We start from the raw sequence: 110,753 nt of genomic DNA, 5'->3' as shown, positions 1-110,753 counted from the left end.
CGAATTAAGAAAGGTGTTGTTTGTAAACCTGCAATATTAGAGTGTTTCAAGGATGAGCCCGAAGAAACATGAATACTGATATCACTTTTATAGACTGTTGTTTTCTCTTCGATTGTCTGACCTTGCTTTATAAATCTAGTCTCATAAGTAACACCTTGAGGCTGTGTTTGTTTTCATTACAAGGGTGACTGGCCAGAGACATGAAGCAGCTCTCAACCTACTGACAAAACCTTCACAGGCCAGAGTATTTTACAATAGCCCAGTGCCATCTTACACCTGCTTTATTGGACATCAATAATGTAATAATAATGATAAATAATAACTTATTGCCCATAGGTGTTAAACTGAGTGTTGGATTGGGCACCGGCATGTGAACAATCTCTTGCTTGCACCCAGTGCATGCTGGGATAGACCTCCAGCTCCATGTGACCCTGAACTGGAGTAAATAGGTTTGGAAAATGAATGAATAATACAACTAAGGGATGTTGAGGTTCTTCCAGGAGACACTGAATATTCTTCCAGCCAAATGACCTGCCAAAAGCTCAGAGAATCCAGCAGCAGATGTTGTGAATACAAAGTTAGTAGGAAGAGTGCATTGATCACTTGGCTGGCTCCATTTGGTTTGCAAAATAAATAAGAGCATGTGGGGAAAATGAGGACAGGAGATTGTAGAGTGGCTCACGAACAGCTGCAAAGCAAAATGATTCATTCAATTTAGAGGCAAATTAAAGCATCATATCAGGAGTAGTGGCTGGATGGGCAACACTGCCTGGTAAACCTCAAATTACTCCCTTATCACCTGACCCTGCCAAATGATTTGCTGGAGTAGAATATGAGCGCACTGGAAAACTTTTAAAATGTTGATTATTCGATGTTATCTTCATGTTAAGATAACTTTTTTTACAGGGAAGATTTGCTGAACACACATGCTCGGGGGCAAAGAGTGTGATTTTGTTGGACTCTCTCCCAGGTGTAAGTCCAATTATGAGGATAGGCATGTTAACCATCATAAGCTCTGACATGAAATGTAATAATTTCATATCAACCGAACTCAACCAGGGAAAGGACACTGGGGTGAAATAATCAATTTTGTATCAATATTCAGACAGTGAATCAACTGGCACGTAACTGCTGAAAATCCTGGAGTTAAATTTCCTGTGTTCAAATGTTCATCCATGAATATTCCATTCTCTCTAATTCTATATCAAAATATGTTCCCAAATTCACTGAGGCTAAAACCTGTGTGAAATGCAAATGAACCAACTAAAACTATACACACGCTCAAACTGGAGATAAGAGCAATAATTGAAGTCGATGCAAACTGGATGCGTCAGCAGAACGTCCCTCGTGTATCTGGATTCTCAGACCAAAACCTGCAAACCATCACTGACTCCAAACCCACCCACCCCTACTCATCATTTTCCTCTCTTTAACCTTCATTAGCTACAGCAGTTGCAAACCTTTTTTTGTCTGATGTACCTCCACTGCCCTGTCAGATGAACTCTTCATGCACCCCGTCATGGATTTCAATTAGTGGCATTCAATATTGACTGTAGATATTGTAACAATATATTTTTCATGCAACTGAACTGTCACTGTGGGTTTGGCCAGGTATTCTTGTGCAATTGTTTGACCATGATTGGTCAAATTTGTGGCAAAGTTGCAGTGATTGGACAAAGGTTGGAAAGAGTTCACAGGTTGAATCTGCATTAATTGTCTCCATTATAACTTTCTGGAGGAAACTAGAAGCTGAATGTTGCAAACATTTCTAACTTTTAGCAGGCTATTTTTAAACTTTGTCTTTGTTTCCTTTGGCTATTGTTTCCAATGTACCATTCATCTATTACTATTCACTAATTACTAATTACTAATTTACTTTCAGGGAGATATTTCTACCATTTATTACTTTTCGTCAACTATCTCAAACCTTTATCTATTACCTATGGCTAGCTGTTGCAGCCATTTACTTTAAGCCCTTGCCTTGTACCCTCTATTTCTATTTAGTTAAATATTCAACTGCACATCAATTAGTTTTAGCCGACAGTTTCTATGGTTTATCCACTACACATGCATTAATTTAATCTAAACCTTTAGTGTGTTTAGACTTCTTTGCTTGCTAGCTAGTTTTCCTGCTGTCTTAATTGCAACATCAGGGTTTTAGCTGACTCAATACAGCATGTGGATATATTGTTTTAATTAAATTGTAATTTCATTTTTTTTTCTCTCAAATTAGTTTGAAGTTAATCTTTCCATGTACCCCCCGGAAATTGTAGAAGTAGGCTACACCCTGAGATAAGTAGCCGTGGTTGGGATCAACTGAAATGCACTCCAGAGCCATTAAAAACTCTTGTTGTATGATTCACAAAAAGGGCATCTCTCTAGTCATCTCATCTATTGAATGGATGTTCCCAGGCGAGTTGAAGAAACAGAAAAAGTGATGCTAAAAGGAAAAATCAACAATAGTAATGTGAACAAATGAGTCAGATGCCCAGTGGGGAGGTGGCATTACTGGACTCACTGATGTGAAATCTAATGCTAGCTTTGACTGGATTAATGCTCGACAAGCAAAAGAGAGAACGAAGTATTATGTTGATGGAGGAATTCTGTGTCTGTGTGTGCATGTGTGTGAGGGTATGAGGGAAGTATGTGAGCATGCATCTGTTTAGATATTAATGCGCAAAAAAGATCTCAATATCAAAGTGAAGCGGATGTCTGGATAAATGAGGCAATTATTTTCACCGACTCCACTGAGACTCATTTGCACTATATGCTAACTAGGGCTAACAGCAGGTAGGAAAGGAATGAATAGCAGCAGTAGATGGTATCTGACACAGCAACTTAATTCTGTCCCCTAGATAGATCCGCAGAGGAAGACTATATTTTAACTTCACAAAACTTTGTAGAAACCCATCATAAAGTGTATTAAGTTGGGGATAAAGAAGTTTCTACAAGAGGTTAAACACAATAAATGGATTGGAATAAATAGTTACAGATGAAAGCTCCACTGGTTTTATATGAACAATGGATCAAGTGGATATGTATAATGTAAAAGCAGCATTTTAGCATTTTTCAGCTTAACTGTTTTGATTCACTTTTACAACTCTCATTAGTTTTGTTTTTGGATGTCAACAAAAAAACGTACCCACTGTGTGCTAATTTTTCTGCACCAAACGGCAGACAGACAAAGCTGAACGTAGTGGAGAACTTTGTCAGTCGGACAAAAACTCTAAATTAATGTTGGTCCGTGTCTCTAAGTAGACAACGGTTAACAATGACAATTTGATATGTCAGTGTTGTGGTTCTTCTTGTTGTGCTGCTATCAAGTGGCCAAAAAGTGACTCAGTTAATGCCAGTCTATAGTGAAGGGTTAAGAATAAAGTGGTCTTCAAAAAAAGATACCCAATATCTTTAAGTTATTTTAAATTTGTGTTTATTCTGGATTCACATTCCACTCTTCTTTGTTTTCTTTTACTTTTAACATTATTTTCATCGTCCTTGTGTTTAATGATTTGATAATTTTTGTCTGTTTGCTTGCTCTTATTATTTTGCGTCCCTGTAAAGTACTTTGTAACTTTGGGAAGAAAAGTGCTATATAAATATTCATTATTTACTGTAGAGCTCTGAAAAAAGCTGTATTGACTCCTTTCCAGTTACTGCTGGCCTGACCTGACCTCTGACCTCTTAACAGGAGCGGAAAGAGTTTCTATGATGAAAGTCAATAAATTATTAGCATCTTGTTTCAGCCTTCTTCATTACATGAGACAACTCATTATACACAATAAATGGGCAACAGACAACATCTCCCTGTTAAACACAGGAATCCATTTAAAATATAACGACTGTAATAGTGAGAGAAAGTAAATTTTTTTCAGTCTGCAGTGGCAATCGGTTTCATAATATTAGCTACTACCTCGCTTTCCTCTTGCATTTTTCAGCGGGGCTTATTACTAAGCCAGGAAGTCTTCACTTCTTTGCATTTGCTCATTGAGGTTTGACTCTCCCTGCAGAGCAGCTCTGCCTCCGAGTGTTACTAAAACTCCAATCTGCAGTATAGAAACCTGTACAAATTAGTTAGTTTAGACAGACAGATCTGTTATGAACCCAGCGCTACTTACTGTCTCTGCACCTTCAGATCAAGCTGCAACCTGCTTCCTCCTGTCAACAGGACTGAGCTTTGCATTTGGCCAACAGAGGAGGGAACTAATCGAGCATACAGACAGTATGGACTAATTTCTTTTGAAAATTACTAATTAACTTTTCTTGTAACTCTACTGTTTTCTATTCCTTCTGACACAGGTCTTGCAGAGTTGCTGTTAAATAAAAAAGCACATCCGAAATGGCATTTATGCAGAGCTTATTCATTATGAAGCTTAGAAGTAACAATACGTGTAACAACAATAAAACATGTTTGCATTCAAAGCAGAATGGGGGATATTTTCACGGTAACATTTAAGAGATGCCTGTGAGAGCGAACGAATCAGCCGGCTGAGATGAGACGATGCATTTTCACAATGTGCGAGAAATTACTTTTCTTACACCTCCACCGCGGAATGGTTTCACATTCTGTGTGATTGTAAGGCAATTTCATCAGATCTTTCAGATATGGCAACATAATAATCAAGAGGACAAATAGCATCAATCCAATTTTCAATTTTGCTTTTCACAGGAGGAGAAGACGCTGATGGTGGAATTATGTTTCCACATCTGTCCTATTGAGAGAGGGAGTTGCTCTGAATTTTCAGAAGCACTTTCTCTACCTCACAAGTGTTGTGTAGGTAGAGGAAGAGCAAAGTCCTTGAGGGATCAAAGCTGGCAAGAGAGGAGGGATAAAGACAGACACAGAAAGAGAGAGGGAAAGAACATTAACGACTTCTTCGCTTTGAATCTCTGTCGGTTTTCCTCCGTCAACGTTTATTGTTAATTTATTGGCTTCATCAGAGACTGTAAGAGATTAATATATCCAGTGTTGCGGTCACAATCATTTTCTACAATAATAAAGCCTGTTGAGATGATCTACATTTGTGCAATAAAACTTTTGAATAGGAAGCTGGTATGATGTCACATTAGAGGCTAAATATGTGAAAGAGCAATTTAACACCCGCTGAAAAAGTATTACTCACTTTTTTTCTGTTATTTCCGTTAGATTCAGAGGTTTGAGAGAGAAAATAGATTACTTAAATTTTCTGTCCTATTGAAATTTTCTTTCCACTACTACACTCTATTATCCGTTTACATAAGGTAAACTCTAATAATACCAAGACAGTTTAAACATTATTGTCAAGATATTACCAGGTTGTTATATAACTACGAGGATATTACCTCAGCATCCTAAAATATCACTCCCTTATTACCTTGTTACTATACTCAGCTGTGGCATTGTGGCATTGGTCGATACTCTGTATTTGTCCCAATAACAATAAACATTAAAATCAAGATAAATAGAGGTGTGATGGTGGCCTTTGCCAGGAACATATACTGGGATTGTAACGTCCCCAGTATGCATATCACACCCTTTCTCCCAGTCAAATAAAAGCAAAATACCAATAATAATAATCTATTAAAAAATAATATTTCTTAGAGTTTCGTGAATATTCAATCTTTTTGGTATATGTCTACTGTGGATGTGCACTTCTTCCACCATTTTCTGTTATTAGACAGCAGATATTGCCATGACATAGTCCACTGATTCCTCTATGTACTGTCAGTTGGTGGAGCACTGAGAGGTAACAGTTGCTGTGTGTGTGTGTGTGTGTGTGTGTGTGTGTGTGTGTGTGTGTGTGTGTGTGTGTGTGTCTGTGTCTGTGTTTATGTGTGTAAACCCCTGTCACTCCCACTGCACTTAGTCCTCCCTCTGGGTTGATATTACCTGCTGTCTCTCACTGCAGTGCTTCTTCTCATGTATCACTTCAGAGTCAATAGCCAGGCTTATATATACATTTTGGGCACATTTGAACAGAATTTACAGAAATGTGGGAAAATAAATTGCCTTTTATAAATCTGAGCCCAAGATAAACAGTTGATGGTGGTAATTTGGCCAGTTAAACCATTGCAGGAGAAGAGCAGCAATAAAAGCTCAAATGGTGGAAAACAATGTGTCATGTATGTTATTTCATGTATTAATTGGATGAACATTACAGTCTCCTTCAGTGGATGTTTAAGCCACACGTTTAAGTTATTTTTTGGGGCCTTTTCATGCCTTTATTTGATAGAGACAGCTGAAGATCGACAGGAAAGGGGGGTAGAGAGAGAGGGGATGACACGCAGCATCACGCATTTTATCGAGACACCAACTTTTCTATCTCAGCCTAGCCTCAAGTTTTCCTTTTCTTTTTGATATTTCTATCCAGCTGATTTTATGCACACTCTGAAAGAAACAGGTGGATGGAAAAACATCTAATCTTCTTCCCTGTCCCTCCTTCACTGCATATGAACATGTGCCTCCTCTCGTTTCTGCTGCCAGCTATCATTCCTTTCCTTGCATGCTTTGTTGAATATGATCATGCAGCAGCTTCATCAGTGTTGGCAGTGTATTGTATCAGTGGGGAAATGAACCGGGCGCTGTGCTGCTCATTCTGGCTCACCGCTAAGGTCTTGTTAGTGTTCATTTGTGGGGTACAGTAGAGCAGAAAAATGGAGCCATGTAGAGTGGATTTATGCCAAAATAATCCTCTTTGCACCTGTATGATTATGCATATGCAAATCGCTTTACTTTCTCCACATTATGCTTATTTTTTAGGTGAAGTGAGACTGTGTTGGATTCCCTAATGCTTTAAAAAGTAAACGCACTGACATTTCTGCAACACATAACACCATTTTAAAGGGGGTCTTGTATTGAACACACAGCGCCGTACCAACGTTGTCCCCACCAGAAAATGGCATAAGTTGATTGTTCAAATGCTTAAAGTAAAACACTCAACATTTAGGTTTCCCTGACGAGCGACCACTTGTAGTTGTGTGAATAATGACTAAAAAGGTTACAGTGCCTTAGCTTTGCTGTCTGGAATTACCAGGTTTGGACTTTTTAAAGTTTGCCTTAAAGGGACACTTCACCCATTTGCATTAAGCTTTGTATCATTAGAACCCCAGTCTATTTTTGAATGGTCCGCATCATTCCTCACCCCTGAGAGGGGAGAAATAAGGATTTTGTGTGACTCCTGTTCCATGATGTAAAATCGTCTTTTGGTCTTGGAGCGGAGTCTCTATCTCTGTAGGGGGGTGAGAATACAACACTACCCTATTTTTTTACTCACACTCAGACCTATTACGATCACTGGGTGGGACTTCACCTGCAGAAACTAAAAATATACCGCCTCTTGTTTGGGCTAAGCGGGCGCTGGCGTCGATGTTCGACTATGTTAATCATGTAATATGGGAATTTCAAAGTTGATGGTCGAATCGATGTTCGTGGCTCCTTTTGAGCCGCATATGGGCGCGGCTGGGCTTCGCCGCCGAGGCAGGGACCTGCCTGTCGCGGACGGCCCGGACTGGCTCGCGGGGCGGACTGCTGGTGCCTGTGCCGCTGTGCGCCTGGCCGCCTACGCCTTTCTGGAATGGGTCCTGGGGGATTCGTCGGGCATCGTGTGTTTTATGTGGTGGGCTATCCGACGAAATATCCGCTCCGATGGCCGTACTGCGGGCAGGAGTTGGGACGCTCGGGGACTTTGTATGTTACTTTTATTTTTGTTGTTATTGACATATTTTGTATAATGGTTTCCGTTGTTGTGTCCTTGATAGTGTTGTGGGGCGGCTTGGCTGTGCATTGTGGGGTTGTTGTCTTTATAATGGCCTAAGTTTTTTCGGTCAATGGCCAATTAATGTTGTTCTTTCTACTATATACCCACTTTCTAATATTATGTTTCCCGGGTGAATGCTCCTTTAAACAATACTTTTATGTTACTGGATTTGGGTGCTGCGTATTCCTGGGATCCCGCTGGCAATGCGTTTGTGAATGGTGATAAATGCACGCATTGTTGTTTGCCTGCTTTTGTGCCTCTGGTTTCCCGCGAAGTTTGCGCACGGATTCAAATCAATGAAAAATGAATTATTAATAATAAGAGGGCGCTATCTACATTTTTGACTTTGCTTGTTTAATGTCCTTCCTATGTCACTTGGGTAAGTAGCTGGATCAAGGCACAAAGACATGGAAGGTGAAGGTGAAGACTTTGAAATTGAGGATGCTCCATCTTGTTGAAGATCGAAAGTGTGGCAGCTGTTTGGCTTCCCTAAGAAGATAACAGACAGATAACAGTAGATGAGGCAGTTTATACTCTACCTCAGAAATACATCATTTTGATATAGAAAATGTGAGAAAAAAATAGATTTTTGTGTGTGAGAAAAGAATCTTTTCAGTCATAATTTCTCTTCAATCTCATTTTATTGAAAAACCCCGGAGACAATCATATTGTGAATTGTATCGAATCATGAGTTGAGTGTAGAGTTACATTCCTACACTCTAGCTTAATCTAATCAACTAACAGGACATGGAAACACTAGTAATTAAAAAATGCAATTTTTAAAGACTCGATCTGGCTAACTCAGATTGCTGTTGCCTCAAATTAGCTTCATTAACTTCTGAATGTATTTTTGCACAAAACGAGTGTGACGGTGCTAACCAGTGCCTTATGAGAGTGGGTATACACTGGCCAAATACACTCAGTTCTTTTTTCTGTTCTGTGAAATAGATTGATATTTGCACTGTGTAGCCCAGGCCTCTGTGGCTAGCTTATCTTTGCGTACTGAATATATATATTTACTATCATTTTGTTGGTCCCCCAGAATGTCTGACTGAAGAGTTTGGCCCTTGAGGTGGAAAATGAATTTCTTTTGTACTGTGCCCACCTCTAAAGAGACCCTCATCAAAGAGTGACTGTGCTGCAACACCTGACCTTGATAAGAAACAGCATGCAGTTAAGAGCAAGGATCAAAGGTTGTGTGGGTGAACACTAGCAAGGCTAAACTGCCACTCCCACTGATGACCTTCACAGGGAACAACAGAAACCCCACTGCTGTTTCTTCCCGGTTTGAAGGTCAGTGGTATATTTGGCTTTGTGTTTCCGGTTGTTTGTAGATGACTGACATTTGTGGGTGTCTTTGTGCTGGCCTATGTGTGACACTGGAAAAAGTCTCATCTTATCTTAAAATTCAAGGGCATACTCGCTGAATAGATGTCAAAATGGTACGTACATAATTATAAAAGTGTAGGTACTTTCTGTCAAACATCCTAATTAAGATCAAAATGACTGATGAGGTGTGTCAGACTAGAATATTCATTAATCTGAGGTCTTAATAAATATTCAGTCTTTGTGGTGTGGACGAGAGTGTGTGACGAGCCCAGAGGTGACAGTTTCTACAGTTGTCAAAGGGTTTAATCTTTATTTGGCTGAGGTGCATCGCAGCTGTGAGGTCTTTGGGTTGAATCCAGCCTTCACTCTCTGTGTCCTTCAATCAGCTTTCTTTGTCTTTCTTCAAGAGGAATTTTCTATAAATGTTGAATAATTGGAGGAACACTATTTTAAGAAGCACATCCCTAGAAAAGCCGAAGATGACATAGTCCCTGAAGGTTTCAGTTCGGGGAAAATCTGCTTTTCAAAGTGAACATGACCTTCCAAGGAAGCAAATACAGTGTACTTGCACCACCCACCGCTTATAGTATCAGTCTCAATACAGATGTTGTGCTTATGGAGATTCTAAAATTAATATTTGTATGTTTTAACACTTATTATTTCAATATTATTCCATGTATTTATAAATCAAGGCATGCCCTTTAGGAAGTTATTGAATAAATATATAGAATGAAAGTCTGTATATATGGAATGAAACTGGAATATATTGATGAAAGTTTGACTTTATGAAATGAAACTTAGATATATTTATTTATAAAAGCAGGGAAAGTGCTCACAGTTTTCCAAAAAACTTAGGAACTCATAACAATGTGTTGTCCTCACAATGGATGTTTGACTTTCACTGTGCAGAATGATGTAAGAATTTGACACAAGGCTGTTTTTACATTCATCTGCTGAAGGGCAGAAAGTTTCTCTGAGCTCACCTTAAATCTGAGTTCAACACATGTAAGTGCAAGTGTGGTTTTGAGAATCACAACTAATTTAGAAGCAAATATGCAACTTACACAAGGGTGATGTGGAAACATACGCTGAAAATGTACCTCTCAGTAAAGCAGGAGAAGTGAAAAGGAAACACATTTACAGATTCTGGATGTTTTGAAGAAGGAATAGACATAAATTCTAAGCCTTAAAACGTGTCTGGAGGAGATCTTTAAAGGTGGATTTGATCAAATCATCTGATCCTCTGGTCATCACGTCCAATTTCATTCGATGTCTTGGAATCATGTTTGAAAGGCTCATTTAAAAAGTAGTTGTGTTGAGTTTATCCTTGGATGGATTACCGGAGACCAAGGAGCCCAAGAGAAGGGGGCCCTGGACTTCACCGGCAAAATGTCTGTGAAAAAGACACAAAACATCCACAAACTGAATACAAACAGACATAAAATTACCACAGAGAAGCAAAATTAATAGAGAGATGCAAAACGACAACAAAAAGACACTAAACAACTATAAAGAGAGGAACAACCAGCACAAAGACACATGAAATGACCACAAACAGAGGCAAAAAGAGAGAGGCACCAAACAACTACAAAGACAAAGTACTACACGCAAAACCACTACAAACAAGATACAAAACAATAATAGTACTTTTTCCAGTCCATTTGTCTAGCTCTTATATTTAGGGGGGGGATTATAGATTATAGATTATAGAAACAATATGACCCATGCATTTCCAGGGTCATATTGTTTCTATAATCTGGCCATAAATGGTGCTTCATCCCTTGTCCTTGCAAATAAATGTGAGAATTGTATTACGTTCAGATGATCGAGAGCACAGCTGCATTAAGAGTTAAACATCAGAACATGCGATCAGCCACATGCGTTCTCTCTCTGTGCTGTATGAACCGGTCCTGGGACTCCCTCCAGAAACTCTCTCAGCTTCTTCAGGACCTCAGTGAGGGAGGCGGTGCGCTCTGCTCGGACCCGCAACAGCCTGGTAAAAAGCCCTCCCTCCTCTTTCCCCTCCATCACTTAACGGAGGGCAGGCGGTGAGAGAGCATCCTCCCCACCGGACGGCCCCTCCATAACAGTGGCAGCAGGGCTACTGCGGCGCAGCGCACCGGAGCGGAGCTGGAGGAGAGCAGAGGAGAGCAGCGAACAGGAGAGGAGAGGAGAGGAGCAGAGGAGGAGGAGGAAGGACGGACTGTGTCCCCTTCCGACAGCTGGGATTATACTTTGCAGCATCCTATCGCTTCAACATGCCTTTGGGGAGTAAAAGACTCGCTGGGATTACTGCGCTGGTCGCCTCGCTCCTGCTCGGCTCCTGTGGGACAGGTGGAGAAGGTGAGCGGCTCTGTGCACTTTCTGGGAAGGAGAGCGGACTGATGAGTGCGTTCTTTTGTTGAAAGGGACCCCAGTGGTTTATTATTGCACTAAGACATCACTGGCTGAAGGGTTATGTGCTAACAATTGTGGGGCACACTGTATTTGGCTGGTTGATGACACATATGATGCTGATGAGACTTTTTTTTTCATACATGATGATAAATCAGCTCGTTAAGAAAGAAAGTGTTTTTCTTCTTTGTCTTGATATAATAGCCAGTGGCAGAATGTAAATTGCTCAAACATGATCAACAGGATACTTTTTATAAAGCTAGAATAAATCCAGATACTTGAAGTATGTTTAAATATATCTTTTGATTGTTCAGAATCCAAACACAAATACCTAATTTAGGTCTACAATTAGGGAGTATTTTCATTATTGGTTAATCGAACATTTTATTGTTCAACTAATTAATCGTGCAGTCTACAAAATGTCAGAAAACTTTGAAATAATGCTAATTACAATTTCCAAAAGTCCAAGATGATGCTTTAAAATGTTCTGTTCTGTCTGACCAGCAGTCCAGAACAGAAAGATATTCAGTTAACAATGATGTAAAGCAGAGAAAAGAAGCAAAATAACCTTTAATTTAGGTCATTTTGCTTGAAAATTACTTAAACTATTATTAAAGCTGTTCAAAAAAATATTAATAGTTTCCAGATTTAGCCTATTCCTCAAAAAAAGTAATGAAATCTGCCTTCATTTTTGCCATCGTTCATTTTGAAAGAGCTCTCTCTCTCTTTATCTCTCTAAATAAAAGCATAGCCTACAGCATGACAGAGAGAAGTTCAGGCAGCAGCAGCAAGTCGGTTTTGATCTGTGCTGCGACCTGTTTCTCCAGTATGGGAAGAAGTCCTGTAGCTCATGCAGTTCATCTGGTGAATTTAGTGAATTAAACAGTTGGCTGGGTCTGATCAGACCACCGCAGGGGTTTGTTGTTGAAAGGGAGCGCACATCCTCTGGGGATTTACGCCTGTCAAGTTTTAAGAGACAGTGAATCCCACAAGTTGTGTTCTTATTTTAGCTTTTCCTGCATTTGATGTTTTCTCATGAGGTAAAGAAAGAGGGAGGGAGACTGTGGTCTCTCCGTGGAGATGTGTGAGAGCTGCACAGGAGGATGCTGCTGCTGCTGCTGCTGCTGTTTCAGCTCCAATTTTATACTCAGAAAAGATCCTAAAAAGTGGATTCTTGGGTAGAGGGGTAATATCGGAAGTGAAGTCACTGAAAAAGTTGCTTCTTTAATAGCTGTGTAAGAAAACAGGAAAGGGATGAGAGAGTTTACAAGTGTGACAGACAGACCTTCTATTCTCTGATGTTGTTCAGTCCCTGAGTACATACCAGCTGCTGTTTCCTCTCAGGAGGTTTTAATGAATAGTTTCAGTAGCTGCACTGTTGAAGTAGTGGCTCAGTAAAATCTGATGTACTGTACTTACACTGTACTCCCTTGGACTGATGCTGTTAACAAGCGCAGCCTCATACATCACATCCCTGTAAGCGAATCGACAGCACTAACAAGCCTGATGGATCAGACAGTTCTCACACACACGTTCGGTTAATCAGCTGGTTGAATGGAAGAATAAATGGATGGATGGATGGATGGATGGATGGATGGATGGATGCGTTAATAGACATTGTGGTTTATCTACTGTATTGATTGTTTTGGAAGTCAGCAGCTATAGTATGGGATGAAATTGACCCACATCCAATATAGGCAGATTGTTCGTTTTGGCTAAGACACAGTTTCCTCAGTGCATGGAGCCCGAGACCCAGAGACAAATCACAAAACCTGAATCATTACTGTATCACTCCACTGTGCTTCATATATTAAGCTCCGCAGCATATTGCATATCAGTCAGAACCTTTATCATCCACCTAATAACCTGTCTTCTGTCTAGATTATGCTTCCTAAGCAATGAAAAGGTTTCAGCTCGGTAAAGAACTATCGTATCATTCATCCTGTTTTGTACATGGAGGACAGGAGGTTTCTGTCATTGTCACATCCGTCATCCTCAGCACTTCCCTCTCTGTCTTTCTCTGTTACAATAATATTCTGTATCTCTCTCTCTTTGTCTCTCTCTCTCAATTCAGTTCACTTTATTGACATGAGTGTAGCAAAGACAATATTGCCAAAGCATTAGGACATTATATGGTGAAAAGAAACAAAAAAACAAAAGACATTGTCACAAAATGTGCGTGTTGATAGTTGAGGTGTGTGTTTGTATGTGTGTGTGTGTCAGAGATTGAGGAAGTGTGTGCAAAGTTGTTATAGTTGTCTGTGTGTTAAAGTTGATATGTGTGTATGTGTGTGTATCATAGCATAGCATCATATACATATATAACCATTTACACACAGATAGTAATAACAATAACAAAAATTGAATGAAAAAAATATAAATATTAAAATACTCATTTAATTCTAGAATTAACAATTAAAAATAAGTCAATAGAGAGTTTTGTTTCTCAGGCTTCTCTGGTTGTCCCTTAGGTCATTACAGGAGGTGATACATTTTGCAGCAGTAATTTCACATATGGGCATTTCCCCAAGTAAATATGGCAGTCTCTCTGTCTGTTGGTGTATTTTTACAATATAAGGAAAATGTTTTTCTCAGAGCCTGGTATTTGGGGCATGAGGTGAAGAAGTGTAGCTCTGTCTCTGCCTCTCTCTCCTACACACACACACACACACACACACACACACACACACACACACACACACGCAGTTATACTTAAGCTGCCAGTATGGTTAATCTCAAATGGAAAGTTTAACAACTCCCAATCCAGCATCCACACACTGGCCAGGTGTGTTGAGGTGAGAGAGTAAGCAGGGTTTGAGTTTTTTCAATCATTACAACTATTTCTTATCACTTTATCATTTGTATGTGTACAAATAAGTGCAACAATGTCAAAGTCTTCCAGGAGAGACTGTCTGAAAATGTGTTATCCTCACATTTAAAGGTCCAGTGTGTAGGATTTCGCGGCATCTAGTAGTGTAATTGCAGATTTCAACTCCGTCAAGCATGAAGGAAAAACAACGGTGGCTGCTAAATATCTAGAGCCAGTTTTTTCCCTCCTGGGCTACTGTAGAAACATGGCGGTTCAACATGGCGGACTCCATGGAAGTCGACCTGCGGTGTTGGTAGATATAAAAGGCTCATTCTAAAGTAATAAAAACCTAATGATTCCTATATTCAGCTGATTACACACGAATGAAAACACAATATTATTATTTTGAATGTTACACACTGGACCTTTAAACATTAATACCATCTCTCTCCTCTCTGTGGTGGTTGGCTTTTCACCTGAGGCTGTTCCGAACATATGAATACTTGAGTACTTACACACACATACACACAACTACCCAACTTATGTGGTAAGCTCGAAATGATATTTTTTACCCAATGAGTCGTCAGACGACATATTGTGCTATGGAAACAGACTTGGTGAGTAAATCATGCATTGAAGCATGTGATGTGCCTCCACTGAAGAGACGAAAAATAGCGGCAGATTAAAACATTAGATCTATGTGGAGTAATTAGTCGACTGTAACGTTAATCGGGTTAATACATAAAACAAACAGAAATGCCATATTTACATCATGTTAACTACATTGTTGTTCCACCGTTTAAGTGACGCTCATTTAATTACATTTAATTACATCTAATTATCTTGTTGCACCTTCTTCTTCTGCAATGACATGTTCGCACAAGACTGGAGAATTTTGCCGCCACTCACTTCTTATCTAAAAAAAACCAACTTATAATATTTGCATATCGGTGGAAACAAGCATTCATTTGCATTTTCTTTTGCAGATTTTCGAGAAGATGGGGACAATGTTACATCACACAGATCTTACAGAAAAGGTTTTAGATGCTGTTTAATCTGCTGCCTCTATGGTTGAGGTTTGGTTTAAGTTTTGTCAACTAAATCTTGCTTACGGTTTGGTAAAAATTACATCCATGGGTCAAAGAACCAAAGAAAGAAACTTTTGGTCTGAATCATAGTCCAATGTGTAACATTTAAAAGCATCTATTGGCAGAAATGGAATGTAATATTCATTGGTTCCATTTATAATTACCTGGAAATAAGAATCGTTGTGTTTTCATTACTTTGGAATGAGATTTTTATCTACAAAGGGAGCGGGTTCTCTTCTATGGAGTCTGCCAAGTTGAACCGCCATGTTTCTACAGTTATCTTCACTGCTAGATGCCATTATTGTCAAATCTAACAATGGCCAAGTGCCAGGGACAAGAAAACACTGAATTTGTCAAAAAAAGAAGTCTAGTAATTATGTGTGATTGTTAAAAAATATACAAAAAAATCACAATACAGAGTAGTATTGTATAAAAAAGTTCCCTAAACAGTAAATAATCTGCACATGGTTCATTGTACAGTTTTGAATTTAATTTGACATATGTCACTTAGTCAGGAGTCATCAGTTTACTAAATGATAGAAAAGGGACCCCTTAAGGAAAAAGATAGACTGCTTTCATTCTCTTTGTATGCCCAGCCATTCACTCTTCACTCTTTCTAAATGGTTTTGTGGTTGTATAACTATGTCTTACTGCTGCTCCCCTTTGCTATTGAGAAGGAAAATAATTATTATTATGATTGCAAGAGGTCACTTGTCAGGAAAACACACGTTTTAAAGCATTTGGATAAAATGACCAATGCTGTAATTTTTGCTGTAAAGCTTTACATCATCATCATCATCATTATCATCATCATCATTTACATCATTATTATCACACCATCATCTTAATTATCACCATCACCATTACTAACACTGTCTTTGGAAAACAAACAGGACCTTCTCTCTCCCCTACACTTCAACTTAATTAACCCCAAGGGGTCCACATAGGCTTATCTCCATTGTTTTGCTTCATTTTGCATTTACCATCCGCACCATCTTTCCACAAGCAGTATACAGGTAGACACATTTATTTTACATTTTCCTAAAATATACAAAAAACACAATTTTGTCATTTTGATTATAGCACTGGTGGAAGCAGCGGGGCAACTTTAGGAGCGTCTCATCTCTCAGATGGCTGAGACTGCGGGTTGGGTAGATTTGTTTGATTATTTAACTAGCTGAGGCTGAGGGGGGGACATTAAGGTGCTGTTATTTTCTCAGACTGCTGGAAATTCATCTCCTCCAGTCCACAGCCAGACAGAGAATAAGTTGGTAAGAAATATGCTGGGAGAGGAGTTGATTTAAATTTGGACCTAGCTCCCTGCTTCATATGCGACCAGCCCTGTCTCATCAGAATTTATTACTTTTCAATGAGCTGGTGGTTTGCACTGAGAGAACATAAACCTCTGAATAAAATCAATTTGGTGTAAATGTGTGAGACATTTTCTCTGCAAACCCTGCTGTCCTTTATGCTTCATGAGAGGCTGGAGTCTTAGTGAACCACTATGAGGAAAGAGCAAAGTAGTGGAGGATAAATCACCCTTACTTCTCTTCTTTAGTGTCATTTATGAAAATGTGTTTAGTAGAAGTGGAGTCATGAAGAGGTTCTGATTAAGTCAAGGTTACAGCCTCAGCAGCTGGTGGTGTGAGCCTGGAGCTGCCAGTCATGAATCTAGATTTATTAATCCAGGGACAAGTAGTTAAGCGATAAAAGTGACAGAGAACTGCAGTCCATCCATCTGCCTTTGTGACCTGTGGGATTTTGTGTTTGCCCAAGGCCAGCTCCCCAGTGGATGTCTGCCTCCCTAAAAACAGACCCATTCATCAAATGGCCCTGTCATTATATCAGATGACTTGTTATCGGCCGAAGAATCAGCCACATTCTGCTGAGGTCACTATTCACTGTCACTCTCTGATGCAGGAGGAAAGTAGAAACTGTGGGCATCAGCTATTAGCAAATATGAATTCATCACCGCTTTGTGTCAATCTGTCGGTGCTTTATGTAACAAAAAAAAAATCAATGACAGTTGACATCCAATTCATTAAAACTTTACCACCTTTTTTTTTGCTTTTCCAAAAAGAAAAATTTGCCTCAAGGATAATATGCTTATATGTAAATACTTGAGTAAAAGTGGCAATACCACAATTTTAAATGACTCTATTACAGTGGACTTTGCCAGTGTTGTTTCATATTATATCATTTCATTATTATCTCTGATGCATTAACACTAAGGGGTGATTAAATGTTGTAGTTGGTGTAGCTGGGCCACATTTTATCGACTTAATATATATTATGTAAGATGTTCTCATGTTTTGTGTGCAAAATCATAATCCATAAAGTAACAGTACAGCTGTCAGATTAATAGTGTAGTAAAAAAAAAAACATATCCCTGAAATACAGTATAAGTTGCTCAGAATTTAAAAACTTTCAATCTGTAGATACTACACATTACATAACTTCAAAACTTTTATCAAACATAACAGAAAAACTAAAAATGCCACACCACAAGGTCCACTTAGTGTTCTTTCAATCATATTACATAATTTTCATCAGAAAATTTGCAGGTGGAGTTCGTCCAGCTGGCATGTAATTGATTTCCTTCTTTGTCTGAGCACTTTAAGGACTTCTTGTCCATGTGGCTCAATCAAGTTCGAGTTTAAAAAGTTAAAATTATATGTCAAATGGGAAACCGTGGGACCTGCTGATTAGGATCATATGATTTGATGAAAAGTTTCTTTTAGTTTAGCTAAAATGGACCTTGCCGTGAGATTGTTCTCTCAGCTGCTCAAAATTCAAGGTCAAGGATGAACTTTGAACCTCATAATCAGAGATTTATACATTTTCTTGCTCTTTTGAAGTCTTAACATTTAGAAGAACTCATCTTGACTAAGAACTTGTTAATTACAAATTATTATTTTCCCCTTACATCATCATTATCAGTATGTATCAGTATGTTTTTACCATGTATCCTTTGGGAAGCTCCAAAAAGCCATGCTGGCTGCCACTGGTGACAAAGTAAACAGTGAAACCTTGTTTTAATATATAGTTTAATAATAGTTTTAATAAACGGAAACCTTCTGGTTTCATTGCAGACACACTGTTTGATTGATAGTCAGTGTAATTAGCAACAAAATAGTTTTTTGCTTTTCTTGCTAGAGTTGATATCTAAATTAACTTTTTGGCCACTTGGGGGCAGTACAACAAGCTGTAGTGTTTGTGTTTAGTTTGTTTGTGTTAATTAGGCTACTTAACAGAGATGTTTTTTTCTATTTCCTACCCAGGGACTACACATGTAAATTAGCTCATAACTACAAACCAGGAACAATTCTGGTGCAGCTAGGTTATTGTGCGCTGTCACTGTCAAACAAACAAACAAATAAATAAATGATTCTGTCAAATTGAATACATAATTACATTCATGATTAAGGGAACAGGAGGACAAAACTCAGCCCAAGCCAAACATTTGAAGTGAAACTGTGAGCTTGCATAGTGAATTTAAAGGACACATTGTTTCTATTAGTGTGATGGGGGAGAAGAAGAAAGAAAAGAGAAAAAGAGCAACTTGAGCAAGAGTTGGTAGAAGAAACAAGGAGTGAACAAAAATATTAGAAGAAGTGGAGGAGTTTGGTTCAGTGCACTGTGTGGACATTCATCGTAGTCGCCCTTCGTCTTTAAGCCATGCAATGACACTCCCAACTCCTTCTCTCATTTCACCCATCGGTGGGTTTTCTTTTTTCTTTTTTTTTGTGTGTGTGTGATGTCAGATTCATTCGGTGGACTCCCCTCATCTCACCTTCACACAGCTGCAGCTCTGTGGTGCCCAGCAACACAAGTTTCAGCAATAAAGTCCTGTTCTTTTGTATTACAATCTTAGTTTGCTGCCAGCCGGGTGACATTACTGTAACATGGTTTTTCACTGCAATTATCTTTTCTTTAAAGAGAAACCCTGCGGTTGTGAAATAAGTAGGTGTTTCATTTGAATACATTGTCACTTTCTCCATGACAATTATCACAATCTGTCGGACAATCTAAATTCATATGAAATATATCAGGACAGTGGCAATTTCTTTTAGGTGTTTTCAATGTTAAATGGCCTTTTAAAATAGAGACACCGTGTCCAATATTACAAAAATGAGGTTGGCATCCACATATTTGTCTCAGGTTTAATTATTAGAGTAAACTTATAACAAAACAACATTGCAGAACATTTTCTAATATTCCCATTTTAAAGGACCAGTCGTGTTGGAGAAACTACAGTAGCCGAGAAACTCACAGAAAATGGAAAAGGCCCTATCTAGTTAGTCCAGTGACTGGTTTGTCCGTTCTGGGCTACTGTAGAAACATAGCGGTTTAACATGAGGAACCGCTCCCTCTAGATAAAAACATCTCATTCTGAGGTAACATAAACACAACAACTCTTATTTTCAGGTGATAATACATTAATGAAAACATACCATAACATTATATTTAATGTCTGCCAATAGATCCTCCTAAATGTTACACACTAGACCTTTAATGGGATCATCTTTTCCTATATATGGTATGGCATGTTTCAGCATCCTTCCTCATTGCTACACCCGTCTCAATCAATTAAACCGCAAATTAACATCAAATTAGTTAGAAATACAGTTGATAATTACCTAACCTGCTGCTTTGACCTTCCCCCTTTCTGATTTAATGAGAGCCTTTATATTTGTTGGCTTGAGGAGTGGAGTGGTGCAGTGGGAGTGGGCCATGTAAGTGCCTCTTGAAATATTATTCTGACCTCCCTCTCGCTATGAAAATAGCCTTAATGACACTGGACTTCTGTTCACCCCAAACCAGACACCATGAAGTTAAAACTCCTGGACCTTATTTGCAAGCAATCAGAAGAGTTTAAACAAGTCTACTTTTAGTACAGTCATGTTATTATTGCCAATATAAATCATTGCCAAAACTACAAATAGAAGACCCAGGTTAAGAAATCCTCAATTATCCTTTTTTTTTGTTATCAGTATTCAGTAAGGGCTATTCAAGATTTGATGAAGTGGCCTTGGGGAACTGAGTAGTTTTTCAGCATTAGGGTCTCACCCAAGGAAACTCTGTCCTTGCAGAAGAAATCAGCAAATACAACAAAAAACGATTATATATTAGCAGATACAATATTTCAATGTGAAACTTTGAACATGGAGTGAATGGTGTCCTTTCACCCAGAAAATAGTGCCTAAAAAGTTAGAAATGTTCATGTTTTATCCTATTACAACCCTGAATCAAAGGGGTATTTGCATAATTATTTATTCAACAATAGCACACGGCCACATCATCACAGGTGAAGCCAGTCGGTTGTATGGGTCACATAATAAGTAAAATGGAGATTATGTGTGTCTAAAGTGGTTTCAGTTGATTGTAGATGCACATATTTGGAGGGTTCAGCTTGTGGTGAGTCAGTATTGTGACGTGATTCTAAAGCAAAAGTGTCTTGTTGGCCGAATGGTTACGTTGCGTGGTTCGGTTTCAACCAGCACCTTTGTTGCATGTCATACTCCTCTCTATTCCCCATTTCCTATCTGATGTCCAATAAAGAGAAATATTTAAACAAAGAAATGTAATAGTAATAGTAAAATAGTAAAATAGTAAAAGTAATAGTTTACAATTTCTTGCTGCTAAAATACATCCTTTGTTGAAACCACATGGACTTTTACGTGTTTAAAGAGCCCCTCCAGACATGTATAAAAATTCTTAAAAGGCATCTGCTCCTTCTACCTTAATAAAAATTCCAGAATCTATGTATATGCAAATGTTGTTCATTTATAGATTTTTCCTGCTGGACAAAAGATTCACAGACTTCTCAGTAAGATCCATTCTCAGTGTATGTGCACTGGTGGCTTCAGGTTTCTACATCACACTTGTATAAGTTGCAGACCAGACCAGGTTTGACTTCCAGATGATTGTGATGCCACAAATCATTCTCATAGGCCCAAGGCCCTTAGAAAATCAGATTTTCAATGAGCACAGAGAAACTTTCCACTTTCTGCAGATGAATGTGAAAACATCCTTCTAGTGTCAAGCTCTGCACAGACATTACTCTGTACAGTGAAGCTCAAACATCCAACTGTAGGAACAAGAAGAAAAACATATTTTTAAGTGGAGGCGGTCTTTAAAGATGATACAGGACATCGGGAAAAAGTTATTTTGATTTGAAGGTGTTCATGCAAAATGTTCATGCAGCAGCTTAATTACAGTTTATAATAATTAGTCGTAGGGATTTTGACTTGTGTCTGTTGATAGCAAAGGTGGAAGTAGCGTGACTTTGTTATAGAGCTGCAAAGTATGAAGAGGGAGGAGGCTGGGATGAATGGACTGGTCAACAAAACATCAAAACAACAAAAACACAGCTGTTCGTCTCCCGTTTCCCACCAATAGTCATCATTGGTTTATTTAATCACGACAAGCAGAGTTTAAGCAGTCGTTCGCTAACCTTAACCAAGAACTTACTTCCATGATGACAAAGGTCTTCTAAACATAATAGAGTAGTTATTTGAACACAAACCATGCTCTTACCCCAAGCTTAACCAATTTGTTTTATACCTTAAACCCAACTAAACTTAACCTCAGCAGTGTCAGATCTTAGGGTGATTTGTAACAGTTTTGTGAGGCACAGATTAATGATATCCCCGACAAAAATGTCTTATATGTATATATGTATAAAAAATGTACATGCGTCAATTACAACCTATTTTGTTGTTTAATTTGGAGGGTTTTTTGTCTTCTAGAAAATAAGGCAATGCTTTGGTTGAAAATATTTTAGAAATTTCAGTTCTTTTCCACCCACCCACTGGGTAAGCCGACACTAAGTGCTAGAGGCAAAAGATAAAGAAAGAAGCGCATATCAATTTGTAGAGTGTCCTCTCAATGAGAATGTCTGCAAAGAAAAGTATGCCATTCAATTTATTGTCCCTATTTTGAAATTCAAATGATCTGTTAATGAAATGCTCATCACATACTCCACATCTCCCCCTGCGTCTATTAGTAGAAGTGATGTAACCTGCAGCAATCCTCCCAAATCTGCATAAGACCGACATATTTCATTTTGAATTATTTTGAATCTTCACTCTCATTACTATAATTTTTGCATTCATGGTTTTGTTGCTTGTCTCAGCACTCAGCATGTGTGCTAATGTGATGAGGGTTAAACTTTGCAGACTCCAGATAAATGTTTTAATTGCAGCTTTGCTGCCGTACAGTTTTCTTTTGATCATTTAATTCTGCTGATTAGGTCTGCCTCCCATGGAGCCACATATTAATGTGGTTAGCGCGGAAGAAATTACAGCATTGTTTTCGTACCATTTCACAAGGAAAAAATAGGTAATTATGTTGCAGAGAACAGTTTATTTACAAGTGTACTATAAATGTAAGGTAATTTTCTAACTAGGGAGATCTAGGTGGTGAGAGTCAGCAGAATTACTGGCTTGCCTGGTGTCACCAACAGACAGATGAAGGGCTGGAAATGAGGGACACATACTTCTCTCATTGTTAGCAGCCCAGCAGCACAGTCTCAGTTAAGCTGTCAGACTGTCAGGGCCCCAGTCTGCAGCCAAAGCAGGCACAGGATTCACATCAGTCTCAGCTATACTGCTTTACCAGGAAAACTATTAATGTGACTTACACAGCCACAAAATAGTAATTATTATGGATGACTCAACAAAATACTTTTAGGTGACAACTCCATGATAGAAAGCCACAAACTGAGTCAGTTTACTTATGAAGCCTTTTAAAAATCATCAGCCATCGATTGCAGCTGACTTGTAATACAAAGTGAACGTCATTTGGTCTCTTTGTACAGAATAAACTATAAACTTTCAGTGGCAGTCACTTGAAACATGTCTAAAGTCTGCAGCCATGCTTCATTTTAAAGAAAAAAAAACAAGAATCTGATCAGATAGATATAGGCTGAGGTCCAAAATTTGATTTTAGGATGAAAACGTTGGCCATCTGTCCACAACGTTGGTCTGGACTGGATTATGATGAAATTTTGTACAGACAGTAATGGTCCACAGAGGATGAATTCTAATAAATTTGATTTGACATTTTCTCTTTTTTTGTTTTTAATTAAATATTTTAAATTGTTAAATGATTGCTGTTAGTCCCCTAACATTTCATCTAGAGCCATCATCAGGTCAAACTTTCAATTTGTCCAATGGTTTCCTTTATGGCCAAGTACAGAACTAATGACATTCCCATGTGGTAATTACCAAACTAAGATGGTGATAAACATTGTACCTGCCAAACATCACCATGTTAACACTGACATTATTAGCATTTAGCTTCAAGCACCTCTGTGCCTGAGTACACTGTGCTTCCAACATGGCTATAGTATATTTACTAAAAGTCATGGTGAAGGAAATTAGCCAGAGGGTGGTCTCATAATGAAGGTCTTTGACAACCAAAATCAGAAGGGTTTATCATGTTAGAGCATAAGAGACAAGTGCAGCAGTATTAGAGAGTTTATTTGTGTGGGAATGGTGTAAGCAGACATATTTAACATATCAAGCTACGAACCTGGCTAAAATGCATTTCAATTTTTACTTTGAAAAGTTTTTATAGCCCATACAATGAACAAGATTTCACAGATGTGACATAGATATCTCAGTCTTCTGTCCCAACATTGTGATCGGCAAGAGACTGCTTGTTTCTCGTTGAGTTTTTGATACCATAGAACAAGACGTTTTTATCTACAGAAGGAGCGGGTCCTCTTTTTTCAAGACCTGCATGTTGAATAGTCATATTTCTACAGCAGCCCAGAACAGACAAACCAAACATTGGCTCTAGATGTGGCCACTGTAGTTTCTCCAGCTTGGAAGGCGAGCAGTATTTAGTTAATTGCAATCTGCAATTTCGCCACTAGATGCCACTAAATCCTACCCACTGTTCCTTTAAGTAGAGAGTTGTGTAATTTTTGACATTTTAGTCAACCCTCTGCTTCTTCACCCTTGTTTCTTTGTGGGTCTTGACAAAAACCTTTTCAGTGTATGTGGATAGTCATGTTTTGATCCCTTTTAGTTTTAGTGTCACTTTTTGTCAAAAACAACAAGAGTACTAGACAAACAGTAAGTGTATAAAAATGTACTCTTATATCCAGTATTATGAAGACAACAGAAACAGAACTTTCTTTGTTACTAACTTCAACGACTTTATTTTGAATGAACACATTTATTTAATTGACATATGCACAATAAGGATGAGAAATGGGAAGGGAAGTCTTCAGTGATTAGACCGGATTGTGGCGTCATCGCATTTGAAGAGGTTGGTGAAGCTGTGTTTAGTATAGAGTCTGATGGAGTCAAGACACTGGTGGTGGTGATGAAGGGATGAAGAGAATGCTGAAGATCTGGATGTAACGAGGAGCTGGGTACTGCATATGATGAACTGGAGGTGAATGGGGTGGAGGATGGTGGCAACAGTTTCGCAGTGAATTTGCAGCTGAAAGCAGCAGAGAGACAATAACATGATTGGCTGATGTAATTAATTAGTTTAACTAAAAGATTAAACACCCATAGTCAGCTGATTAAGAAGAAGAGTGAGAGTGAGAGAGAGATTTGTGAATGAATGAGGCATAGTCTTTACTGATTGAACTTGCGCTGAGCTTCATTTATTTTAGTGTTATCTCCAAGTTGGAAAAGTTTCTTAGTGTTGGCAGAAATTGTGTGCTCTTCTGCACCTTTTAGTGTCCAGCACTGTTTTACAGTCCAGCGGTCACACAGTGTAGGCTACAGTCTACTGGCACCTCTTTGGTAAAGGGTGAAAAATTTGTTAAGACACAAACAAAGCACAGCTGTCCTGCTTACTGTGTCTGTCTGTCTGTCTGTGTGTGTGTGTGTGTGTGTGTGTGTGTGTGTGTGTGTGGAGAGAGAGAGAGAGAGAGAGAGAGATGGCTCTGACTGTCTGGGGCACTTATACTGCTCTTAACTCTTTTACCTTTAGTTTGTTGAAGTGATGGATGGTACTCATCAGCATTCAGCATCTCTGGATTTGTTTTCTTTAGAGGGTGACACAGGAGTGGATTTTCACTCCGATCCCATGCCACTCCCACAAAAATACTTCTGTCTTGTCCCAATCCCATGACAGAGCAAAAATGAATTCCTGTCCCGTCCTGATCCTTAAAAAATGACTGCGGTCCTGTCCCCACTCCGTTCTTGTGTTGTTGTGTGTTTTTTCTTTTGCATTTTTAGCATGTTCAAAATAAAGAAAATAGTATTTATTTATTTTAGAACTGCATATTTATTTTGTAAAAGTATTTTTTGGGGCTTTAATTGCCTTTAATTGAGAGTGACAGGAAAGAGGGGTGAGAGAGAGGGGATGACATGCAGGAAAGGGATATAGGTCAGAGTTGAACCCAAGATACAGGTGGCCTTGGTACAGGTAAGCTACCAGGGTGCCCCAGAACTGCATGTATATATAAAAAATGACATATTGCCACTGTGACTCCCATCCCTCCCACTCCTGTTGACTGTATTTCCTGTCCAATGCCAGTCACGTGATGCATAGTGAAATTGATTCCCATCCCACAGGAATCCCACAGGAATCCTGTGACCCATACTTTGCTGAAAAAATGTCAGCCTCTAGTTGTCATCTCTCTGGGGGGCTCAGTTATTTCACTAAAATGGTAAACTGGATGCAGATGGATGCACTCTGTTTCTTTTTGCTGTCTTTCTCCTGTAATCCTATGCCTGAAGTGCACACCCACCAAAGTGTTGCCATTTGACTTGCATCAATTGATGCTTCATAAAAGAGAAGGAGCAGTCAAGAGTACGATGGCTGTGATCCGAGTGTGATAAAAATGCTGCTTTTCTGAAGAGCCGATGTCCATTAATGTTGGAAAAAAGCAACAACAATAGCCTGATGAGTTGACACTCTCCCAGTGTTGGAGCTTTCACAGAATACAAAGAGCGCTGGTGCTTGTGTTTGGTGCCCTTTAGCCTTTGTAAGAAAAGTGAAGTGAAGCGTTTTTCAGAAAACCTACTTGAAAGGTATATTGACATTTAATAAGGCAAACAGTAGCCTGTGTTATGCGAATCTATCTAGGTTGGATATTGTTGATATAGTATAGTGGTACATTTTCCTTAAGCCAAGTTAAACTGGATACAACGGTAAACTCAAGGCCAGTTGAGATGTTATGAAATCTAAGTTTTTGGTCTAAAAAGCACACCTTTGTAGCTTTTTCAAAAAATGATTTCAAAAGCATAGAAGACAAGAATTCTGGAATATCTTCACATTTGGTAAATGAATAATAATAATAATATCGATAAACCCAAGGTTCACTTACTCAGCCATTTTTTAAGCTTTTGGTAATTGATTAATTATGGCCCAATTTACCTGATTGTGTCACTGCATTACATATGGGACTGTTGAGAGAATGTGCACATAGTAATGTATGTCCCAAAACACCTATAAAGTTGTGTTTCTGTTGCTAGTTTTGGTTGGTATTGCATTGAATTACCCTCTGCTGTCAGTTAACCTACTGTCAAAAATTTAGTACCTGTGCATTCTAGCTCTGTTTTAAAAATGCCTTGTAGTTTCATATATGTATCTGACAAAGCTCCGGTCAGTGGCTGGCAGTTCAGTGGCCTTTACCTTCACTTTCCTCTAAGCTTTCTGTATTTGTGCTTTACCTTTTTCTCACTGTCACCTTTTAAATGTCACTACTCCTCCAAGGAAAACCAGCATTGCCTGTTCAAACACCTCAGTTTCTTTTATCCCGCTTTTCTTGGCCAAGGCCATGCTCTCACGACACATTATCCACTGAGGTTTTACAGTGCTCATTTCACCTCTCTACACTAATTCAACTGTGCAGTCAGTGCTCCGCTATTATCCACAGCTTGCTCTGCGCCTCCGTCAGCCTCAGGCCTGACTGGAATGAGATGAAGAAACAGCAGCATTATGAATGGTGTTGGGATCCACCAACATCTAGGTTGTCTTTTCTAAAACTGGGGTGAAAAATGGGACTGATACATTTTCGTATGTGGTGCACCGATAGATCCAAATACACCAAGTCACACTGACTTAAAAGTAACTTATTGGATAAAACGTTGAGCCAGTCATCAAGTCAGAAGTTGTCTGAGCTCCTAATTGACTGTCGCTCCTACAAAGCAATTATCTACATATACCTTAGCAACGGTAGGCACAGCAGATCCGTCGAGCCTTGGATTTATCAACATGCAATAAGCATTTGCAGAGTTTTGAGTATGATGTCTTTTTTGTTTGGCCTTCCGAAACTAAAACCACTTGAGTAAAAATGTAGGATTAAATCGTGTTATTTGTACTAACGTAAGATGCAATGTGTTCAACTAACTAGGTTACTATTCACAGTAATAACTAAGCATTATTTCAGCAGTTCTTGCTTCTTTATTTCCATTTCTTCTACATGGATTATCAGCTGGTAAGGATGTAAGTATGTACAGCCATGTGCATATTTTAGACCTTTTTATGGGGTTCTTGTTTTACAAACATTAAAAAGTGAGCTTTTTAACTGACTCATGGAGCTATAGCTGAAAGAATCTGCTCACAACTGACAGTTCAGCCAAAAAAGATAGTCGCCAGCTATAAATAAGAAACCTACTTTAGTCTTCCTCTGTGTGAAATAAGAATCCATTGTTTAAAATTACTAAGAATTTCAAGTGGTAAATCTGCCATCTTGTTCATTGTTAATTGCACAGGTGTCGTGCGGAAAGCCTGACAAGCATAGCAGCAGTAAGTACAGGGGTTAGGGCTTAATTCATTTGACTCTCTCTGATTTTAGGTTGCATACATAAGTATTCTGTATTTTACAGAACTAGCTAATGTGCTCATTGACCCACTTAATTAGGAGGAAATCACAGAATTTTGAAAGTTTTTATTTTTCTTAATTTTGTTACGAGGGACTTTCGGAGCATTGCCATCTGCCAACATGTTGTCAGTGTCAGTACATGGTCCTAAAATGATCAGTGTGTAGGATTTAGTGGCTTTCAGCGGTGTGCCGCCCATCTTCCAAGTGTTAATGAGGAACTAGTGACTGTAAAACTTGTCCATTTTGGGCCACTGCAAAAACATGATGGTTAAACATGGCAGCCTCCGTAGAAAATAACCCTCTCCCTCTGTATATAAAAACAGCTTATTCAAAGATAACCTATATAAACCAGAGATTTGAATGGGATATTTTCAGTAGTTCCCCAATACTTTCATACTTGGAGCAAACAGTAGTTAGCTAGGAAAGTGTTGCATTTTAAAGCATCTTTTTTGCATCATAAAACATATACAATATTAATCAGAGTTTTGAAAATCAAGAACTGGGAGAACACAAAATTTCACATACCAATTAACAAACACATCAGTAGGCGCGCAGAGGAGAATTTAGAGTGGTGATAGTGCTGTGCTCTACTACACAAAGCCTCAAGTCTCCTACAGATTAATTTCTGTCTGAAGAACCTGCTGCAAAGGACCTGAGCTTGAAAAGAAATGCACAGAGAGAGTCTGAAGTACTTGCAGAGAGAAGAGGAGTTAGAGCATGCAGACTTAGGTGGATATGACAGGCTATTCAAAACTGTCAACAGCCTGTGGTTTATAGTCTCAGGTAATGAAAATCCCTCTGTGCTTGAAATGAAGTCCAATAATGTTGACAAAGTAATCTCAGCCGAAGCCTTGTTGTTAGAGTAGGGACACAGGATCGGAGATTTCTAAATGGATTGTGAATAATTTGAACTTCTTCTCTTCTCAGTAGTGGGAAACACCAACGATTGAAACAGAGATTTTAGGTTAAATTTATGCAGTAATCTAGTGAACATTTGATAATTACCTAATAATCATGTAGTCTGGGGAAACTGCTTCCCCAGAGATTCATGACTAATTTGGTTACAGCTCCTGTTTCACAACTGCTTTTTACAGCTGCAGAACAACAGTAATCATGTTCAGTATAGCTTCCTACTACGTATTCTTGCAATTGTTTATGTAAGAAAATGTTACAACGAGAGAAATAAAGATAGATAAGATAGTGAAAGAAACAAAATGCTCTACAATATCTCCAGTTGTCTCGTAACACAAACACTCAAAAGTCAGATAATGCATGTCATAATCAAGCATTGGACAAAATGTGTTTATACTGCCAGTTGTCATATGTACCATCTTATAATGATCAGTAACCACAAATGTACACAATCAACAATACAATGAGAGTGTACATTATAACTGCATAATAGTAAATTCTGTCAGTAATGACTGTTCATACAATGACATTCTTTTGCAGATACTTAGTGTTCATGAGTCAATTTGTACTCAACTTATAACTCCTATTCCTATCCTTGACATTTAATGTATAAACATCAAAGTGAGGCATGAAATGGTCTCCGCTGACTTTCCTCTCCCTCTGAAACCAAGTTGTTTTATTCTTGTTCCTGCTCTGTGTGACCCATTATCTGCCCCAACCTATAATTATCTGTTATGGGTACTCAGGAAAGCTTCAATTTAACCTTTCAATTAGAAGAAAACTTCCCCACTTCCTCCAATCTACTTTTCACTAACATTATAATAACAGATTGGTCCATAGGTTCAATGAAACAATTAATGATTCTAAATATTGATCCCTGTCTTTTTTGCTTTGTGATTGGTTAACAGAAGTATGTGACAGCCCACTGGTGACCAATCTGCCGCCGTCTTCATTCAGAAGCTCCTCCCAGCTAACCAGCAGCCATGGGCCGGTCTTTGCCAAGGTCAACAGGAGAGAAGGTGAGGAACCATTCATTGCTATGTCCATTGTCCAACTTAAATATTTTACCACTTGCAGCGACTGCAAATTTCACAGAAGGATTTATACCCTGGACAGCGTCATAAATAATCACCGAGCGGATCCGGGCATTGACTATACTGCAGGCTTACTTTGCTTGGTGCAGGATTTTGTTTCAGCATCTCATTTAAAGCTACACTGGAGAGCTTTACGCCTCAGTAAACCCAGGTTTTAAAAGTTTGAGTGACTTTATTACACAGAATTCATTACTCATACTTAATCTAACATAGCTGTAAAATCCTTATTAGTGTGTAAAAGAGGTGTCGACAGTGATTCAGTCATTGTTGATTAAACCCTGTTTCTCTGAAGAGAGAGGGCTCAATCACTGCTGTTTAAGACACTATTTTCTATAAACTTGATGCATTTAAGCATTTTGATTTGCAGGGATGGGACCGTTTCAGAGACATAATTTTAGATTCACATTGTGCAATTTAACTTGAATGATATTTCTGAAGTTGTTTCCAGATGTCGATTCTGTGGCGGTGCGAAAATATTGTTTGTGGCTGCATCTGTGTGTCCCCTGCATATATATGTACCTTGCTTTGTAAATCTACTGTGTTTGGTAATGTTTCTGATTGGGTCTTGCCGGATCATCAGTTCAGGTGTTTCCACTGTACTTTTAGGGAATCAAGAACCTTTTGGAGGAACTTTTTTGTGTTTTGACCGGAAGAACGAGGCAATAAATTCTGTTCGTGTACACTAGTTAAAAGTTTAAAAAATACCCCTGTTCTGGAGATAGTACAGATAGTAACTTTCTGATGGTTCAGGTCACTGATTGGTCACACATAGATGCTGCAACTTCAACTTGAATACAATTTCATTCACAGCCAAAGCTTAATTTTATGATAGTTTCATGGCAAATCAGAGATAAAGATCTTCTTTAGAAACAGACAATCGAGTCTCCTTTTTTATTTGTCTCTGTATGTCTCTTTTTCTTGTATTCATTCATTACATCCATTAGAATCACAAAACAATTAACACTAAAAGAACATCAGGGTGTTGTTTCCCTGTGCGTGAAAATTGCAATTCAAATGCTGGCATGTTTTCTAAAAATCCATCACTGGGCTAATTTGCCTAATCTTCACGGCTCTTCAGATGCGGTGGAAAAAACGCAAATGTGAATGTACAAAAAAAAGGACTTTTCAGTTTCATTCCTCTGATTCCACAGTACCTGGAAGTCTCTGGTCAGAAAAAATAGCTAAATGTACAGACTGAGGTTCCGTATAGCTTAAGCTCCATGGCTAAAACTCTTCTCTAACCTTTTCTGTTACAGCTGTGACCTTTTCCATTTTTTCACAGTTGTGTTTCAAAGCATAAACAGTGAGGGATTTGAGAGGCTGGCTATCCATAAAAAGTTTTGCCTTGTGCAGCTTTAAACTTTATGCACTTGGTCAGTTGTTGACACCAGCTGTCAAGAAGCAGCTCCAGACCAGTGAAATGTTGGGAACAGACTGAGAAAAAGCAATGTCCCTCGACTGAATCTCCCTCTTTTTTTTTTACTGAGATGTGTTGTGTTCTGTGGGCTCCAGTGGTGCATTTTCCCCTTAGTGCAGGAGAGAATCTTTGCCTCTCTACAGGACGCAGAGTGAAAAACATCAAAGGCAAACCTCAGTTGGATTCACTCAGTCTGAGAGTACCTCTGTGGTGGCTAGGGGTAGAGACAGAGATAAAGAGGATACATAGACAGATAGACAGATAGGTAGGACAGCAGTTACTGCCAGCTATCTGTATTCTATATAAAAATGCATTGGAATTATATTAGACTAGTACATCAAAAACTCTCCACAGGGCCACCTCCTCTCAATAGGGGTGTAAATCTAAGTCGTGATTCTCCCACAACAATAAAAATTCAAGAGGGAGCTCTCTACTGGATGCTGATGTGAGGTTTTGTGAAGGGCTATCATGGCTTGTTTTTGAGTTTTTTGGAGGGAACAGTTTGCAGATTTCTTCATTTACGGAGCTCAGCGGCTGACTTTGGTTCCACAGCAGAGAATCATCAGGGAGTCTGAGATTTCTTTCCCTTTTACTACTACTGTAAGAATAATTTGACCAACTTGGAGACAAATTGAAGATACACCAGCAGAATGTTGTTTTCTGACTGTCTTTGTTAAGGGTGAACATTTCTTTTCCTGTATAACACATTCCAACACATGACAAAAAAGTAATATGTATCTGTATACATATATACATGATCTAAAAACTTTTAGAAACCACTTATCTTCAGCAAATTATATGGTGTCTCTGTGCAATGTGTGAGTTCAGTGAGGGCAGGTTCAGGAAAGATCGAACATTTTCTTGGGAAACAGAAATATCTGCAATATGTGAAATATGTGTGTTGTCTGGAGGAACTACAGAAATATCATTCTTTTATTTTGTCTGATTTTCTCAGCTTGTGAATTTCTCAGGATTCTGGACTAAGGATCAGTGACTCTTGCTCACTGGTGAACTGGGGCAGGGAAAAGCAAAACTGAAGAACACAGCAAGTTGAAGTGTCCTGTCCATCACAAAGTAGTTAAAACCGACTCAGAAAATCTCTATCAGATGCCAAGTGGCCAGCTGGGATGTAGAGGTTACAAAACTCCCACATGCCTCCTTGGCCCTCGCTGCAGCTTGTTAGTCGCATCTCTGCTGGTCAGCCCATATGGGGGCTGGCATTGACAGGACTGTTCACACATGGTGTTTTAATCCCATCACAGTGCTGCCTCCTTTTCCAGTGTTGTGTCCTACTATGGCTGGATACTGAAAGTGGCCAACAGCCACAGGAGGAAGCAACGGCCCTGAACTGGCATTTAGTCGTTATTCCCAGGTGGATAACAATGTGCAAAGTGGACAATTAGCATGTCACCAAGTTGGGTAGAGGCCAGAAATAGGGGCCTTGACACGGAGCCCAGCAGGGATGCTCTAACAGACGGCTCTGGTATAGAGGCCAAGGAGGCATAAGCTCAAAGCTGATGGTCTCAGCAACGGACGGGCATGTTTTTTTTTTTTTTTTTGCACCAACAAGGGAAAAACATTGTTGATGTAAACTACACTGCTGGAGAGGGGTAATTGTATACAGTAAAACTAAAGAGCAGCTTCTAAGTGTAATAAGTCTGCTGATATTGACAAATGTGAGTTCAGTCTGCATTCTGAAATACCAAGCCAATATAAGCAGATTAAAGTTAAAGATAAGATTTGTTCTGTTATTTAATCAAGAAAAGGCAAATACATTTACATTACATCAATGTATGGCACCTGACTTTATGTTTACTGTTACTATAATTTAATAAAGGGACAATGTTCATTCATCAACATTCAAACAAATGTTAATGCACATTCAGAAATCCCTTCTAATCCCTCCCGTCTGATGTTATAGGCATCCTAGCATTACTGTACTATATGTATATGTAATAATGTAATATGAAAAACATACTACATTGTGGTAAAAAGCATATAATGGTGTTAAACAACATGACCGGACAGAATCCGATAGCAGATGGTAACAAAAGTGATACAGAGGCAGAAAAGAGCTTTCATTGTACACAGTGTGGGACTGTGCACTAGTTTGTTTGAGCAGTCACCTCCCCTATTCTTAACTGTGCCACTCCTTAAAATAAAAAATAATGAGGCCAGACATGCTAAAAATCTCAGCACAGTGGCAACCTGGTTTTTACACACAAAAAGACACAATATGTGCATAACAGATTAGCAACATGTGCTCTTTATACAAGATGATTAGTGCTACTGAAAGCCTTCAGTATCCATTATGTGCATAGTCTGCAGTGGTGGGTCTGAGACAAGGACAGAGGGGACTGGTCTGGGACAGATGCTGTTTTCACTGATTGAGAGCAAACTGAGCTCCAAATGGGGCTTGCACTGGAAATATTTGTTTTTGTAAAGCACACCAGTCCTCACACTTTTGCTTGTCATGCGTTCAAGTGGCAGCTCGCTTCTGTGCCAAGTAGTGGTGGTGCGCCTGATGATCAATGATCCAGCTGAGTCAGTCAACAAACTCGTCTCTGACTGTCTTGCTGCTTTTATAGAGCTTCGAGAAATGTTAGCGTTGAGTGGGAGTTCCCCACAGGGTAGATTAGACACATCCTAATTGGTTGCCAATGTACAGTATGTGCAAATTTCAGCATGCAGAGATACAGAGAGGAGACGCTGAAATCTGTAGTGGCTATGTGAAATAGATAGATGTGTTTCATGGAACTCACAGCCGGATCACATCCAAAGCTTTATAGCACTGAATCTGGCATCAGTCTGTTAACTGTATGTCTTTTAAGAGGCACAGGTTATTGGACATTCAACTCCAAGAATATTCAGCTGCAGCCACAACACAAAGGTAAAAGGTGAATGAAGCTGAACTTAAAAAAAATTTGTACATTTATCTACTCTGCCTCCGATTGGCTGGTTGGTTAGGTTTAAGCATGAGGAGTGATGAGATAGTTAGGGTTAAAAGAATCCGAGGCAGAGCAGGGGCGGGTCTTTCCATTATGTGAAGTTTGCAAAAGTATAAATATCAATCCCATCTTTCCAAAACCTCTTTTCCCCCTTTGTGCGCTCCCCTTTCACTATCACCTTTAGGGGAGAGTGGGGTAAGATGAGCCATTTGTGTATGGGGGTTGAGCCGTGTCCCTACTCCTCCCCCACCCTCCTCCCTACCTCCACCCCACCCCTCCCTCACCTTCTGCCTCCCTAAATAACACTCACTTCTTCACATTCATGTGTATTTTATTTATTTGTAACAGGTACAATAACTTTTTTTTATTATTATTGCATATTACTGCTAAACAGCTGTTTTGTGAAAAAAACATTTTAACATGAGAATGCCTTAAAGTGCGCTTAGGAAGAGAACATTAACAGCTGTGTTTTTGGAATGGACTCAGAATATGTTTTTGGATACACTTATTGAGTGTATTTTGGCTGTAGCCACCGGCTCAACTTACCCCAGAGCTACCATTTTGACTTTATTAGTCCCCACAGCTAAAATGGTGCACTTTTATGCTAAGTTTATGACCTCATGTTGTCATGTTGTATGACCACAATTGATGTATAAAACAAATTTAAAATTATCTGTTTTGGTCTAAACACAATTCTCATGAAACTTAAATTATTAAATCCACTTTCAAGAGTGAAAAATGATTTTTTGGAAATAAATATCTAACCACTTTACCCATGTGGTTCTTACATTCACAGACTCCATGAAATGATGCCTTCCTCCTAAATATTTGGTCACATGATCAATGTTTTTTTTACCATTTCCTAGCAACAAGGGGTGGCTCAACTTACCCCACTCTCCCCTACTCTTTTTTTCATTGCCTATTTTCTTGTTGTGCTCCTTGTAGAGTGTGGTCTGCTGTAATTGTAATTTTAACCCAGCCTCATGTGGGCTGCCAAGAAAACATTGAGATAACTTCATTCCATCTCATAGCCAAATGTTAATGACAGCATTTAACATTTATAGGCAAATGTTAATGGCAGTATTTAACATCTAAACGGTCTCTGTTTTTCAGTGGGCCATACTGATAATTGCACATTAGAACCACTGTAATTATTCTGAAATAGGTTTGGAACACTTCATCAATCCCCAGTAATCATTTTCTGGAAGTACTAATTTAGATTTGAAAAGGGGATTTAAACATTAGCAGGGGGCTGTAGGTTGTGGAGGGAACCACAGAATGAGGTATTGATCTTTGTGTGATGTTTATGTGCCACCTCTGCCTCTCCAGGTGCTGCTCTTAAATACCTTATCTGGTTAAATTCCACAGCTCCTCCGCTCAAATCCTCTTAATCTTGAGGTAGTCACTCTCTCCATAAATCTAATTATAAGGGTAAATATTGCCTGATTCCTTGACAAAATGCAGCTAAAAGCCCCCCAGCTTAGCTTTCTTTCTATATTGCTTCTACAACCGTCACTCAATCTACTTACAAAAGTTGGAAATCCATGATAGCTCCTTAAAAGAAACACACAGTAACTGAGACTTTTATGCTTTGACTACCTAACAACAATAAATCGGCCCCAACAAATAAGAGTCACACCACAACAGTTTTGGCAAAATATATTTGATTAAACCAAATCGAACCCTATTAAGCAATCCAAAGTGCCAATTGAATTAATAAGATGTCAGTGGTGTAAGTGTGCATGATCGAAGGCTGTGTGTGTGTGTGTGGATGCTGTAAGGCATAAACATAAACTTAGGACATGCTAAACCAAACAAATGGGTGCCTGTAGGGAGAAGGGAGGAAGAGCTGCTGCAACCTGGGTACACGCCAGGGCCCTCAGGTGTTCCAGGTAATGACCACCTGCAGAGTGAGACAGGTGAATCACACAGCACACAAGATGGCGCAATAGGGGTCGTCACAGCTGTTATTTATTACTTATTCAGCCACATTAATGAAATATATGCTAATAAACTTATATATAACAAAGCCTTCAGCTCTTTTTAAAGGTCCAGTGTGGAGGATCTATTGGCAGAAATGGAATATAATATGTGTAACTATGTTTTCATTAGTGTATAAACCCCTTGCTATAGGAATTGTTATGTTTATGTTATCAGAATGAGTCATGTATATCTACAGACACTGCGGCCCACCTTCCATGGAGTCCGCCACAGACAAACCAAACACTGGCTCTAGAAATAAGAGTTTACGTTGTTTGCGAGATTCATAGTTTCTCCTTCACACTTGGAAGAGAAGGGTAAAGCGATGGAGTTACGATCTGCAACTACACCGATAGATGCCACTAAATCCTACACAGTGATCCTGTTACTTCTGTATGACATCTCCCTCAGTTTTGTCACATATATTTCTTAACAAAACACAACACTCTTAAAGCCATGCTGCAAACTTCTTTCTCCTTCATAAACTCCCTCTTAGTGCCATCACTTAGCAATCCTGCCTCCCACATTTTGTAGAAACTCCCCAAAGACAGCATCTCTAGGGGCCGGTCCTAATTTTACTCTGCTGCAGTTGGCTAAAAACCCCTAAATCTGGTTTCATTATTGCTGTACCTGTTTTCAAGGTCTTTATAATGGACGTTACTTCACACACATGTTCCAGTGACCTGCTATGTTAAAAAAAAATGCTCCTTTTAGAACTTTTTATTTGTTGGTTACCGTCTCTGAGAATGTTGATATTGCTGTTTGTTTGCTCTGGTGCCAAGTCATCTTTTTATATATAGCTACATATTATCTCCCAGGTTGTCAGAAAAACACCCTAAGCTCCACCTAAAATCCACTGCAACTATATGACTCTCCAACTCAAATCAGCTTAAAACCTTTTCAAATTCCCCCAAGCCCTCACAGACACATTTACAAATCTTGACCTGGTAATACTGTCTGTCTCTGCTTGGCTGTCCGTGTCTTACTGCCTCTCTTTGAGACCCACTGACTTTGGGTGATTTTTCCTCTTGTAATGGCTCGATCCTTTTCACCATCTGTCCTGTTTTTGTCTCCTTTAGTGTCTTCGCCTTTCCTTCACTCGGTTCTGTATGGAACAACAGTGCATCAGTGCTAACCAAACATTACTTTTATTTGGTGCGCATATCTGCTTCTTCTAAGCCATTGCCCTGACATGCGTCGTGTCAGCCTCTATTTCCCAGTCGACACTAACACGGTGGAGATTGGAATTAGAATAGAACGGATAGAAATAATGTGCTGCGTGTTGTGTTCTTTTACTGTCTTATTAAGAGAGACGAAGGCTGAAGTTAATTCTCCTTGTGGAAAAGGCTCTGTCTAACAGCAGGAGGGACTGGCCTGGCTGTGGCTGTGCTGTCATGGTAGCTGGCTGATAGCTTGAAGGGTCTCTCTGTGGTCGAGCCTCCATTACTTGGGGAGCCGACTGTGGTTATAGAGAACAGGATTGGATTGCTTGAGTTATTCATAAATCCACTAAGTTTGTGTTTGAAGTTCTGTCTAAGTCCTTAGTAACTACTAGGTAGTGATTTACTAAACATGGTTGCAGCATTAAAAAGGTAATAAATGACTTGGCTAGTCAAGACTTTATTATAATGTGTGATTTGGTTGCTGGGAAAGTTTTATGGGGTTAATGCTGCATTCACATGTATTCAGGCAAACAGTAGACAGCAAACCGAATGTCATGTCAATGGATTAGAGCAGGACGGTAAGCTTAGGTGAGGCCTGCAGAGAATACTAGCAAGGGTAACGGTATTGTTGTTCAACGTTATAACATTTGAACTTTTTGCAATTTTAAACCGGATGTTGCGCAGTACACAAGGAGAAAACGAAAAGTAAAAATTAAAAAGTAATTTGCACAATGAGATGCTAATAATCAATAAATTACATAAATAATACACACAAAATAATTTTATTTAATACTTTTTGTAAACGATACAACATCACCATAGCACCATATTGTCATTCGTGTTTCGTTTTGGTGTCCTGTCATTCTGTTTGTGTTTCCCGTGCTGTGAGGAAGGTGCTGTCCGTCTGCCTGAATGCAGCATAAATCAGATATTAAACACAAACCTTTCTAAATGTAGGTATGAATTTGCTTTTATCAAATACATGAAGAAATCTGTTGTCTGTGTCAGAGCTTTCATGGTAAGAGTGAGAGGGAAACTTGTGATTAAGCTAACTTTAGTGGCATACAGAGGTTTCTCAGTAGGTTCCAAAATGACGCTAGGCACTGAGATGGCGCTCTTATCCAGAGAAAATCAAGGACACTTGTGGTTTCTGATGGGCTCGAACTAGCTGCTGTGGGAACTGAACTTGTTATCTCAGAGTTTCTGTTCCATCTCCCACCCCTGACGGCATAAAAAAGTCATAATCCAGCCTTGACACCGCATGTCCTTGGCCTGCATCCTAACACTGTGCCAGGAGGAAGCATCTAAAATAACATTCCCTTTGATGCTTTCGTGCTAGCCCAAATAAATCCATGTATGATTTGCAGCAATGACACATATTTACTTATTTGGAGGAATACACTAATTTTGGGGGGACTTGCTGGAAAACTTAAGTAAATGAGAACATGAACACCAAAATCCCCCGTGTACACTCAATAGATTAGCACAGAATTGAACTTTTAGTAGAAAATACTGTTGCTTTCATTGGCCTCTGGATGAATACATTTTAATAATTAAATATTCTGCATTCAATACAACAATTTAGCTAGGTTTATTTTAAAATCTGTTTCTATTGAGCAACCATGTACTAATCAAACTTGTATTGATTTTAGCTCCCATCGACCAGCACACACACATCCTCAGGAAACAAGAAGGTCACACTCCAAAGAGGGCGACCTTTTGCTCTGAAATTAGGCCCATAATTCAAAACAGGAAACAGATTGAAAAGTGTCAGAGCACAGAGACAAAAACTGTCAAGTGCCGTAAAACGGTGGTCAAATTCATAATCGTTTATTTATTCTTTGATTAAATAGTTTCTGGTTTCAGTTTAACTTCAGAACATTAAAGGTATATGTTAGGACAACAGTTAACATTTGAGTACACTTGTACTGTTTCTTTTGTTAACTGTCACCATATTGTTACCAAAAACCCAATTTTTATGTAACCATTTTGTACCAATTTTGACAATAAAGGTAAAACCTCCTAGTAAATTTTCCTAGTTTCCTAGTCCTACTTTTACAACCCAGGCTGTCTCCTCAAGATTACATTTATATAATAGTAAATTGCAACAGCAATTAACATTTTTTATGGTTCTGTTTAGGCACTCACACCACTTGGTTAAGGTTGGTGGAAGATTGTGACTTGGTTAAATATTGTAAAGTGAATAGTGACTTGAAGCATGAGACACCATGTGTTTACATCTTTCCCCAACCTTAACCAGAGTGCTTTTGTTGTATGAACTTAACCCGCAATCCACCCACCTACGTACACAAATGTAACATTTGCTTCATTGGGAAAAAAGTTTTCTGTGGACATTTTTGACCCCTGTTGATCAATGCATTGGGCACATAAGGTGCAGCTGGTCCTGAAGAGATTCCACATGGATACACATCACCCTCGTGGGGGCTGTGGGGAGAAGTACCTCCATCTCCAGGTGGCTGCAATATCTTTTCTTTTAATTATTGCGAGCAGTGTCAGCTTTCCAGATGGCTTCCTATAACATTTACTATAGTGTCCTACAGTAATTATTCTATGATGATCTGTTGTAGGAGGAATTTTTGGACCAGATTCAGTGTCTGTCGCGTTAACAAAATAAAATGCGGTTTTCAACTAACAGCGGCATTTGTTAACTGTGCTGTTTTGATACCATTACATTGTGTTGCTGATGTGTCATGATGTCAAGCTGTGATTTACAGTGTTGGAAGGTTGTGTGTCTTGTTTAAAAACACTTGAATGGTTTATTCTAAGTGTGCGAATGAGCACTATTCACACAATGCTTTTCCTCTGGATTGGTGACCTTCCCACTTTTCCAACCTCCAACCACAGCTGTCCCTGAAGGAGTTTGGTTGGTTGTTCTTGACCCAAAAAGTCACAGATGCAATGTTCCTGCCCTGTTTTGAACCTAATTTACCTTTTTGAGTGGATAAAAAGCTTTGGTGTCATTACAGACACTTATGTAAGGAAAGCAAGTAGATTTACGGGATCAGAACTGACAGACCTGCATGACAGAAACTATTGTTTTGGTGATTGAACAAGTGATATGTGACTAACATGGTGGATTTAGTGAATGATTTTTTCCACACAGATTTCAATACGTACACTATGATCTCCTGCACAGGCTCTTTCTGCTCTCCTCTCCTGTTCCTGATAAGCAGAGGTATCTACCTCTCTCTCTTTGTCTCAGTCCTTCTTCCTCTCTTCCTAATTCCTCCTCTGCCTCCGTCTCCTGTAGATGTCAGTTTATCAGCCTCTCTCACACAATTCTTTCACTCTCTTTATTTCCATTGTCTGTGTTCTTCACTTCTTTCCTCTCCAATCCAGCAGTAATGAGTAAAGGTCAGTGTGTCAGGTCTAGACTGTTGTGCTGTCAGTGTTCGTGTCTGTTACTGAGGTACTTATTAGTTCTGGCCTTTAGCTGCTGCCCTAACGAGCTGGCGGCACTGCACTGAAACAGCTGGTGGAGGAAAAAACCCATGAACCAAGAGGAAAGAAGATGACCACAGACGCAGGTTAATTCAACCCAAATGATACCGCATCCATTTCCAACCCATAAATCAGAGTTTAATAGAAACCAAATATCAAATCTTGTTGAACTCTAGATAAATGTGCTTTGCTGTAATACACAGAAATAAATTATGTTAATGTCAAATTCACAATGACAAAATGAAAAGAGCACAATGCTGTTGTTCCGTTTATTCATTATGTTTTAAACACTCTTTCCTTTAAATTCAGCTATATCTCAAACATCACCTTTGACCTGGAAGTGGAATATGTTAAACTAACATTTCCAAGCTATTTGAGCTAAAATGCATGCGTTATTGTGTAAGTGTATGATGCAAAATGCTAAATAATATATGAGTTTGAGAAATGACCCACAGACAAAGCAGGTAGGTTTAAGGCAGAGTAAAAAGAAGCTCAAACACTTGCTAAGATGGTTCAAGCGTCAATCAGGCAAAGACCAGGTGTAAATAGACTGATACAGTATTTATATTAGGAGACTAATAGGTGAATGGGTGTGCAGAATCTTCAAGTGTGCCACTAAGCCATGACAGTGAGCCAGCATAAACAATACCAGGACCCTGAAACTGAGGCAGCCATCATTAATTTTAATATTTACACTTGTGCTTTTCCTTCTGTGGCATGTCAAAATAGCTACCATTAAAAAGGAATATAAGCAGGGTAAAAAGGTGCCTAAAACTGGCTGAATCGACTGAGGCTGTGACAAGTCAGGCTAAACAATGTTAAATTTTTCTTGAGGGTGGTGTCAGAGGAGAAACTGTTCTGTCGTCTTTATGGTGGCCATTTTGGTTCATCTCAGACTCAGTGTATCAGGCTTAACTACTTTGTACTACTCAGGTGCATGCTTCAGTTAGATTATAAACATACTGATGTGAGCATTCATATTAGTATTTTAGCTTGCTCATTAAAGCTGCAGTAACTTTTATAAAAATACACTTTTGTCATATTTGCTGAAGATTTAACTTTATCCTGCCAGTAATATGAGAAATAAAAAAAAGGTTCCTCTGGTTCCTCCTATAGTTCTTCTAATGACTTTGGCATGAATCAGCAGTGCCTGAATAAAAACAACCAATCAAAGCTGAGAATGATTCCCAGGTTGTCAATTCAAAGCGTTGCTATATTTTGTCAATACAATATTGAAAAAAGTGTTTAAAAAAATGCCATTTATAATTTCTCAAAGCCCACTTTGATGTTTTCTATTTGCTTTGCTCTATTTGTTCTGTCCAACCAACAGACCAAAACCATTTACTGTCATATACTGTCAGAAGAAAAGCAGCAAATCCTCACATTTGAGAGGTTGAAACTAGAGAATATTTGGCATTTTTGATGGTCACACATTTTTTAGTTTTTAACTGGGACACATAAGAGGAGTGAGCCATTATAGACCTTCTTCACAGGAGTCATTTTGACATGAAATTGTAGGTTAACAACAGGGTGTTACTAGTGATAACAATTAAGGTTTCATTCCATTCAGATCAGACAGAGTCACTGTGCTGCTATTGTGCCTATTGACTCACATGAAAGGGTCTACTCCACTAAATGGAACCGACCCTTAATTAGTATCATTGGTAACACCTGTGTTTACCCTACTAGTTCATGTCAAAATATCTGCTGTGAAGAAGGTCTGTTGGTAGTGTCATTAGATGCTGTAGTCCTCTGCTTTCCTGCTACAACAAGTCAAAGTGTCTGCTGTGAAAAAGGTCTGTCTGAAAAAATCTGTCCAACAGCACTTTATGTGGAATGGGGTTTACTGTCGGCTGTGTTACTACGATAATTATTTGCTATTTTATAATAAAGTAGCCTGATAAAAAGATGTAATGAGATGAGGTAATGTGTTCACTTCAGGCTGTATGTATACTTCGGGCTGAAGTGTTGTGGTATTGATTTGAATTGGACTTGTGTCAGCATGACATCACCTTGGCAACGCAGTCTGAAGTGCTCTTTAGACTGGCTGCTTTATCATGCATGTGTGTGTGTGTGTGTGTGTGTGTGTATGTGTGTGTGCTCTGTAGGGGAGAAATCCCTCCATCTGCTTTTCGGGCGCCATGGATTTGCTTTGCCCTGACTCAGCACTTTTTTCTAAGCATGCACACACACGCACACACACACGCACCCTTCTCAGTATTCAAAGTGTCGTTATCTTGTAGCAGCCTTTTCCATCACCTCCAATGTTTCTTAATAATCAAGTTCTGCCATAGCTCTCGCTTCTCTCTCCCCCTTTCTCTATCATTTACACACACACATGCACACATACACACATGCACACATACACACACGAACACACGCACACACGCACAGGGGATGCCAGATGTATCCAGCATAGAAATGAAATTCCAGTTGGGTGAATTCTGTCTCTGTAAAGGTTGGCTACTGTTTTAAGGTACGACTCTCACTCTCTGTCTCCCTTTTCTTCCTCTGCTGTCTCTCTTTTTCCTTGCATGACACAAACCACACTGTCGCCTTTTCTCTCACCTCCTCTGACCCTCTGACTGTCTGCAACAGGTTCAACATTTCTGAATGAAAACACATCCCATGAATACAGTGTATGATATGTCAATAAAGTCACGAGGGTTCCTGGTTTGTTTCCTGTTTGGATCTGGACTTCTCAGTGAGGTTAATTCATAACTGAGACCTTTCCTTTCTTCAAATGAAGTCATTTTGTTACTTGCTTGGCTTTTTGCTGAACCATCAGTTTTAAATACCATGCACATTTATTTCACTTCTTAAAGGGAAGACTGTGCCAAAAGATTAAAACAGACATTTTATACAACATTAACTGGACACAAGCATGTGTAACTGAAACTTAATGGCATTTTTTAAAAAGTTTGTTTTGAATGTTTACAAGTGAAGAAAAGATTAAAAAAATAAGTAAAATCAGTTCTCCTAATTCACTCCCTAACAAAATGTGAAATTCTTCAGCTACCTCAGTTTTGCCATCATTGAAACAAAGTCTCCATATCAAAAATGTACTGTATAATACCTATATGACCTTTTGATCTTTTTAAGAAAGAATTGGGAAAAATCGCTAGATGTGCAAAGCTGATCCACACAGACTCAAGGCTGATGTTGCTGTCAGAGGTGCATCTACTAAATACAGACTTGAAGGTTGTGAATACGCATACAAATATTTTGTATTATATAGTTTTAATTAATTTACATCAACTTGTAGGGATCTGTTTTTACTTTAAAATTAAAAGGTATTTTTTCTGTTGATTAGTGTCAAAAGAGTCAATAAAACATGAACACTAAGTTAATAAAAGTTAATAAGTTAACACTTTTCATAGGCATGTGTTTGATGTAAAGAGCTGTTTATCAGATGATGCAGCTCAAAAGTTAAGTTTTCAAACTTTCACCTTTTAACAACAAAGATAACTGCAAAGATGTTGAAATACGTCAAAGTACTGATGTAGCCACATACTGTATATTGTCCTTAGAGTCTTTTGGTATAACTATTCCTGTTTGCTGCTTGGCCCTTAAATTAGTGGAAATCACACTGAAGTTTAAAAGGTCCAGTGTGTAGGATTTAGTGGCATCTATGTAGTTGTGGATCACAACACTGTTGCTTCATCCTCCCCTTCCATGGCAAGGGAGAAACTATGGTGACTGCAAAATGCGCAAAAAAAAAAAAAAAAACTAGAACCAGTTTTTGGTTTGTCCCTTCTGGGCTAATGTAGAAACATGGCAGTTCAACATTGTTCTTGTCGATCCTGGTGGAGCCTCCTGCCATGGTCCTGCTAGATTGCCATTGCCAATACTGTTGTTGCTGTGCACCTGTCTGTCTGTCTCTCGCTCTCTCTCTCTCTGCCTCTCTCTCTCTCTCTCTCTCTCTCACCCCAACTGGTCGAGACAGACGACCACCCACCTAGAGCCGGAGGATCTCTCCTAGGTTTCTGTCTTTTAACAGGCAGTTTTTCCTTGCCCTTGTCGCCAAGTGCTTGCTCATGGTGGTACTGTTGGGTCTCTGTAATTAATGTTTAAAGAGTTCGGTCTAGACCTGCTCTATTTGAAAAGTGTCCTGAGATAACTTCTGTTATGAATTGGCGCTATACAAATAAAATTGAATTGAATTGAATTGAACATTGCAGACTCCATAGAAAGCGACCCACAGCTTCTGTATATATAAACAGCTTTATTATTGTTTATACACTCATGAACACCGATGATTTTCCATTGATATTCCACTTCTGCTAACAGAACCTCCTAAATGTTACACACTGGCTCTTAATAAATACAATGGTTTCAAAATCTAATTCTTATTACCTTGGCATATTTTCATATAAGAGTTTGCCATTGCAGTGACAGACATCCTACAGGGTTGCACAGTAAACACAGTGTGAGTTAATCGCATACATCCCTGGATGTCCTCTCCAGCTGCTGCAACAGCTGTCGCCAGGACAGGAAGGGAGCATGTTACCCTGAAAAACATAGGAGGGACTTCAGCTCTGCAAATCACTGTAGAAAAAAACAAAAGCTTCCACTTGATGATTTAGGTCGTGTCAGGAAATGTGATCGAACAAGCTATTAAATGATTTCTTAGCATATTCCACTCACCCTCAGAACGTTGTCACCTTGGTAGCCCCATAAAAATCAGAGCAGGACACATCTTGATACTTAATTGTGGAGAGACATTAAATTGCTTTAAATACCATCCTGCTGCTTCACAGTCAAATCAATTTATTTCAGGTGTTTGTGACTTAAATATATCCCACTTAATGTCTTTGATTATGAGGATTTATTATTAATCATCATAAAACCAGGGGAAGTGTTTGACATATTGCAGGGTTTTAAATCTGTGAGCATGTAAGTGGACTTAAATCAAAGCCAGAAATGGGATAAACTATGTTTATGCTATATTTAGCAACTTTTTAACTTAAAAGCAGGATTTTCTTCTGAATGTGCTGACAACTAATAGCTGTAGAAACAGAGCATTAGCTAAGATACCTTCCCAATACTATCCATACCCCTTCTCTTTGGTATTCCTGTCATCCACAAACTCCTCACCACTAATCTATGGACATTACTCAAACATATAAACAAGTAGTTTGCATTCATATCCAAACTGGGAGATTTATTATTGGCCAGCTTTAAAATCTTAGCACGGAGTGTCGACTCTAGACTATAAATTCACAGTTTTAAAGTTTCATTTCAAGTAGATTAAAATGTAATGAATCACATTTCACTTCTACAATTTGTCTCCAGATCCTCGCACTTCACTCTGTCACCTCTGCCGGCTTCTGTATCTCCCCTCCTCTCCATCACACACACACACACACACACACACACACACACACACACACACACACACACACACACACACACACACTCATACACATTATTACATGAAGTTAAAGGTGATTCTTGTCATTAAAACACAGTCTTTGTCTCTGTCCCCTGTTCAGGAGCTGGAGGTTGGTCTCCTCTCATCTCAGACAGATACCAGTGGCTGGAGGTGGATCTGGGGAGGCGGACCCAAATCACTGCGGTTGCCACGCAGGGACGCTACGGCAGCTCCGATTGGCTGACGGGGTACCTGTTGATGTTCAGCGACACCGGACACAACTGGAGACAGCACCGGCAGGAAGACAGCTTAGGGGTAACTCTAAAAAAATTAATGAAAAGCAGGATTAATTTGCAACAGCAAATGCGTTTAGAAAGAAACGTAATACTGCCTCAATTACTTTTCATATCAACGTAATGACGAAGTATTTCTATAATCCGAACAAAATGTTAGTATTTTTTAGTTTTTTCTGCTTTTACTAAACCATATTTGCTTTTAACAACTTTATGGTCATATTTAGGCATTTATCACAGCACATGATAAGTAACTGGGACATGGTCTTAAAAATATTGAAAAAGTCAATAGCGGCTTGAAATGTATTAACCTTTTATCGAAACAAAGTGCTTTTGTTGCCCAAAGCTCAAAATCCTGCACTTGTATGCCCAACATCCACCCCACCACCATCCTCACAGTCTGTGAACATAATCCAGGCAGCAATTACATTTCCTATTAAATGTAATTTGAAAATACATATTAGTATACATATATAACATAATTTCTAGGAGACAGGGTTGCCTTTTCTGCATGTGCAAGGAAAACACGCATCAATACAAAAGCAATGCCTGCATACTGACAAAGCACGGATTTATTTAAATACACAACTTTTCCATGCCACTCATGATCATTTAATTTCTAACTAATGAAAATCTGATTGGCACTGAAAGTTTAGAGTGTGTAGGTGTTACAAAATGTAAGGTTATTTGCAGGAAACCTCATAGCAATACAAATAAAATCATAATACCTTGTCAGCTGAAAGAATGTGGTTAGTTAAAACTTATACAATAGGTCAATAAAGCTAAACACATTGGCAAGTAAAAATGCTTGTAAAAATAATGCCATTGCTTCTGGCAGCAGTTAATTAAGGTGTCATATGCTCCAACCAAACTGCTTGTTAGATAGTCAAACTGCATCTGAAACCCTGCTGCTGTCTAAACTCAGAAATGTGGGGAGGGTTCTTTAACTTTCTAAAGGCAGGGTTTGAAATTCTCTCTCAACAATTGTTATGTCTACAAACATATTACACTATTGAATGACATTTGTCTGAACATTTCAGCCCCATATACAGTATTATTCCCACATTCAAACGCTCATTATGTCTCCCTGTCTCTATGACTCTGCCTTTGAGTACGGCTGTTCAGTACAGGTATACAGTACAAACTACTTTTTTTCACGCATATCCTTTGGAGGCATCAGATACCTAATTTTATCGTGGTTTGGAGTTTACTTTGCAGAGATTTGAAACTTGTTTTAACGTTTTTTTCCGGTTTTTTAAAATATGATTCATCTTGGCTGTTGGAGCATCCTTCAATGTAGCACGAGGGAAAGTTTCAAAAAATGTTTCTGTGATGACGAAGTAACTGTAACAAAAAAAATGTACCAAACAAAAACAACTATATTAGCACTTTGGTTGTGTGTTGAAATTCGTTAAAACCTGCTGCACCATTTGTAGTTATTTGGGTAACAAAATCATATACATACCGATATAACTATGAAGACAGTTTGGGAGGGAGTGCAGCTCACAACTCAGGTTCATTGAAGTTAAAATACATTTGGCCTCACTGTCATAGACATAATTTACATTTCTGTGGGGACTGGTACTGCCTGCAGCGTCAAGCTTGCTCACCAGGAGCCTTTCGCTCTTTATTAATAATGGATGGAACAATGAAAGGAACCTGGGCAGGGCTCTGTCGGCAGCATGGAGCTGCTGTCAAACAGTTAAACCTCTGCTGACAGGAGGCTGGTACTGTTGTTATGAAGACTGCCTGGTACACAAAAAGTCACAGCCTTGATTCCTGCAGCGGCGAGTGTGTCCATCAACCGTCTCCAAGCAAGTCGCCGATGGAGCACATGCCAGTTCCGTCACTGTGAGCCAGTCTTGATAAGAGTGTCAGCTCAGTGCCTAAAATGTAAATGTGAAAGAGAAATCTGACTGAGACATCCATGTGGTGACTTAAAGTCTCCCTTCACTCAAAGATATGTTTTGTTCTTCTTATTCAGTTGGATGTGAGCTTCCCTGTGCAGAGTTTGACACTAGAAGGGTGTTTTCACATTCATCTGCTCAAAGTAGAACGTTTCTGTGTTCATCGGAAATACGTTTTTTAAGGGACGGGGCCTACGAGCATGATGAGGTAGTGTGGAAGTCAGTGCTGGTCCAGTATACAAATGTGATGTAGAAAATTGGAGTAGGACACATCTTGTGTCCAGCAGGAAAACTTAAGAAATTATCAACATTTGCATAAAGAATTTTTGTGAGGTAGAAAGAGTAGGTGCAATTTGGGTGTTTCAATTAGGAAATTACCCTTTCAGACACACATTATTTTTCCAAACACTATTGCGTGCATGTTTCTGGAGGGGATCTTTAGATATTCTGGAGTGCACCTGATACTCGAGTACCCCCTGCAGACTGGGGAGGAATTTTACAGATGAGGCATTTTCCTCTGATTTCCTTCAGTATAGTTCAGGTTACTTCATGTCTGCATATGTTCCCCAGTGTTTCATTTCTGCTTTCAAAATCATTATATTCCAGCATTTTATTGCAACTTTTATGCTAGTGCTCATTCCATGTTTCAATAAAGAGAGAGAATACCAGACTGCAGAATGACTGATCACTAGCAAGCAAACTACTGTCTGTCAGAATGACAGGAAGCCATGCGGTCCTCCGTTGATTGAACAATGATTCAGAGGCAGTCAAGCATCTCCTCTCTCCTTCATGGAAGACAGTACACCCTTCTTGTTACAGTAGCAGCCTGGAGAACAGCGTTTGATTTCGATTTGACAGGATATGATTTTCCCACAGTGGAGGATACAAACTCTCCGAAGCCTGGGAGTCATCACTAAAGAGAGAGAACAGGGCATGACTTCTTGCAGCTTAAGAACTTGTTGATTTGACACTCAGCATGAAAGGTGATAAACCCAGATCAGCTCTCAGAGTGTTTTTAAAGCTCTATATATTAGTCAGGCCAGCTTAGTGTGTCGGTTAAGGAGGATATTTGACTGCAAAAACAGCTGTATCAGTCACAGCTCACTATCAGTCCTTCTTCCTTTGCTCTCTAGTGCTGGAAAATAAACGAGTACATCTAACTACTGTACTTAAATAAAATGTAGAGGTACTTTTATTGAGTAATTCTGAGTAATTTCACCTGATGCTGTTTTATACTTCGAATCAACTAAATATAAAAGACAAATACGATATATTTTATTTATTAATTTGACCGCTTTCGTCACTAGTTACTTTTGATATTAACATTTTACATATAAAACATTAGTTTATGTACAGTGCATTGTTAAAAAGTGGTCCTGCTCCTTTTTGGCATGGGACCCCCTACATAAAGGGTGTAACTAGGTTCCTTGTTATCGGTTTCCAGTGGTGGAACTAAGTACTTTAACTCAAGTTCTGTACTTGAGTATCATTTTAAGGTAGACAGCACCATTTTGCTGCATTGTGTACTTTTACTTTAAACAAATTAGGCCAATATTACTTATGTAATTTGGCTTAAGTAACACTTTTTCACACTGGTCTTTTTGTTGTATTGGAGTATTTTTTACAGTGTGATGTTTGTACTGTAAAGCATCTGAATACTTTCAGCACTGCTTGTTTCAGATGTCGATGAGTTGTTAGCGTTTCCACCAAAGACTGATTTCACCTTTAGACTTCAGAGTTGGCGGTTTAATTTAATAATTTATTTATTGTTTTAATTTGTTTTTAAAATGCTATCTCCTAATTCCTAATTTATGTTGACACTAATTATGTCGTTGATTAGGAAGTCAAGACAAAACCCCCTATTATTACAAATAATGAGATATGGCTTAATACGAACTTTTGTCACAACACAAATTGTCTGGAATACATCAATCCCAAACTTTTGAACAGTAACACATTCCCATATCATCTGCAGCTATGACCCTTTATTAGACTTTATTTATTAGCATTTCCAGCAAGTGCTGTGTGGCCTTTAACTAATCCTCTGCAACCTACTGGGAGTCCACTGATACTGGACTGAGCTCTTCTCCAAGCAGTGCAATCATGCAGCTTAGATCCATGCCACCTTTTCAAAGCTGGAAAATCAGATGATATTTTATTGATAACTTCTTTATAGATTGTGTGTTTAGTTGAGATATCTGTTGTTAGAAATCATTTGTCCCACTAGGCTTCGTTAGATTTCTTTAGCCTGATTCCTAAAAGCAGTAACTGTCCTCCTCAATTGAAGGTATCTCTGCCAGTGTGTTTGTTTTGAGGAGATTTTTTAGTTAATATCTGAATTATATATTATTATACATAATTATATCTATAATTATAACAGATGGCTTAATTTAAATAGCTGCGAGAGGCCTAATGAGGTGAAATGTATCCAATATTTCACAAAATAAACAATTAGAGAAAAGTAAATCAAAGAACTTTGATTTTTCTTCTTTTGTGAACTATTAATCATCTCATGACCCACCATGTTTGAACTTGCATGTGCGACAGGCTTTTACTTGTGACTTTTGTTTGTAATGGAGTATTTTTACATGGTTGAATTGGTATTTTTTACTTAAGAAAGCACCCAAGTATTTCTTCCACCACTGTTCTCCGATTCTTTCTCATGCCTTCTCTCCTTCTCCTCCTCGCCTCATTCTCCCCCCTCCTCTCTCTCCTTGACTGAGGTCTTGTCAGAGGCTACTCATATTTCAAAACATGCTCAGGGAAGTAAATGAGATGCCACTCTCCTCAGCCTGCTCAGCAGGAAACAGAGCCGTTTGTTGAGCTTAACGCTTCGCTGCCCAGCTAGCTCAGCCCTTCAAAGCACTGAAGACGCCACTGAGATCACAATTATGCAGCGGCAGGAAAGCCAATTTCACTCACATAGCCACATCGGTACATGACACACACTCTCAAGTAGGGAGGACAGACACAAGCAAAGCACATGCACTCAAACACATGCGTGCACAAACCACAAGTCCCGCTTTTTTTTAACCCTCACAGATGTTAATGCGTGTGTTGCTCTGTGTGTGTGCTCTTTGCTTGTCAGCCAGAGAATCCCACTAGATTGCCACAGGCAGCTGATTGGGAAAAAAGAGGCCATTAGTCTTTTTAAGAGAGGCTTAGTACGGAGACAGAATAGGTTCCAGAGTTATTGATCCCAGGACAGAGAGAGGGAGGGACGTTATCAGCAGTTAGGATCAATGGCCTCGGTGAGCTCAAAGTTTTAAAATGCAGGAAGACTGTCTCTGGATCAGACAGGTTAGGGAGAGTTTTTCTCCACAGCCCAATTGTAAATATCAGTGAGACTACTCTCAGAGACTTCTCTTTTTTTTTCTTTTAAAGAAACTTTCATTACAAACATGGTCACATATCTTTAAAAGAGTCTACCTTCCCCAAGGAAAAATCTTTATTATGTCAATATCAAAGTACAAAAAAAAATCTTCAGTTCCTGTCTAAGGTGCTCGAGGAGCGATTTAGTACTTTGCTGCTAGAGCATCCAGTATAGCAGGGATGCTCGGATGTAAAAATGAAGCAAACTAACACATTGTCCTGTTGTGTCAGGCTTTTCCAGGAAACAGTAATGCAGACACAGTGGTCCAGTACAAACTCAAACAGCCGGTGATAGCCCGCTACCTCCGTCTGATTCCTCTGGACTGGAACCCCACTGGGAGGATCGGACTCAGACTGGAGATATATGGATGTCGATATAGTAAGTGTTCCGTCTACATTTGACTTCTTTGTCAGTTCTGTCTGTTGCTAATGCCTTAAATAAACAAAAGATGTCTACTCAAAGATATAAACTGGATTTTTTTATGTTCCTGCTCAGGCAGATTTACATTACAGCATTCGTTATTGTAATAAGTCTACATATGCTAGTAATATTTTATTACTTATAACATATTTAACTGCATACAAGTGGTCGATAATGTGCAAGATTCTTAAGTCACATTTGATGACACACACGATGTGGTAGGGGTCAGTTTTTATATGGTAAACATAACATCAGTTTTTAATTGGTCCTGTGAGCTTTGAGGAAAACACTGATTATGTTGGTAACACATATTTATTTTTATCTTACAGATTTACATGAATTCTGCCTTCACAACAATAACATTTAATTACTCTCACTGGTCTTTTTTGCTGCATTAGCAAAAACTAGACCATATGGTTTTATTGTGCTGTTTGAAAGGTTGGTACATTAAGGGGCCAATGGGTTTCCAGCTCATTAGAGACTGTTTTTTTCAAATAGGAATAAACAGAGAAAATCCATACATCCAAATGATAAAAACATCATCATGCACTAGTGCAGTTTACATTGGTCACATTGCCTCATATGGCGACAGAGGACTGAATAACACAGCTAGGTTTCACTCCTAACTCATCGTGGATGTGCAGGTATGTGTCATTTATGAATGCACCCACCAGACATAAAGATCCAGAAAATCCGCTAATGGAGAAGGTGTGGTGGATGGATGGGTCAAACAAACAAAGGACTTTAACCCAGGAGAGCACTATTCATTGTGTTGCAGTAGTTTTGTTTTTTGAGGGTTTTAATTGCCTGATATGGATAGCGACAGCTGTAGAGTGACAGGTTAAACCTAAGAAAATAGTTTCCTGGTTAACGTTTCACAACATTAACCATGCAAGCATTATTCTGAACTAACCGCACATTGCATAGTTATTATTGCTAACTTGACCACAGAGCCCCATGTGCCCAGAAATGATGCTAAGAAGGCGCCTACAGTGTCTGACAGAGCATTTCATGAGTTGGGAGGGAGAACGTGTTGAAAGACTGAAACTTTCAGAACATGACAAATTCATCAGCTGTGAAAATACAAGCAATTCCAGCATTTTAAGTCACAGCAAAAAAATCAGCTCAAAGATTAAACTTTGCTGCATCAAAAACATCAATTGAATGTTAAGAAGTTCCTGTTCCCGGTATGTTTTGAAATATTATTTCCTTATTCACAAGCTCACACTTCTTATGTATGTATGTCTTATGTATAGTGTGCTTGTTACAGGGCTACAGTTTTCACATTACACTCTCAAACACATTATTCAATACAAACTTTTCAGCCATAGTTTGAAATCACAGACGTTTATTTGAAATTCTAGCAGAGATTCCAAAGATACCAGAAATGCCAGGCTGAACCTTGCTGAAATATGTATAAAATTATGCACAATATACCTACGATATTTCCTTTTGGTGGGTTTGAACATTTTAAATGAACAGTTGGGAGAAGCTAACACAGAATAATTGTGATACTGTGGAATAAGATTTTTCATATCTTAATGGGAAGACTGGATGTCAAGAGGTTAAAATGTCTATACTAATAGCTCCATATTCAGTTGCATTAGTACATTCAACATTCATACATTGATAAAATGGTACTGGAAGAAAACATCTGATGATCCTCTTACACAGCTGACAGTTTGTGTTGGACTGTTCACTGTTTCAGCCTTACTTATGAGAAATTCAGCCTAATAAGGTATAATTTCACATTAAAGTGTTGCGTAGTATGTATTTTAAAAGGATAAAATTGGTGAAATTGGTGAAATCGCAATGATTTCTGTCATTGACGTTGTTTGCATATCAAAGCTCTTCCTTCTCTTTGCTGTTCTGTAGCTTCTGACGTGGCTCACTTCGATGGCAGCAGCAGCGTGATCTACAGGCTGAGTGTGAGACCGAGCTGGATGGCGATGGAGGCCATCTCTCTGAAGTTTAAAACCCTGAAGAATTCTGGGACGCTGCTCCATGCAGAGGGACAGAGAGATCACAGCCTCACTGTGGTGTTGGAGAAAGGACGGCTGCTGCTCTACCACCAACAAGGTAGCCTACAACATTATTCTACGAGAGAAACTGTTTAAACTAACTATTTAAAGGTTCCATATGTCAGATTATGAAGCATTTACATTTGAATGCATTAATCACTTTTTTTGTTTGTTGTTTTGGGTTGTAACGTAACTTAAAAAATTAGACCTTCCAGTCTACAAGTCAAAGCTAACATAACTTTTTTTGGGGGGGTGCACTTTTTTGCCTCTTTTTTATTGGATGGGACAGCTGAAGAAAGACAGGAAAGGGGGAGAGAGAGAGGATGACACACAGCGGATTCAAACCCATGGCCACTGCAGCAAGGGCTTGGTACATGGGGCACCAGCTCTACAAGGGGAACTATCAGGGCGTCCTACCAGCTAGCTTCATCCAGATTCCTGGGGCTGATCTGGCTGGCTTGCCGTTTGCAGGTTACTTTGTTGGCTGGTGGCAGCCGGTGCCGATAACACTCTGCAGTCCTGCGGGTTTTCATTCTTGACATAATATGTAATTATGGACTGTTTTACACCTGGAACGTGGTGAATGCAGTTAAGTTTTTCAGGACAAAAAACAGCAGTAGTCGACTTCATGAGGACAAGGGTTGAAAGCCTGTAATGTCGGGTGGCTGAAACTTTGCATATTTGAATTTAATCAACTATTTTCAAACTTCTCTTGGACGACTTTTCTGGCAGACTGCAGCTGTGTCTATCTGTTCGTTCATTGTTCATTGCTCTGAGTAAATGTCAGCTGAACGCCTAAACTGCACCGTGTAATTATGCACTCACTCAGGCTCCAGAGCGTCCATCATCCCGTCTCTATATAAGGAATTTAATATCTCTCACATTTTTGTCCCCACAATGAAATGGAGGGAGCTTCAAGTCAGTCTCCGTCCATCTGCTGGTTTGTTTGTGTGTTTGTCAGATGCGATTTTTGAGATACCACTGATCCAATTTTGAGGAAAGTCTGGGGAATTATGCTTCTTTCTGCTTATGCTGATTAGCTCTATACAGTGTTTATTTGTTTATCCATATGTCTCAAGCAATATCTCCGACAAAACTAATCAGGTTTTGAAAAACTTGGGTAATTGGTGTAGTTCATTGCATGAGTGCATTTATTACAGGTCTGTACATGGAAAGATAAGATGGAAAGATACATGTTGTTGATTTACTTTTAAGCCTAATTTGTTTGGGAGAACATGTTTACTCTTGGCTTTTTTTTCTTTTTCTTTCTTTCTCTCTGTTTTTCCCATACTTTTTCATCACTTTCCCTCAATCAACTGTGTCTTTCCTCGCTCGGTTTCTCGCTCAGCTTGACATCCTCTCTCATATTCTCTCTCTTTTAATCTATGATGGATGCTAGCAACATGTTGTGAGTGAACTCTGTGGAGCACAGTGGGTTAGCGCAGCATAACATGATCCAATGGCCTGTACCGGCAAAGAATGGGGCACTGTGGGAGGAAATGTGTGTGTGTGTGTTTGTGTTGGTGTAAGCGAGGTTAAACCTGAGGTGTTGTCGGACTGCCAGGCCGTCGTATTATCACCATATGGCAGACCTCTCATCAACCATGCCATCTGGCTGCTGGAGTACTGTGGTGCTCTGCTCACCAAGCGTTCCTTTGCTTCTTTCATTTAGGGTTTTTCTATAATTTTAATATTATTACATCCCGGGAATATGTAACTAAGAAAAACAGGATTTCTTAAATTAAGTTTGATTTTAAATACAGAGCTTGGGAGGATTACAGGATAGTCTGCCCATCAAAACAGTTTTAAGTCGCTGTAATTTGTCATCTTCTTGACACTGGCCTGTTTCCTGATGGGGGACAAAACAAGAGTCGGACATATATATGTATGATACCTGATACCCACTGCAGGGCTTGATAGGTCAAAACATCATTAACAACATTAATACTGGGATATAGGAATCTCATCCGGACTTTGGCACATTTCCCCATGAGGAAATGGAGCCTCTATCTTGCATATCTGATTAAGTCACATTTCACTTGCAAGGACCACACCATCAACAATATATGTTTAAGTGATTTATAAAGAATTCATTCAATATTGTGTTTCTTGGATTGCGTATCATTGTGGAAAAGCTTTGATGGGGAATCTGCCATGGCACTTGGGCAAGACAGACCTCCTAGGATGGAGAGTAAGAAATGAGTGATGGAAAATGGGTGGGGAGAGGGGTGTAGAATATGAGAGCAAAAGGGGAGGTCAGGATTTGGAGGGTATTTATAGGAATATATTTAAAGATTATACACTTCACTTTGTTGATACTTATTATAGAAAAGATTTTGCCACTTTCACGCTTCATTTTATTAGTTTTTTAGTATTTTGGGCAGCATGTTATGACTTTTTTAGATCATTGACATTAGAGATGACGGGAAATAAGAGATAAATGGGGAATGACATGAAACAAAGCAGGCATGTTGTGGTGGTCAGTCGAGTTAGTTAGATTGTTAGAAGAAATTCCTGCGGTGAAAGAATTGATCCAATTAATTCAATTACATTTTTTCACTTCAGTTTTATTTGTATAACGCCAATTCATAACAGAAGTTATCTCAGGACACTTTTCAAATAAAGCAGGTCTAGACCGAACTCTTTATAACATTATTTAGAGACCCAACAGTACCACCATGAGCAAGCACTTGGCGACGGGGGCAAGGAAAAACTGCCTGTTAAGAGGCAGAAACCTAGGACAGATCCTTCAGCTCTAGGTGGGTGGTCGTCTGTCTCGACCAGTTGGGGTGAGAGAGAGAGAGAGAGAGAGAGAGAGAGAGAGAGAGAGAGAGAGAGAGAGAGACAGAGACAGACAGACAGACAACAACGATAGGGGACAATGAGCAGTGACAATAGTAATAACAGTAACTGTAGTAATAATAATATTAATAATAATAATAACAATAATATCAGTGATATTAGCCATGGCAGTCAAGCAGCACCATGGCAGGAGGCTCCACCAGGATCCATGAGAACCTGCGAGACGAGAAAGAACTCCGGGGAAGAAGTGAAGTTAGTAACATGCATTAATGGGACATGAATGAGTGCAGAAAGAGTGAGGAAGAGAGGAGCTCAGTGCATCATGGGAAATCCCCCGATAGTCTAGGCCTATAGCAGCATAACTAAGGGATGGTTCAGGACTCACCCGATCCAGCTCTAACTATAAGCTTTATCAAAGAGGAACGTCTTAAGCCTACTCTTAAATGTGGAGGGTGCTGGTTCCACAGGAGAGGAGCTTGGTAACTGAAGGCTCTGGCTCCTGTTCTACCTTTAGAGACTATAGGAACCACAAGTAGCCCTACTTTCAGAGGTGTTCTAGTGGGGGTAATAGGGTACTATGAGCTCTTTAAGATATGAAGGGGCCTGACCATGAAGAGCTTTGTAGGTGAGGAGGAGGATTTTAATTTATATTCTAAATTTTTCAGTGAGCCAGTGCAGAGAAACTAGTACAGGAGAGATAATTACAGCTACTTTAAAGGAGTGTGGTACATATCCTGACAATAAAGAAAGACTGATCATATCCAGTAAAGAAGTGCCAATTAAGGGTACGATTTCTTTAAGCAGCCTAGTTGGGATGGGGTCTAACAGACAGGTTGATGGCTTCTATGTAGAAATTATTGAAGTTAATTACATTACATAACAGTAACAGCAACATTTCAAGGTTGGAGGTGAGTATTTCCAGGTAGCAGTTGCATTAAGAACACATCCTTCATTCAGTACACAGGCACTCACATGTTAAAAATCCTGGGTGTCTGCGGGTATTCTTACTAGGAAATGGAGTAGACATTGTTTATACCTTTCTCTCTGCTTCCTTCCATCCTCCACATCCTTAATCCCTCTTTCTCTCACTCTCTACCCTCCTACAATAAAAACAGAATATTGTCCAATTGTCTCTTGTTGGGAAAGGGGTGGACAAGTATTAATTCCCTGGTGGTATTGTCTATCTGTCAGCAGTAGAGAGGTGTTATCTGCAGAAGCCATGAGTCTGACATCAACTCCCTGAGTGACGTCTGTCACATCTCTCTGCCAGACCTGAGCAGATAGTCAACAAACAGCTCAAAGAACTCTGGGTAGCCAGGAAAGAAAATAAACACTGTTGGTTTGTAACGGAGCAGAGATTAGATTGAGCTATGATAATCCAGTGATACAGTCAATACTGGAAAAAAAGCCATCCTCCGGCTCAATCACAGCGCTGTCACTGCATGTTTCTGTCTCTTGCTCTCTTTTTTTCCCCCTGGCTGCCTGCCTGGCTGCACCCTTATTTCTGCCTTTTCTATTTTCCTCTCTCTCCATTGTTATTTATCACAGCTTTTCTCATATGTCGCCCCAATTCTGCCCCTGCTTGATTTTTTTTCAGAGGCGATTATTTGCCTTTTTCAATTGCATGCTCTTTGTCTTTCTCTCCTCCATCTCTCTCTCTCTTTCACACTACCCCGTCCCTCCCTCACACTCTCCAAGGAGTTTGCAGTCGGCAGACAGTGTAATTTAGATCAATAGCTTGGAGCATCCACCCTGAGCCACAGCATGCTCCTCCACAGTCAGCTGTTGGCTCAAGAAAAAGAGAAGAGAAGAGAAGAGAAAAGAAGAGAAAAGAAGCCCAAACGAAGGGAGCAGAGATAAAACCTAAAGATTTAGATGCATTATCTCCATAGCTCCAGACTTTATTCTCTGAGGCTCTTCATACTTATGTCCCCCATTTGGCAACCTGATCCCATCTGTCCCGAGCCTCTCTTTAACAGTGATACATGTCGCATCATGAGGGAAACAAGCTGGCTGAGACACAGAAGAGCTAAAGATGTTTAATGATGGCTAACACTGGGCATCAGGGATATGTTATAGCTTATAAACACACAAACATAAAGAGCACAGTGAGAGCAGATGTGTTTTTGTTAGACACAGTGTAACAACCATTAGCATAAATTAATGATGAATGGAAAACAGAAAGACAGACATACATGCAGACCGAGCAATAGGCAGACAGACTGGCAAACAAACAGATAAATACAACAGTGAGACGCCCTCTCTGTCTCCCTGTGGCTGTCCAAGCAGTTGGAATAAATTGGCTGGCTCATTAAGATTTATGCCCGCTATCCAAAACCATCTCATTTCCTCTCTACTTTGCATTTATCAAAATGTCACTTTGCTATAATGTAGCTCACTGCTTCATAATTCAGTTCAATTCTGAACTGTCACCAGGAAGCTGTAATACACAGCAGTAAATACACTGAGGGCCAGTGTTTCCTGCTCCAGTGCACTCCGGACGAATGGCGTTAAGTATTGCTGACTAAATTAGGATGGCGTCAGAGAGGCGTGCAGGGCAGGCTGCATGTTAAGTGATAACCTGTCTTTTCTCTGCATCCTCAGTAATAAGGACACACTGGTTGGTTTGTGGTTGCTGTCTGTGTTTTGGGGTGGATAAAACAGAATATTTCAGATTTTACAGTGGCAAAACATCGGCATGATCACAATCACTAATCGTACAGAGCAACAACAGCTTCTACCGGATCTTCCCAGAGGCGTCTGCAGAGCACTGTTGAAAAGTGTGCCAGTTGGCAGGGGAAACAGAGTACAATGAATTGTGGTGATTACTGTTGCATTTGCTTACTCTATTCCACTTTTTCTACTGTGATTTACAGTGATCCTCCAGGAGTTTCTGTTGTAAACAGCCTCATAAGAGTTCCAGTCAGCAGCCCCTGTATTTTCAGAGGAGCCTGAAACGGCTAAGATAGCCATGGGACTCTTATTGCAACACACTCTCCTGCTGTATAGTAAGTTGCTTATTGCTCATTCACTCTGTGTGCAGCAACAATACACCTTGTATCTCCAAATCAAAAGATGATAAGCTACACACCTGGCTACATTGTCAACAGGGAAATGTAAATGATTTCTTCTTCTAAAGATGGTGGGAGAGAAAGAAAAATACTTTCTGGGTATTTTCACCTTTATTTTCTGGTAGTAGAAAGTAGAGAGGTGAAAATAAGGGGAGAGGAGGGATGGCATGTAACAAAGGTCGATGGTCTGACTCAAACTAGGGGTACATTGTGATTACACGATCAGTCAATCATGTTTTCAACAACATTAGCAACATTTAATTTGTCGGAAAGTGAGGAACATCTGATGACAATAAAACATGTTTTCAAAGTCACTGTTAGAACTGTAATGGTATTATTAAGCACTCATATCAGTACTCGAACTTAGCACAAATGTAAATACTTGTAATTGTGGTTTAAAATAAAGTGGTCTGTGCATCCCTAGTACTAGGATACACATTGACAAACTTTACCCAAAATAATTCCCAAAATATAACTATTTCTTTAATTCCAAGAGAGGAGCTATTTCCAACTATTTTTGGTGAAACTGTTTGGCAGAACTGGCAGGGGAATACATAACTATAGGTCTGCAATTAACTATTCATGCAATATAAATTAATCTTCTGATTATTTTTCCAATTAATCAATTAGTTGTTTGATCTTATATGAGAAAACACAATGAACAAACTACAATTTACTTTAGTTGAAACTCAAGGTCACGTCTTCAAATCAATTGTTTTGTCCAACCAACCAAAGATAGAAGGGGAAATGGGACTGGAGCATGCTGATTGATTTGCATTAAGGGCTACAAATCAATGGAAGCACACTGATTGATCACAAACATCATCACATTTGAGAAGCTGGAACCAGACAATCTTTTGTATTTTGAAAAATGACTTCAAAGTTAAATCGATTATCAAAATAGTTAGTTTTCCACGAATGAATCAACAAATGTTTTCAGCCATATACATAGCTGCTTATTCCTGAAGTTTGTTAATGTTATCAAGTATTTATTCACATGAATAACTATTTAGTTCAGTCAACTTACTGTTGTTTTTTTACTGTAAGTTTTTTTTATGTATTTGCACTCTTCACTTAATTTTATTTATGAACATGCTTTGGCAGGTTTTTTGATCCAAACTTCATGCCAGTAAAGCTCAAATGAATTCAACTGAAGAGACAGAGAGAGGCCTGACACAGCGGTGACATTCTTTCCATGGATATCACTGTTCTGTTTCCTTTTTTTTTTTAGTTTGTTTTATGGTAATAAAATCAATTCCCAACTGTGACTAAAGCTGAGAATTGGTTTAGAGAAAGTACATTATTTTTACAGCCAAGCTATATTTCAAATAGTTGCACCACGTGACACTGAAATGCTGAAACAATTATAACAGTCTGTCTCCTGATAAGACCCGTCATTGTCGTCCTTCATAAACAGATTTAGAGCTTGAGGAAAGAGCCATAATGGAATAGCAGACAGAATATGATAAGGTGATATTGCCCCAGGGAGCTGTCTGGAACGGTAGACTCCTGGAAAGTGGAAACTAGTGTTCAGCGCAGACTCCTCAGATTGAAAACAAGAACATTCAATATTAGTCTACTCACTATGGATAAATCAAGCAGTTATTGCTTCACAGTGTCCTCATAGGGATGCAGACAAGGAGAGGAGCAGTGAGGGAAATTAAGACTGGCACAGTATAAGAAAGGGAGAGGGAGTTTCATGAATGAAAGTTAAGTGTTTCTATAATTGTTTGCCCTCAGATTTCTTGTATTGATCACTCGCACTCTACTTCCACTTATTCAGGCTCTAACCAAATAGGTCACCTCATTAAATGGCCTAATCATATAATGGTTAGACATTTTGGGAAATGCTGTCATCAGCTCTCATGTCGGTGCAGTAAGTATGGAGATGGGGCCAGGAGGTGATTAGCTTCGCATAAAGACTGGAAGCAAAGGGAAAACAGGTAGCACGGCCCCATGTAAAGTTCACAAATATGTGCACTGCAAATCATTTAATGCGAGTTAAAACATTTTTTTTAAGGTTTCCATGCTGCCTTCAAAATCCAGGTTAATGGAAGTAAACTTGAAACATTAATCCAAAGTGGGCTAATGGGTTGTGAAAATGTAAAACTAGCTCAATTAAGTTCCAGAACTTGTATATTTCATTAAGTTAATGAGTGAGTTGATTCCACTGTATGTTTTCCAGCATACCAACACCTCTAAAGCTCACAAATGGACGTCTCTTTTTTTATTCATACACCGATATTGTTTTTACATTTCAGTTTGTGTTGGGAATTAACAAATTACATCTATCTATCTATCTATCTATCTATCTATCTATCTATCTATCTATCTATCTATCTATCTCCTTTGAAGAAATTGTCTTTCATAATTAATGACTTGGTGTATCTCGCTCCTTCTGTTGTTGCTCCTTCTGTCAGCAGAAACTCTTTTCTATCCCAACATGTTAGGAGATGCAGAGATGGTTCCAGCGATTTGGACCTGCTGCTGTTGGGTCTGTCATTAATTATGTCCTGCTGTCATTTTGCAGCATCATCATCTATCCCAGTTGGTCCTCCTCCCTGCTAGTATACAGATATGCAATGGGCTCTAATGAGAGAGGGTGACCTCAGTGACCCACTCCCTGTTTGAAACAAAGATGAAAATACTCCACTGAAGCTTCAGTGTTTCTTCAACTTTTTTGATACTGTTTTGATAAATAAAATGCAAGCCTTCCTTTAGGTTTCCCCCCTACCCCGCCAGAAATAAGAGGCATTTTACAATTATTTCTTCAAGCATGTTTGTCCTTGTTGAAAATGCATTATGGGAGAGGACTCAGAGACTGTGGACCTTGAAGTGTTTTTGAGTTACCTCAGAAAATAATCAAAGTCTCTCAGCAGGAAGTGCACATAAGAGGATTTCTGCATTAGCTGGAGCCATTACGCAGCGATCAAATGCACCATCAAGACAACATAACTGATTGTTTTTCACATCCTCACCTCCGTTGCAGGTGTGAGTTCATCCTCTGGCGGGCAGCTTCTTGTTTCTCTGGGAAGTCTGCTAGATGACCAGCACTGGCACCATGTAAAGCTGGAGCGGCTCAACACTCACCTCAACCTCACGGTGGATAAAAACACTCATCAGGTTCATGTACCAGCTGAGCTCAGCCACTGGGACATTCACCAGGTGAGAGAGGAACTTTTCAGCACACAAATTTTAAAGTGGTACTCCATTCAAAATAGCTTTATAGTGTCAAAAACACATTTCCTGTAGACTTTAAAAGTGGCTTGTATTCTCATTGTTCATTCATTCATTATTGTATGGCAGCTATAATCATTTCAATTCATGTTAGTTACTTTGGATCCCAAAACCGTTTGTTTGTTATTGATGTAATATTTCAAACAAACCACTCCTTCACAATTATTCGCTTCTCCAGCCACCTACAAGGCACATCACTCATTATTTAATTTACTAAGTAACCTGCAAACTAACCCAGCTGACATGGTTGTGTATGAGGAGACGCGAAGTTGTGCATTTAGCCATATTCTAGTGAAATAAGAAGAATACTGTTTTTATAAATGAAGAGACTGTTTCTACTGATGTTTTGATTTTTTGACACCAAAGCTGCCACTCAAATCCAAAAGCTCTACAAGGGTGATGCCTACTTGTACATTTGTGTTGTTTTATTGTGCAGTTAAGTCTGGGAGCTGTCCAGAGCCATGGACTGCAGAAACCCATCCTGTCCAACAGGAACTTCCACGGCTGCCTGGAAAATCTGCTCTACAACGACCTCAACCTGATAGACCTGGCTAAAAGGAACAACCACCAGGTCTCTGTCGTGGTAAGATATTGTGTTTCAGCATCTTTAGTACATGCCTACGGAAATCTTCCATTCAGTGGTCATCAGAAGGACAAATCTGTGTCTGTGTAGATGTGGTTAAAAAAAGAGCTAAAAGTCCTGTTTACTTTTAATACTTGCAGTCCTTTGTAGCAAAAGAGTAAATACTATGAAAATAAGATATAAATAGCTCAACTAGTGGTGGTCCCTTTTTAGATTTTTTGTTAACTTTTTAACTCATGAACAGAAACAATTCTCCAGAAAGTGAGAAGTACTGTAAGTTAACTTGATTTTGAGTGCTTGTGAGCCCTTGAAGGGTTGCTGTGTTCATAAAAAAGATAGAAATCAAATATAGATCCCAAGAAGACTTTTGTAAAAAAACAACTGTCCTACAATTTATGGATGGAGGGGTTTAGGTACAGTTGCAGCTCTGCAAAACTCTGTTTATATATTCTTCAGCTTGAATTAATTAACATTTGGATTCTGGAACAATTTTGATTCAATTAACTAACTGTGGTAATGGCCGTTTTTATTTTTTACTGGTTATAAACGGCTTAAGCATTCGTAGGCTTTTGGGTAATGCAGTATGATTACTAAATAGAAAACAAGCGGTTCCTCAGTATATATACTGTGTGTGTACTGTTGAGTAGTTTAATTTATAAGAAAACATCATATTTTATAAGCTCTTCATATGTTTCGTGCAAACATCTTGATTTGTAAAGTAAATTAAAGCTGTCATATAAATGTAGTGAAGGAAAAAGTGCAATATTTCTCTCTGAAATGTAGTGTGGAAGTAGACTACGATGTTTTTGTACCTTCTCATGATCCTAATAAAGTCCTGTAAGTGACGCCTTGGATATCTCTTGATCATGCTGGTAATTCATTAACTTTCTCTTGTAGATTAATTCTAATCAAATGCTGCAATGAGGAGAAACCTTTGGAGAGACTGACTCTTTTGTTCACTTCAAATTTTTTGTGCACTTCCTCACACTATTTTCTCCTCTTCCCTCATCAATGTCATTATTATGCTAATGGTCACTGTCATGATTATTATTGTCATTCTCATTATTTTCATCATCGGCATCATCATCCTCTTTATTTTTACACCCGTCATCATCATCATTGCCATTAGCATCATCATCTCCTTCATTATCATCACCAATGTCATCACTTGCACATTTTGAAGTTAGAAAGCCCAAAGCAAGGAAGAAAAAAAAGAAGAGAGAACAAAAATTAATCAGGGAGAAAAAGGGGTAGAGACTGAAAATGATGGAAAGAGAGAAACTTTCTGGCGCTGTCTGATGCATATAAGTCATCACAGGAAAGTTTATTTAACATGAATTTTATGTTTGCATGATAACGGAAATCAATGTACAATTTGTGCCTCACATTGTGCTCCATTGGAGATTCCCCTGAATACATTATAAAGGAACACTAACCGTATCATATATCTATTGTGCTGAGCATCTTTCATTATGCTAATGCCTCTGAACTTTGGATCAAACTGCATCGATGCTGAAAACAATTATTCTAGTCTGAACAGTTTATCTATTGTATCATTTCTATTTCCCGCTGCCATGCTGGGATTAGAAGATGTGAGACAAACAGTAAAAGACGGTGCAAAGGCTTCAGGTTTTCTACCTTATTTTAGCTGCTCAGCTAATATCAATATGGTAATACAGGTGTCCTTTTTCAGAGAGCTGCTGATGAGACCTCTGTGACATCGAGTCAAACCGAGTCAGCCTCTGCAACCACTTAATATTCATGTTTTATTATCTCTTTCATAATAATTCCTCCCTTCCCTCCTTTCTTTCTCAGGGCAATGTGACCTTTTCTTGTGCTGAGCCAGTTTCAGTCGCTGTGACGTTCACTGACTCCCAGAGCTTCCTCCAGTTGCCAGCCCTGACATCATGGTGGTCAGGGTTTGTCTCTGTGGCACTACAGTTCAGGACGTGGAACAAGGCGGGACTTCTCTTGACATTTGACCTCCCGCAGGAGGAGGGCACAGTCTGGCTGTACCTGAGTGAGGCCAGACTCCGCCTACAGATCAATAAGGCTGGCAGGGCCCAGCTGGAGCTCAGCGCAGGTCGGTACAATTTTGAAGAGTTACTTGTTGTCAGTTGTATACAGAGATGTCATAACATATTCTCATAGCTCAGATTCATGCCACAGACATGAAATGCCAGCAAATTTGTTCTATCTAAGCTTAAATATATATATATATAAATGGTGTTATATGTGACAGGACTTTCACACCAAAAGCACAATGAGGAACTTCAAATGGAGAAAGTGGTTGTTCTACGCTAGTTGTCTTGTTTCTACAGCAGCCTAGAAGGGACAAACCAAACACTGGCTGTAGATAGGGGCGTTTGTGTTTTTCACGCGTTTCACGACCACCATAGCTTCTCCTTCGCACTTGGGAGGGGAGGGTGAAGCGAGGGAGTTGCAATCTGCAATTAAAACTACTAGATGCCACTAAATCCTACACATTGGAACTTTAACTAAAAGTATCTAATTCATTTTGGATTTATTTTTGTGTCTGTGTGTGCATAAAGGCTCAGGTCTGAATGACGGTCAGTGGCATTCTGTGGAGCTGAACTCCAGACAAGATCATCTGAGCATCACAGTGGACAAAGACGAAGGAGCTACGGCTCACACAAGCATCCCACTCCCTCTAACCGCAGATAGTCAACTCTTCTTCGGTGGTAAGAACACACGAAAGAATACATGCGTCATGTGTTTCATTTATCTCTGTGACTTTCTGTGTGTGTGTGTATCTTTAACTAAAAGCCTTCTCTTGTCAAATATTTCAAATTGTACCTCAAGTATCTTGCTGTGAAAACTGCTGACATGGACATTTAGAACTGGTTAAAATTCATGGAGGTACTCAGGTAATAATTATCATCTCCAGATCTCCTTTGGAGGTTTAGTGCTACCCAGAGAGGGATGAAGTCATAAAGCTGCTTAGTCTCTCCCTCTTCGCTCCCTCCTCCTCTTTTTGCTTGATGCATTCCTCTCTCTCCAATCACCCTCCATTTTATTTTCTCTTTCATTTCCCCCTCTCCTGTCTCTGCAGTGCTTGTTTATATGTTCTCCTTCCAAAAAGTCTACACATACTTTCACACTCACACACAAATAAATGCTGTAAATACATACATACAATGCAACTCCAGTGCTGTGACTTAGTATATTGACACCACATTTCAAAAACTTCCTCCATACATCAGTGTCACTGCCATACAATCTTCTTTTGAGCTCCTAAAATTCAAAGTGACAATAAACAGTGACTCATCTTTCCTCCCTCGTCTTGTGGGAGGTGTCGAACTCTGCGCCTGATCATCTGACTGTAATTAGAGCAACAGAGAGCCTGGAGAAGGAGTGCTGTATTTGTCCACAGAATGCCACTATTCAGGACCTTAAGCATGAATCGCTGATGGATAAGACATGGATCTCACTCACATGCTTTGGCGGAGAGTGGTTTTATGTGACAGCCACCTCAGCATCTGCCCATGTCGATGGCTTAGATGAGGGTAAACTTCATATACACCAATGATGAAGTGGAGAACAAGGATGCTTATGAACTTAAAAATAGCTATAAAGATTGTGGAATAATAAGCCTTGTGCCCACATTGAATCTGAAAATGCAACTCTGCTGAGAAACAGGAGCGAAGAAGTGCAGTCTTTAGAGAGAGAATCAATGTACAGCGCTGAATGTCGAGCCCTTTTAAAATGACAGGATAAGAATAGATTTTTAGGCTAATGCTGTAAATATTGCTGTGTCTGTTGGGCTAATTCATCCTGTATCACAAGTGACTTAAAGTGGCATACATTCTCAACTTTTGTCTGAGTGGGAAAAATATTCAGCGTTCTTCACAGCTTGTCAGTCAGGAAGGATTTTATACTGGTATTCAACAATACATCATTATCACTTCTAACACAGATTAATGTAAGTTTGAACCCCCCTACAGAATATCACAGTGAACTTTAAACCTCATATTAAAGGTGACATCCATAAGTGATGATGTTAGACATATACTGAGAATGTCAACCTTCTGGTACCACCTGATAAATCTGTTATTATGAACAGCATCTCCATCAACAGCCATTCATATAGCACACTTAATAATATACAAATTAGTTAAAAGGCACAGGTGATTTTAGCTTAATTCTAGATTTGACCACAGTACCTCAGTCTTATTTTTTAATGCACTTTTTAATAATATCAATAGACTTCAGTTATTTCATTAAAAGACAAATTCTGTCACTCACAAATACATGAATGGTGTTTAATTATGACAACAGTAGTATTCTGACACTGGGACTGACAGTGGGAAGTGGCGTTTGTTTTCAACTGGCTCTACAGTCTCTGTTTTATTAGGTCTCAAATGTTTGATACCCGGAAAAGATAAACTGTGTATTTTATGGTTTCACATACTTTATTTATATTTTATATTCAGATGACATAAAAGTAGATAGCTACATAGAGTGTACACAGTATCCATGTATTTTGTCCATCATGAAAACATAATGAACATAAGTTATGGAGGGAGGAGGGGGGGGGTTAGTCAATTTATATTAATTCAACTCCATGTTTATTGATGATCCTGCAAAGAAAACAGCATGAAAACAAACACAAAGCTGTAGCACAACCATTGATTGATTCTTTCCATCCTCAGGTTGTCCTGTTCAGAAGAGCAGTCAGGAGTGTCGGAATCCCTTCAAAGTATTTCAGGGCTGTATGCGTCTCTTGACTCTGGATAACCAACCTGTTGATCTGATCAAGGTACAGCAAAGGCTGCTGGGAAACTACAGCCACTTGCTGATTGATATGTGTGGCATCATCGACAGGTCAGTACCTTCTGAATTATTTTCTTCTTTTATAACACACACACACACACACACACACACACACACACACACACACACACACACAGACACACACAACAAAATCATATTATAAATACCAAAGCACTGATAGAAACAGGGGACGGTAAGTCCAGGACTTCCTTACTTTTGTTGACATTACAACAACAACAACATCAACAAGGCTAATTAACTAGACTTGGCAAATGTCACTCTATGACTCAGAAAGGGAATAATGATTTAAAGGATAAGTCTGGTGACATTCTGTATTTCTTTTAATCTTCAAGTCCCATTAGAAAATCAAACAAAACAAACAAGTAGTTGATCTACTAACAAATATAATTGTCTGTATGTAAACTTATTTAAAATATATCAATGAGCCAAACCTTTGCATTGTCTTACATTTTCCTACGTTTATTTTCAGACAAACACACACACAGTCAACAACTGAAAATAGTCTCCAACAAATACACTTAAAAAAAATGGAAGTATATATTCATAATGCATTTGTAAAGATTTACATTTAGCAATAGTAACAAATGGACTTGGGGCTGAGTAATGGCGTTAGATTTATATGTCATGTCACAAGCATGACAAAACATGCTTGCGAGCAAATTATATTACTACATAGAAGGGAATATTAACGACTACTTGAAGAACATAAGTCCTCGCACGGAAATTCAACAACCGAGAGTTGTACAGGCAGCTGCGAGCGAAAAACAAGACATATGGAGAGGCAGAGAATAGCATCTGTGTGTGTGCAACTAAGCAGAAAGCGCACAAAGCAGCCACTATGCGCGAGAGACTTCTGCTTAGCGAGCACTGGAGGGCATACACACTTTCACAGATAACTCTGCTCTCAAAGTGAAGTACTGCTTCCACGAATCATCCTAACTTTTGACAAGTTGGGTACAGGAGGGAGGCACTGGCCCTCTTATGATTGGTCACTTTCCACACAGACCTCCTTGTACCTTGATTGACAGCTTCTGTTAACTTTAAATCAGGCAGGGTTCCTGGTTAGCTCAGTTGGTAGAGCTGGCGTCCCATGTACCGAGGCTGAGTCCTTGCTGCAGTGGCCCAGGGTTCAAATCCGACCTGCAGCCCCCTGCTGCATGCCATCCCCTCTCTCTGCCCCCCTTTCCTGTCTGTCTTCAGCTGTCACTGTCAAATAGAGGCAATAAAAGCCCAAAAAATACTTTTAAATCGTTATGTCAAACAACTGCGGTGCTGGTGTTTTGAGCAGCCAAAAATAATCAAAGGCTCACATTACAGCAATAATTTCTCACACGTTTTAATGGGAAGTGTTGATAATAACAAAAACATAGAATATCAGCAACCTTATATTTTAACTGATCTCTCTGAGAGATACAAAATAAACAAAGGAGTAATTGAGGGAGGCGTACTCGAGACTCAGCAACCAGAACAAAGCAGCACAGGGATAATTAACCTACCAAACAGATGAAATCAATATTAGACATGGCACTCATTGGCTGGAATGTCCCAGTGGCCGTCGGTGTGGACAGAGGCTGGTTCCTTGGACAGCTGCCTTGCTGCTGACTAACTGCATGATCAGGACCTTGGAGAGTGCAGCAGCGTGCAGTCTGGACTCTTATTTCACAGTTTACTGCATTTACAGGCATATTTGTGTGTTTTAAAACCCATTTATGTAATATAGATGTATTTACATGTTCTTTGTAATGTGTATGTTGTATAGATTTTATGTACAGCACACATGCACACTTCTCAAAAAAGTGCACAGGTAGAAATATAATACACATTCATTACTAAAGTGGTGAGGTGAAGGAAAGGTTAGTACAAAATATTTCCTTTAATGGCCGTCATTGTGTATTAAAGGGGTATCAAAATATACCATCTGATCGCCTTCTGACTGGGGCTTTTTATTCAAGGAAAGGTTTTGGAGGAGGATATTTCTTATAATCCACACACCTTCTTCCACACAAAATTATGTAAGAATCCAGATCTGAACCATCTCTCTGGGGTGGCTGAAGTTACTTGTTTAGAACACAGAATGAAAGAAATCACGTTGAAAAGAGAAATCAGGGATTGAAAAGGAAACAACATGTAGCCATTTATTAATTTCATTCTTGGCCACTTACTGTACCACACTGGCTATACCTAAATGTATTCCTGAGGAGAGACTTAAAGACTTTATGTATGTGCTGCTAAATGCATTAATTAGCACTGAGAGGCAAATGTATTGCATCTCCTTCTGCTTGATCTCATACTTTAAAAATACCACGATAGGGCACAGCTTTACAATTAGGGGTTGGTGGTAGGCGTCAGGCCCTGCTGATTAATAAGCGGCAATTTAAGTATTCCATTGTTGTTGCACTGAATGTCCGCGTTTCCATGAATTTCAATGCTTTCTCTGATGGCTCTTCCAAAAACTTTTTCCACCTTTGTGTTTTTTATCTTGGATTCATTCTTTGGTCATTAAATATTGTGCAAAACACATTATGAAGGACACCAGAAATGACAAGAATGAAAACTAAGGAAGACCTTTAAAAGGAATAGAATCGACATAGTGGGAAATACGCTTATTTTCTTTTTAGCCGAGAGTTAAATGAAAAGATTGCTACCACTCTTGTGTCTGTCCATTGAATATGAAGCTGGAACCAGGATTAGCCTAGTTTAGGAAAAAGACTGGAAGTGTTGGGGGCAAACAATTAGCCTGGCTCGCTCCAAAATTTGTTTAATCAGTACAAAAAAGTGTATTCGCAGGATTATGTGGCAGACTATTTCTTACCTGGGTGCAGTGATATCCTAGAGTCTTTGCCAGACCGATATGCAATAAATAAACTAGTTCCTTTTGACCACATAGATTGGCAAACATGTTAATAGCTATTGCAAAAGGCCATGCTCAAAGGCATTGTGAAAAGTCTGCCTTTGTAGAGAGGGGTAGGTATGCCACAATTAATCATACGAATGGGGATAATGGTGCACAGTTTCAGACAGTCTCTCATTTAAATTCAGGAAAATTACAAAACTTGCTGGACACCTCAAAATAGGACATGGGAGTGGAATCCAACAAGCACCTGCTCGAAGCATACTGACACCTTTAGGACACACTTGCTGTCGAAGGCTGTGAATTCTCTGAACTTACTACTCCCTCTCATCGACCTCTCTCCACACTGTATGACTGTATGTTTTGAAGCGAGATAGATTAAGCTGTCAGGACGCAGTAATTCTGACCTCTTTGCTTCTGTCCCATTCTTGACAACTTAATAATACAGCTTGTCAAAACACACACATCCAGAAATAAAAAGAAACACAGGTCACCAAGAGGACCTCTCTTCTTGTTGTGTCTGACTGTCTGTATATCTGTCTGCCAGTGACATGTCTGTGACTCACTAAGACCAGGGACTCAAATAGACACATTGTACCCTTCACACTCCTGTGTCACTCCTTGTGTGTGTGTGTGTGTGTGTGTGTGTGTGTGTGTGTGTGAGATGTGTGCAGCATACCCAGGACCAGGTGCAGAGCAGACTGAAAGGATAAAATTACATACCTTTCCGCTCTCTCTCTCTCTCATGCTGTTCAGCAGACTGCAGTTATTTGAAGTCTTTGTAGGACATCCCAGTCTACCTGTCCAGTAATTGTGTGCAGATCGGGGGAGGCACTGTGCTGTGTTGGTTTAGCCAGAGGCAGTAATAGAAACCAGTGAGATTGGATGCAAGCCCTGTGATCCAAGCTACGTTATAGGACACTGTCACACCGCACTAGAAACTTTAAGATAAGGTACAGAGTCTCTTCGTTCAGTTAATCCAGGAGTCCTGTGATCTGAGCTGTGGTTCAGTACGCTGTCACGTTGCATTGCAAATTGTTAGTCAAGCTAGAAGCCCTCCGGAGATTTATAGAGGACGAAGTGCTTGCAAAACATGAAACTTTTAGCTCTGAAAAGATTTATAGTAGATTTAGTGATACAGGCTGCAGTCCATTTGACCCAGGCTTCTGTTTCTGAGCCTCTCTGTAATTTTCTCTCTGTGTTCCTGTTTGAGGCTGCATACACTGCCGACAGCGAGCTGGATGTTGAGACAATGACAGAAAACTCCACGAACGCTGCTGGAAAGAGTCGCCCACTGTGGCTACAGATGGTTCTTGCCAAGAAAAGTAGAATTTTCCCAAACTTTTGCCAAGTGCAGTGGGAGTAGGGATAAAGTGGATGGTAAAAAGAATACAGCAAAATAGGTACATGCACTGCACAGACATTTGTCTACCTGCTCTTCTTGTCTGCTCTTACAATGAAGATAAAGTATTTTCTCCAGGCAGGCATTCATTCTGGAGCCTGCATGGGAGAAGCGTCTTGGTAAATTGTGGTATTTTATGTGTTTCGCCTCTAATTCATTTATAGAGGAAATTGGGCTTAGTAGTTTAATAATGTTAACTTCATATCACAGTGTTGATGATAAGTCATCTTCAAATGAGTGAATGTTAAAGAGTTTTAAAATAACAGGATGGATCTGTAGGATTGCAGTGTTTCCTCTAGGATTTTTTTTAGCAGTGGGGGCAGGCCCCTTCTGAACAACCCCCCCCGGCAAACGTTTTATGTATGATATGAAACAGAAGTGACACTTCGCTGCGACACAAACAAATATATTTACCGTTCTAATGTTTCCAGCTGTTTGATATCAGGATGTTGAGCTGAGAACTGACAAGTTGAACGTTGTCCAACTAAAACGGATCCACCACGGTGACGTTTTTAGTTTAATACTCGACTTGGAAGAAAGCAAACGTTTTGACAATAAGCTACATCAACACAACAGTATGTGGAGTTAAACTGGACAGCCCCAATAACCTCTGAATAGTTCTACTTTGTTGTTACTGTTGTTCAATTGCAATGTGAGCGGCAGCCAACGGGGTGCATTATGTCGGCAGGATCATTTAAAAGGCAACCGTGACTACATTGTGCGTCTGCCCCATTTCTGATACCGTGGCGGCAGAAATTTAACAGCGGCGGGCCGCCGCTCCAAAATCAACATAGAGGAAACACGGGGATTGTACACGTGAGAAAGCTCCCAATATGGGAAAATATTAAAAATGATCCCCTTAAACTAACAATTTGATGTTTTTGGTATTTGCTTTCTTTCTAAGAGCTAGAAGAGAAGATACCACTTTCATGTCTGTACGATAAATATGAAGCTGCAACCAGCAGCCAGTTACCTTAGCTTAGCACGAAGACTGGAATCAGGAGGAAGCAGTATAAAACATCTAACACCGTGTCCCAACTGAATGCGACGCAATTACTGTGCTGCTCACTGATTTGAGCTGTATTTTTGTCAGACGCCCTGTTTCTATTTATTTCTTATTATTTATTCCTATTTATTCCTATCCTACTATAGAGTCATGAAATTGGTAATAATCTTATCATCTAACTCATAAGAGGAATCACATACGTGTATTTCCTAAAAAGTCAAACTATTTCTTTAACATAAAAAGATCCCATTGGTTATTGTGTTCAGACTTAGTTTTAAAAATAACCACTGTAATAATCAACTTAGGAAATAAATACTCTGAACTGAAACAGCACCGTAAGAAAAGGTCTTATGATATCTATAAAACGTGGGCTGGACTTGGAAGAAATAATTTAATTTGCTACGAGTTTCACTGTCTTCTAATGATCAAACGCCTTTTTTATCAAAATCACTTTGGCAGTGAGAAAGCAGTTCATCCATTGTTATTGATTGTCATGATTCAAACCATCATCATTATTTAACTCCATAGTGTGCACACATCCTCTCTTTCTGTGTCTCTCTAGCTACAGTCCCCTGACCTCATTCCCTCAGGTTCACTGTCCAGATACAGTTGATACCCATTTGCTGCTTCTAGCTCGCTGCTGCTCTCTTCTCCAATCCTTCCCTCCATCACCAGCAGCCCTCTGGCTCACCTCCTCCTTTCCATCTCCTCTTCTTCTCTCTCCTTCCATCCTGCACCATCCTAATTCCTAAATCCTCTGAAGGCACCTGTCTTTCATCCTTTTGGATACCTTGCTTTACTTGAGAAATATTTTGAGTGGGTTTCTTCTCTCTTGTACTTGAATTTTAGACCATTGTGACATTTGGTTAATGTTAGATTAATGGTTGAGGGTATGACGTTATGATTGTAAATGTTATGCTAAGTGTAGAAGGACACATGTATGAGTGTGATTGTGTGTTGACAACACCTCTCTAAAGTAGTTTTTGGGTGAATTTTGCTGTTAAACTAGTTTTCCCACCTGAGAGTCAACAAATACATAATTCAGTTCAACTGTTTTACACTTAACATTCCAAAAGGGTCCGAGTTTATTTCCTATTTATACCGTACTCTATATTAGTGTTCAGTAGTATAAAAGGTTAAAGGAAATAAACTTGAACCCAAGCTGTTTCTGAGCAACACAGTTATGACCTATGGAAATGGAAATAGAATAGAAATGGAAATTGTTTGCACAATTGCACATATTCTTCATACATTGACCAAATAATGTGAACATTTGCACATTCTTTGGTTAAACCTGGGGCGACAGAGCGTTCTCTGTAGCTGCCCCCTCCCTCTGGAACTCTCTCCCCAAACACATCCGTGACTGTACCGACCTTCCAACATTCAAATCACTCACAAAAACACACCTTTTTAAAATTGCTTTTAATGTTTAGCTTAGTCTGATGTGTTTTTAATGTTTTACTATTTGATGTTGTTTTGCTGCTTTTATGTTTTTATGTAAAGTGTCTTTGAGTATTTAGAAAAGCGCTTATAAATAAAATGTATTATTATTATTATTATAATGTTTTGCACATTTTATCCTCTTTGTTTCAAACACTGTATAGCTCTTTTCACTTTAAGTAAGGGACTAAGCCTGATGAGGCCACTGTTATCAGGAATTAATGATGGACAGGGAGGTCCGTCCTGATTATGGACACTTTTAAGGGCATTCTCCTGTTTATACCATATTCACTTGCCAAAGAAAAAAGATTATTCCATGTTTTGAAATCAAAATCAAAAGTTTTTCACAAGGCATAACTCTTGTTTCAATGTTTTAATTCTAATACAATGGAAACATTGTCCACTACTTAATTAAATAAGATGAACCTTGGATAGGACTTGGCAATGGAAGTTATTTACACTCATAACGTTAGAGCCCTTTGGCTCAGCTACAAGCCAGAGAGCAAACATTATGTTAGCTAGATTCAAAGTCAGTAACACTGCATACGGTTGGCAAACAGTAAATGTAATTTGACAGTATGTTTAACAGCAAGGCTAGTTAGCTATCCAGATATGTCACCGTCCCCAAATCAACATCAAGATTTTAATGAACAAACGACAGGGCATGTGTCCTGACGGCCCAGTGGAATAGATGTTGGATCACTAATTAAAAGTATCAGTAAGTTCAGAGAGGCAGTGTAGGGGCTCGAGTGTTACAGTTGCCAACCTGTGTTCAGAGGATGAGGCACAGAAGGACTTCCCAGTGTTGTAAAATGTTTCATTTAACTTATTTTGGTGCATTAATTTAAAACGGTGAACAGATATCACTGGAATTACTAAGTAGGGTTCCTACATCAGGAATTAACGGACAACCTGCAGCCAATCAGAACTGAGTATTCACTCAGACCATGGAGTAAACTGATATTTGACATATTTTATAATTTTGTTTTCCAATTTAATTATAAATGTTTCAATTGTATATACTATATATGTAGAACTTCTGCTCTCTTAATATGTTTTTGTTATACGCCAAAATATCGAGGTCCTCTCTTCTACCAATTCCTGATTTTGAAAATATTTGGCAATAAATCTGATTCTTCTATGTTGCATGGACTAGTGTTTCCCAATGGTACAGAATTTACAATATTTGGGTGGCTCACCCAATTATATTTATTTTAAAGTCAAACTTATTGGGTGTTACTGGATGTCAGAATCACTGTTAATGCAATGCTCTTGTGTGTTGTACATTCTGCCCACACGACTGCAAATACAAATTAACTTGTTAGTACTCAACTACAGTTGATTTAATTGCACTTGGTCCCAGCTAAGTATACAATAAATTAAACTTTTTTGCAGCTGACTTCCAATGTTATAGGCTCTCAACAGCAAATGACCTTCCCTCACCTCTATTAGCACCACTTCAACCAGCACAAATACACTCTCATCGAGTGGGAATCTGTGGACATCATCCACTGCACTGGCATGTTGTGTTTGGATTTTGAAATATTGATAATACAACAGAGGGTCTACCCACTATTCAAAGGATGAACAGGCTAGTGGACGTGATCAGTGATGGCCACAGATGAGAGAATTTAAAACTTTATACAGAAAATCAAACAAAAACACATAATTTTGTAGGACACACTGCTACACAATACAGCAGCTACAAAGTTGATGCCTAAGCAAAAGAAAAATGTGTCCTGTGTGCATCTTAGGAGCAGCTCAGCAGATGGGAGAGTAAGGAAAGAAATCTGGTCCCGTATCTTGAAAAACTGTGTCTCTTTTACCGCCCAGAAACATGAAAATAAATTATATAATGTGACTTTGTTCTTTGAGAGTCGGGTTGGGTGGGAGTTCAAAAGTTTTGTCTCTGGCTGATGCAATGTTAGTTAACAGGACTAACAAAGAGGTGTTTCAACATACACCTGTGCTCCACTTGACATGAAAAGAAAGACTTGTGAAAATTTCTTTTAAAAGATTGAAACTTTTATTCCGGTCCCTCCTACACACCTGCTCACCAGAACAGTAAGGTGTGCTGAAGGCCTGTTGTTCCTTTTCATTTCAACATCCTTGAGAAACTTTTTACTGAACTTTTGACAGGTACTCTTTCTGTCTGTAACTGTGTCTCTGTCTGTCTCTCAGGTGCTCCCCCAGTCACTGTGAACATGGAGGTAGATGTACTCAGTCATGGAGCACCTTCCACTGTAACTGCTCCAACAGTGGCTACAGAGGAGCCACCTGCCACAGCTGTAAGTAACCAGCAACAGTGCTTCTGCAGATCTTTAAAATGCTTGAAGCCAGAAATATAAAGATTAAAGAAAAAATTACTAAAGTGTTAGAATATGGTCAGCCATCTTTAAGTTGTTTTTCTGGCTACCAAGGGAATGTAAATCCATTATTCTCTCTGTTTTAGCTCTGTTTTTGGTCTCCACTAACTTTTTAGTTGCTAAATGCTCAGCTATGATCACCAGTTAGTATCTAACTGTGCCTGTCTGTTGTTTGATACTGGACAGCTTGTGTACAGCGGCTTGTTTAGGCTTTTCCTGCCTGAAACAGTGAGAGTGAACCCAAACCATAAAGTCGTGAGGATTAAAAGCAAAATATTGAGCTGAAAGATGCTAAAATGCTCTTTATTTATTATGATCATCTATCATCTGTGATTTAAACATACACATAGGAATAGATGAGGAACTGGACAAAAGTCTGGAATTTCAAATTATACACATAGTAGCTTTAAATTCACTGCACTTGTTTGTTTTTAAAATGTATTCAATGGGCGCCCGGTTAGCTCGGTCGGCAGAGCTGGCAACCTACATACGCAGCAGCCTGGGTTCGAATCCAACCTGCGGCCCCTTGCTGCATGTCATCCCCTCTCTCTCTGTCCCCCTTTCCTGTTTATCTCCAGCTGTCTCTCTATCAAATAAAGGCATAAAGGCCAAAAAATAAAAAATAAAGCAAATGTATTCAATTATTTATATAAAAAGTGTGTTTTTTTTTTTTCATTTTGTGTTCATAGAGCTTGTAACTCAAGTGAGAGAGTAGAAATATGGTTATGCTGGAAAAAATCTAACTTGACTGATTCTGTTAACATACAGTAGAAGCACAAATGTTAATTTAATTAGCTATTGGTATGTTTTTCTTGTCATAGTTGAAAACATATTTCATTAAGCTTTTTGAAATGATTTTGTTGAAATTTCTGTTTTGCTGATGATAACGCTGATTATGTGTGAATGATACGTTTAAAATGTTTTGTGTCTTAAATAGCTGAAACAGCAAAGTACAGTAATGCACAGATAACTAGAGTCATCACTTTTCTCCCTATTGTCTCTCAATGTAACTTTCTATATTCAGCTGGATATTGAATGTTGGAAAAAACATCTAACAAATTGTGAATGAAGCCTTCAATTAAAAGAGAATAGGATTAAAACAGTATTCCAGACATGTTCTCATTGCATCAGTGAGACCCTGTGTCCCCTAACACTTAATTTCCTTTCATTTTTTCCCCTCTCCATTGTTTCAGAACTTTAATTAGCTGTGTTCAATCGGGAATTGACTAAACAGATTGCCGGTACTTTATTATGCTGAGTAAATTAGACTTCCATTTAATTTTAAAGTCTTAAAGAGTCTTTTTTGGGATTTCTGACACCTGCAGGTGGCCCACTATCTTTTGTCTTCTTATTTTATTTGTTAATTTTTTGAACATGCATGCATATTTGTGTGTTGATGTATGTGTGTGTGTTTAACTCTAGCCCAGTCTGTAAAATGATGTGACAAGCTGCCTTTCACTTAAGTCCCGTTGGACATGATGACAACACCCGTCAATCAAACTGTATCATTTAGTCACTCAACAAAGAATCAATTCAAACATGAGAACAATATCTCCTCTTTTAAGGAAAGCTAATGTAACTAGGATGAAGTCATATTAAAAAACTAAACTGTAAGTGCTGCAGTTTTATAAAGCACAGAAAACAATGAAGAAACACAAGCTACACATTTTCCCTCCCCTCTGCGTCAGGTGCAAATTAAATTAAACATACTTTTAGCACAAAAGGAGCTTCCAGTAAAAAAAACCTATGATGGCTTTTTTCTAAAAATTACATTACCTGTTAGGCATGTGGTTACTCATGGATAGGTTTGCACCAAATTTGATATACTGCTTCTTAACAAAATAACAAATAAGTTGGTAATACATAATGCAGAAATAAAGTGTCACTTTATCCACTGAGAGAAAGCTGAAGGAAGAACAAAGGGCTGGCATGCTGCTGTAGATGAAAGCAACAATTTTCACCCACTTCTTGCTTCAAACAGCGCACATCAGCCACTATGTCAGAACAAATTATGTGATGTTTCATATTTAGATTTTTAGAGGTATGAAGTTGGTGGTTCATTAGAAAAGTTTAACATTAAATGAAGCAATTTAGAACACGCTTAAAATAAGTGGCTCTAGAGGGAGAAGTCAAATCGGTTGATCAATGTTTAGATTACTGTACTTACCATATGTTGCTTGGTGATCCATCTCATTTATTGGAATCAGGCTAGTGTTGCAAAGAGCTTTAAATTGTCAGTTTGCGGTTAATGTTCGTTAAAAAGTTAACGAACTGACTAGCTATAGTAACAGCTAGCCTTAACCAGAGATGGATCTATAGAGAAATATTCATGGGGTGGCAAGAGCATGGAGACATTAAAGGGTGGTAGAAAAATATGCATTATTTAAATCTAAATTAATGTGTTAAATTTAATGAGCAATTGATACAAAAACTGGGTTGACAGCTGAGGTGTCAACCCTCTAGACCTGCCTCTGTCCTAAACTGACATTAATTTAACAATTTGTGCATATATCTTCTGTAGAAATGCTCATTCTAAAGAAACAGAGATGGTCAAAGTGCAAGACAAATATCTAAATTAAACAGCTACAGCTCGGTTGGCCACAATTAATGTGTAAATAATGGTATAAGGAGTTCGGTCTAGACCTGCTCTATTTGAAAAGTGTCCTGAGATAACTTCTGTTATGAATTGGCGCTATACAAACAAAATTGAATTGAATTGAATTGAATTGAATTACTGCAGTAACCTAGGTACAGGACTAAAAAGTCAAAGAACCGCTTAAAAATAAAATACTTTCTGCACAATTATTATCATTGCAATATTATAATTGAATATTCAAACATTATTATTGAACCTTTTTGTTGCAAAAGGTTATTTAAATTGGGCAAAAAAGCCCTGGAGTTCCTTATCGGCAGTTTTTATGAGAGAGTTTTTTTGAGTGTGGGCTGAAACAATTCAACTCCCTCCTGTGCATTATCAGAAAAAAATCAATTGGAAGGAGAGAAGGGTTGAGAGATGACAAAGATGAAACCATTAAAAGAAACAAGAACTGGAAGAAGTCATACAGAGAGAAAGTTAAAGAGAGAGTGAGGATAAGGCAGACAAAGAGAGAGGGTCCTAAGGCATACTGTTCTTTCTACATAAATGGATTTCAACTTACTGAGACTGCCTACAGTATTTTGGGTGAGTCAAATTAGAAATTAAAGAGATTCTGGCTTTGATTACGCTGCCAAGCATTGATTGAATCTTTCTACACTGCGGTGGTGTGATCAGCTCTGGGCTGGTTCCAACTCAGGTTCCTACACACACACACACACACACACACACACACACACTGATCACCCCTGTGCCAGATTGTTATGTTTGAGTCAAAACCTTTCTGGAGCTGTATCAACGCACTGTCTTGGGAAAAGTGTTTGACTGACATGAAATGCGTGTGTATACAATGTGGGAAACGTTCTTCCACTGTTCATAGATTGAATTCTGTGCCTTTTTTTCCTGCATTATTGTGTGTAGAGAGTGTGTGTGTTCTACAGAGCACAACATTATGTAACTGGAGGGCTTTATATAATTTGTTTTCACCTATTTTTGTTCCATATTTGCCTGTTTTATTGTTACATAACAGTTTTTAATTGATTGGTGCCTTTTTTAAAATTGTTAATCTTGTTCACTGCTCTATTTTTCTACATTTATTTAGAATACAGAACTAATCCAAATAGGGTTAGGGACGTGCTTCCCTCCGGGGCAATTCACACCTAAAAGGCATTCGCTAATATAATTTGGATACAGAACAAGCTGCTGTCGTCAGGGTATGCCTTAAATTTGAACAGTTCCGATTTAGATTGTGCTCATCAGTCTAAACATACAATTTAAGTTAGAAAATAAATTATTTTAAAAGTAAAATCATATTTACTTTTTGCAGATTTTGGTGAGAAGACATTAGAATAAATGTTATTTTATTATGATGATGTATGATTTTATGGCTATGGTGATATAGTAAAATTGCATCATGTGATGCCCAGGTTTAATCAGTAAATCACTAAATGTAGACTGAACCACCAGAATTATAATTACAGCAGGAACATTTTCATATTAGATGGATTGCTCAATAAAATGTGGCTGCATTTTGTCAAACTCACATTCACTGATTGGGTGCAGCTGTCACAGTATCAATGGCTCATTGATGCATCATCTGTTTAGCTGACTAGTAATGTCCAATCATACGAGTGTTATAAAATCTCAGCTTTCACTGTTACACTGCGGCTTATCTGATGCCAACACTGATTACTGTTGCAGCTCCCTCCACCACCCCGACCTCTTCCATATGACCCTGAAGCTCTATTTTCATCTGTATTCTTTTTATTCTTTGTTTGGATCCCCAAAACCAAAAAGAAAGATCAGGAAATCAGTGAAATGACTCCAGATTATAGTAGCTTACAATGAAAACAAAAACTTGATTTTAACAAATAATGACCAACAAAAAGAAAAGAACAGCAATAACCAAAGTAACATCTATGTGAGATTCATCAGTTTTCGTTTCAGTGACTTTTTGAAAGAACATTACGTTTGGATCTGTCCTTTGTTGCAGTGAGGATGTTCCTCCACATCTTGCCATCTATCAGATGATGTACTCTATTATGTGTTTGGGAACTACTTCTCCAAACAGAGCAGTTTCTTCCAAGTGTATAACCATTTGCAATAATTAACATCATCTCTTTGACATAAATGTTGAAATGGAGCCAGAAAGAAATAGAGTTAAGTGTAGTAATCCCAACTTTGCATTTAGGAATTACTAAGGGCAATGTTTCCTTCACAAATACTTGCTTTAAACTCTGTTGCTATCAGGTCATGTTCCGATTTTTTTTCTCTATTACCAAACGTGTAATAGAGAAAAACAGTTTATTATTAACCTTCCTTCCATTCTGTATGTGGATCTGGAAGCTTCTGATACAGTGCACTGTAGGATTTAATTATTTAAGATGTTTATTGATTATATTATGCTTTTATTGCATTTTCTTTCACAGCGACATATGAACAGTCATGTGAGGCGTACAAACACAAAGGCAACACATCAGGACATTATTACATTGACGTGGATGGCAGTGGACCAATCAGACCCCAGCTCATCTACTGTAACATGACAGGTAACACACATCTACACACGTGCACATATGTTCATGGGGGAGCCTTTAAATCCTGAATATATCGATTTGTTTTGTTTAATTTCAAAACAAACTTTTAGTCTGAATTATTGGAAGAGATCCTTTTTGGATTTATTATTTATTTCCCTCTTTCTATCCATCTCTCTCTCCGCTTTTTGTCTCTCTAACAGAGGACAGGGCATGGATGGTGATCCAGCACAATAACACGGAATTGACCACAGTGCATCAGTCTGCAGAGATAAACCAACATTTAACCCACTTTGACTACGCCTCTGAAGAGAAGCAGTTAGCAGCCATCATCAGCCAATCAGAGCACTGTGAGCAGGAACTGTCCTACCACTGCAGGAAGTCCCGCCTCCTCAACACACCAGGTAAGGCCAAAGCTCACTGATGTATGAAGTTTCTATGATGGGACATTTTGGAAGACAGGGAGACATTTAAATGTTATAGTTAGGTTATTGTAAAGCACTCGGACTGTGTTTGTGTGTGTTTAAGATGGTGTGGTGTTGTTAAATGGCAACAGAAAAGTTCTTTGCAAAGCAAGCTTTTTGCATCTGGGGGGAATCTATATCTGGAACAAGAGCGGAGTGGTCTGAATTGCTGATTTAGTAACTAATTAAAACATCAATTACATTTATGTTGTGCGTTTTCCCCTCCTCACTCCACTGCAGAAGCTAAAACCTTATTTGCAACACAACATGATTTCTCAAGTAAAATCAGCTGCTTTTTATTTCTGGCCCAGAATGGACAAACCAAACACTGGTTCTAGATATGGCCTTTTTATGTATTTTGTTTACAGCCACTGTAGCTTCTCCTACACACTTGGAGGTCAAGCAGTATTTAATTGTAATCAGTTGTAATCTGCAACTTCACTGCTAGATGCCATTAAATCCTACACACTTGTACTTTACAAAAACAAAAAAATCATGTTTACAATGGAAAGGTTCAAAGTAGGCACTTACAAGCTGCATTTTCACCACTTCTCGCCAGAAGAATCTAACATCTACTTACCTTTTACTCATTTAAGGGGAAAACAGAATTTGAGTTTCAAGTTGGGATGAAGAGAGTAGCCCATCTTGTTTTGACCTGTGAGACACCACTGTGTAGAGTACACAGTGTACACAAGGCCTACTTATCAGTATGCTTGTGAGGGAGGGATGTCTTTTTAGTGCCGGAGAAACAGCAGAGATACGTGGTCAAGGCTGTAAGAGTTCAATAAAGAGCAGTGTCTGTTTGAGACGGGTGTTGTTAGATAGGCAGGTGGAAGAAGACAAATAGAAGAGGGGAGGGGAAAAGATCTTACGTCCAATTTGATATGCAAGTCAAGTGCTGAAATTAAACAGATACAAAATATTTTGAAAACACAGATAAGTGACAATTCTCTGTGATACGTCTTCCATTCAACTATCTATAAGTCTGTCTGTTTACTGTATTGTTTTACCTCTTTGCTGATTTGTGTGAAATTCATCTGTTTTGCTGTATAAGTGTTCCCTGAAGCAGAAAGGGATTTGTAATTAATGGTGTGTGTGTGTGTGTGTGTGTGTGTGTGTGTGTGTGTGTGTGCGTGTGTGCGTGTGTGTGTTTCAGAGGGTGCTCCATTCAGCTGGTGGGTGGGAGGACCGGGTCCAGGGCAGATCCAGACGTACTGGGGCGGAGCTCTGCCGGGCAGCCGTCAATGTGCCTGTGGTCTGCAGGACAACTGTCTGGATTCAAATCACTACTGCAACTGTGATGCTGACTACGACCAGTGGTACTGTACTTCAGTTCAAATCCATTACACAATAATTGTGAAGAAAGAGTTCTCTAGAAATAACACAGTTCAATCACTATATCTTTAGCAAAATGTAGGGTTCTTCTGATCTTTTGGGTCTCAATATTAAGGCAATCAGGATACCACAGGGTGCATTATCATTACCGAAGACGAAAAGAAATGCTGTGTTTAAGTCATCCACCCAGTTTTTATAGCCCTTTCAAAACCATGGTTCGTTTTGTTTGGTCAGTTAGAAAGGAGAAGTTTGAACAAATTATGAAGTTCCTATTGGAGGCAAAGAACACCATGGCATTAGAAAATGTGTGGGAGTGCACTATTGCACTAAAGAGAAATAATGAAGGCTGTGTTTAGTTAACTGCAATGCAACGTGAATCATAAGTGTTGCATGGTGAACATGATGAACATTATACTTATACATTATATATATATATATATATATATATATATATAATTAAAAATGTCATTATGACTCAACTTTAATGTGTATAAAAACAATGATTTGATTGGACACGGCTTTGAAAAGAAAACACAATGATGTGTAAGATGGATTTTGAAAAGACACCTATTGCTTTTGAGAGCCTTCAGTGAGTCAGTGACATCTGTCTTACTATTCTAATTAAGTAATTAATATGATGCAATGTTTACCATCAAATGCTGCCATACTGGACAGGAAAGATCCATGAGACATCTGGGACAAATTCCAATATATTTAAACATCCCTCCCCATGTTTTATCCAATCTGTATTTAAATCCTTTTATGCAAGCTGTAAGCAATTCTGTATTTAGGTCACCTTCCCCAATCCTGCAACCAATTCTGCAGTTAGACCCATTTCCCCATACTGTAACCAATCCTGCTGCTGTCTGCATAGCCAAAGGTCCTTCTTTCTATTATCTCCCTGCCTAAATCGGTGTGACTCCTACTCGATTTTTATAGACCTTCTCCTGCCATCAATATCTCATCAGATTCACCGGCACTGTGTGTGCCTACAGTCCTAGATTTATTTTTTGACAAAATTTCACAGCAACAAAGCCGACTGTTGGAATCTGAAACACCGCAGAGTTGAGGGAGTGTGGTGAATGTGCAGATGAATCACTCATCCTACGTTCATTCGGAAAAACGGTTCCACAAAAAAACGGCTGAGACATGTCGCATCAGCTGAAATGCTTGTCTTCATTTGAACGTCTACCTGTAAACCTCAGAAAACAAACGAACGCAGTCGAGAGATATCGAGTTTTTCTGAACGCAGTGTGTCCCAGTTTTTATAACACTTTAGTTTGAGTGGGCAGAAGTTTTCCACCGCTTCTGTTTGCATTCAACTTTCTAATATTGATATGTACTTCTTCACCTCCTCCTTCTCTTCTTCTTCGCTATGTCCTCTCTGTCTTCCATTTGTAATGGACATCCTCTTCTTTTTCTACACCTTCTCTTCCTCCACCATCTTTTTCGTTTTCTTTGAATCCTCCTCCTCCTCTCTTTTTCCTTCTCCACCACCCCCTGCCTTTTACTCCCCCTTCCCTTTCTTCTCTCTCATTTTCTTTCCTTGGTCCTCTCTTTCTTCTCTTTCTGCTCCTTCTGTTTCTTCTTCTGGGCTGCTTGCTTCTCCTCCCCTTCCTTCATTCAATCTCCTTCCTCCAACTCCTTCTTCCTATCCATGCCTTTTTCTTTTTCCTCTTCTCCCTCTCTCTTCTTCTCATTCTTCCCCTACCTTTTCTACTTCCTTCTTATACTTCTCCTCCTCCTTCTACTCCTTATTCCTCTTTTTCTTCTACTCCACATTCTCCTTCTCCCTTTTGTTTTTCTCGTGCTATCCGTCCTCTTGTCTTTATCGTTATCCCTCTCCTCTCAACCGTGTCCTTCTTGACCCGATAATTCTCCATCCCCTTTCTCTTTTTCTTCTTCTCCCTCTCCTCCTCCTCCTCCTCCTGCAGGGCTAACGACTCAGGCCTGCTCACCCATAAAGAGACCCTCCCAGTCAGGTCTCTGGTGCTGGGTGACATCCAGCGGCCGGGGTCAGAGGCTGCCTACAGGGTGGGACCCCTGCGTTGTCATGGAGACAGTGAGTCCTTCTCAGTGTTGGCTGTTGCTTTACAAGATGCTGGCGTCCATGTTGACACTTGTTTTTCTCCGTGTGTGGCTTTCTCTTTGGATATTTTTTATATTACCTAAATTCAGCTATTGCACTTGAACTAAAGGATTCCCTGTATCCAATCATCGGTCTGCCAGTTTAATTTGTTAATGGAAAAATAGGCTGTGGCTAATTACACTTAAGCTAATTACAAACCAACAGCTAAAATATAACTCCCTTTGTGCTCTTTAATAATAACTTCTAATGAAATGCTACATAATAAACTGACCTAAGTGATATATTTTACCTTATTTTAATTGCAGCCTTCAGTTTAATGAGCAAATAAATAAATAAATAAGTAAACAAACGGCTTGAGAGATAAATCAACATAAATGAGATAGCGTAGCTGGAGTTATGCCTTTGTTCTTGGCTAATTAGCTGAACAGTCTGTTCATTTGTTCACTACAAGATTTTCATTATACAACCATCATAATGAGATTTCTTTTAATAAGCTGTGTTCCGGAGTGATATATCCAATTTAGAAAAAAAATTAAATAAATCCCTCTATATTAGAAAACAAAAGAAAAAATAAGGAAGAATATGAAGCATTTACAAAGTGACGTCTTTGTTTGTCTCTCAGGGAACTTCTGGAACGCTGCTTTTTTTGACAAGGAGACATCTTACCTTCACTTCCCCACCTTCCATGGAGAGCTAAATGCCGACATCTCCTTCCTGTTCAAAACACCGTCCTCCTCTGGGGTCTTCCTGGAAAATCTGGGCATCAAGGACTTCATCCGGATCGAACTCAGGTGTAAGTGAGAACCCAACAATATTCTGACTCGTTATCATATACATTTTTCTCGTTTTGTTCTAAATAGATAGAAGTGGGAGACTGTCCTCCCCAGAAAAAAGACTCAAATCAACCAAAAATCACATGTTAAAAAATGTTTGTGTTTTGCATATTTGTTATTTCACTTGCTGAGTTTAACACTTGAAGGCTGTTTACACATTCATCTAAATCTGAGTTTAACACATGTACATACAAGAATGATTTTGGGTTTTGCAAATTTGTGTGGAAGCAATTCAGGGCCAAAAATAAAAAATTTATAATTGTGATTTGAAAAAAAAAAAAAAAAATCTATAAACTAAAAATCTATCTTTAACCTCTAAACACAAGTCCATTTTTTTTCAATGAGGGAGAAGTAGTACTGCACATAGAGAGGATAACATAATGTTGACATTGACACAGAGTGCTTTGTTTGCTTCTTTTGACCATGAAAGCCCGCTACCCCTGACAAAGAAAACAAATCACTTATTTTAACCCAAAACTATGAGCTTTCCCTAAACCAAACCAAACCTTATCCATAGAAAATGCTCAATTTTATTCTTCTGTATAATGTAATAACAAATGATGGATTTTGTTGTTTAATTTGGAGAACTTGGTTAGTGGGTTTCTGCTTTAACTTCCGCTGCACATGAAGTGAGGCTTTAATGCTAGTTAGAAGAAGAAGTCTGTAGCACAGAATCCAAAGAACAAATGTGACAGTACATGGCCACACTGTTCTAGGGGCGATCTGTGGAAACTAAAGTGTAATCGCTCTAAAATATCTCTCTTTTGCTTTCTCTCTCTATCTCACTCATACACATAAACACACACATACAAAGGACAAATGGTACCCGCCTTCCTTGGGGAAACCCCCAGATTGTTACAGCGGAGCGTCTCTTATCTATCTGCAGCACTATTACTGCTGTTATTATGACAGCTGGTGTTGAGATGACTGTGTATCATTATTACTGCTGTTAACATGACTGGAGCTGGGCCAGAGAGCAGTTACTAAATTAAGTTATGCCTCTGGGTTTTTCTATCAAATGGTTCAACAATCCCACAGCTTTCCCTCCACTGTCAGCATCATCCATGAGGGATGATGTTGTGTTCATGCACAGATGTCACCGCTCTGCTAACTTCACCCCTAAATGTGGAGCGTTGGCATGCTGGCAGTGTATGTGATGGATGAATGGACTTCATGTGGCCTTCAGCTCACCTCTCTTTATTATAGGTTAAGTTTCTAACCTAATGGAGCTGTGTAAATGCTGTGGAGATTAATGACTTCAGCATGCTAGCCTAGATTAGGTTTTGAGGTTCAGTCCCAATGGGATAGCACATACTTACAACGCAAATCTTAAGAAGAAAGTCTCTTACCTTTAAATTGTTTGTTGCTAAAGAAAAAAAGTTTTTTTTTTTTTTTTTTTTCCTGTGTCATTTATAAAAAAGTGTGCACAGGGCACTCAATTATCACACCAACCAAATGCTGGTAAAATGTGCAAGTGGCTGATAGTTTTGCTTCACTAATCTATTGAGTAGCTTGTAAAATTTTAACACTAATTAGCCATTTGGCCGGTCGACAAAAAAGTTAATTCTGTAGAAAGTAACAAAACATTCAAGTTTGATATTACTAAAGTAGAGGTAGAATTACAGGTAAGAGTCTATAGCTGTGTTATGGCTCTCTGAGGCTGTACTTGATCAGGTTCACCATCAGTTTAACATAATAGCATCCTAATCCATCCATCCATTAGGGCAGAAACCAAAATATTGGACCAAATAAAACTATGACCTGATGATGGCGCTTGATAAAAAGATAAGGGATGACCAAAATGATCTAAGTACAATTTATCCTAAGATGGACATACTGTAAATGTCTCTACCAAGTTTCATGGTAGTCCAGTTGACCAGTAGATGCCATCAAAATCCATCCATCCAAAGGAGATAATTGAGCAAATTATAGACAGATTACAAACACACGCTCACACAAAGAAACTAAGACATGTGAGTCTGTAGCTCAGCCTCTTTCCTGCCTTCGGCTGATCTCTGAATCATCTTAGATCTGTGTCCATCTGTCTGTCCATCTTGCTGACAGATGGATGGGTGGGAGGAAGTCGCTTCACACTCCTGCCAACATATGATGATGGAAGAACTCCACTGACTAATGGGTTCAATGAAAGATGGTGCTGGTCTGGAGCCAAACTGAGGAAAACGCTTTTCCAATGAACAATGTGAGAGAAAAAGACATAACTAAAACATGGTTAGAAAACAAAATGAGACTTTTTGAAAGAAAAATGTCACTCCTAAAGCTCATTTCGTTAAGAAGAATAAATAATGTAAGCCCTCACACTCCTCCTTCACATAGTTAATGCTCAAGGTCTTCATTCTTCTGACATAGACTGTTCCTCATTGGCTGGATGGACTTCACACATTTCACTTTCAGAAAAATGAGGCAGCTGCTGGATCTAAAACTGACATTTTCTCTTCGGTGAGGAAATTCATTTCTATCATTCATAAATAAATGTTGTAGTAAATAAAACTTACTTAACATACTACAGCTTTAGGACTGTCAACATCATTACACACAGTGCCATGATGGATTTGTTTAAAGTGTTTCTCTCTGAGCTGTGATGTCTTTGGAAGCCACATCAGAGATTTGCAATGTCTCACTCATCAAAGGACACAATTATCTCCAAGTGTCAGGGAAGGTTTGTTAATCAGCCGGTTAGAGTTGAGCGGAAACAAGTCAAACTCACTCTGCTGGTGTGACAGTCAACCAGTCATCAAAGTGCTTCTCACACAGTCTGTGTTTACTACCATCTCTCTCTTTTATGTTTTCTCACTCTTGTATTATCTGATCTAACTGTTCTGACCCTTGCCACCCTCTCCAGCCTCCTCAGAGGTCGTCTTCTCTTTTGACGTGGGAAACGGGCCGCTGGAGGTGCGAGTAGAGACGAGCGTCCCGCTGAACGACAACCGGTGGCACAGCGTGCGGGCCGAGCGAAATGTGAAGGAGGCGTCGCTGCGTGTGGACGAATTCCCTGCTGCCACGCAGGAGGCTCCTGCTGATGGACACATCCATCTGCAGCTCAACAGTCAGTTATTCATAGGTGAGAAGCAAGAGTGTGAATTTGTGGTTTTTTGATGTTGGTGATAATTGCTATCACATTTTTATCCTTTCTTATCTCGGACTATTACTCTAGCAACACATTCAGACACTTAGAGACAAGCATGGGAGTGTGTCCACAAGCACACACACACACACACACACACACACACACACACACACACACACACACAAAAGACTTACAAAACACATTTTTTGAGGGAACCAGGGGATTACAGACTTTTTGTCTAAACAACTCATCTTGAAGTAGGCAGCCGTCCAGAGAAATTAAACCTCAGTGGACTTCTTTCTTTTACACAGTAAATTTTTCAATTTCAATTTCTGTCTACTTCAGTTTATATTAGACAAAAGTTTTGGAAAGCAGGGAGGAAAGTTTTTCTATGCGCCACAGAAGTCCCAAATGAGCAGCTGTTGGAGTTCAGGAAACCAGGCAGCTGCATGTGTCTAAATAACAGTAAACTTCATCCTCAGAGTCCCTTATAACCCAACTGGCCAGAGGTGCTTAGGAAGTGGGGAATAGTTAACAAGTGCTGCTGATCTTGAGAAAAAAAACTTTGGCGCTATAGTGGAAAACAGAGATGCTGAGTCCATACTTTTGAAAACGCTGAACAATAATTACCCTTGATAAATAACTATGTTTTATGGTGTAGTGATAGAATGCATTATGCAGTGTTGGTATACATACGTTTGTGTGTGTGTATTTCTGACAACAGTTTGGTGTATGTGGGATTGTCTCAATATAAAATATACAGTTTCATGATAATGAACATGTCACCCAGTGCAACAGTGCAACTCTGATCTCAAAAATGGAGCTCTATGGCACAAAGGAATATGAGATATCAAGCTTTAGCTACTTGTTTGGCAGTACTTGTTAGTAAGATCAATGTATTGTTGGTTTTGTTTTTCATGGGATTTAAGATTAAGACTAATATTGCCAAATCTGACTGAAAACAGCAAAAAATGTTCTGGTTTAAGAACTAAATATAAACATTTTGAATTGTGATAAGTTGTAGCCATTGGAGTACAGCATACACCATTAATCCAACCTGATTATTTGATACTAAAAAAGGTTTTTGGCTAACTTCAAGGAACTGTGGCCTTTTCTAAACATAACTTAAAAATCACACTGGTCTCTTTTCCTCTCAGTCCAAACTCTCTTATCTTCATCTCGTCCACAAACTTTCATAATTCTGTTTAACCTCTCGCTCTTATCTGTGGAACTGTGTTTGAGGTGATGAAAATTAATCTTGTATTATGACGATTTATCTTTCTGCAAATATTATCGACATTTGTTCATTTGTAAACAGACATTTTGAAGAGATGGAGATCTACCAACAAATACTGATGAGATTGGAGAGATGCAGAGAGAGATGCATTATGGAGGGGAGCATTGATTGGCTGGCTGTGTTAAGATAATAATCCTTTCTAAAACAGCCAGAAAGAAGTGACCATGAGTCGTTCTCCTTATATGGGCAGCACTGTCCTGCTTGATGTTTACTGGCATTTCAGAGGGATTCATATATTTAAATGGAAATGTGATGGGATTATGAAATAGACTGCTGTGGGAAAGGGTGTTTGTCTTTGACAATGGCTTGATTTACAGTGAAGCAATATACATTTGGCTGTCTCTACTCTCTTGTTTTGGAAAGTGAAGGGCCATGTGCTCCAGAAATTGTTATTGTTAATCCATAGTCTTAGCAACCTTCCTTCTGTGAAATCACAATTCACAGTAAAGGCAGCTATATTGCTATGAATAGTGTGTCCAATTTCTTATAAATAAAATTGCCTTGTATAACTTAAAATGACAGGATATTCCATAGTTTGAATTAATAAGCTGTAATATTACCTTGGGTGAATATATACGACACAAAGTTATTCTGGTTCAGCATTTATTGCCATGGGAAGGAATTAATTTAGTATAGACACTGTAACACACACCCTTGTGCGAGCTGTAGTTAAAATAATGCTCATATTAATAAGTTGTTGTAATGTCTGTGTTGACTGATGTGAACAAATGTGTGTCTATGTTTTCCTGCTTAGTCGCATTAGAAAATATATAGTCAGATACAGCATCCAGGGATGGCAGTAACATATTACATTTTAGTTTGGTTTGTCTTGTTTTCTGGTTAATTCTAGTATGTCTAGGAAGGTGGTTTTCCATTTATAATTGATAATCAGTTGTTCACATGTTTCTATAGAAAAGGAATTTGTAGTCTAAGGGTGTTCTTATATGTTATACTTTATATATAATAATCTCTGACAGGATGTTAATGAAACAGTAAAGTTGGTCTTTCTTTTTGTGCAATACCAGACCCTTTTTGTATTCTAACTCCATGAGATGAGCCTCTAAAGCTGATTAAGTGCCTGAACTCTCACGGTCATATACAGGGTTTTTTTTTGACTCCCACGGGACTTTTTTCTTTGGCAGCTTTTGTGCTTTGTTTCTTTCCCTTGGTCAGAGGTTTTGTCCCTCAGGAGTCTGCCACTGTTCTTTTAGCCAAAGTGCACTAAGGATTGGATCCTTTTTTGCAGTCAGAACCAGTATGTTCTAGAAATGCCACATCCTATCATTTAATAGAGGTTTGCGTTCCTCGTGTAATCAACCGGTTTATTATTGAGTTGTTTAGAGAATTTTTAATTAAATTTCTCACTCTTTGTGCTCTCAATGTGTTGTCTGTTTTCTAACTTGTGCTGCAGAAGGATAATAGAGCCTCACAGAGGTTTGTGATATAGATGGTATGAAAAGCTGCTCTGGCTGAACATTTAAAAACTTCTTCAGACTCAAACTGCGAGAGTAACACCCTGCCAATTCCAGTCTGCGAGAACAATAACAACTGTCATGCGTGCATATAAAATAAGGTGTCGCCAGCTTGGAACTCTGGGAGAAATGTAATTTTGCCAACTCTGAGCTCTGTGAACAGTGTGAGGTCGCTACAGTAAATTAGAATAATAATTGTCAGGTGAAAGAAGGAAGAGATTATTCGCCTCTCGCCTGTTAGTGGAAAGGATGAATATCAGACACCAGATGGCTCATCAGCCACTCAGTTAGCCAATCAACAGCCAGCACAGTGATAAGCAGTGTCATTGTCTCAGTGCCCTGCAGAGCAGACATGATCTTGTTGTGCTGCAGTGGCAACATGTGGTTGTCAATCATAATTTACTGCAGGGAAGATAAAGATATTATTGATTTACAGTCATACAAAGACACAATGAGAGGAGGAGTGTGACCATCATTGCCTTTTCCGCCCAATGAAAAGTTACGCTGTAATGAATACTGAATTGGCCCCTTCACTTCTCCAGCTAAACCGATCATTGAGATTGACAGGGCACTCAGTTCAATAGGCCTGACACCCAGTGACTGATTGAAGCTTATTGCAACCAGGCTTTTTTTCATTTTCAAATCATTTTTCAGTCAGCCTCATGATACTGACAGTCTAAGTGAAAGTATAAGTGAATATTTTTGCATTGGATGTAACATTACAAAAGACTTTGTTCATATTTCTTATTGTTGAAGACAGAAGACGAAGAGAAACATGTTACACATATGACTGGTACTGGGCAGGTTCTATGCTCTGATATTTGGTGTTGGCCAGATCCAACACAACTCAGTGGAGAAAGGTAGAACTAGTGTATCATTTGACCAGTGATTTTTTTGGTGGCAGGAGGAACTGCGTCCAGACAGAAAGGCTTTCTGGGCTGCATTCGCTCTCTGCAGCTGAACGGCGTCACTCTGGACCTGGAAGAGAGAGCCAAAATCACCCCAGGGGTCCGACCTGGATGCCCGGGCCACTGCAGCAGCTACGGCTCGCTTTGCCAGAACCAGGGTCGCTGTGTGGAGAGAGCCAGTGGTTTCTTCTGCGACTGTGGCCAGTCTGCCTACACTGGATCCTTTTGTCATAAAGGTACATATAATCAAAGACACACTCCTGCAGGTAATTGCACAGATCTAAAGACTAGATATTATGTTTCTTAAAAGTAACAATAAATACATTTAATGTATGGTCAGTTTTGCTACCGTTTTTCAAGCTACTTCTTCTAACATGATCTTTTATTATAGCTGAAGAAATATTATTTCAGATATGTGAAGTTTTAAGTTCACCAGAGATTTCAAGATCCAACAACATCCAGACAGATCCAATTAAATTTGACAGACAGATTTACACACTGGACGGTGAAACCTGAGAAAGCAAGATCTGATATCATCTTGAAAATAAAAAGAAATGTCTCTTCCAACTTCTTGAAAATAAAAAGAAATGTCTCCACTGACTTCAAATTGGCTCATTTACTTTTTCATCCCTAAAACTGCGTTGACAATTTAATTTCCTTTTGCATTATTTAGCATGGAGTTAATTATAGGTTTGTGTCTAAGGAAGGCAGATGTTATAAAATGGCTCCAGAAATCATTCATGGGGTAAAGAATGGCAAAGAAGAGTATTTAAATGCAATTTAGCTTTTAAAGAAAACATTTATACTAAATATCATCATTAAAAGTCCTGTATAATATTCATATAATATTAAGGGACATTTTAGTAATTACAGTTACAACATTAATATGTTTAAACATTTCAGAAGTAAAATGGTCTTTCCTGTCTCTCAATATTGAATTCCTAACCTAGTACCTTTATTTCCTCTTCATCATGTTGTATTGTGCCTACACCTACTTCAGGGAGTTTGTAATGTTTCTGTCATATGGTAACAGTATAATGTTAGAGTCGTGACTGTTTTGATTTGAGCAGCAGTGTACTCTCCTGCTCTCAGAGGTTCTCCATATAAAGAGGAAGATTTGTTTGCACGTTAGATATGGTAGTCAAAGGCAGTGATGCATTTAGTCAGACCCAGAGGATAAAACACTTACATCAGGAATACCACTGCAATGGTATGTGAAGGTCCCAGCACAGAAATGTCTCTTATACATTTCATATGAATAAGACATGTATATATGTAAGATTTTATTTGGCTCACAATCCAACAGGCAAACATGTTCACTGTTCTATATAATTTTGCTCTTGTATTTTTGGTTTAGGAGAGGGTTAAAAATAAAAACGTGGAGAAAAAAACTTGACACCTGTCAGCGTTGTTCAGGGGAGGGGGATAGCAAACAGTCAATTACCAACTCGAATTTCAAATATTCTAACATTAATTATTTTAGGATTTATCAATTCTTTCAGAAAAACAGCTAGAATAAAAACCACAACAACAGCAAAGTTTAAATGTTAAAGCTTTATAAAACACAATCATTATGACCTATCATGCCCTGGTGTTTTAATCAGGAGGAGAGAGCAAAGATCAGACAGCTTTCTGAAGAGATCCTTCAGTACGCAGACATTAGACTGACCCTGAGTGTCTTGTTCACTGTCTGCACAGTTTGTCCTCTTGACTCTCGTTCTGAGTGGTTCATAATGAGCCCATTCTGTCCTGAAGGTCAAGAATCTGTGTTGTCTTAAAGGATTCTTCTGGCCCATCAAGCCATTGTGTCCACAATGTGATGCATCAAAAGCCCCTTGTCTTAAAAGTCAACATAATGTCAAACTATGTCAACGCCGTAGAAATGTGTTGTTCCATGTTATTAAAGAAATAGTTCAACATTCTGTCTGTTCTGCAGCCTAGAAGCCGGTTAACTTAGTTTCACATAAAGACTGAAAACAGGGAGAAACGGCTAGCCTGGCTTTTTCTGAAATAGTCCCACATATAACAATATAACAATGCTGGTAGGCAGATTTTGTCTGACCAGCTGCTGGCATATGCTTCATATTAAGCAGATATGAGACCACTATATTCACTCTCAAGAAAGCAAATAAGCCCATTTCCAAGAAAAATCTATTGTAAATCCATTGTATAATTTATCCATTTGATTTATGCTGAGTCCATGTTAAAGAAACACTAATAATTTCTGATGATATTAATTCAACTGTAAATACATTTTGTTATATTTCCAGAACATTCAACATATAAAAAAGAACAAAAAAAAAACAAACAAGAAAAGTATTTTTACAGATTTTCAGATGCAATAGTGAGCGACATCAGAGAACAATTCAGAGTGAAAGCCATACAGTCAGCTCCACGACTGACACACCCAAAATCCTGTAATTTTCTAACTTTCAGAGGTTTCAGCCAGCTTTAAGTCGACAACGTCCGTCATCTACATCCTCAAAGAGCCCTATGAACTGAGCAGGAACAGCAGTGCCATGCCTTCCTCCATCTACTCTGATATGACGCTGAGAGGAGAAAATATCTCCCTGAGCTTCAGGACCAGTCAGAGTCCTGCTCTGCTGCTCTACGTCAACTCTTTCTACAGGGAATATCTTGCTCTGCTCATCAACGAACATGGTGAGGACAATGAATAACAATTGTGTCTCGTTTTGACCAGATTGGCCAAATTTAACTGCAAGAACCTTCTCTTATCTCACCCTTCCTGCATTTTCCTAAATTCAGCTGTCCTCTCTTCTCCTCTTGATTCAGTCTACCGTTCCTCTTCTCCATGCAGCCAAGCTAATTGTTATGCACAGTGTCAGGTTCAAACATTGGGTGCAGTTACTATTAAATGAAAATTCTGTTTTTGAGGGGCGTCTTTCTTTCCCTTGTTTTTGCCACTGTCATTATTTATTGTGTTCACATTTTCATCACTCGCTTCACTGCAAGCTTCACATAGCTTCAGTTGGCAGAAAGCAATTCCAGCATTCCTGTGTCGTATAATAGGATTTACCATTATGCAGTGTCTGTAACTTGTAAATATAGCTGTATTAGACATTCCTTTTTAATTAGCATGAAGTAGAGTTCAACTGTTGGATATTTCTTTTGTAATCAATCCAATATATTGGCATAACATAGAAAATTGAAACCTTTGATGAAAATATTTGGAGGTATCCATTAAACCCACTGGGTGAAACATTTTTCTGAGTGAAACTTTCAGCTTTTTAAGTGACTGAGAGAAAACAGAGGGACACTGGGTTCTGAATAGCTGATCAAGTTGTCTTCAGGTAGCCACACTCTTTCTAAAGTATCTAATTAAATTCCAGAGAGAGGTTTCTTTTGGATGCTTCAAAAAGGATTTTCTCACGTTTCTCTCTTTTGCTGCTGCAGTAACAGAAGCCTCAGTCTAAGTCACTCACTCAGAGCCTGAAACCGCCTCTGCCCTCTGCAAAACTGTTTTATTATTAAGATGTGCTCATAAGATAGGGAAATTGCTCCCTATTAGCCTGCGTTTGAAAAAACACAGAAACATAGCGATAGCATTAAGTATGTGTTTGGATTATATAAAAAATATTATTTCATGTCATTACTGCTCATCTGTAAAGTCTGCAGACATCTTAGAGCATTTAAATGATCTCAGCGCAGTGGAATTTATTATGTGTAACACTATAAAAAAATTGAAAATTAATTTTATATCATGGAGTTTTATTCAAAGAGATAAAGTATTAATCCATGCAGTATTAAATGGTTTGTAGCTTCTTAATTCAGCAGCTGGTATCTTGGAACATCAGATATCTGGATGAAGCGTCCTTTCTTTGAAGGAGTGAAGACTCCTCGACTAAGTCTACTTAGAGCCAAGAATGTGGAAACATTTGAGTAAAATATCTTAAGTGCTTAATTAATTATCAGACTAGCTGCATTTTTTCTTGGGTCTTTTTCTTGGAAATATCAGTAATATTGTATTGTATCAGATGATCTTGCATTTTTAGCGTTCAAGACAGTAATTCCTTTATTGTTGGTTTATTGTTGATGTTAAATCGATACTTGTATAGTTTACCTCTACGGTTTTTAGAAACAGCTTGTATTATATCTGCTTTATATCTCACAACCAATATTCATTATTAAGTGACCTCTAACAATAAGTCAAATTGCCCCGTAGAGAGAAATAAAGCTCTACTCTACATCTGTTATATTGGTGTAACCTCAGATTTAACTTACGACATTAAGGTAAAGTAATGAAACGTTGGCTAAAAATAAGACAATCTTAGTAACAAAAGAAAATACTTCCAGGAATTCTCTTAATCTTTTTGAAGACTTTTCTGAATTATTCTGTGTGTGCTTGCATTAAAGACTACTATTATTTTGTTGTTTTGTGTTGGCAAAGATGAGCTGGAATTGAGGTACAAGTTGCACAGCAGCAGAGACGTGGAGGTGCTGTGGAGCAGAGTCACAAACTTGGCTGATGGACATCTGCACACAGTGACCGTCAGAAGGCTGGCAGACTCTGTCTCTGTTCAGGTAAGCACACACCAAATAATTCACACTGTGTTACACGGATCACTACAAGCAGGGACGTGTTTAGACATAGACACTGTGAACCAAAGAGAAGGACTTATTTTGTAATTAATTTGCCTTTAAAAGTCTGTCACACTGACATCCAAATTGTGCTGCACTGCTCAAACAGCACAAAACACCTAATAATGAGAGGGATCTACAAGCAGACAGCACAGGGACACTAGTAGGGCTGATGCTCATACTACAGATGCAATCAAATCATGTATACAGAGACATGAATACCCAGCTTACTTGTGTTCCATGCTTTCATATCATAGTATAATCCAAGCTGGGATGATACTCATGAACAGGAAACTTTGTGAGCAGGGGCATCCTAATGTCGAGTCCCCTATACCAAAAGATAAAATTATAAAAAAAATAATCTACACCCCTACACAATGAAAGAAAGGATGCCTTGAGCATATCCACAGGAACATGCTCAGGACCAATCCAGGCATCTTGATAAGGTATCTGCTATAAAACAAGATGTTTTCTCTGTGAATGACAGCAGTCAAAAACATCATTTTGTGCCCTATTTAAACACTAAATACAGGGTGTGATCAAGTGACCCTCAGTGAGCCACAAAACACAGCAGCCAGCAGTTTCAATGTATGATAACACTGTGACCATCAGAGAGCCATAATCTTCCAATTATAATTCAATAGATTGTAAATTGTAATAAATTATAATGAAAAGATCAATCCCTTCAGGCAAGGCCAGAGGATATGTTGCCTATGGCACCAAAATGTCCAGAAGGGGCTCCGACTACAAGAAAGCTTTTGGGAAAACTGGTGGAATAATACTGAATAAATGCCACATTTCCTCTATTTGTTCATGCTACTTTCTGTTTCTCTGTTTTCTGTGGCTTCTCTTTGGTCTCAGGTTGATCAACATTAGCAGATGTCTTATTGATAAATGATTCACTAAAGCCCAAATCTCTGTGTTTGCAAGCAATACATCACACCCTCTCTGTTTTATTATAAAGAGTGTTTCTCTCTGTGGTATTTACCATCTTAAACCCTGCTCCACTTACACTTTTCTGCTAGCTACTGTGAACCACTATGTCTCAAAGGTCTATTGGTTTCCAGCTTGGGGCTGAAACCACTTAAATATGCAGGTCAGACCAGAGGTTGAGCCTCTGGCTAGCTTTTCATGTTTAATTGCTCACTTCTCTGCATCCATTTATCGAAGTTTCTTCCCAGAGCAGCCCTTTTTAAACACTTAACAGCGAAAAACTGTCAAGGGCAGATTTCTATTTTTCAGTCTTTGTTTTCTACTTGCAAAGCTTTTACTTTTACAGATGTAACATACATTATCTTTCAGATCGACCAGGATGCCAGAGAGGACTTCAACTTGACATCTGATGTGGAATTCAACAGCATCAAATCGCTAATTCTGGGTAGAGTGCAGGGTAAGTGGGGCTCTCTTGGTGCAGACTCCAGCACTTAGACTGACTCATTTGAATAACAGCACTGAGATGTTTGCCCTCATGCGACAAAAAGCTATTCTGAAGCTTTCTGCAGTTTTCTAGTCATCAGGTTGGGTGGACTAGAGGGAAATCTGCAGTCTGAGAAACAGCTGTGGTGCTTTAAAAAAAGTTGACATCCATATTCAAATAGTCACAAACAGAGCACTTCATGTGGAGATGCAAAATAAGAACAGCCTTTGAAATGACTAAAGGTGGAGCCACCCACTTAAGTCATTGTTATATGGCAATGGATACATTTTAGACCCATATGGGTGGGTAAAGTATTTGTGTAAATGGCATTGTCTTTTCCCTAATTATTTTTCACTAAGTTCAGAAAATACAGTATACGCTGGTGAACTTTTATCTGTGTTATCGAAGCGATGAGTAATACAGTCTTTATGTCTGTCTAGCTGAGTGGGGCTTCAGACAGCAGCAATAGTAATAACTTTAGAAAAGGTCCTTCACTTTGTATGGTAATGAGGAAAGATTGAAAAGAGCAAATGATTTAGAAGATTGGAGTCAGCACCCTGAGATTCAGCATAACAACCAATAAGTCTCAGCTGCTGTGGTTGGGGTCAAACTAAACCAGGAAGTCAGACGGTACAGTTCAGCCTCTCTGTGCCTGACGGAACATTTTACTTTCACATCGCTCCCGTCGTCCTCACTGTCCTTCCCAGGCTTCTCCTGAAGGCGAAAGACTTTCCACCAGAGTAGTGATGCCTCTGTGTTTTCTGCTTTTACGTCTAATATTTACTTTTGGATAGCCCCATCTGAGACAAACTGAGAAAAAAAGCTGTTAAAATATGTGGGGCTGAGATAGGGTTGGGTATCAAGTATCAGGGTTGGTATAAGTTCTCAGAAACTATGCATGCTAATTCATTAACCCTAAAGCTGCATTTATACTTGACGCAAGGTGTTAATAGCAATCTCACATGTAGATAGCTGAAGTGTAGCAGCTGATTTATAGTTCATTGTCAGATTTCACACATTGATATCACCACTACAGCACAACATGTATCGTACATGATCAGGCACATTGTTCTTTAATGATAGTCCCCACAGTATGTGCCTTTTTGAGAATAAAGAGAGTTATATCCAGGTAACTTATTCTGCCTGGTGTCATTACTAGAGACTACTGTGTTTATGATCATTTGTTTACTGTGACACAGAGCAGAAAACACAGTGAGCAGAATGTTTGCAATGGAAATAGCTTTGCTTGATGTATGTTATTGAAAAGGCGCAGATTACTGAACCTTTCCTCTTCTTATTAATGTTACTTTATAATATGGCTTATGATAGCTACTATGAGGCTACAACTTAAATGTTCAGTGTGTAACATTTACGAAGATATATTGGCAGAAATGGGATATGATATTTTTTAGGAATGTTTTCATTAGTGTATAATTACCTGAAAATAAGAATGGTTATATTTCTGTTACCTTAGAATGAGTAGTTTATATCTACATACAGAGCGGGTTGCCTTCCATGTTGAATCACCAGAAGCCTAGAACAGACCAAACCATCCAAACACTGGCTCTAGATAGGGCCATTGGCATTTTTTACAGGTTGAATATAACCACAACATCACTGTTTCTATTCCAACTGTTGTTGATGGAGACATTAAAGAATCACAAAATATCTTGTCATTTATCCATCCATGGATCCATCCATTTTCTAACCCATTTATTATGTTGAGAGTCTCTTGGGAACTGGAGCCTAGCTCACCTGTGTGAGAGGCTGGGTTCAAACTGGATAACTTGTCTATCATAGGTCCAACTATCTGTTTCTACTTAAATTGAGGATGTTTTTTGCTTTCCACATACCATATTTTGGTTTACTTTCTTTCTCAAATAATATGCCACAAATTGTCAGCAGGAATCAGTAATAAGCAAAATCACAAACACAACTGTGTATGTGTATTGTATAAAATAAATCTATTGAATATCCCAAACCTAGACTGAGAGGATGACCGGGTTTTGAACTGCAGTAATCTGTTGTGCCTGGAGAAATGGGAATACTCTAAATTTATGCCCCACATTTTTTTTTATAGCAGCCCTTTCAACCAAGGATAAACGCCCTGTGTTATAAACAGTGACATGTAAGACTACTCTTGCATATTAAGCTCACCCAAAAATGGGCCAGTAGTATTTGCACATTGTCACTTAGCTTTTGCAGCTTGACTTCAGGGAGGAAGGATCATTGTGAAATTAACATTAGCCACAGAAGAGGTGCAGATTTTGCATACAATACCTGCATAAATGATGCATTTGAAGTATTCCTCATTCCTTACTCAATCCAAACCCTGAAAACTTCATGCCTTCGCCATAGAAGTGGCTATATGTACAATGCTGAAACATAAGTGGGTAGTGTGTACACCCTGTATGTATGCACTACACCACACAGTAATGAACACATTTTACATATATAGGTCTAATGCTCTCCAACCAACACTTCACAAACAAACACCATGCCAATGAGGATATGGAATTAGAATGGTTTATTGCATATAATGAATAAAGGTGAACCAAGATAATAAACTGTAAGAGGGATGAGGGATGAATGGATGGTGAGAGGTTTGAGGGATGAAGTTTTATGGGGAGTAAGGGTGAGGGATGGTAGGGGGAGCAATCTCTTTTTTCTCTAAGAGGTTAGAGCCCTAGTGGTTCCTATATTTGAACTAGAAAGAGAGAGACAAGTGGAGAAAAAAAAAAAAAAGCAAGAAAGGGTTTGGGGCGAGGAATGTGAAAACTGAGTCAGAGGGAGTGAATGGATAAGGTGTGCTGTGTGGAAATGAGATGAGTTCGAGGCACCTTTTTTTTGTTCCTGAACCTTGTTATAAAACTACATGTGGTGCACATGTAAGAAATAAGTACAAATTGATGCTGGTGCTGTTTTTACGTTGAGCTCCTTAATCTTATTTGTTGTTGACCCAGGCCATGTTAGTATGTGACCCAGCCTTCCCTCTGCTGAGCCAGAGGACCCAAGCAGTCATATCAGTATCAGAGAGGCAGCAAGATAGTTGATATACTGTCATTCCCTGCCAGCGCTGTCATCCATCAGCCTAACTAATGGACCAGGAAAGAATGGAGAGACTGAGAGTCTCACAGAGAGAGAGATGATGAAGAGAGAGGGAGGGTGAGATAGTGATACAGAGAGAGAGGTGGAGGTAAAGGGCAGTAGCTGGGCGGAGGTGGACAGTGATCTTCAGTTCGTGGATACAAGGCTGGTGCTGTCAGTGTGGGGTTTGACGGCTCACACAAACATCCAAATCCTTCTTAGAGAAGCCACCGACTATCCAGCACCTATACTGGTGACTCATTTGTATGAGGAATAACATTAGAATTTTTACATCATCCTATATTGGATGCTATATACATAATTTCAGTTGTTTAGTTCCAATTTCCAGGCTTTTGTTTTGACTATATTCTTGGAATATTCCTTTATCACAAAACCAACATATTTGACTACTTAACATAGCTAGTTATAGCTATAATGAGGGGCATGGCCGCTTTGAATGACAGGTGGGTGTCGTCACAGGCGGCTGTTTTCAGTAGTCAGGCTTTATTTACCCCACCTCAGCTGCACCGATGCTCCACATTTTTACCAAATTTTAGATTAGCTGGGAGCCGGCGGGGTCAGAACTGCCAAGATGAAGACGGCCAGAGCCGACCACACTGAGCTTCACAAGGGCTCTTCAAAAACCTATGGGTGACGTCACAGAGACTACGTCCATTTTTAATTATGCAATCTATGTGCTTTAATTTATTAGAAATAAAAAGGGTGGAAGGTAGAGATAAAGAAAAAGACTAAATATGGTAAGACTAATGCAGTGCCCGACAATCTTATGCTATAGCTGTTACTTAAATCTGCTGTGGTATTACCTCTTCTCCCAACTCAGTCATTTATCCCCATCTTTCAGGCTGACAAACAGCCCTCTCCAGCCAGGCCACCCTGCAGTGTCCCATCCTTGTGGTGAAAAGTTGTTTCTCCCTGGTAATAACTTAGATGATTGCCAATGATGTAATGTGTAATCAAATTGCCCTGCAGGAATAATTGTAGTTCACACTGACATTTATAGCTGCTAAAGATTTTATTTAACACCTGCTGTCACAAATGGTGAGCTTGTGAGTACATTAGCCACAAGCGGGACACTTTAGTGATGACAGGTGAGACGCAATCTAGTGAGTGATAAAAGCACTCAAGTTTTACCTATAAATATATTTTCTGCTGTATTCTGTCAAACAGACCCACCCACTGTTTTACGGCAAGTGTCACAGATAGGGAAACTGCTGTGCATTTGCTGGCACATTATTATTATTATTATTATTAATTATTATTAATATTAATAATAATAATAATAATAATAATAATTATTATTATTATTATTATTATTATTATTTCCACCTGTCCAGCTCAAGGCTTTTGAAAGCTAAAGGCCAAAACTTTATGAACTTTGCTGAGGATACTCATGGTGCCCAAAATATGAGAAGAATGTTTCGGTGACCCCTCGAGACCTTTTCCTCTTTTAGACTAAAACCTGCACTTGTACACAAGAAATGTAACAATGTAAAAGGCAGATTACCATACATTTGCTCAGCATATTTATGCCCTAAAGGGAATACATCCTTTTGATTTTAATGACCCAATTGCCTCCCCTCTAGCAGTAAGATTCAGAAAATGGAAATGTAGTAGTTGGTTTCACTCAGTGCTTTCATATTGTGTAGTGTAATTAACATTTCATTCTCCACTAATGTGACTTTATACTATTGCTTACCAGCTGTTTATTATAACTGCTACATGTGGTGTTTTACAATCATTCCATTTCAACAAAACAGGTCAACGCATTGCCTCATTCTTCATTTTATTTTAAAATACAGGCCTCTACCAACACAGCCCCTGGCATTTTTCTAACCCAGTTTGTGGTCTGAACCCCCACCAAGAAAGAGAAGGTGCTGATCTCTTAACTCAAACCTTTGCAGTGGCAGAAGGAGTAAAAATCCTATGGGAGGACCAGCCAGTGTCCCTAGCAATAAGGTTCATAGATAATATCGGCAGTAGACATAAATCAGGCAGAAGTTGAGTGCAGATTCAGGAAGTAGTGCCATTGTTGTACTCTAGTATGACCAACTGCAAGGGTATGCGTTTGACATTGAAGCTGGACACACTTCTTTTTTTACAAATTTAACTATTATCTCTCTTTAACCTTAACAAAGTGTTTCCCTTGGCTAACCTTCTATTATCTTAACTGCAGTTAGTATCCATGCATATTGTGGGAATAAAAGTTTCAAAAACATGGCCTTTAATGTTGAAAATATTTGCCTTTGAACATAATGTGTGGTTTTTCCACTATCTTCCATTATCAGTGTTTTATTTGGCCAATTGGGAAAACTCATTTTCAGCAGGTTTATCCTCGTCTGTAACGTCAAAATGGATATTAAAATGATTAAGACATAGATAGATACCACTTATCATCGCGACCATGGTCTCATCAAGATAAATGATTATCACTGCTGTATTTTGAGTGTGTAATTGGAACTTGCTGATAACAAATGTGTCTTCTCACTCTGGCTCTCTCGTCCTGTCTGTTTTTCTCTGTGTGTGTTCAGAGTCTAATGAGTTGGATGCAGAGCTGGCCGGGTTGGCCTCTCTTGGGTTCACCGGCTGTCTGTCAGGTGTTCGCTTTAACTCCATCAGTCCTCTGAAAGCTGCTCTGCTGCACCCTGACAGCCCTGTTATTGTCACCGGCCCATTGGCCCAGTCGAGCTGTGGTTCATCCTCTCCAGCCAATCCGTACGCGGCAGAAACCACACACTCCTTATCAGGTACAAGGAGCAGACTCAGACCTTATATTCCATACTATACTATATAGAGTATATATATATCATTAGGTAACCAACCCTCCCTCTCCCAATGTGTGAATCCTTCTGGTGTGCCTTTAATATTATTCTTAGGGCTGTTCATTAGACTTTCTTTATGGGCTCATTAACCATCCTCCTCGGTAAGCAGACAGAGTGATGGCACCACAGATGAGATTAGTCAGACAACTGTAGTGAAGTCCTTTGAGGCTGAGCTGAGGCTTTCAACAAGCACTTTCTGCACTGACTGATGGTTCTCTCACTGACTCTACCTTCTCATCTGTCCCTTTTGTCCCCGTCCTTTCATCTTTGCTCGACATTCTCTCTTCTTTCTCTGTTAACCTATTTGCCTCTAATTTCTGGACTCTGTTTCTGCTTGTTATTATTTTGTTTTCTCTGTCTTTCTCTCTACAGACCAACCCGGTTCAGTGGATCCAGGTCAACCTTTAGTCAACGCCATGAGGAGTGACTCAGCTCTAATCGGAGGTAATGCAATTCAACTCAGTAGGAATGAAACAAGACTAATAAGTGAATAAGTCTGACATAGTGAAGAGAATAAGCAAGAATTTTTTTTAGGTGGGAAAGACAATTTTCAGTTTTTTGAGCAGGATGTGAGTGAGGAAAGAGTCATTTTGATTTTGGAGGCTGAGGAGAAAAAAAGAAAAGAGGGAAGTAATCGAATTCACACAACGCTGAAAAAGTCACTGACTGAAAGATTTTAGATTTTGTCTCCCAGATTTATTTTACTTTACAAATAAAACCAGAAGCTTTAGTGATAGAAATTTGAGTTTGTACCTAAAACTAAGCAGATAAGATACATAATCCTCTTCTGGGGGATGAAAAACACAAAGAAAAATGTTCACCTTCACAACAATTGCTGTATCCTTTGACCATTTTTAGTGTGCTACTTTTTTAGATTTAGAGGAAATGCTACAAGGGCAAAGAGTGGCTAAACCAACATTGTCCCAGACATTCAGTAAGCAATGCTGTTCTGCAATGTGAAGACATAGGAGGATTAATTAATCTTCACAGTTTGTCTTTCATAGAAAAATCACACAAAACTAAACTACACAGGGTCTAAACTGTAAGACTGCTTCATAGTGCTACTAGAGGTCAAAAACACTACAAGGCACCTGGCAAGAAAATAAGCAGATTTTCCAAAATTAACTTCTTCCTTGAAGAAATCAGACTACTGCAGGAAGCCGACAATAGCCCGGTTAATTACATTAATGAAGAAAAAGTAATTTTGTGTATTTCTATGTTTTTAGGGGTGATTGCTGTGGTGATCTTCGTCACTGTGTCTGCGTTGGCGATAATGGCAAGATTCATCTGCAGCAGGAAAGAGACGTATAGAAACCAGGAAGTCAAAGCAGCTCAGACTGAAGACAGCCACGAGTTCCCCTTCAGCAGCCCGGCGGACTGTCAGAGTGCTCCCGGCGAAAACCAAAAGGAGTATTTCATTTAGCAGGAGCCCTGACCTCCCACTGACCTGACAGGACAGAGCGGGAGGATTTACCAAACACACAGAGCCCTTCAGCCAATGGTACCAGTGACTCAAAAAGATGTGAAATCAGAAACAGAAAAATGTATGATTTTATTTATTTCCCTTCTGCTGTCATTTGGAGAATGTAAATATTTAAAAATGTAAATGGTTATTTGTGTGCTTATAACAATATTTCTCTCTCTGTTTAAAATAATTAATTAAAAAGGAAACGTGCAGAATAGATGTGATGATCAAAAGCAACTTTGTTTGAGTTAAACTAGACTTTTGGACTTGATGTTAATTTGTAAAAAGTACTTTTTTCTACAAGGATGATGAACCTTCTGTGAAATGTGAGATGTCAGAGCCATACACAGTGTACTGTATGTGTATGGGAAGGCTGATTCAACCGACTGGAAGACTGACATGCGTGTTTCACATTAAGAGCTCAGCCATAGCACAGTCCCAGAATCAACTAAAATCCATCTGTTATAACTCAACATAATTTCAACACCTGCTGTATATATGAATACAAAATTAAAGTCAGTCAAAAAAAACCTTCCACACTTTGTCTTTGAGTTAGTCAGGAAGCTTTTATGTTACTCGCTGTGCTTTTTCTTTATATCATGAAAAAAATAAAAGCTTTACAATAAGAGCGAGATTATTTTTTTTTTACTTTTATATCCTTTCTGTACCACCTGCAGTGAACAGCAGACACCAAAACTCTTTAAATAGTGAAGTTTTAAGCAGCACGGACTATAAAACACAGGCTGTCTGTCACTTCCTTCGCTCTGCAGACATTTTATGTGTTTTTGCTGAAGCACTAATCTGTGTTTGCCTGACAGGTAGACTGAGATAATCAGAACAAGAAAAAGAAAGAACTGAAGAGAAGCTGACAATGACATAAATGATGCAATGAAAACCAGCCATCCAAATTTTAATATTGGATATTTATACTTCACTGTCTCTGCAATACTTTGGATCATGGCTGGGATTTTTAGAGTAGTTTCCCCATCTCAATATGGTTTTATGCTGAATTATTTTATCTCATTACTGCTGAGTTGTTCTTTGTCTCTCTCTCCAAGATATGGTTAAAGTAATAATATGCAACGTTTTCATATAAACAAAGGTCTCTTTTGATACTTTTAAGCACAAAATAATCCCAGGCAATAATGATATACGGTTCATGAAAGCATTTACATTTGCTCTGCTGAACACCTGCAGTCTGTTGGCTTTTTCCTATGAAAATTCCTGTGGTGCAAATAAAGTGATGCCTTTTGTATTTCCTGGGTGGTTAACGGGAGCCACGATTGCCACCGTACATGAACAATGAAGAGTGCCACAAAACCAAACTAAGAAATCCCAAGGAGACTGAGACAGGAAATGTAGAGTGAAATCACCAGAGAAATGGGTGCTTAGCACCCAATATGTCCACGAACATGACCACTTTCATAAAGAGGGCAATCCTAACAAACTGTTCTGTTATGTGCCTGCCCTGCAAGACATTCGTCTTTACAGAAGACACAGCTGTGTTATCCTTACAGATGTCTCACCATTCATCCAAGATGCGTTATAAGTAGAAATAAATTGAAACTTTTTTGGCTCTGCTGCCTCTCAGTATTAAGTAGAACCCACAGAATGAGTGTCAAAAATTGCCTTCTTGACTTAACAGTTTTACTTGAGTGACTCCCTTTACTGCTGACATAAACATGGTATCGGTATTTGGAAATCCTCTGTGGATATGAAAAAAAAAAAAGTTTAAAGTTTGAGTGCACGCAAAACGGATTGTAAATCGGACGGCATGACCACATTCCTAAAGAAAAAAAATCCTTCCACCAAGTTGAAAGGTCACCTAACTATGCCTCTTCATGCAACAAGGTTAAGCTGCCCAGCAAAAGACAGTATGTTTTCTCCTGCTACCTACTAAAATCATCTTAGTGAAAAATGTATTCAAAAATGAATGACGTTGGTACATGATAGACCTCGGGCTCGCTATGTTTGTCCACCACCCTAACCTCAGTGATTTGCATATTATTAGTAATCATTAGTAACTAACAGAGAATCAGAAGAATTAAGTCAGATGTAAATGCAAATGCATTACCCAGATTCAGAGGACATGTTAATGCAAAATGTAAATTGCTTTTCAGAATTCTCATTGGCTGGTCTCATTTGCAACGTCCTGTTTGTTATCAGGCACACTAGATATCTCTGTCTGCTTCGAGTGTGTGTGCCAAATTTTTTTTCTCCGTCCAATGTCAACATACTGTAGAAAGTACCACAAGGTACTGTGTTCAACAAAGCAATGGCAAGTGGGCACCTGGCCCGCTGTCCTGAATCTACAGAGACATACAGTCTGCTGCAATTTGCTTTTCTTTACATCAGCTCGTCAAGCAAACGTGTCTCAGTCAACTTCTTCCAGATCCTAATAATTCTGCCGTCTGTGACTTCGACAATATCAAAATCATAAGTCAACACACTTGCAGTAATTTCAATAGGAGATGTATAAAACCTGCTTTATTGAAAAAGAGTTATAGCAACAACATTTAAACTCACTCATCAAATGTACCTGTTAATGGCCGTTAATGTGCCTGCTCAACATTTAAAAGTATGTCAGTCGTTACCTTCTTGTTTGAAACAGTAGAAGTATTATATATCATTTTATACGGTTGC

General features: G+C 38.9%; 1 protein-coding gene across 1 annotated transcript; it reads left to right on the top strand.

Moving 5' to 3' along the window:
- The first annotated feature begins 11,031 nt into the window (after window positions 1-11,031).
- Window positions 11,032-108,740, top strand: LOC127350462 (contactin-associated protein-like 4). The gene is made up of 24 exons (XM_051377142.1): window positions 11,032-11,405; window positions 29,976-30,086; window positions 46,627-46,820; window positions 52,309-52,456; window positions 54,374-54,577; window positions 63,382-63,557; window positions 64,066-64,212; window positions 66,028-66,295; window positions 66,765-66,914; window positions 68,886-69,057; window positions 77,908-78,014; window positions 83,115-83,234; window positions 83,423-83,623; window positions 84,840-85,002; window positions 86,953-87,080; window positions 87,730-87,900; window positions 90,801-91,019; window positions 94,699-94,938; window positions 97,139-97,363; window positions 99,111-99,244; window positions 100,604-100,691; window positions 106,355-106,570; window positions 107,018-107,089; window positions 107,872-108,740. The coding sequence occupies exons 1-24, from the start codon at window positions 11,321-11,323 to the stop codon at window positions 108,066-108,068; spliced, it is 3,936 nt and encodes a 1,311-aa protein (XP_051233102.1). The 5' UTR covers window positions 11,032-11,320; the 3' UTR covers window positions 108,069-108,740.
- Window positions 108,741-110,753: the final 2,013 nt, after the last annotated feature.

This window comes from Dicentrarchus labrax, unplaced genomic scaffold (assembly GCF_905237075.1).
Source record: "Dicentrarchus labrax unplaced genomic scaffold, dlabrax2021, whole genome shotgun sequence".
Classification (NCBI taxonomy): Eukaryota; Metazoa; Chordata; class Actinopteri; family Moronidae; genus Dicentrarchus; species Dicentrarchus labrax.
This window is presented reverse-complemented; position numbering and strand designations above follow the sequence as displayed.

Excerpts from the sequence above, each read along its gene's own strand:
- LOC127350462 (XM_051377142.1), top strand. The coding sequence starts at position 11,321 with ATGCCTTTGGGGAGTAAAAGACTCGCTGGGATTACTGCGCTGGTCGCC. Across the intron at positions 64,213-66,027 it reads ACCACCAGGTCTCTGTCGTG|GGCAATGTGACCTTTTCTTG; the intron begins GTAAGATATTGT and ends TTTCTTTCTCAG. Across the intron at positions 83,235-83,422 it reads CATCTACTGTAACATGACAG|AGGACAGGGCATGGATGGTG; the intron begins GTAACACACATC and ends TCTCTCTAACAG.